Source organism: Mesoplodon mirus (genome assembly GCF_964341445.2).
Source record: "Mesoplodon mirus genome assembly, chromosome: X".
Classification (NCBI taxonomy): Eukaryota; Metazoa; Chordata; class Mammalia; order Artiodactyla; family Ziphiidae; genus Mesoplodon; species Mesoplodon mirus.
The window spans coordinates 122,285,914-122,430,092 of record NC_138981.1 but is presented as its reverse complement, the minus strand read 5'-3'; positions in this window follow the sequence as shown (position 1 = coordinate 122,430,092).

Below are 144,179 nucleotides of genomic sequence, written 5' to 3'. Positions count from 1 at the left end.
TCATCTTAATCTTTCAGTCACATACAAATCCCTTCAATGACTTCCCATTGCCTTTAAGATACAATAAAAATAGCTAAAAATCGTACTCATGTATTGAATGCTTATTACATGCCAGTCACTGTGCTAAGCGTTGAGCATGTGCCATCTAAATTAATTCTTATAACAACTTTATGTTGTAGGCACTACTATTGTCCCCAGTTCACAGTTGAAGAAATGGAGGCAAACGGAGATGTTTAAAACTTGCCTAAGGTTACACACAAGTAAGTACCAGAGCTGGAAAACAGACGCAGGCATCTGGGCTATAGACCCCAGACTTTTCTGTACTCTGCTACCTGGCTCCTACAAAATGTAAACTCTTTACTGTGCATGGTCTACATACTCAGCATGGTTGGGCCTCTGCTTGTCTTCTCTAACCTCCTGCTTTTGTTACCCTCTCTCCCTTGATATTCTATGTGGCACACTGAACGAAATGTCTGCAATTATGTGAACGTGCTATGCTCTCTTATCCTCAGGCCTTTGAACATGCAGCTGCATCTCTCTGCCTAAACCTCCCTTTGTCTCCTCTCTTTGCTGGGTTGATTTCTATTCTCATCTTAGATCTCAGCTTACTCACCACCTCCCTCAGGAAGCCTCTCCTAGATATCCCCATAGTACCCTGTGCTGACTCCTGTATCAACACTTGTACCTTGTATCAAAATTGCAGGTTTTCTTATCTGTCTATCCAATTAAAATCCATATTCTGTTCATCTTATATCACCAGTGCTGAGCATAGTACCTCGTACGTAGTAGGTGGTGAACAGATATTTACTGAGTCAGTAAATTTATTCATGGGTATGACAGCAGATGAAGCCTGAAAGAGAGAGTTTGGCATCAAATTATGAAGGGCTTTGGATTCCATGCTAAGATATTTGTATTTTATTCTGCAGGCAATGGGGAGCCATTGATGATTTATGAGAAGGGAGTGACATAATCTGAACTTTTTATTTTAGGAAGTTTTGTCTGATACTCTGGGTATTGGAGAGAGAATTTTGAAGGCAAGAAGATGATTAGGATGTTATTAAGATAATTAGAAAATTAGGATATTGGTCAGTTTCTGCTGCATGAAAGAATTACCTGGATGCTCAGCAGCATACATCACAAGTTGGCTGGGGTGGCTTTGCTTCAGGCTATGGGTCTGTGGGTCAGCTATGAAGGCTCTGCTATAGACTGCAGGTGTGCGGGTTGGCTAATCTAGGCTGGCTTGGTTCCAGTCTGTGGTTTCAGTTCTGTCTTTTTCATGTGTCTCTCATTCTTCTGAGACTAGCTGGTCATCCAGAGGAAGCTCTTCTCAAAGCAATTTCAGAAGCACAAGAGGACAAGCCCAACCATGCAAGTACATATCAAACCCCTACTTGTATAATGTCATTGACCAAAGCAATTACACAGGCAAGTCCAACATCAAAGGGGCAGGGAAAGATACTCCTACCATGGAGGTTAAAGGGGAGAGAGTGAGTATTTGCTAAACAATAATCTAATCTACCGTGGATGCAGTTGCTGCAGTCTAGATCCATGAGGAGTAAGGAGGCATGCCCTGCCTTGAAATCTGGAACAAAATTTTAGGGGCATATTTGCAACAACATGGATGGACCTAGAGATTGTCATACTGAGTGAAGTAAGTCAGACAGAGAAAGACAAATATCATATGATATTGCTTATATATGGAATCTAAAAAAAAGGTACAAATGAACTTATTTACAAAACAGAAATAGAGTCACAGGTGTAAAAAGCAAACAAACTTATGGTTACCATGGGGAAAGGGGGGAGGGATAAATTGGGAGATTGGGATTGACATATACACACTACTATATATAAAATAGGTAACTAATAAGAACCTACAAGCACAGGGAAATTGACTCAATACTCTGTAGTGACCTATATGGTAAAAGAATCTAAAAAAGAGTGGATATATGTATATGTATAACTAATTCACTTTGCTGTACAACAGAAACTAGCACAACATTGTAAATCAACTATACTCCAATAATATATATATATATATATATATATATATATATAAATTTAAAAAATTTAAGGGCAGGGTAATCACATATATATTTTTAAAAATCTTGTCTCTACCCTCACCTTTCAGAATCATTACTGATAGGATCTATTGTTCCTAATAGAAGTATCATATCCCTGAGTTCCAGTGGGATGGAATAAAAGCTTGGGAAACACTGCTATAGATGATACATGATATGGGCTTAGAGGATGAGACGTGGAACACACAAAAAGACAAATAGTTACATGCAGAGTAGGAAGAAAGAAGAGTCAGTGATGACCCAAGGTATTAGAGACCAAATGATCAATAACATTTAAGTGACAGCTTAAATGAAGATAGTGTTGGGAGGAAGGAAATCATTTATTCAAGATATACTCAGGATGCATCTATTATGTACAAGGCCCTTATTCAAAGGTATGAATAAAATGTGGTTCCTGTCCACGCAGATCTTATAGTACAGTGAACACAAGACTTGTACACATAAGACATACATCCAAATAAGTATTTAGAAAGACGTAAATGCCATCGGGAGAAGAAATTGTGAGAACTTAATTCCGCCCGTAGAGATCAATAATGGAGGAGGTGATGATAGATCTGAACCCTAAAGAATAGGTGGGCTTTGGATAGGTGGTAGAGAGGGCAAAGCTTAAGCCAAAGTGCACAGCTAGAAGTGGGTGGTATACATGAAAGGTTAGTGGGAAATGGGGTTGGGCATGTAGGTATTCTTCAGGCCTCTTTTGATAGCAAAAGACAAAAAAAAATCCTAAATTAGCTTAGACAAAAAGGAAATTTCTAGAAAGGATTCTAAGGTATCTTGGAAAACTATGAGAAGGGCAGGGAGAAAGTACAGCTGCCCATGAGATAACTATTGATAACTACAGGATGCTACCAGGTACCTCTCTGCAACTCACATCTCTACTTGCCTCTAAGTTCTTCCTCTGCTGTTACTCTTCTCTCTCAAACCAATCTATCCACAAATTTTGTTGATTTTATGTTCAACATATATCCAAAACCTTTCAACTTCCCACCACTCCGCAGCCATCAACTAGGTCATTGTTATCTCTTGCCTCGATACTACAATAGCCTTCTAACTGGCCACCCTGCTTCTACCCCTGCACCCCTTCAGTATGTTCTCACAGTGGTAGGCAACAAGAGCCTTCAAAACAATGTGAGCCAGATCATGTCACTCTTATTTTCAAAACCCTTCATGGTTCCCCATTTCTCTCAGAATAAAAAAACACACACACAAAAAAATAGCAAACAAAACAAAAACAAAACTAAAATTCTTATAATGGGCTCTAAAGTCCTACACAATCTAACTTCTCTTCTTTCCCCACACCCCTGAACTTTGGCCTACCCTCAGCCTGAGCCAGACCACAAACCCTCTTTAAAGCCTCCTCTTGAGGGTAAAACGTTCTCTGACCTTCCATCCCACGTGGCCACCCTTGCTCATCCATCCCACTTCCCCACACCCAGTTCGTTCTACCCTTATTTATTCACGCCTGACCATCGAGACACTTGCAGACCTCATGATCAAAGCTTTCTCTCTGTTGCAATAGCCCTCCTCTCTTTATTGCAGTTATCCCTTTCCCCCTACAAGCAATCCTTATTTCCAATAAATTCTCTCCTGACCGATGTTCTTTATTTTTTTTTTTAATTTGACATACTCCACTAGATTTTTCTTTTCTTAAGGATAGGACCATGTATGACTCAGCTCTCTGCCTCCAGATCTAGCACCAGGCTCACCAGTGTAGGCATTGTTAGGTATTAGCTGAGTGAACACAAGAATGAATAAATACTACAGGCTAAGCGCTGAGGTGTATGTTTAGAAAGACAAAGGAGAACAAGACCGACTCCTTCTTTCAAAGATCCTGCAGCTCACATAGTTCATTCCACCAACATTTCTCTTAACACAGAAGTTTGGCATTGTTTATGCAAAAATCTCACTTTGTAGTTAAATCACAGAATTAGACTAAATCATGCATAGGTCTTTATTTCTGGCTATTTATCTCCAATCTGAATTAGAAAGGACTAAAGGCAAGGTGCTTTCTCAATCAAGTGCAAGAGTTTGTATTTCCTTCTAGCTCAGCAAAGCCTTTGAGGGAGTTTGGGGTTACTGTTTTTTAAACCTTGAAAGCTGGGCACGCGTTGCATCACTGCTCCTTCTCTTGGTGGGTGTACTCTGCTAAGCTCAAATGAAGCTTTTTTTGCCAAGATTTGTGTTCTAATTCTTTTCAGGCATCTCAGGGATGAAAGAATTGAGCATTGCAGATTTTAAAAAAAATAGCTCTCAACTATTCCATTCAAGGCACTCTGTACCCACCTAGCAATTTCTACGTGGTGTCTTTATGTTTTCCAGTTCACCCTAGCCCATGGTTTCAGGTGATAGGGAGGGTGTCGTTTCATTTCTTTCATTGCCTCCCTTTCCTGTTTTTCCTCTTTCTCTGTAAGGGAGAGTCAGTTTTCATTTTCTTTTTTTGTGCGAGTGTGCTCCGCTGTTTGAGGAAGGAGGGTCTTGGTGAGCTGTCACCTTTCTGTGAACAGAGCTCACGCTTGGAGTGCAGCTCTGTGGATCTTGTAAATAAAGCAGCAGGCTGGGTGGTCTACTCAGTTGCACGTGGGTCTCAATAATTAGAACACCGTGGATCAAATATCAACATAGTGAAGAGAAGACGAATCCTCTTTCTAACTTGGAGCTGAATTTCCATTTCAGCCTCCGCTTGTACCAAAATAAAACTGGCAAAAAAGCCACTCATATTAAGGAAGACTCACCAGGTACCCCATCCTTCTTCCCATGGTGCTTCTATTCATAGAGGTGAAGCTGATCATGTCTCCTCCCCTTTTTGGGGAGGCGGGGAATCTATCCTTGTTTCCCTACTCCACAAGGAGGATGCAGCAGAGAAAGGCAGACATCCCTGTCTTGAAAGCAAAGTGGTTAAGGAGGCAGCCTGTTTTAGGATCTCAGACTGTAATGACAAGCAAGGGGAGGGCTCTTGATACATTTGTTGAAGCACCATGTTGTCACTCCTTTGAAGTCCTGTATTTACTTTCTTTCTTTTTCCTTTTTTTGAATGGAGGGAGGGGAAATAATTGCTATGCCTTTGTCAAGTGAATTTAAAAAGATTGCTAACTTTGATTACTGTAGCTTTGTAGTATATTCTGGAGTCTAGGGGCATGATACCTCTGGCTCTGTTCTTTCTTCTCAAGATTGCTTTGACAATCTGGGGTCTTTTGTGGTTCCATATGAATTTTAGGACTTTTTGTTCTAGTTCTGTGAAAAGTATCATGGGTATTCTGATACGGATTGCATTACATCTGTAGATTGCTTTGGATAGTATGGCCATTTTTAATAATGTTGATTCTTCCAGTCCAAGAGCATAGGATATCTTTCCATTTCTTTGTATCATCTTCAATTTCCCTCTTCAGTGTTTTATACTTTTCAGAGTATAGGTCTTTCACCTCCTTGGTTAAGTTTATTCCTAGGTATTTTATTCTTTTTGATGTGACTTTAAACAGGTTTTTTTTAACTTTCTCTTTCTGATACTTCATTGTTAGTATATATTAACATAGCAGATTTCTGTATACTAATCTTGTATCCTGCAACTTTGCTGAATTCATTTATTCAAAAAAATTTTCAGTGGAGACTAGGGTTTTTTTAATATAAAATATCATGTCATCTGAAAATAGTGACAGCTTTAATTCTTTCCTTCCAATTTGGATGCCTTTTATTACTTTTTCTTGTTGGATTGCTGTGGCTGGGACTTCCAATGTTATGTTAAATAGAAGTGGCAAGAATGGGCATCCTTATCTTGTTTCTGATTTTAGAGGGAGGGCTTTCAGCTTTTCATGGTTGAGTATTATAGACAATAAAGGTCATTTGTGATAAACCCACAACCAGATGTCTTCCCAAGCGAATTCTATCAAACATTTACAGAAGAGTTAACACCTATCCTTCTCAACCTCTTCCAAAATATAGCAGAGGGAGGAACACTCCAGAACTCATTCTACGAAGCCACCATCATCCTGATACCAAAATCAGGCAAAGATGTCACAAAGAAAGAAAACTACAGGCCAATATCACTGATGAACATAGATGCAAAAATCCTCAACAAGATACTAGCAAACAGAATCCAACAGCACATTAAAAGGATCATACACCATGATCAAGTGGGGTTTATCCCAGGAATGCAAGGATTCTTCAATATATGCAAATCAATCCATGTGATACACCATATTAACAAATTGAAGGAGAAAAACCATATGATCATCTCAATAGATGCAGAGAAAGCTTTCGACAAAATTCAACACCCATTTATGATAAAAACCCTCCAGAAAGTAGGCGTAGAGGGAACTTTCCTCAACATGATAAAGGCCATATACGACAAACCCACAGCCAACATCGTCCTCAATGGTGAAATACTGAAACCATTTCCACTAAGATCAGGAGCAAGACAAGGTTGCCCACTCTCACCACTATTATTCAACATAGTTTTGGAAGTTTTAGCCACAGCAATCAGAGAAGAAAAAGAAATAAAAGGAATCCAAATCGGAAAAGAAGAAGTAAAGCTGTCACTGTTTGCAGATGACATGATGTTATATAGAGAGAATCCTAAAGATGCTACCAGAAAAGTACTAGAGCTAATCAATGAATTGGTAAAGTAGCAGGATACAGAATTAATGCTCAGAAATCTCTTGCATTCCTTTACACTAATGATGAAAAATCTGAAAGTGAAATTAAGAAAGCACTCCCATTTACCATTGCAACAAAAAGAATAAAATATCTAGGAATAAACCTACCTAAGTAGACAACAGACCTGTATGCATAAAACTATAAGACACTGATGAAAGAAATTAATGATATAAATAGATGGATACATATACCATGTTCTTGGATTGGGAGAATCTACATTGTGAAAATGACTCTACTACCCAAAGCAATCTACAGATTCAATGCAATCCCTATTGCACTACCACTGGCATTTTTCACAGAACTAGAACACAAAATTTCACAATTTGTATGGAAATACAAAAGACCCCAAATATTCAAAGCAAACCTGAGAAAGAAAAATGGAGCTGGAGGAATCAGTCTCCCTGACTTCAGACTATACTACAAAGCTATAGTAATCAAGACACTATGGTACTGGCACAAAAACAGAAATATAGATCAATGGAACAGGATAGAAAGCCCAGAGATAAACCCACGCACATATGGTCACCTTATGTTTGATAAAGGAGGCAAGAATATACAGTGGAGAAAAGACAGCCTGTTTAACAAATGGTGCTTTGAAAACTGGACAGCTACATGTAAAAGAATGAAATTAGAACACTGCCTAACACCATACACAAAAATAAGCTCAAAATGGATTAAAGACCTAAATGTAAGGCCAGACATTATCAAACTCTTAGAGGAAAATATAGGCAGTACACTCTATGACATAAATCACAGCAAGATCCTTTTTGACCCACCTGCTAGAGAAATGGAAATAAAAACAAAAATAAATGAATGGGACCTAATGAAACTTAAAAGCTTTTGCACAGCAAAGGAAACCATAAACAAGATGAAAAGACAACCCTCAGAGTGGGAGAAAATATTTGCAAATGAAGCAACTGACAAAGGATTAATCTCCAAAATTTACAAGCAGCTCATGCAGCTCAATATCAAGAAAAGAAACAACCCAATCCAAAAATGGGCAGAAGATCTAAATAGACATTTCTCCAAAGAAGATATAGAGATTGCCAACAAATACATGAAAGCATGCTCAACATCATTAATCATTAGAGAAATGCAAATCAAAACTACAATGAGATATCATCTTACAGCACTCAGAATGGCCATCATCAAAAAATCTACAAACAATAAATGCTGCAGAGGGTGTGGAGAAAAGGGAACCCTCTTGCACTGTTGGTGGGAATGTAAATTGATACAGCCACTATGGAGAACAGTATGGAGGTTCCTTCAAAAACTAAAGATAGAACTACCATACGATCCAGCAATCCCACTACTGGGCATATACCCTGAGAAAACCATAATTCAAAAAGAGTCATGTACTACAATGCTCACTGCAGTTCTATTTACAATAGCCCAGAGATGGAAGCAACCTAAGTGTCCATCATCGGATGAATGGATAAAGAAGATGTGGCACATATATACAATGGAATACTACTCAGCCATATAAAGGAACGAAATTGAGTTATTTGTAGTGAGGTGGATGGACCTAGAGACTGTCATACAGTGTGAAGTAAGTCAGAAAGAGAAAAATAAATACCGTATTGTCACACATAAATATGGAATGTAAAAAAAAAATGATCATGAAGAACCTAGGGGCAAGTCAGGAATAAAGACACAGACCTACTAGAGAATGGACTTGAGGATATGGGGCGGGGGAAATATAAGCTGGGACAAAGTGAGAGAGTGGCATGGACATATATACACTAACAAACGTAAAATAGGTAGCTAGTGGGAAGCAGCCGCATAGCACAGGGAGATCAGCTCGGTGCTTTGTGACCACCTAGAGAGGTGGGATAGGGAGGGTGGGAGGGAGGGAGACAGAAGAGGGAAGAGATATGGGGTCATATGTATATGTATAACTGATTCACTTTGTTATAAAGCAGAAACTAATACACCATTGTAAAGCATTTATACTCCAATAAAGATGTTTAAAAAAAAAGGGTACAGGTTAGCACTTATTGAGCCCTACTATAGGCTAGCTATTGCTGTACTATGGAGAAATAAATTCCTTTTTTTTTTTTTTTTTTTTTTTTTTTTTTTTGCTGTACGCGGGCCTCTCACTGTTGTGGCCTCTCCCGTTGCGGAGCACAGGCTCCGGACGCACAGGCTCAGCGGCCATGGCTCACGGGCCCAGCCGCTCCGTGGCATATGGGATCCTCCCAGACCGGGGCACGAACCCGTATCCCCTGCATCGGCAGGCGGACTCTCAACCACTGCGCCACCAGGGAGGCCCAATAAATTCCTTTTTGTGATCTGTCTCAATATTCTTAGGAACATTATGGGAGATGTGTGCTATAATTAGCAAAGTTTGTAGCTGAAATGTTCAGAATCTGATGTTTTCAAATTTGTGTCTTAATATTATGAATCTGATGATACCAAACCTTTTGCTCCACAGTTTACATAACAAAAATATCAGTAAGCACTGTCAAAACTCATGTGTTACGATCAAAAGCACCGTGATTACCATGGGACTCCTAGTTACAATAATCCTCATTAAGTCTCAACTGTACAGACTGGGCTTCCTATGATATTTGCAACCTGGCAGATCACAACATCCTCCTTGCTCCCTGAAAAAATTATTTTTAAATTATGATGATGAATTTTAAACATTTTTATTGTAATAAGAGCACTTAACATGAGATTTACCCTCTTAACAGATTTTTCAGCATACAGTACAGTATTTTAAACTATGGGCACTATGTTGCACAGCAGGTCTGTAGAACTCATTCATCTTGCATAATTGAAACTTTATACCTGTTGAATAGCAAATCCCAATTTCCTCCCAGCCCTAGGCAACGTCCATTCTCCTCTCTGCTTCTATGAGTTTCACTATTTTAGATACCGCTTAAGAGAGGAATCAAGCAATATTTGTCTTTCTGTGACTGGCTTATTTCACTTAGCATAATGTCCTCAAGGTTCATCCATGTTGTAGCATGTGGCGAGATTTCTTCCTTTTGTTAAGACTGAATAATATTCCATTGCATGTATACAACACATTTTCTTTGTCCATTTATCCTTTCACAGACATTGAGGTTGTATCCACCTCTTGGCTATTGTGAATAATGCTCTAATGAACATGGGAGTGCAAATATCTCTTTGACATCCTGATTTAAATTCTTTTGGATAAATACTCAGAAGTAGGACTGCTGGTAGCTCCAGTTTTAATTTTTTGAGGAACCTCTATACTGTTTTCCATAGCAGTTACAGCAATACGCATTCCCACCAACTGTATACAAGGGTTCCAGTTTCTCCACAAGTCCACCAACACTTGTTGTCTTAGGTTTTTAAAGTAACAGCCCTCCTAACAAGTATGAGGTACTATCTCATTGCAGTTTTGATTTGTATTTCCCTGATGATTAGTGACATTGAGAATCTTTTTGTATTCCTGTTGGACATTTGTATGTCTTCTTTGGAGAAATGTCTACTCTAGTCCATTTTTAAATCTTCTTCTTCTTGTTATTATTATTTTGCTTTTGAATTGTAGGAATTTCTTGTATATGTTGGAAATTAACCCCTTATCAGATATATGGTTTGCACATAGTTTCTCCCAGTTGGTAGGTTGCCTTTTTTCTTGATTGATTGCATCCTTTGCTTTACAAAGACTTTTTAGTTTGATGTAGTCCCATTTGTCTATTTTTGCTTTTATTGCCTCTGCCTTTGGTGTCATATTCGTGAAATCATTGCTGAGACCAACATCATGAAGCTTTTCCCTATGTTTACTTCTAGGAGTTTTATAGTTTCAGGTCTTACCTTTAAGTGTTTAATCCATTTTGAGTTGATTTTTGTTTATTGTGTAAGATAAGGGTCTAGTTTCATTCTTTTGCATGTGAATGTCCAGTTTTCCCAACACTAGTCTTGGTACCCCTGTCAAAGATCAGTTGATCCCATATGTGTAGATTTATGAGCTCTCTATTCTGAGCTCTCTATTCTGCTCCACCAGTCTGTATGTCTGACTTTATGCCAATACCATATTGCTTTAATTATTTTAGCTTTCTAATATATTCTGAAGTAAGGAAGTGTGATGCTTCCAGCTTTGCTCTTCTTTCTCAAGATTATTTTGGCTATGTGGGGTCCTTTGTGGCACCATATGAACTTTAGAACTGTATTTTCTATTTCCGTAAAAAATGTCATTGGTATTTTGATAGGCATTGCATTGAATCTGTAGATCACTTTGGATGGTATGGGCATTTTAACAATATTAAGTCTTCCAATGCATGAACATGGGATGTATTTCCATTTGTTAGTGTCTTTAATTTCTTTCATCAGTGTTTCATAATTTTCAGTGTATAAGACTTTAACCTCCTTAGTTAAGTTTTTTCTTAACTATTTTATTCTTTTTGATGCTATTGTAAATGGGATTGTTTTCCTAATTTCCTTTTCAGATAATTCATTTTCAGTGTATGGAAATGCTATAGATTTTTGTACATTGATTTTGTGTCCTGCAGCTTTACTGAATTTGTTTATTCATTCTAACAGGTTTTTTTGGTGGAGTCTTTAGGGGTTCTCATATATAAGATCATGTCATGTGCAAACAGAGACAAATTTTCCTTCTTCTTTTCCTATTTCAATGCCTTTTATTTCTTTTTATGGCCTAATTGTTGTGACTAGGACTTTCAGTACTATGTTGGATAGGAGTGGCAGTGGCAAGAGTGGGCATCCTTGCCTTGTTCCTGATCTTAGAGGGAAAACTTTCAGCTTTTCATTGTTCAGTATGATGTTCAGTGTGATGTGGGCCTGTCATATACGGCCTTACTATGTTGAGGTAATTTCCTTCTACTTCTAGTTTATTGAGAGATTTTATGATGAAAGATTGTTTAATTTTATCAAATTATTTTTCTATTTTACATCTATTGAGATAACCATGTGATTTCTATCCTTCATTCGGTTAATGTGGTATATCACATTAATTGAATTTCATATGTTGAACCATTTTTGAATCCCTGGAAAAAAATCCCGCTTGGTCATGGTGTATGTGCTTCTTTTAACGTGCTGTTGAATTCTGTCTGCTAGTACTATGATGGAGTTTTAAACAAAGTATTTCTTTAATTTAAAAACTTGCGATGTTAAAAAAATTTTTTTAAGATAAACAATGAAAATGAAGACTCTTTTATCTCTGACCCACAGAGTCTCTGAGGGTAAGGGATAAGAGGGATAAGAAAGCTGAAAGAAAATTCAAGCAAGCACACAAGGGATTGTTAGACTTACTTATCTATTAATTAGATCCTTGAAATCAGTGGTTCCCTTCCCCTCTATCTGTCTCAGTCTCCAATCTGTTGAATGAGGGTATTCATTTCTCTTATTTTTACTCTAAAAAGCTAGTTGCTTTTGTAGTTATCACTCAGTATAAAGTAACTCATGCAAAAGATAAAGAAGACAAAACAAACCAAACCAACAAACACAAGCAATAAGTTATACACTTCCAGTAAGTTATACCAACTTATATATGCCCTAGAGCAAGTCTTCCATCTGCAGCCTCAGCCCCCTTCTCTATAGTCAACTGCTGCTGACAGTTTCTTGGATATCTTTCCAGGACTTTTTCAGTCATATCCAGACATATGCACATATTTTATTTTGTGTCTTCTTCCAATGGAAGGATACAGAGGCCTCTACATAGGAAGAGGCAGAAAAACCTAGTGGTTGATATAGTGCAGTCTTGGAAGACAGACTACCTGGGTTTACATCCAGGTCCTGTCACAAACCAGTTTTTTTGAACTTGGCCATATCACTTAACCTTTTGTATATCTCCAGTTCCTGATCTGTTATACTGGGATGATAACAGAGCCTATCTCATAGGGTTAGATGTAAAGACTTGGTGAATTAGTAAATAAAGGGCCAGCACCAGTCCCTCAGTAAGTGATCTTTACATTCGCGTTAGTCTATATCTTCGTTATTTCTTTGCATGTAAAGTATAGAGGATCTTGTCCCATGGGCAGCTTCCCCATCTACTGGCATTCTTTTTAATGGTCTTATATTATTACTTGGAACCAAATTTTATATAACAAGCCCCCTACTGATGAACATTGAATTTGTTTCCAGGTTTCTGCTATTAAAATCATTACTGCAAGGAAAATCCTTGTACTACTACATTTGCACACACGTGAGCATATTGTTAGGATAATTTTTGAGAAGTGGAATTGCTAGGTTAAAGGGAATATGCCCTTAAAATGTTGATCTGTAATGCCTAATTGACTTCCAATAATTATACCAGCTTATCCTGCCATCAACATTGTAGGAGAGTGCCAGTTCCCGACACCCACAAAAACTTTGTGTACTACTAATTTTGTTTTATATATTTACCATTCCAATATATGAAAAATAGTATCTCATTACTGTTTTATTTTGCATATCTTTAAATATGATTAAAGCTAAGCATCTTTTCCTGTGTTTATAAGCTATTTATACATCCTTTTATATTAACTGCCCATTCATGTTCTTGACAATTGAATGGTTTTTAAAACTGATTATCATTTTAAACAATTATCTTAAATCAATTCCATTGTTTGGAAGTTTCCAGAATTTTGACTTAAAATTAAAAGAAAATGAAAAAACAACCAACTGTCGTGCATTAGCCATTTTGCAGAGGAAGAAACCAAGTCTCAAAGAATTTAAATGTCTCACATAATGTTAGAACTAGGTAATGACAGAGCTGGAATTTTAACATCTTGTTTTGGGGTTCTTTTTTTTTAATGGAAGCAGCTGCACTGCTTTTAAGCACTATCACTTTCATCTTTGCTTTTACAGCCATAATCATCTCCCTACCGCACTCTTTGCTTCACGGTAAGGCAGCCATATGTTTTAGCATGTGAAATGTCCTATTAACTTGACTTTCCTATAAATATGTAGAGTGTTAAGGAGTAGGTAATCCCACTGGGGTCACTATTAAATATTTCCAAGAAAAGTCTCTTCACAGAACACATCAGTTCTCATAATAGCATCTTCAGCACCTCCCCACCTCCGCACTGTTCCACAAAGTTTATTTTGTTTCAGTGTTTCCTCATCTATCAGGTTTTCTTGGGAGATTAATATGCTCTCATTGTATTCCATTTGGTGTTCTGAAAATAACATATTAGGGAATAATAAGGTCAATAGAATTGTTTTTATTAAAATAAAATTTATCAGGATGTTAATTTCAGACTGATATTAATCTGTACATGTCAGACAAATCAAGAAGGAGAGCACTGAGGAAAGACTTGTATATGGCGTGGGGTGTGTAGGGGTGAGAACAAGACAGAATTTCCTGCCTTCTGTATTGAAATTAAGCCCTTTACATTCTCATCTGTGAATGAAATAAATACTGCTATTATTTGAGTGCTTGCTCTGTTCCAGGCACTGTGCTAAGCTTTTTACATGCATTATCTCATTTATTTCTCACAGCACTTTGTGAGATAAGTATTATTTTGTATATGAGAAAAATGATGTTCAGGAAGCCTAAATAGTGCCCAAGGTCAAATAATTAGTAGTTGGTAGAGTCAAGACTCAAACCCAGGATGTCTGACAGTAAATTTCATATGCATTTCACTATCTTATATTGTCTCTAGATATAAAGCATATGGTCTGAACTTGGGTTGTAGAAGAGACAGAACAGAATATGTTGATCCATGTGTGAACAATTAGAGATGTCAGAAATGGAATTGTTAACCTCTAATTTTAGTGAGTTTTGTTAGAATGTTAGGTAGGACATTCATATATTAGATGAACAATGCCCTAGATAACTGTTGTCCAAAATTGTTCCACAGAACACTGATCCTTTTTTTTTTAACATCTTTATTGGAGTATAATTCCTTTACAGGGGTGTGTTAGTTTCTGCTTTATAACAAAGTGAATCAGTTATACATATACATATATCCCCATATCCCTTCCCTCTTGCATCTCCCTCCCACCCTCCCTATCCCACCCCTCTACGTGGTCACAAAGCACCAAGCTGATCTCCCTGTGCTATGGGGCTGCTTCCCACTAGCTATCAGTTTTACATTTGGTAGTGTGTATATGTCCATGCCACTCTCTCACTTTGTCCCAGCTTACCCTTCCCCCTCCCCGTGTCCTCAAGTCCATTCTCTAGTAGGTCTGCATCTTTATTCCCAACTTGCCCCTAGGTTCTTCATGACCTTTTTTTTCAGATTCCATACATATCTGTTAGCATACGGTATTTGTTTTTCTTTTTCTGATTTACTTCACTCTGTATGACAGTCTCTAGGTCCATCCACCTCACTACAAATAACTCAATTTCGTTTCTTTTTATGGCTGAGTAATATTCCATTGTATATATGTGCCACATCTTCTTTATCCATTCATGTGTTGATGGACACTTAGGTTGCTTCCATGTCCTGGCTATTGTAAATAGAGCTGCAATGAACATTTTGGTACATGACTTTTTTTTTTTTTCTTTTTTTTTTTTTTTTAATTTTTTGCCTTATAACAAATTTAATCAGCTATACATATACATATGTTTCCATATCCCCTCCCTTTTGCGTCTCCCTCCCACCCTCCCTATCCCACCCCTCCAGGCGGTCACAAAGCACCGAGCTGATCTCCCTGTGCTATGCGGCTGCTTCCCACTAGCTATCTACCTTACGTTTGGTAGTGTATATATGTCCATGCCACTCTTTCACTTTGTCACAGCTTACCCTTCCCCCTCCCCATATCCTCAAGTCCATTCTCTAGTAGGTCTGTGTCTTTATTCCTGTCTTACCCCTATGTTCTTCATGACATTTTTTTCCTTAAATTCCATATATATGTGTTAGCATACAGTATTTGTCTTTCTCTTTCTGACTTACTTCACTCTGTATGACAGACTCTAGGTCTATCCACCTCATTACAAATAGCTCAATTTCATTTCTTTTTATGGCTGAGTAATATTGCATTGTATATATGTGCCACATCTTCTTTATCCATTCATGTGTTGATGGACACTTAGGTTGCTTCCATGTCCTGGCTATTGTAAATAGAGCTGCAATGAACATTTTGGTACATGACTTTTTTTTTTTACAACTTTATTAGAGTATAATTGTTTCACAATGGTATATTAGTTTCTGCTTTATAACAAAGTGAATCAGTTATACATATACATCTGTTCCCATATCCCTTCCCTCTTGCATCTCCCCCCCTCCCCCCCCTCCCTATCCCACCCCTCCAGGCGGTCACAAAGCACAGAGCTGATCTCCCTGTGCTATGTGGCTGCTTCCCACTAGCTATCTACCTTACGTTTGGTAGTGTATATATGTCCATGCCTCTCTCGCTTTGTCACAGCTTACCCTTCCCCCTCCCCATATCCTCAAGTCCATTCTCAAGTAGGTCTGTGTCTTTACTCCTGTTTTACCCCTAGGTTCTTCATGACATTTTTCTTTTTTTTTTTCTTAAATTCCATATATATGTGTTAGCATATGGTATTTGTCTTTCTCTTTCTGACTTCCTTCACTCTGTATGACAGACTCTAGGTCTATCCACCTCATTACAAATAGCTCAATTTCGTTTCTTTTTATGGCTGAGTAACATTCCATTGTATATATGTGCCACATCTTCTTTATCCATTCATCTTATGATGGACACTTAGGTTGTTTCCATCTCTGGGCTATTGTAAATAGAGCTGCAAGGAACATTTTGGTACATGTCTCTTTTTGAATTATGGTTTTCTCAGGGTATATGCCCAGTAGTGGGATTGCTGGGTCATATGGTAGTTCTATTTGTAGTTTTTTTAAGGAACCTCCAGACTGTTCTCCATAGTGGCTGTATCAATTTACATTCCCACCAACAGTGTAAGAGTGTTCCCTTTTCTCCACACCCTCTCCAGCATTTACTGTCTGTAGATTTTTTGATGATGGCCATTCTGACCACTGTGAGATGATGTCTCATTGTAGTTTTGATTTGCTTTTCTCTAATTATTAATGATGTTGAGCATTCTTTCATGTGTTTGTTGGCAATCTGTATATCTTCTTTGGAGAAATGTTTATTTAGGTCTTCTCCCCATTTTTGGATTGGGTTGGTTTTTTTTTTGATATTGAGCTGAATTGAGCTGCTTGTAAATTTTGGAGATTAATCCTTTGTCAGTTGCTTCATTTGCAAATATTTTCTCCCATTCTGAGGGTTGTCTTTTGGTCTTGTTTATGGTTCCCTTTGCTGTGCAAAATCTTTTAAGTTTCATTAGGTCCCATTTGTTTATTTTTGTTTTTATTTCCATTTCTCTAGGAGGTGGGTCAAAAAGGGTCTTGCTGTGATTTATGTCATGGAGTGTTCTGCATATGTTTTCCTCTAAGAGTTTAGTAGAGAACACTGAGTCGTTAGGCTAATGGGTGTTTTCTAGGCTCAAATAGTTTTGGGAAAATGTTGATTTTTATTACAGTTAAATGGGCTTATTAACTGGGTACTTCTCATAGTGTTTATTGTTCTAACGTAGGTTTTAACACTCCAAGACATGCGATAGAGTGTTCTGTGTTTCCTAATCTAATTTAACTTGAAGTTCCCTCTTTAAAGGTCTCATGTGCCATGGAACACACCTTGGGAAATCCTGACTAATTGGAATTTCAATTTCGTTCTAACTCTGAGTATTTATGATTCCACTATTCTGTTACTGGCTATGAAGACCCAAGAGAAGGCTGCTATGTATATACATCCTTATCCTATGTTCTTGGCCTAATTAATCTGTAAGTGTCCTACTGTGTAAGTTTTTAATTGAGCTCAAGGTGATGTTTTCTGTAAAATTTCTTGGCAGGATGATTGATAGTTCAAGCATTGGTTTTAAGGTTGAACTGGACCACAGGTTCCCAGATCTAGCTGCACATCAGACTCAACCAAGGTATTTGTTATAAATGCAAATTTCTGGGCCCAACTCCCAGGAATTCTGATTCTGAATTTTGGAGGAAAGCTCTAGAAACAATTTTTAACTAGTGCTCCAGGTGTTCTGAACTCTTTGTTTTTTCCATATGTGAACATATGGAAAGAGCCTTAGATAGTAAAGTCAAGAAAGCCTGAGGGGATGCTACAGATGAGTTCTCAAACTTGTCCACACACCAGTTTTGAAAGTTCTACCCAAGACCTTGGAAACTAGAGGAGTGAGGCTTGTGAATGTAGCCTTATGAAAAACTCTACAAGTGATGCTGATATTGCTGGGTCACAGGTATATACTTAGGGACCACTGGTTTAGATGACTTCTAATTCTTTCTAGCCACCATATCCTTTGATTTTACAAGTGTGATGTGACCTCAAAATGTCCTTATTACATGAAGAGAAGCATGTGTTCAGGATGAGGCTAGTTATAGTCTCAATGTGCTATGCTGGTGAAAATAGAACTGGATGGGAGACTGTGCTCAGATATGACTCTCACTTTAAGAAGAAGCAGAGACAAACTGGGAGAAGCTCAGAGGGGAGGGGCCAAGATGGAGGGCGGAGTACTGAAATATGTGCCATATGAGGAATTATTGAAGGAACTGCGAGTGTTTAGCTTGGAGAGGAGAAAAATTGTGTGCAGGTAGGAGTATTATCTTTAAATCTTCAAAAGGCTGTCTGTGGAGGACATATTAAGCTTGTTGTTTAGCGTGCTTGAAAAAGGAAGAAACATTTAATAGACACAAAGGAAAGTATTATGCTTGAGTACCTATTAGGCCAGGGACTGTTCTAAGCATTTTATGTATGTTATGTAACTTAATATTCATAGCAAATCTGCAAAAATAGGCATTGTTGACCCATTTTACAGTTGAAGAAAAAGCACCAGAACGGGTAAATTTCCCATGGTCCTATGGATAGTGTGGTAGTGATTAAGGCCATTCACAAATATTCTATTTCTCCTTCTTCCAGACAAAGGGTAGGATTGTACTTTCCAACCTTATTTGAAGCTAAAGATGGGCATGTAACTGCTGGGTGGAATTTTTAAAAGTCTCTATGTGATTCACCATATTCTTTTCCTCCTGTAGTGGTGATAATGAAAACACACCAAGATGAAGCAAAAGTTCCCTGAACATAAGTGAGATGTATATCTTTCTCATTGGTCATGAAGACCCAAGAGAGGCTGAGATATCTAGATCTAGATCTCCTTATTCTATATTCTTGGTCTAAGCTATAAGAGTCCTGTTGTATAAACTCCTATTTATCACTGGGACTTTGGGTTATTTGTTACTGTGGCATAACTTAGACTTCTTAGAACTTTGGGACCAAATCTGAAAAACATCACTCTTCAAAATGGAACAAATATCTATTGGACATGACTGGACCTCTTCAAAATAACTTAACATAATGAATGGCATGTAAATCTGGTATTACTGAGAAAAGGCTATATCCTGCATCTTGACCATGAAGAGGAGAGTGTCTCTTAATTGCATATAGAAACCAGATTGTCTTTCAATCTAATTAAGGTAATCGGAGTATGTGTGCTCAGGAATGTAGTTATGCAGTTAGTCTAAGTATGTTCTATGCACTTGCTGGTAAGATGTTCCCAGAAAAACAAGGTACGTGGTTAAGTTGCTAAATACCCGTCCCCCAAAGCTTCAAAAGGCACATTAGCATATCAAAAGTATTGAAACAACCTGTAGAAAGGACACTTTTTAGCTTTGTTTAACCCAGCATTCCCCAAATGTGTTTGCTAATGGAGCTTTTTTTTTTTTTAATGCCTATTGAAATAGAACAAGGAACACATTTTGGCAATTAGTGAGTTAAGGAAAAAGTTAGCTCTAAACATATCAAGTGTTTTATAAGTGTGGAAAGAATGATAGGCTTGGCATGGAAATTCTTTCCGTTTTCCACATGTGTTACCTTGAACAACTTACTGATCCTTTGCTCTGACCCTCAGTTTCTTCTATAAAATGGAGATAAAAATGTTAGGTGAAATAAGGTATGCTAGCCCCAGGATGGCAGCAGAGCTTAGTGGTTAAGGGCATAGATTCTGGCGTCACAACCCCTGGGTTTGAATCCTGCCTCCACTGCTACTTATGTGTGTGATGTTGGGTAAATTATTTCAACTTACTTTTCCTCTATCTTCTCACTTGTAAAATGGGAGAAGAATAGCATCTACCAAAGAGATTTGCTGTGAGCATTCAATAGTGATATAGTACTTCAAGTGTGCATTCCACTCAATGTAAGCTATTATTTTAGCTTCACCAAATACCAGAGTCAGTGTAATTGTTCAATAAATGGTAGTTTCATTTTAATCAGAAGTAAACATGTTAACAGAAGGGCAGGAGTCTGACTGGAATTTAGGGGGGTGGAAAGTTGGGAGACAATCGAAAGCAGAAATATTCCATATTTATCCAGTCACCTTGTAGATGGTTGCTTTGATCAGTGTCCTCAAAAATTCTCTTCCCCTTGACAAGTCAGCCCCGAGCACATTAGTCTGTCACAGTTGAAGTATACTGTTAAAATTCTCCAGCTCTAATTTACCTTCTGAGGAGCTCCACATTCACCAAACAATTCTCTTCAAGACTTGCCTAGAAACATTCTTATCCTAATCCTAACAGGTTAGGATTACTTCCTCTTCAAGATTTCTAATTCAGTACTAGTTCCTAAGGTGTGTTTAAATATTCTTTGCAGTTGCATATTTCCAAAAGAGATTACTAGGAAGAAACTCATAGTAAAAGTACATTCACAAAGGGTGGCTTCAATAAATATCAAGAAGAGTTCCAAAACCAGAGAGATCAGGAGATAATTGTACCAGGGAAAGAGGAAGATATAATCAGTGTAATTGTGCACTAATTTTAGCTCTGAAGTCATAGAAATCTGGATTCCACTTACTTTTCAAACTCAGTCACTCCATTCCAGGCTTTAATCACCAATCTTACACCTTTATAAAGTTAGAATTATGTTCGCCATTCATTCAAATCTTTTTTAATGGTTAGTATCCTTAATGGTTAGCATCCTTAGTTCCTCAAAGCCCAATGTTTAAATCTTCAATCCCTACTGGCAATTTTTAAAGACACTATTATTGTATGCATTTTATGGTTGATACACACACACACACACACACACACACACACACACACACATTCCCCTTCTGTATATGTCATTGGAGCCCATCTCCTCTTTCCTAGATCAATGGGTCTGATGACTGTTACCCTTGGATCTTCTTGACTCTCCTGAACCCACTATAACATCATATTATCCCCTCTATCCCATTGAAGCAAGGGAAACATCTCTGGCAAGGAAAGCAATGGTCTCCATTTTTCCAAGCTCAAGGGACTGACTTTATTCTACTTGACTTCAAAGCACTATTTGATATAGTTGACCACTCCATCCTCTTCTGTTTGGCTTCTGCATACTTTCTTGGTTTCCATTCTTACCTCATTAATGGCTTCTCAGTCTCCTATGCTGATTCTTTCTTCTCTCTAAGACCTCTAAATATTGAGGTTCCTCAGTTTTCTGTTCTAGGATGATGGAGCCCCATCTCTCTAAGAGTAAAACCCAAAGTACTAATTCTGGAGTATAAGACCCTACATGATTTGCACTCCCCCCCACTACCTTTCTGACCAAGTATCCCCATTTCTATCCTTTCCTTTCCATCAATACTCTTTGAAATATTAATTACCAAGTACTGTCTCCACTTTCTCTCTTCCCGTTTTCTCTTGAATTCACTATAATCATGTTTTCATCCAAACCACACCACTCCTCATCACTGAGTTGCTGTTGTCAAAGTCACAAGTGAATTCCTAGTTGCCAAATATAAAGATCAATGTTCAGTCTTTCCCTCACCTGACCTGTCCACAACATCTGAAAAGTTGATTGCTTTCTCCTTTGTAAAATACTGGTCCACTTGATTCTAGGACTCCACTATTTCCCATTTTTTCTCTTACCTTATTGACATCTCTGGCTCTTTGCTTAGATCTTCCCCATCCTGCTGGCAACTAAACATTGGAATGTCCCAGGGATTAGTCTTGGATCTATTTTTTTCTCTGTTTATACTCATTTCCTAGGTGGTCCTATCTCATCTTAAGGCTATAAATATCATCTATAAACTGATGAGTCCCAGATTTTTATCTCCTGCCCAGAATTCTTACCTGAACTACAGATTTGTATACTTAAAAGCCAACTATACATCTGCACTAACAGGCATTTCAAACTTAACATGTCCAATACAAAGCTACTGATACCCCAGTCTGAAACCTGTTCCTCCTATAGGCTTAACTGTTTCAGTAAAGGGCAGTGTTGTTTTTGCTGTTGTTGTTGAGTTGTTTAAACCAAATGCTTTGGAATCAGCTTTGCCTCTTTTTTTTTTATCCGACACCTGATAAACAATACTCTGGTAAATCCTGCCAGTTTTACCTTCAAAAAATAAACAAAAATCATATCAAAACGATACAAAAGCAGAACCCAGCCACTTCTCACCATACCATCTCCATTGCTTTCAGTTTGGTGCAAGTGATCATGGTCTCTTGCTTAGATGACTTCAAGAGTCTCCTGACCAGTTGGCTGGCTTCCTCACTCTTGCCTCTCTACAGACTATTCTCTACAGAGGAGAGTGATCCTCTAAAAACATGTCAGACCACACCACTGCTCTGCTGAAAGCCATCCAATGAAGCTCATATCACTCAGAGAAAAACCAAAGCCTTACATGAGCTTTTAAAGTTCTTCAAAACCCAGTCCTTGTTTCCCCTGACCTCATCTCCTACCCTTTTACCTTTTGCTCACTCTCCTCAAGTTACATGTGCCTCCTTGCTAGTCTTTGAACATGAACCACTTGATATTTAAAGTATCTGGTCACTCTCCAACCCCAGTATGCTGATTTATTTTTCTTCAGGGTATTTATCACAAATTGAAGAATTACACACACACACACACACACACACACACACACACACATATATATATATATATATATATATATATATATATATATATATATATTATTGTCTGTCCTAACTAGAATATAAATTCATGAATACAGGTCCACTACGGTTTTATCCTCAGTACCTAGAATTCCATCTGGCAGATAGTATGTGCTCAATAACTATTAGGTCAAGGTGTGAAATGGACTTTCTTTTTATTCCACAGTAGAGTTCACAGATTCAAATAGCTTCAGTGGTACTTTGAATACAAGAATTCATTTCACTCATTTATTCATTCCAGCATTTGTTGAGCCAGGTGCTGGGGTTACGATGATGACAAATAAAGTGATTCTTGTTCTCATAGAGTTTGATCAGTTTCCTACTTTCTTTTTCCCATTTTCCCATGCTTGTCACCACTCCCATTGAAATGTGTTCTTTCTGTGTTTTATATCTTAATAAAATGCTATTACTATATGGTCAACCAAGCTAAAACCTGAGGGGTAATTTTGACTCTTCTTTTTTCCTACACCCCCAAACCCAATCACTTACCATTTCCAGTCAATTCTACCTGGTAATATCTCTAAGACCTATCATTACTGTTCCACTTATACTGTCAAAAAAATTTCACTCTCTCCAGCCTCACTACCACTACCTTCTTAGGCCCTCATCATCTTTAACTTAAAAACTAATTCAGTGAATTTCCCTGCCTTTTTTTCTGCTCCTTTCCCCTCCAATCTGTTTTCCACACTGTAGCCAGAGTGATCTTTCTCAAGTGCAAATATGACCACATCACTCCTCCACTTAAAACCCACGATGCCTTTCCATTGCCCAGAGGACCAAATTCAAATAATTTCACATGGTCTTTAAGACCTTAAATGAGCAAATCCCTACTGACTCTCCAGCTTTATGTCCTGTTATTTTTTAAGCCTGGCTCACATGTGGCCTTCGAGATCTTTCTCAGACCTCCTTGTGCTCCTGTAAATACTCCATTTAGACCACTAGCATAACCTCATCATACTGCACTAGAGAGAGTAGTATGTCCAGGAGATTGGCTGTCTTTTCATGGAGTGTCAGCTCTAGACACTCACTAGCTGATTTCAAATATCTCCCCTGCTGGAATTGCTCTCTTCCATCCCTGAACTCCCACTGTGTTTCATCTGTCTCATTCCTTAGACACCTTGTATTACAGTTAGTTTGCACTGCTGTTGCCACTACTAGGCTGAGAGCCCCTGGAGGGCAGGACTGTGTGCCTCTTGCTTTAGTCAGCTCTCCACCGTATGCACCACTGGGCCTACTGGCTTGCAACCAATTTCAAGGCACTCAATCAATGCTTGTTGAATGAATGAATGAATGAATGAATTTTACTTATGGACATTTTTTCTTATACCGCATTTCTATCACACCTTTTTGATGATATAGTTTCATCATTTAAAGGATGCTATTACAGCAACATGGATGCAACTAGAGATTATCATACTAAGTGAAGTCAGAAAGAGAAAGACAAATACCATATGATATCACTTATATGTAGAATCTAAAATGTGGCACAAATGAACCTATCTATGAAACAGAAACAGACTCATAGACATAGAGAACAGACTTGTGGTTGCCAAGGGGGAGCGGGGAGGGAGAGATGGACTGGGAGTTTGGGGCTGGTAGATGCAAACTATTACATTTAGAATGGATAAGCAACAAGGTCCTACTGTACAGCACAGGGAAACTATATTCAATATCCTGTGATAAACCATAATGGAAAAGAATAAAAAAAGAATGTCTATATATGTATAACTGAGTCACTTGGCTGTACAGCAGAGATTGGCACAGCATTGTAAATCAACTATACATCAATAAAAAAAGAAAGAAAGAAAGATGCTATTATAATATTTAAGACTATTAGCTTTTCTGCTAAAGAACTGCGTGGTACTCCCTGCTTTCCAAAATTTGGTAACAAAATCATCAAAAAAGCATTTGGTAGGGCTTCCCTGGTGGCACAGTGGTTGAGAGTCCGCCTGCCAATGCAGGGGACATGGGTTCATGCCCCGGTCCGGGAAGATCCCACATGCCACGGAGCGGCTGGGCCCGTGAGCCATGGCCGCTGAGACTGCGTGTCCGGAGCCTGTGCTCCACAACGGGAGAGGCCACAACGGTGAGAGGCCCACATACCGCAAAAAAACAAACAAAAAAATGCACTTGGTAAATATCTCACAGGAAGTCAGATACTTTTATTATGTGAGGGGCTTGATTTGTTGTGTTTAAATCAACTCAATATATGTTTGATCCCTAATTTGTTGTTTTTTTCTGTTTCTCTTTATCAAAACTTATCTTTTGTGACTGATTTCACTATAGGTTGAACTAGCTCAGCAGTTGACCTTAGGCCATTAAAGGAGACAAAAACGGTACTATTATCAAGCATTTAGGTCAAAAGTAAAGGAAAAAAAACTAATATTTTGAATTGGCTTTTTGAGATTTGAAGATATTTATTTATTTGCTTTTCAATGGAACTGTTTGGTAAAATCAGTACCAAAATAATTTGGTTGTTTTAATTGCCTAATTTGAAGAGCTGTGTTGGAGTCATATAGAAACCACCAGATGCAGCTTCTTCTGGTGATACTCCTAGTCCAGTGATGTGCATCAGCTCTGAGTATCTGTCCAACAATTTCTGGACACAGGTTACAATTCTATTTTGCTTCTCATATTTAGCTCTGTTTGTAACTCAACAAGTGTCTTGGGTAAGTCCCATGAGTCATAGAAGCTGAGAGTGAGCTGGATTAGAAATACTGGCTATGGATGGATGATCATTATAAAATGCATACTTTGACCCCTTAAATTATGCTAAGTTACAAGGCTCTTTTTGACACATTGAAATGATCTGGTCTCTTCAATATTTAATTTGTTACTAATGAGGGACTGCAATTGCTGTGAATTAAGCAGACTACATTTATCATAAGATCTGGCACCTTTCTACTTCCATTTTAGAAAGAATATCTGAAAGGAAAAAAAACGCAGAAAATTAGATGCATGAACATGCATTGTCTAATCAGGAACCATGATCACTACCAGCTGTCAAAGAATATCTTAAAATGTTTAATGATCTAAATTAAGCTGTAACGACATGTCATAAGTTTTTATAGAAATTTACCTGGATTTGACCCTTTGATCTCACTCCAGTGCCGCATGAACCAAGGAAACAAGGGAGGAACGGAGCAGAATGGAAGAAAGAGGAGGCAAGACATTCACCTCAGTCACTCATTTGCTGCACAACTTTGGGCAAGTCACTCTCCCACTCTAAATTTCCACTTTCCTACCTGTAAAATGTTTTGATTGGACTAGATCGGTGTTTCTGATTGCCTCATATTCCATGCCTTGTCCTTGTCCATAAAATTCAATTCAGCTCAAGTCAGTTCAATCCAACAATCTTGAGGGACAGCTAAAGCAGTGTATTATCATATGATGTTATAAAGTATGATATAATATCAACACAGTACATGGCTTTAGAATCAGATAGATAAGAATTTAACTCTGGGCTCTCAACGAACTATCTATTGGGTTGGCCAAAAAATTCACTCAGGTTTGTCCATAACATTTTATGGAAAAACTGAAACGAACTTTTTGACCAACCCAATATGTGACCTTAAAGAAACCAACTTATCTTTCTGAGCTTTAGTTTTCTATCTGTAAAATGGGGATGATGATACTACATATCTTTCATAACTGTTGTCAAAATAAAATTAGCTAAGGGGTATCTTGAATTATGCTCTTTGTTGCCTTCAACAATGTTTGAGAATACAAAGCTTACCCTGCTTACCCATAAAGTGATTATAGGCTGGGTAAAATCCCAAGTAAACGACGAACATCGATGCACTGCAGTTGGTGACAAATGCCTCAAGGGAATGACAAACCAAGTGATTTGGGAATCATAAAGACCAAGAGAGCAATTTCAACCTGGAGAATCAGAGGACACGTGTATCCCTTCAGTGATCATTTACTGAGTACCTACTTTGTGCTGAGTGAGTGTGAGGGTAAGGAGGGATAGGAACAATGCCTGTATTTTAGGTGTTCACAAAACCAGTGAAGTGGTTCTTACATATTTTTGCTCCATAGACTCCCTTTAAGAGGCTGATCAAAGTAAGGACTCCATCCCCAGCATCCAAGTTCGGAGGGTTCAAGAACACTGTGGAAATTCATTCTTTTTTTTTTTTTTTCCAGATGCGCAGGCTCAGCAGCCATGGCTCACGGGCCCAGCCGCTCCGTGGCATGTGGGATCTTCCCAGACCGGGGCATGAACCTGTGTCCCCTGCATCAGCAGGCAGACCCTCAAACACTGAGCCATCAGGGAAGCCCGGAAGTTCATTCTTAAACCCCTTGGGTAAATGGACTTAAAACCTTCTGATTTAGTTTGAGTCTTTGGCATTTGAGGTGAGTTCTGAAGAATGGCTAGAATTTCAAATGGTGAGGAAGAACAGTCTTCTTGGTCTTCGAACCTGTCTTCTCCAATCCCACAGCTCATACTGACCACTTGCTTCTGCATGTTTGTTGGCTCAGAACAAAGTGCCCAGTATTCACTTTGCTGCCTTTCTCGACACTCATTGCCAGTGCGCTCCCCGACCCCTGGATGCTTGGTTTCTGAATCCAAGGTGCTCTGCAAGACTTCAGGCTTCTGTGCTAACCCTCCATCTAGGCACCCATGGCCTAGACCTGGTTCCTACTTTTTCATTGCTGCCAATATCTTTGTTCTCCCATCCTGCAAAAGGCCCAGTGGAACCAGTGAACATGTGGTGAAGAGGTATTTGTGAGCAGGAAGATCTCTCAGCTCCAACGCCTACTCTAACAAAGCCAGCCTGGCCTGTCAGTTCCGCTTTTTCACTGCCCCAGTTGTTGTCCTTTTATTCAGTCTCATATCTGTATACAACTTTACATTTCACAGTGCAGACTGAGATAACAAATGACTCCCAAATCGTGGTGGGTTAACCCAATCGGTTTACATTTCTTGTGCACCTTTCAGTCCAGTGCAGGTAGACAGAGAGGAAGCTCAGCTCTGAGCAGCCCTTCCAGTCCAAGGTTGACCATGTTCCACATGTGGCTCTCAAGATTGCTCTGAGAATTGGCATCTAGATGGTGAAAAGGAAAGACAGTCAGTGGGGGGAGGGGGGAGGCTGGAGGGAAGTAATACACATCCCCTTCCAGTGGCCAGAACACAGCCACGTGGCTTTGCTCACTGCAGCCGGGAGGCTAGGACAAGCAGCCTAGCTTTGTGCTCACAGGGAAAGTGGAAAGAGTTTAGTGAACACGTAAAAGCATCTCTGCCATGCGTGGCCATTATCTCGTTTGATCTTCCTATGAACTCTGGGAGGTACATGACAAGGATTAATATCCTCTGTTTACAGATGAGGGAATGGGATTCGAGAGATGAAGTGATTTGCCCAAAGCCACTGAGCTGGAAAATGGCAGAATCTGCCATCAAACCCAGGCCATCTGCTCTGGTACTCAAATTCCTTCTCTGATACAATCAGACCTGTAGGTTTTGCTAAATATGATCTCTGAGTGTCAGGGGAAGAATCCTTATGGCAAATTATATCAAAGTGAAATCTGGGGGCAACTTACATCAGATATATTTGAAGGAACTTATTAAAATGCAGATTCCTTGGCCCCAGTCTACACCTACGCACTGACTCAGTCTGTAGAGGGTGAGTTGAAGAATTAGCCGACGATTCTTCTATGCAGTATATAGTATGAGAACTCTCTGCCTTAGGACTTGACTTGATTCTCGCCTCTATGCTTAAAAGAAAACAAAATAAGGATCCTTATAGGAAGCTTCCTTTTTACTAGTTTATAATCTGCTCTCTGCTGGAAGACCTCCAAACCTCACATTGATGATAAAAGATTCAGTTGTATTTTAATGTTTAAAGACAAATGGATTTCTTTCTAAAAATAGGCAAGTGGGGGGTATGCGTGGGCAAGGGTCTATCGCAAAATTATCTTTCTGGTGGAGAAGTGCTTAATAAAATTCTGGCTATCTCTGCTGTTAAACGGCCTAAAGACCTGAAGCAAATTCTATGGTAATTCAAGTAAAAATAATCTTCCTTTCTCTTGAAGTTAGAGCTTCATGTGCAATTCTGAGATATTGCTTTAAACTGAAGATAATTTTAGCATCAATTTAGGGGATAGGTTCTTTCCCCTGTTATGTTGCCCAAATATTGAATATAGATTTCACTGCACATCTGGCATAAATACTGCATGGTCTACGACATCAGGGGTATAAATATTTCACAATTAAAAAAACAGATATAGCAATCACGTATCCAGTTTCATAAGCTTCTGAACTCATAGCTTTGCATTCCACCCCCCAAGTGTGAGGATGCTGATAAACCTCTTAATTATATTTATCATATTTCATTTTAATGTAAAAATTATACATAATATTTCACTTTCATGTAGAAATCACTATTAATTTAAAGAATGTGAAATAAGCTACCTAAAAGGCTTATAAAGTGTTATTTAGATAGTCAAAATGTTTGCTTTTCTCCCTTCAAGATGGTTTTAGACACTAATTGTATTAATTCCAACTTTAAGCTTAAAATATCCTTCTAGTAACTGTAATTTAATGTGAATTATTTATACTCTTTAGAAGAATTATGCATAGAGAAATGCTGAATCATAAAATGGTGGTTATTACTTATGGCAGCAGCAATCACGGCCAAGTTCCCTTGAATGGTCCTATCTGCTGCCTTAGTAGATAGAGGGGGGTTGTTGGTACCATTATGGCCACCCAGGGGGTGCCGAGGGCTCACTCTCCACCTGTTCTGAAGGAGTAGGTGATATTGTGCATGCTGCTTTTCAGAGTACTGAGGCCAGAGTTTATTTTATTGGCGGCTTGAAAGCTAAAACCCCGGTCTTCTGCCGACCTCTGCCTCTCACAAATGAAGCCATAGTGTTTCCACCTGGGCTCTAATGGGCCGATGGTTCTGAAGGATGCCTGGGGATGGCCTTCATTATTTCTGAACCAGCATCTGAGGCTAGTGGTTCTGAACATCCAGCTCTACTCCTACAAGTTGTACCTGAATACAAACATTGATATTTCTGTACACTTTAAATCTGAGTTCCATTCAGGTCTAGTTTATTTTAATCTCACAGGAAGTTGGATGGGCACTGTTTGGGAATGGTGTTGTAGTGTAATGTAAAGGTCAAGAATGATTGTTTTAGAATTAGATAGGCTTGGGTTCACATCATGACTCTGTCACTTACTAGCAGGAGAACCTTAAGCAATTAATGTAACCTTTCTGAGCCTTAGTTTCTCCATGTCAAAGTAGATAATGATAGAATCATAATATCCATCTCATAAGGCTATTGCTGAGATTAAAGGAATCTATCTAGCCAACCATCCATCCATCCATCCATCCATCTACTCATAGCATCCATATAGGCTTCACATAGTACTCAGAACACCATAAACAGTCAAAAATAGCCTTTGAAGTCAGAGAAATGGATAAGATTACACAAGCCAAATGTATAGAATGAGATAAGAAGAGGGTCTAGGACAGCAACCTGAAGAACACCAAGCCTTAGTCCGAACCTCAGCTCCATCACTCATTAGCTCTCCGACTCCTGGCAAGAGGCCCTGTTGGACATGAACTGCCAAGTATTTATTAGTTTTAGCATCAGGGATGATATTGATGACTTTGGTGAGAACTTTTTCAGTTCAGGGGAAGGTATCGGAGGGTGAATGAGTGAATGGGCAGTGAGGAAGTACAAACAATAAATTTAACAACCACGACTACTAATATTACTCCTCCTCCACCCCCCCGCCCCCACTGCCATGAATGAGGTCCTACTGTGAGCCAGGCTCTGTGAAGCATTCCTCAAGAATGATCCCAGTCACACGATTACTAACTCCATTTTACAGATGAGAAGATGGAGGCTCAGGAGGCTTAAGTAACGTGGGCAAGGTTACAGTTAGTAGGTGGCAGGACTGGGACACAAATACAAATACAATTTCTTCTCACACGTGACATATTAGAACGCTCTAGGCATTTATTTCACATTTGCTGCAGATGAGGAATTCCTGTGTGCTTAGTTTTCTTAGCATGAGGACTCTGAAGCGAAAACACATCATAAAGCAACTTTCTAACTGAAATAACTGTATTGCAAGGCTAGGGCTTTGAACCCAGGGCACTACACATTTGCTGGGGTGACTAAGACTTTTCAGATTTCCACTAATGATGTGACTACAAGGCAGGGATGCTTCAGCGGTGGTGCCCCAAGCTGACATTGCTGGGGCAATGCCAAACATTTAGCTGGAATCACAGAGAACTCCAGCAAAGGAACAGTCACAGTGAAAATTTTGAAAAATGTGGCCTGGGTTGGAAAAGAGCTAGGTTTTGTCCATGTATTTTGGGATGCTCTCTTGTCTCCTGAGAATGTGGATGGATTTTTTTTTTTTTTTTTTTTTTTTTTTTTTTTTGCAGTACACGGGCCTCTCACTGTTGTGGCCTCTCCCGTTGCGGAGCACAGGCTCTGGACGTGCAGGCTCAGCAGCCATGGCTCACGGGCCCAGCCACTCCGCGGCCTGTGGGATCTTCCCAGACCGGGGCACGAACCCATGTCCCCTGCATTGGCAGGCGGACTCTCAACCCCTGCACCACCAGGGAAGCCCTGGATGGATCTTTTGATTTGAACTTCCTTATGCAGCTCCTCTTGGGTTGGTTTCACAGTTATCTTCTCTACTGGGTACCCAGTCGAAGCCTAGCTGGTGACAATGGCCCCATGAAGCTACAATGACAAAGACCAGCAGAAGGTCCTTGGGATGCTGCAGTCCTGTTTGCAGAGCAAAAGGAGAGGGCCAAAGAGCTGTAGTGGACTAGGTACAGCACCTGTCCCACTTCATCAACACATTGCTATGCTCCACCCTAGACCACATCCTCACCTAGACCCTGGACCTCGTCATCACCCACACTGCCAACCTGAAATAACAAACTCAAACTCTCCTCTCTGGCCTGGTCAAAGCAGAGAGAAGCAGGGACTAAAACCAGACTTACCAAAGCTGTACCACTTCTTAGCTGTGTGACCTTACACACATGATTTAACCACTCAGTGCCTCAGTTTCCTCTTATACAAAATGTGGAAAATAATAGCCTATGTCTCTTCAGGTTATTTCAACTTGATGGCTTAGAACAATGGCTGGCTTTTCGTAAGTGCTTGCTCTTGCTACTATCTCTCTCTCTCCTTCAACACTGCCTTTAAAAAACCCATTTGATAGCTCCCAACTTTAAACTCTTCCATTTGCTCCCAAACCATCTGTTTTCTTTGGTTATCAGCCCCTCTTCTGTTTTAATCTAGATGCTAGATCTATCTCCTCAATTAGTCACTGGCTGACCCCTTTACTTGCTTTGAGTCTTCACTGTCCTGTGTATCATCTGGAAAAGCCATAACCCTGGATCACTCCAACTGTCCTTCCATTTCTGACCTCCTTCTCTAACCTCTCCTTTCTCCAACCACAGTTACCTCATTGTACTTTTTTTAAAATTTTACATAAGTTTTTTTTCTATGCTGCTTCATGAAGGCAAGGTTTTTATAAATTTATTTCTTTTATTTCTTTTATTTTATTTTTACTTTTGGCTGCGTTGGGTCTTCATTGCTGCACGTGAGCTTTCTCTAGTTTCAGCGAGCGGGGGCTACCCTTTGTCACGGTGCACGGGCTTCTCATTGTGGTGGCTTCTCTTGTAGAGAAGGTAGAACAGTAGGCACACAGGCAGAATCTGTAGGCACACCGGCGGATTCTTAATCACTGTGCCACCAGGGAAGTCCGTCCAACCACAGTTAAAGACATACTCTTCCTTCCGTCTGAAGCAAATCCCATTTCTCACCCATTTTCAGATGCAGGAGCCTATCTCCTCTATCTCCAATCCTGTCTACTGGCTTCCTTGTTCCTTCTCATTAGCACTTAAACATGCTCAGTTTCTCCCACTATAGAACGAAACACAAAACAAAGAAAAAAACCCACACCCTCCCACTACCCTCTGTCTCCATTTAGCTACCCACTAGACCAGCAATGCTTCTAGATTCCAGATTTCTAGAATCTAGAAAAAACACTTTACACAATGTTGTCTTCACATGCTCATTAACCCTGGCTCCTCAGTTAACTGCTCTGCATCTTGCCTCTCTCGTCACTGACATTATCCCAGCAAAGTCATATGTGCCTTATGGAGGCAGTAATCACAGGGGGAAAGATAGAGAAAAAAGTTTGTCTTCCTCACAGGGTATAGTATCATACCTGACACAGGATAGGAGCTCAGTAACTGCTTTTGGGAAGAAGGAAAGATGTACAAAAGATCAGGCTCATTATAACAAAAGAGTGACTTGCAATATTTCTGTCTTGAGCCCAAGCTCATACAAATTCATGGGAATGTAGTCAGTAAAACCTCTCCTTGGAAAGAATGGAGAGACTTGAGCTAACTTTGATTAGGTACCAACAAATGGTGTCAGTTGTTTTTTTAATTTTATTTTCATTAAATATTCATGAGTAAATTGCTAATTCATTTCAGAAACAAAAGTATAAAGTGGCATGTTATCAAGTTTAATGCATTAAGAGACCAGCATGGGAAAGTCTGTGAACCACAGTTTGAGAAACACTCCTGGTATGTAGAGGGCATGCCCCTCCCCTTTGCCCAGTTGCTCCTGGCTATCTTCTGTATCTTAGCTCCATCCCAGCTTTGTTTGCATCCTTTCCGCTCACTGATATTCATGGCAGCTTTCGATTTTAAGTTGAGAAGGAAGGAGTCATTTTCCTTGGGGGCTGGGATGGAAGGAGGGCAGAAATGTGGAAGATCCATGGCTAGTTTCCCATCAGTGGAGTGGATACCTTGGTCCAGATCCCCCATGCTGGCACCATCCGTAGCTCCTGGGAATTTGGCTGCTGAAAGGTAACAGTTGCTTCTTCTCACTGGGAATCACTTTAGGCCTCAGAGGACTGTTTTGCTCCAGGTTACATCTCCTGCCTAGGGCTGGATAACTGACTAATTCAAGGATAGAAAGGCTGGGGGTCCTTGCTTGAATTTGGGACAGCTCTGAACGACCACGTCAGCTCTGGAGCCCCTATGGGATCAGCTGAGGCCCCATTTGCAACTACACTGTCCTTTGGCATCTTCTACAGCTCAGCCGTGCCTCCCTAACCTCCTCACAGCCCTGTCTCTGGTCAAAGACAGAATCAATGGCACAAGGCACTTAAGGAGAGGCAATAGGTAGAATATTCATTAATAAGGAACTTCTCAAAGTAAAAGAAGGGGGCTCGAACTTTATAAAGGCAGGAGACAAGAGAGTCATTTGCTTCATCCAAGAGGTCAAGTGGATGGATAGAGATGGTCTTATCTGGGCTTATGCAAATATGCCAGTGTTGGATGGTTCTTTGTGGTTAGCCATTTCCAGAACAAAACAGAGTGGTGGTGGTGGATGAGTTCTTAACTGCTACTGCCTTCTGGGAACCCAGGGCTCAGGTAAACTTCAACACTGCCACTCTCAAGAGCTTTCCCCAGGTCACCTCTGGTAAGCAACTCTCTGTCTCAGAATCCGTTTCCAGACAACCACCAGAAAACAATCAGCCATCTGGTCTTTTGGCCTGGGTTTGAGCTCCTCTGGTTTGAGCTCCTCCTGGGCCCCAGGAATCTAGAGAATCATATTTTTACAAGATAACTGATGAAATTCTAAGCAAGGGGTGAGATTCCAGCCCAAAGCTTTCAAAACTCTCCATGTGCAACAACATGGACCGCAAGCTGAGCTGCTTCAGGGCTAAGGTGAGACCCTGAACTGGAGTTCTTGGAGTCTTTTCTCCCAGCAATGCCGTATACCCTGAAGATGGGAACCTGAGACAGCATCTGGATATAGCACTCTTGGTGTTGACCTTGGGCCTTGCAAGATGGGCAGTGAAAATGGTGAAACCTCTTCTCACTTACTTGGAAGGCAGCAACCTGGGGGAGAATAAAGCAAAGAACAGAGTGGACCCTGTGTGATGCCTGCAACTGAAAGTACCCCAAGATACACCAAGGGGATATTTTGGAAATAGAAGCCTGATTTCCAGCAATCAGGTTGGTGGAGGCTTGAGTTTCATGCTTTGGTTATGAAAAATAAACGTGATCTTTCAGGCTGGTGAGTTCTGGGATATCTGGATTACTTGACGGTATCTTTAAGTTGGTCTCATTAAAATAAGAATGTTTTCTCTGCAAGTTGGGTCACACTTAAATAAAATTACAGATCAAAATTTCTTTGAAAACCATACAGTACTTTAGTAATGTGAGATTTAAAAACAGATATTATTGTTCCTGTAAAGGGAGGTCACCTTTGTGGCTAGGCACTTTGGTTTTAGAGTCTGGCCAATCTGTGTGACTCTGGACTAGATTTTAATCAATGGGGGAGCAAGAGAGGAGAGAGGGATTTGTAAGTACTTTAGCCTTCCACATGCGATGGTTCAACAGCCCTATGCTCCACAATCTACCCCAAAGGAACACATACCTAAACACTGATAAAGACAGATTGCATCAGATACAAATGAAACTTCAAGACAAGTACCCTAATCTTGAGTAACTTCCCAAACCATGCAAAAAATTTCAGTCCTTTAGCCAACTCCCACTCCTGGCTGTTCACTTCTGTGTTCTTTCTTTCATTCTCTCTCTCTCTCTCTCTCTCTCTCTCACACACACACACACACACACACACACACACACATACTAATGGAGACTGCAGGCCTAAACTCTTCCATACAGAAATTTCATCTCCTCAACTCATGATATATAACTTTTCTGAGCTTCCGTTTCCTCATCTGTAAGATGTAAGAAACAATCAGTATTTAATGAGATCTTGCACATATGGGGCTGCGCAGTGGGTGGCCCATTGTCAACATGCATCTCTATGGAAAAACAGAATTGGAATGACATTTGTATAGGTGTTATATCTGGTAATTTATGTCACCTATAATTAAACATTTATTGCAGTTTTTCACCCACTTATGGGTAGAGTGAAGAGAGGGCCATGTTTCTCTGTGTCTGTCTCTGCACCACGCCGCTCATCAGAATCCAAGATCACTGGACTGCAAGGAACAATAAATAAAAACCTTTCAAAAGAGTTCAAGTGAAAAGGCGGTTTACTACTACAAGGACTCTCTTGGAACCCAATTTCGAATGTACCTACTTTATTTGCATTAATTAATTTGATCCCCTAAAACAATTAAGTAAATAGTATTTCCAATTTACACATAAGGAAACAGACTCAGAAGGGTAGCGGGACTTAACGCTTTAAAGAGAATTTCCCTGGCTGGGCGCGCATGCGCCCCCTCCCCACCAAGTGATCGGCTGTTCCCGGCCAGTTCCGCGCGCTTTAAAGAGAGTTTCCCTGGGGCTTCCCTGGTGGCGCAGTGGTTGAGAGTCCGCCTGCCGATGCAGGGGACACGGGTTCGTGCCCCTATCCCGGAGGATCCCACATGCCGCGCAGCGGCTGGGCCCGCGAGCCATGGCCGCGGAGCCTGTGTGTCTGGAGCCTGTGCTCCGCAACGGGAGAGGCCACAGCAGTGAGAGGCCCACGTACAGCAAAAAAAAAAAAAAAAAAAAAAAAAAAAAAAAAAAAAAAAAGAGAGTTTCCCTGGCTAGGCGCGCATGCGCCTCCTCCCCACCACGTGATCATCCGTTCCCGGCCAATCCCGCGCGGAGCTCCCCTCACCCCACCACACCCTGGCCTGCGGCGGGACATTCCCTCCCTCCTCTGCCGGGGGGTCACCTCAGGGTGACCTCCTCGCGTCTGGGACACCAACATGGATCTCACCCTCAGTCTCTGTCGGAGAAAAGGGGAAAACCACCCAGGACGGCGGGGCGTGCCCTCAAGGCCTGACTCAGGTTCTCGGTGAGAGGGGCGCGCGGGGCAGCGGGGAAGTGGCCGGAAGTGCGGGGCTGGGCGGGGTTTGCACGGACCGAGGGTGCACCTCCGACCTGGGAAGAGGGCTCGCCGCCTGAGTTGACATTGGGGAAGTCACTCAAACCCTCAGGGCCTGTGCCCTGCTCTCTAAGATGGTAGCAGTGAGAGAAGCGACCTCCTAAGGGCTTTTGGCGGTTTGATTGAGAGAATTTATGGAACTTTCTTACTACAGAGCCTGGTCTGTAGCATTTGATGCATGGTGGGTGTAAACGTAGAAGTCGGGCGAGAAGAGCAGGTCTGATGGTGGAGACCCTGCTCCCAAGGGAGGGTCTGTGTGTCGGGAATAGGAAGAAATGAGACTGCAGAGGCCAAGTTTTTATGGACGCTGAGGATTTGGGACAAAATATCATTATAAAGCTGACAGTTCTGAAGGACCGATTATACACTTCACGGTTCACCTGAATTATCCTCACAACCCTATAATGTGGAAGTGATCAAATTAAATAATCATGGAGTGCCTCTGGGAAAAAATTATTTCCCTATTCTTGGACATTTAAAGTGTTTCCATATGTTTTCTATTATTAAAAAACAGTAAATATTTTTGTGCTTATTGGGTTTTGTTCCTTTGGAAATGATTTTGTGAGGATAAATTTTGAGAATTCATATTATTTAGACAAAAGGTATGAACTTTTCAATGGCTCTGTATGCATTGCTCTGGGTTTTATTTCAGGAGGTATTTGCATTAACTAAGAAATATACAATCATTTTGTAAAGGTAAAGATCCTTTGGCTGCACTTAGTAATTATTGGACACTGGAAGATGTGTTAGATGATGAACATCAGAATTGAATCAACTGTGGGCACTTCCTCTTGTGTGTTTCTTGACTCTTTCTCATAATATTGAGCACCTGCTGAATGTGGGCCTTGTCCTGGAGTGTCCATGGCCATCAGCTCTGTAGTCAGGCAGCTTTGATTTCTAAAGGCAGGGATCCGCACCCTCGCTATGATGAATCCTCTTCTGAAGTCATTCCACACATAATTTTAGGAAGGGGAATTGGACTGAAAAAATTGGAATTTTTCACTTGCTTTCCCAGGTGGTTTTGATTAATCATAAGATAGAACTATTGTAAGGGTAATTAGGTGCTTTGTTCTCTTTGGAGTAAAGTTTCCATAGGAAGAAGAGTGCAGTAAGAAGAAAGAAATGGTGGTGGTGGTGGTGACAATGATAAAGATGGTGAATGCTGGACTGGAATTGAGGGGTGATGACATTTTTTTTCTTTCTCTAGCTTAGCTTCCTCCTGTGATCAGAATACAAATGTTTAATGGAATGAATCAACTCTACTAAAAAGCGTTCATTAAGAATATACTAATTTTTCATTAATTCAACAAATAGTTATTGAGTACCTCTATTGTGCCTATAGATGTATAATATATATGCATATATACACAGATATGAGACAGAGAGAGAGCATGCTCGCACACAGACCATGCTGGGAAAGAACAAGGGAAATCATATTTAAGTGCTTATATCATACCAGTAACTTCTGTTTTAAGGAAATGCAGGCATAGAGAGGTTAGATAACACGCCCAAAGTCAGACTCCTAAAAAGTAGTAGGTCTGGGATTTTAAACAAAACTTATTTGACTCCACCTTTTCTCCTAAAGTACACTACCTCCTAGTGTCATAAGAAAAAAAAATAAAATGAAAGACTTACAGAGGTTTGGAGACGTTATTAATTCTTTCCCGGAGGAAGCAAAGGTATCTGATGGTTGAGGAGGCGTTGATAGGCAGGGGGTAAGATGTAACTGAAGAGGTGAAAAGGCTGTTAAAGGTTGAAAAAGCAGCGAGAGCGAAAGCTGTGACCAAGGAGTTTGTCTGAGGTTTCAGAGAAAGGGGCGTGGATGGCCCTTGTGGGTGGAGCAGAGTTCGGGTGCGGAGTGGTGAGAAACAGCCTGGAAACAGAGCTTGGCGCGCCGGTGTAGAGCGCCTCTGAATGGCGTGCCGGGGACTTCGGATTTCCTTATATCTGTGGTGCCAAAGGGGGGCGAAGGACAAATGTGAGCCATGAGAGCCTGACACAAGGCTGAGGCAATGAACAAGAACAGGCTAACAAGATTCCACAGAGTTTCATAGCGAAATGGGCGAAAGTTCATGACCAGTTGATGCGGTGCTGAGAGAGGAAGGAAGGCGGTGAAATGCTGTCAGGGTGCCAGTCTGTGAGGAGCTGTCTAACTCAGCTTTGTTCAGCTCCAGCAGCATCTCCTGAGAGCGTCTGTGTGCGGCTCCAGAGCACAGTGAGGCTGGTTTGTTTTTGCCAAGACATTCCTCGTGCTCCAAGTCTTAGGTGGTGTCCTTCCTCCAGGGGCTAAACTTCTGCTTTAATGAAGCAAACGCCCCAGAGCTCACCTGACCAGACTTTGTGGACCTGAAGAAAAGAGCTTCTTGTTGTCTATCCTCAGTGAAATTAAGAATTGTTTCAACACATGATGACAAGCTATGAATGCCCCCCACCCTATACACACATTCTCTTACCCTTGGTCTGACATCTGCATTAACCTAAAGGGATGATTGATGTCCATTCAAAACCTTAGGCAGACTGGACTTGCCTTTTAAGTATCTTTTCTGTGGCGCATATTCTAAGGTGGGCTGTTGGATTTTTCAGTGTCTCAAAACCATGAGGCAAAAAACTCACCTGTGAGAAGAGTGGGATGAGGTACGGACGTGGCAGAAGTTTACCTGTCACTTTCCTAGGTTCCTTGTTGTCATGGAAATGATTGCCCCGGTCTATACTGCCTGTGTGTGTTTGGGAGAACCCCTATTGTATTATGGATCTCAAAGCAAGCCTTCTATGAAACGAGGAATCTTAACACATTAAACTCCAGCAATGGGAGTGGGCTAGCATTTCGGCCTCCAGAGGATGCTAAGTGAAGCAAGAGGCCACCTGGTTATCACTTCTAAATCCAGTGAACCAGGAAGAATGAGTACTTACCTCACACCTGGCCACGCTTTACATCTTTTTAAGCTAACATTTATGGACCACTTGCTATTTGTCAGGCACTGTGATGTACATTTAGCTTCGTATCTTGCTTAATCTTTAGAATGAGCCAGTGGGCTGTACTATTGTTCTCATCTGCACTTTACTGATGGGAAATTGAGGCTGAGAGAGGTGAGGAGACTTTCCCAGGTTCGGCCTGGCTCCTTCTGTTGCTCTACCTGGCCGTGGACTTCCTGTGACCTGTTCTGTTTGGCAGCAGTGGACGTCTTGCTTATTCTGAGATCCCTGTGACTCACGCTATTGGTAAATGAGTAACCCTAAGTCAGCCGAGCAGCCAAGGCAGGGATGGATCTGTTCTAGGGAAGCATTTGTAGATGAGGCTGAAGTTCCAGAACTCCTTTGGTTTTGTGTTTGTGCATGTGTTCAAATGGGTCTACACCAATGTTTCTGTTTTTCTTTCACATAAAATGGAAAGGATTTGAGGCCTGGACCCTCCATATAGGATATCATCATTCACTAGTTTTCTGTTCTGTTTATGGGTAATAAGGAGAAGACCAGCCCTTAGAAAACAGGTTCAGCTTGGACATCGTTAAGAGTTGAATGGTATCCTGCAAAATACGCATGTTGAATCCTAATTCCCAGGACCTCAGAATGTGACTGTATTTGGAAACAGGGTCTTTACAGAGGTAACCAAGTAAACACCATGAGATCCCATGTGACTGGTGTCTTATGAAAACGGGAAATGTGGACACAGAGGCACGGATAGGGGGGAGATAATGTGAGAGACGGGGGAGAAGATGGCCATCCATAAGCCAAGGAGAGAGGCCTGGAGCAGATCCTTCCCTCACAGGCAACTGATACTCGTGTGGTGTGTGCGCCTGTAAAAACACATGCACAGGAAAGGAATGGGGTGGGGGTGAGCTGTGTGCATGTGTGTGTGTGTGTGTGTGTGTTTGAGGGGGCAGAAGGGAGGAGGGTCAGGGAAGGTCCTCTGGAGATGGTGACACGTGAGGTGCAGTTTTAAGGGGGAAGAGAAGTTTCCCTGGTGATGGACTGGGGTGTGGGGGAAGGGCATCCCAGGTAGAGGGGACAAGTCGTGAAAGGTCACGAGCCGGTGAGCGAGAGGCTGGTTCGCTCACGGGACTCCTGACGCTGTCTGTTCCTGCTTCTCCCCCGACCTTGCTGAGCATCCTTTTCCTCTCACTACCAACAGCACTAAGCACTCGAGGTTCAGTCCTCAGCCAAGGGCCTTCCTCTTCCTACCACTTTCTGAGAATGGTTATTTTCATACCATTACAGGAAACATCAGCCATGCGGGGGCTCCCATGTGTGAATCTGCAGCCGGGATGGTCCTCTTCTCTGGAGTGTCACCTCGTCTGCAGTGTTTACATGTGCACAGCCCAGCATCAGCTCGGGCCCAAGAGAGCCAAGTTACATTCTCTTTCCTGCAAAAGTGTGGCCCTGGCTTCTGTGTTATTTTCTGAGGTCCCCACCATCAGTCAGTGACCTGGTCCTGAGCCCTGGAGTCACCTCTGACCCCTCCTGCCTCCAAACACCTTGTTAGGACGCAGGGCCAGACCGACAGGGTTATTCTCTAAGTCCCCATTTGTTTCCCTTGTCTTGACTTTCTCAGCAACGTTTGCCCATCCCCAATCTCCCGGCATCTGTCTCCTGTTCTACAAGTGATGACAAAATTTACTGACAGTGACTGAGATGATACCTGTGTGGTCCTTCAGCAGCAGGAACATCAGTCGTTAGGCTGACCGGAGGGCCTGTATGTGCTGTAAATGGTTAAATAATCTCCTGCCGTCTCCCGATGAACCTGTGGCTGCCATTCCCTCCTTGAACTGTCTGCTCTGTCATTTCGAATCAGAAGAACATTATCTTTCCTGGGTAAAATGGGTGCACAATAGAAAATTAGTGGTCTGGACTTTTTCAAATAATCCATGAACAAGATACTTTCCTTTTCCCCATTTTCTCTTCCTATAGGAATGTTTGCAGTCGTTGGCATTGTGACCACCCTCTTCTTGATCTGCTTTCTTCACGTGAAACCATTCTCTCCTGATTTTCTCTCTGAGTGCAATCCTTCTTCAGACTCTGCCAGATAATCCTCTTTCCCTACTCACACTTTAAAAGTTTATGTTTCCTGAACCTCTTCCCTGAGTGCACTGGGCATTCCTGCTCTTCAGATGTGGTCAGGGGCCCTCATTCATCCTCACCCTCACTGCCGACACCCTCACACCCGGACCTGCCGTGCACACCTATCTTCTAGAAACGCAACTTCCTCTTCGGAGTCTCCACTTGGATTTCCCCATAGATCCCGGAACCTCATCCTGTCAGACACTGACTGAGTCACCTATTCCTTCTTCCGCAAGGCACTCACATTGCTGCTAGGGGTCCTCATGAGTTCGAGCTGCTGTAACAAAGATGCCACAGACTGGGTGCCTCAGAAACAGGAGACATTTATTTCTTACAGTTCTGGAGGTGGGAAGTCCAAAATCAAGGTGCCAGCAGGTCTAGTGTCTGGTGAGAACCCTCTGCCTGGTTTTCAGAAGGCCATCTTCCCATCTTGGGAGAGAGAGGGAGCCATGTCCCTCTTGTTTCTCTTCTTATAAGGACACTAATCCCATCCTGAGGGCTCCACCCTCATGATCTAATTGCCTCCCAAAGGCCTCACCTCCTAATACCATCACATTGGGATTAGGGTTTCAACATATGAATTTTGAGAGGACAAAAACATTCAGTCCATAGCACTAGGGTTGGGGAATTTACATCAAATTTTGCTGTCTGAGACGTTAAAGCGATTTATATCTGCTTTAATGTGGTTTCTGGCCTCCATATTTGAGGTAGGTTTAGCAATAATACCAAACGTCTGATAATAGGTAGAGAAGGAATAAAAGCATCCATAGTAGACTCGGATCTCAAGTACAGTTGAGACTGCCAACTTTAGGACTGGAATTTACACAATTGGCTCTCCTAGTTCTCAGTCTTTTGGACTCACACTGGATCTCCACATCAGACCTCCTGGGTCTCCAGCTTGCTGACTGCTGGTCTTGGGACTTCTCATCCTCCGTAACCACGTGAGCCAATTCTTTATAATAAATATATGTATCTGTGTATCTATATATCTATGTATCTGTCATCTATCTATCTCTCTACCTGTCCATCCATCCATCCTTCCATTCTATTGGTTTCTTTCTCTGGAGAATCCTGACTAATACCACTATTTTTTTTCACATACTTAACTCTCCCCAACTCCAGTCTTGTCTTTGTGATTGTTTTTAATTAACATACTATAAAATTAACTTTTTTTGGTGTGTACAGTTCTATGAATTTTAACACATGCATAAATTCACATAACTACCAACACAGTCAGGATGCAAGACAGTTCTGTCACCCCCTAAAATTTTCTCATGTCGCCCCCTTGTTGTCAAACTCTCCCACAGCCAGAAAATGTGACAGTCACTGATCTGTACTTCTTTCTATAGTTTTGCCTTTTTAAGAATGTCATCCTAGAGTGTATAATCTTTTGAGATTATCTTTTTTTTCTCTCAGCATAATTCTCTGGAAGATCATCCAGGTTGCTTATATTAGTAGTTTGTTCCTTTTTATCACTGAGTAGTATTTCATATATAGATGTACCACTTCTGGTTATCCATTCTCCCACAGAAACTCATTCCTGTTATTTACAGTTTTTGCTGATTATAAATAAAGGTGCTATTAAGCATTCAGTTACAGGTTTTTATGTGAACATAATTCACTTGGGTAAATGACTAGGGCAAATACATTAGGAGTAGGATTGCTGGGTCATATGGTGAATATATGTTTAACTTTATAAGAAACTGCAAAATAATTCTCAAAAAATGTCATACCTTTTTGCATCTCAATCAGTAGTTTATGAAAGATTTAGTCATTCTGAATCCTTATCAGGACTTGGTATTGCCAGATTGTTATTTTCCCATCCAACAGGTGTAGTGGTAGCTCAGTGTGGCATTAATTTGCATTTTCCTAATGGCACCTTTTTAATGTGTTTATTTGCCTTCTATATCTCTTTGGTGAAGGGTCTATTCACAGCTTTGCCAATTTTTAAAAATTGGTTTTTAGTTGAGCTTTAAATGTTCTTTACTCTGTATATAAGTTCTTTGTCAGATATAAGATTAGAATATATATTGCAGGGCAGGAATAGAGACACACACAGAGAATGGATGTGTGGACACGGTTGGGGGGGAAGAGGGATGGAAAGAATTGGGAGATTGGGATTGACGTATATACACTACCATGTGTAAAACAGATAGCTAGTGGGAACATGCTATATCGTGCAGGGAGCTCAGCTTGGTGCTCTGTGGTGACCTAGATGGGTGGGATGGGGTGGGGGAGGTCCAAGAGGGATGGGATATATGTATACATATAGCTGATTCGCTTCATTGTACAGCAGAAACTAATACAACTTTGTAAAGAAACTATACCCCAATTAAAAAATAAAAGATATATGCACACCAAAGAAAAAAAAAAGATTAGCAAATATTTTCTCCAAGTTTGTAGCTTGTCATTTAATTCTCTTAATAGTGACTTTCTCAGAGTAAAGATATTTTTTACACATTTCGATTAAGTTCTGTTTATTCATTTTTTTCTTTTATGGGCCATGGTTTTGGTGTCATATCTAAACTCTTCACCAAGCCCTAAGTTCCAAATATTCCCTCCTATGGTTTCTTATAAGAGCCTTATAGTTTTAAAGCTTACTTTTAAGTCCATGTACAAATTTTAGTTATTTTTAAATAAGGTATGAAGTTTAGGTTGAGGTTTAATTTTGTTTTCCATATGGATGTCCAGTTGCTCCAACAACATGTGTTGAAAAGTCTATTCTTTCTCCATTGATTTGCCTTTGTTGAAAATCTGTTGTCTATGTATGATAATCTATTTCTGGACCATCTGTTCTCCTGAGTGATTTTTAACTTTGCTAGTAATGCCAGTCTGAAGGTGGGTTCTACTGACTGGTGAGATGTGAGGTGCCCTTATTCTGCCAGAGGGTGGCCTAACAGATGGAGCTGATTTTCACTGAATGTACAGTTCTCTAATCTGATGTGGGGCTGGGATTTGAACTAAAAGAGGATTCAAGAACAGACGTTCGGTTGGCATTGAGCCATGAGGGATTAAATTCTTCACTCCATCCACAACTCCAGGTATATGACTTGAGTTGATTGGACCTGTTTTTGCAAGCATATAGATCTGCCAGGGAAAATTGACTTCTGATATTGTTACATGCTATGAAGAATTTTAAGGAAAAAGATGATTGACTCTCTTTGTCCAGAGTAACTTTTCCCCCTTTATGTGCCCCCACTGACTTTCCACTGGGCAAAGGCGTAGTTCCCTCCATCTTACCAGCCTCTCCCTGCTGTCCCCTGGCTCCTCAGGAGGTTGAGGGGCTCCTTTCTCCGTCCTCCCACAGACTTCTACAGAGTTTCTTTGAGCAGGAAGGGGTCCTGTCTGCTCCATCTCTACTCCACCAGCACTCAGGGCAGTGTCTGGCCGTCTGGAGATACTATGTGTTTGCTGTTCTTGAATTTGTTCCTGATTATTTTTGAAGAAAATAAACAGTATGAGACATTTGTAAAACCTTTTCTAGAGTGAGGGGGAAACTGGACGATGCTGTATGGGATTTGGACTGAGAGTCAGAGACCTGAGTTTTAACCCCACCCACCACAAAGCAGTTGTGTGACTTAAGTAAGTCCTTTCATTTCCTTCTGGGTTGCTGTGTTCTTATCTGGAGAAGGAGGAGATTGAATGAGAACAGGCGTTGCAAAGTCAAGGCCTACGGGGGTCAGACAGGTAACATAAATTAATGAAATATAATGGGTATAAGAAAAAGTAGCTTCAGAAACTCATTGATACGTGACAGTTGGCAGCCCCTGGTAACCACCAGCCTACTCTCTGTTTCTACGAGTTTCGCTTTTTTAGATTCCACATATAAGTGAGATCATACATATTTGTCTTTCTCTGACTTGTTTCACTTAGCTTAATGCTCTCAAGACTCATCCATCTTGTTGCAAATGGCAGGATTTTCTTTTTTCTCATGTCTGAATAGTATTCCATTGTGCATGTGTGTGTGTATCTTCTTTATTCATTCATTCATTGATGGACACAGGTTGTTTCCACATCATGGCCATTGTGAATATATGATCTGTCCCTCTTTGAGCCCTGACAATGTCCCCTACCCCTCTTTAACTGTCTCTCTTGCTCATGCCATATCACATGCTATTTCCCATGGAGGCTACATGTCCAATTCATCGCGGTGTCCCTCACAGCTCAGTGCCTGGCCCAGGGAAGGAGCTCAGGAGATGATCAGGGATTTCAATGGGGAACATGCTGAGAAGTGGATGCTGGCGTCCCCATGAGCTTCTCTGGTGTGGGCATCCAATGCTGGGCTCCTAGGGGCAGAATGCATTCTGGCTGCAAGTCCATCTGGATGTTCAGTAATATGACACGATGTCTTCATGACTTTGGCTGTTTCTGGGGGTGACCTCATGGGATTCTGTCACCATTTGTAGTCCTTGTTATCTGTCAGCAGTGCACCCACAATTCTTCTCATGATCAGATTGATCCTGGCGAAATGTAAGCATCTTCCCACGTAAGGACAAAATAAATTTAACTGCAGACTTTTGTTGAAACAAACCATTATTAGTGAGAATCATATTTTCCTCTATCATTGCCAGTGGGTAATTGTCATTGATCCTAGAGCCAAGCTCACCCCGAGTGAGAACTTTGCTAATTCTAGGTCCAGTTTTTGGAAAACCGGACGTCTCTCTGCCCTTACTTTCCTCCTTGTCCTGGAATCCCCCCAGCAGAGCATGTGGAATCCATGTTCTCCTCTGTGACATCCTGACAGCTTCACAGACGACAGCTCTTGATTCTGATTGAACCGAAAGGGCTTCAGAGGGAGTGTGTGAACCTTAGGTGAAAGGTGGATTGTGTCCCCTATGTAAGGAACAGAAGGAGTCTATTAGAAATGGAGGTCTGTGTATGTTCATCCAGTGGCCCATTGGAGCCCGCTGTTCTGGTGAATGTAAATGAGAAAGAACCGCCACCCATCCTACCTATACTTATATGTTCCTGTGTTAGAAATGTATGCTTTATAAGGTGCGAATGTTCTATTAAATGTAAAGTGCTATACAACAGAAAAGTAAATAGCAGGAAAAAGTTGCTTATTGTTTAATGATTGGAAAGGCAATTCTAAAACAAAGTTTTCAATGCACCTTAAATGTTTATGTTCCTGGAGTAGTGAACTCAGTAGTCTCTAACCGAGGTCAGTATGCCTGGCAAATATGTTGATATCTGCCAAGTGCACCCATTCAGAATAGCCATCAGCTGGAGAGGAAAGTAAACCAGGGTGAATGAGAAGAGCTGACTTCAAGCTGAATGTGGGCTGCACAGTAGTGACGTGGGTTATGTGTGGAGCCATGGGGATCATCTTTTATGCCAGCGAGGCTATTATTGGCTTTATGACATTTCTGCTTTTTACTATAATTTCCTGAAACTTATAATTTAATTAAGTCTATAGAAATTGATAAAATGATTTTTAAATGTCAAACAGTTTAATCTTTATAGTAATAAAACCCCTTCTTGGTGGAGTCACATGGGTTAGAGGGACAAGACACCTTGGGGTTCACCTTGGAGACATGTGTGGACCACAGACCTAAGTGCCTCTGTCTTTGACCTTCAGGTGGTGCTTTTCTGCTTGGAGTTCAGAAGGCCTTGGAAAGATGATTGAATCTAAAATATGAGTAAAACAGGAAGCTCTTCTCATCAGGATACACGTGGGGGTAAAGATAAATGTGGGGCAAATTTCAATTCTGTACTATTCTAGGTTTTTATCTACATTGTCACTGGTAACATGACAAAATTAACATAGGGGCTTCCCTGGTGGTGCAGTGGTTAAGAATCTGCCTGCCAGTGCAGGGGACACGGTTTTGAGCCCTGGTGCAAGAAGATCCCACATGCCGCGGAACAACTAAGCCCGTGTGCCACAACTACTGAGCCTGCGCTCTAGAGCCCATGCTCCGCAACAAAGAGAAGCCACTGCAATGAGAAGCCCGCGCATGGCAAAGAAGAGTAGCCCCTGCTCACCACAACTAAAAGAAAGCCCGCCCACAGCAATGAGGACCCAACACAGCGAAAAATAAAATTAATTAATTAATTAATTAAAAAAAATAAAATAGGAAATATTCTAAATATTGATAGGCAAAAACGCCTTTTTTTGTTTCGCCCTCTACTCAGATTTAATAAATGTTGACATTTAGCCACATTTTTTAAAGTTTTTTTTTTTTTTTTTTGCAGAAAATGTTGCAGTTAAAGCCTCTTTTCTACCTCACCCTGATCCCATTCCCCTGCAGCTTTCCTAGAGGCAGCCAGTCTTCCAAGGTTGTGTTGTTACATACATGTTGTTGCATTTGGCTCCTGGCTATGTGTCATGAATAATAACTAGTATTATTTTGTGAGTTTAAAACATTTATGGTAATGTTCTTACTCAGTAATCCATCTTTCTTCAGCTTGCTTTATCACTCAAAGTTACGTTTTTAGGATTTATCCTAATTAATTGATGTAGAGCTAGTTTCCTTACCTGCTGTATTAATTCCTTTCAATGAATATATCATAATATATCCATTCTCTAATTGATGGGAGTTTAGATTGTTTCCACCTTTTCATTTTACAGACAGAGTTGTTGTGTACTTCTTTTTTTGTTTGTTTAATAAATTTATTTATTTATTTATTTATTTGTTTATTTTTGGCTGCATTGGGTCTTCATTGCTGTGCACGGACTTCCTCTCATTGTGGTGAGTGGGGCCACTCTTCGTTGCGGTGCACGGGCTTCTCATTGCAGTGGCTTCTCTTATTGCAGTGGCTTCTCTTGTTGCGGAGCATGGGCTCTAGGCTCGCGGGCTTCAGTAGCTGTGGCTCGAAGGCTCTAGAGCGCAGGCTCAGTAGCTGTGGCTCACGGGCTTAGTTGCTCCGCGGCATGTGGGATCTTCCCAGACCAGGGCTCGAACCCGTGTCTCCTGCATTGGCAGGCAGATTCTTAACCACTGCACCACCAAGGAAGCCCCTGTTGTGTACTTCTTTGGGCTTGTTTCCATGTGGACATGCGAGCTTCTCAAAGGTATAGATGGAGATGTGGATTTCTGGGTCTTAGGGGACAAACATCATCCACTTTGGTAGATGTTGCTGAATTGCTCTAAATTTGCACTTCCAGAGCCGTGTATGAGAGTTCTAGTTGCTCTGCATCTTCTCCAACTCTTGGCATAATCAGGCTTTTACATTTTGCTAATCTGATAGATTGAAAGATACCTCATTGTGGTATTGATTTATACTTCTCTGGATTTCTGGTGATTTATGCTTTTCTTTCTCGTGATTGTTGGTCATTTGGGTTTCTTTTTCTATGCATTGCCAGTTTATAGATTTTGCTCATTTTTTGTAGTGGGTTACTTGTGTTTTTCCTTACAGTTACCAAACATTCACTATATATCCTGGACACTTAATAAACAAAAACAAAACTACTCTCTCCATTTCTGTTTTGTTTTGTTTTGGTTTGGTTTAAAACAGAACAAATTAATCTTCTTACAGTTCTGGAGGTCAGAAGTCCAAAATGAGTCTTAGAGAGCTAAAATAAAGGTGTCAGCAAGGCTGGCCTCTTACAGATTCCAGCTCTGTCCATTTCTTGCCTTTTACCTTTGTTTTCTGATGTCACAAATTTTTAAAATCATATTGGTCAATATTTTCTTTTTTTGCTTCATGGTTTGTGCTATTGTGTCATTGCCTAGTCTGATATTATAAAAATAGTGTCTGTATTTTTTCCTAAATCTTTTAAAGTTAACTGTAATTCTCTTGGAATTCATTTTTGGATACAGCATGAGTTAGAGATCTATTTTTTTCCCCTGTAAATAACCAGTTGTCCCAGGACCATTTAATATATAGTTCAGTCATTTCCCGCAGTTCTATAATGCTACCTCTGTCACATCACAAGTTCCTATACACAGAGGGGCTCTCCCTATTACATTGGTCTAACTCTGTACCAATCCTATTGTGTCTTAATCATAAGGCTTTAATAAATGTCTTGATATCTGGTAGGACAAGTGTCCATCTTACACTTTTTCAATATCGTCTTAGCTGTTTTTTTACTTTAATTCTTCCATATGAATTTTAAAACCAGCTAAAAATGTTCATGAAAAACCTTTCTAAGGGGCTTCCCTGGTGGCGCAGTGGTTGAGAGTCTGCCTGCCGATGCAGGGAACACGGGTTCGTGCCCCGGTCCGGGAAGATCCCACATGCCGCAGAGGGGCTAGGCTCATGAGCCATGGCCGCTGAGCCTGCACGTCCAGAGCCTGTGCTCTGCAACGGGAGAGGCCACAACAGTGAGAGGCCCGTGTACCGCAAAACAAAAACAAAAACAAAAACAAAAAAACAAACCTTTCTAGGACTTTAATATGAATTACATTCAATTTATGTATTAACTTAGGAGGAACTGATGTTGATGTTGAATCCTCTCATCTCTGAGCATGAGATATATCTCTGTTTATTTAGGTCTTAGGACTTTCAGTGAAGTTTTATAATTTGCTTTCATTTAACTCTTGCACCTCTTTCTTTAGATTCATTCCTAGGTTTGTCATAGTTTATTGTTATTGCTAATGGGATCTTTTAAAAATTACATTTTCTAATTCATTGTTGCTGATAAGGACGCCATGGATGTCTGTATATTAATCTTGTCTCCAGCATTCTTGCCAAACTCTCTTATGACTTTTAATTGTTTGTAGTTTCTCATGGATTCTCTATGTAGACAATCCTTTGTGCACGTGATTCTTCTTTTTTTTTTTTCTCCATTTCAAATCCTTATTTCTCTTACTCCTTTTCCTTTGTTTATTGTGTCAGCCCAATATGTCACACAATGATGAGTGGAGTGTTGTTAGAAAAAACATATTTGTCTAGTTCCTGACTTTAAAGGAAATATGTTCGTAAAGTTTATTGTAGGTTTTTAGTAGAAACTGCTGAGTAAAAACTTCCTTCTATTCTTGGTTGGCTAGGTATTTTACTGTACTCTTAAATTGTGAATGGGTACTAAATTTTATAAATGTCTTTTTCTGCATCTATTGTGATGATTAGTCTTTCCTTCTTTTTTTTTTTTTTTTTTTTTTTTTTTTCTTCTTTTTGCGGTATGCGGGCCTCTCACTGCTGTGGCCTCCCCCGTTGCGGAGCACAGGCTCCGGACGCGCAGGCCCAGCGGCCATGGCTCACGGGGCCAGCCGCTCCGCGGCATATGGGATCCTCCCAGACCGGGGCACGAACCCGTATCCCCTGCATCGGCAGGCGGACTCTCAACCACTGCGCCACCAGGGAGGCCCTAGTCTTTCCTTCTTAATCTGTCCGTGTGGTGAATTACAGTATGATTTTCTAATGTTGAATCTTCCTTGAGCTTCTGGGATAAACCTTACTGGTCATCACAAACACTCACGCACACCATATATTTACCATGTGATAAATTTGATATATATGTGATCATGATATATATGATACATGATGTATATCATATCAAAAAACATATATTTTAGGGCTTCCCTGGTGGCACAGTGGTTGAGAGTCCGCCTGCCGAGGCAGGGGACGTGGGTTCGTGCCCTGGTCCGGGAGGGTCCCACATGCCGTGGAGCAGCTGGGCCCGTGAGCCATGGCCGCTGAGCTTACGCATCCAGAGCCTGTGCTCTGCAACGGGAGAGGCCACAACAGTGAGAGGCCCACGTACCGCAAAAAAAAAAAAAACAAACACAAAAGAACACAAAAAAACAAAAAAACATATATCTTAAAATAAATATACATTTATATACACACCACACTGCTGGATATGTTTGCTAATGTCTTATTTAGGATTTTTGCATTGATGTTTTTAACTGAGATTGACCTATTGCTTTCCTGTTTTTGTACTGTCTACTTCTAAATTAGAGCTTTAGACTGAACTTATAAAGATACATTCAGCAGCTTTTGTTCTTTTTCTATTTTTTGGTGTCGATTTTGGTAACATATTTTTCTAGGAGATTTTCCATTTCATCTCTTTTTTTTATTTTACTGCTTTAAAGTAGAGAATCGAATTCTCATACTTAAAAAAAACATCTTTACTGTATTTATAGTTATGGCTCCTTTTCATGCCTAATAGTGTTTATTTTTGCCTTCTTTTGTTTCTCTTGCTCATTCTTGTTGAATATCTACCTATTTTCTTAGTCTTTTTAAAGAATCCACATTTGTTTTGTTCCTATGTGTATTGTGTCTTTGTTTTTATTTTATTGATTTGTTATTATGATAGGCAAAAACTTTTAACAGCACGATCTTCTGTTCACTCTCAAAATACCTAAATACCTAGCATTGATTTCCAGAAAAGGGCCCCCAAATAGCCTCTTTGGAATAAAAGAATATTCTTTCAAGTTGTCAGGCCACGGGGTAAAAAGAAATCAGAATGCTTTTTTCTTTCTCTTTGATATGTACAATTGAAGGTATTTCTTACTGCAAACTGATATTCCATCCATCATGTGGCATTAAAGCATTTTTCATATTAGGCTTAGTAATAAAGGGTCACACTCCATAGCCTTAGGCATTTCAGAGGAAAAAAAAACTTAGTGTTGAGCATTGTAGAAAATGTCTGAATATTCAGAACGTTTGATTTTAAGAATTCAGGTTTATTTTCTATTAGCATGGAAATGACTTTGAGACATCTGTTCAGGATGCCATATGGGGAAGTACCCATTCAGGAAGGCATGGAGCAGATACATTTTCTTCAGAAAGCGTGTGACGAGGACCATGTCTTATTGGTCTCTGTATCTCTGTGCTCGACAAAGAACACATGCTTCTTCAAGGGTTGTTGAGTGGCTTAACAGTCTTTGTTCTATGGCTTACCTCTGTCTAAAGCGCCCTCTTTCCAGGATAATCCCCCAGATTCAACCAGAGACCTTGTTCTTAGGGGTCGACTGGGTCTGGTGTCCGTCCAGGGATGACTGAATTAGAAAGAGCAAGAGGGCAGCTCCAGCCGGGATGGCCCCTCGCTTGTCATTTTATACTTCCGTGTTTATACTTTTATAAGACCGGTTGGCTAGAATCATAGTGATGAAAATTTAGAGGAATCATAATATTATTAAAAGTGAGAATTATAGAATCATAGCACATTTTCTAAGGTTAGCATCAGTTATCCCAATTCCCTCATCCCATGGATGGGGAACTGGAGCCTAGAGAGGGCATGCGGTTTATCCAGATGACCAGAGAGAACACAAGACGCAGGGCCTGGAGAACTGGAGTCTCGGTCGTCCCTCACAGTGTAGCACAAGTTATTTGGCTTCTCTGAGCCTCGATTCCCTGAATTGTCAGTGGGAATGGTAAATGGTGCCCACCTCCTGGGTTTGCTGTGCGTCTTATCTCTGCTGGGCATCTTCCCTCTGCGCATCCAGATCCACTCTCTGCCCTTCTTGACCCCCTCTCTATCTTGGGAGGCAGTGTCCTGTGGATTATATCAAGGGGCCCCCAGGACCTCCATTGTGTTTGGTGGCTGGGGAGCCCCAAGGAGAGTTGGGGGGAGGAGAGTGGGTGTGGGGTGCTTCATCTCCTGGCTCCCTGCTAGTCATCGAGGACTGGCTCAGTCTCTTGGAGAGGCCACTGCTCTTCCCAAGATGGCCTTGTCCTCATGATAAGTGATCTTTCCAGGTTTGGGTGACCACTCCCTCTTCCTGTGTCTTTAGGTCTGAGGTGACAGTGGCTGGGCTGCTGCGAGCTCTGCATTATTGCCCTCTCCCTGATGGTCTCCCTGTGCCCAGCTCCTTGTCTCTCTATGTGTCCTGTTTCCTGCGCTCTGACTGGTACTGGATGCTTGGACAGAGCCTGTACGTGGTCGGGTCTTGGTGCAGGAATCTGCTCCTAGCAGTAGGCGTGTTAAGTGGCAGGGAGCTTGCAGTGGAGGTGCAGGCTCTGGTGTTGTCCAAAGCCATGTGGCGAATCCTGGCAAAGTGTGTGGGAAGTACCCCTCCCATCGTCCTCACACAGCTCTTTCCTGTCTTTTGTGCTTGGACTCGAGAATGGATGGCTGACCTCCAACACCTGCCCTTTGTGGCCAGAGTGAAGCAAACGCTCAAGCAGATTCCATCCTGTATCTGGTGTCCTGTGGAGTGTTTAAACCTGCCTTCTATAGTTAAAACATACAAGACGGTGAAGGAAATCATTGCAAAAGTAGTTGAGGGTTATTATTATAATGACATGAGTGTCACTTTATATCACCACTTGTACAGCAGCCCAGAAAACAAGAACTGAACGAGGAAGTAGGCGCCCCTGGTTCTGGGCCTGGATGTGTCTCTGATGTGCAGTGTGACACGGGAGAGTCACCTTGAGTGTGCTCTTCAACCTGGCAGGAGGAAAAATATTCTTGAAAACTGCACATGTCGGAAATGGAAAATTTCAGTAAAAACGAACTCAGTGCACGCTGAGGACCTTTAACTTTTCCTCATTCATTTTGGTGGAAAATGTAAAAGAGAATCACTAAAGATATCAATGAGAGTTACTTTATAAAGTCAATTGCAACATTTTAATACAAAATATGCACTGAATGTGTTCCTAATACTTCGATAAATTTGCATTGAGTAGCAGCAGACCCTTCAAGACGTTTTTGGTAAACAAATACATTTATTTATTTATTTATTTACTTATTTAATTGAAGTATAATTGCTGTATAAGATTATATGTTACAGGTGTAAAATATAGTGATTCCCAATTTTTAAAGGTTATACTCCATTTATAGTTATTATAAAATATTGGCTATGTTCCCTGTGGTGTGCAATATATCCTTGTAGCTTATTTTATACATAATAGTTAGTACCTCTTACTTGCCTACCCCTATATTGCCCCTCCCCCCTTCTGTCTCCCCACTGGTAACCACTAGTTTGTCCTCTGTATTTGTGAGTCTGCTTCCTTTTTCTTATATTTTACAATATAAGATACAATATAATATATTTTCTTATATTATACAAGTTTGTTGTATTTTTTAGATTCACATATAAGTGATATCATGCAGTATTTGTCTTTGTCTGACTTATTTCACTTAGCATAATGCCCTCCAGCTCCATCCATGTGGCCGCAAATGGCAAAATTTCATTGTTTTTTTTTTTTACGGCTGAGTGGTATTCCATTGTGTGTTTGTGTGTGTGTATATATATATATATATATATATATATATATATATACATATATATATACAGCACATCTTCTTCATCCGTTCATCTGTGGATGGACACTTAGATTGCTTCCATATCTTGGCAATTGTAAGTAATGCTGCTATGAACATTAAGGTGCATGTATCTTTTCAAATTAGTGTTTTTGTTTTTTTCAGATATATACCCAGGAGTGTAATTGCTGGGTCATACGGTAGTTCTATTTTTAGTTTTATGTGAAACCTCCACACTGTTTTCCACAGTGGCTGCACAAATTTACATTGCTACCAACAGTGTACCAGGGTTCCCTTTTCTCCACATCCTCACCAGCATTTGTTATTTGTGTTCTTTTTGATGATAGCCATTCTGACAGGTGTGAGGTTAAGATATTAGGAAGAAATAGAAAATATGAACAGACAAACTCTTAGTAATGAAATTGAATCAGTAACTTAAAAACTCCTAACCAACAAAAGTCCAGGTAAATAAATTTAGAAAACAATCATATAAGGGAAGGGAAGTCTGCTATTTACAGCAACTTAAATCATTTTTTGACTTGTCCTATTTGATACAGTCTGCTGACTTTTTTTTCTAATATCATCACATAGAAGATATTCTCTACTCATTGCAGACAGGAGTCCAAAAAAAAAACCTCTTAGAAATTAGCTTATGAGCATTTAATAAATGAAAGTAATGCCCAAAAGACACCATCTGGGATTCACTAAGAAAAATGTAGGTATGCCTTAGTAACAGGATAAGCATACCTCAATAACAGCATTAGGTGTACCTTTGTAACAGCATTAGGCAGACCTTAGTAACGGCATTCTCTCTGTTTATGAGTGTTTAGACTGTGGTCATGGGAATGCTATAAATTTGTTGCATCTGGAAGTCAGCAGGGCATCGTGATAGGCCTTTCTTGATATTCTGGTGTATGAGATGAAGATGTGTGAGCTGGACAAACGCTGAGCCAAGAATCAGGGCTCTAGTCTAGTTTTTGTCTCATTATTAAGTTGTGGGAGTTCCTGTTGGAGGACTCTAGAGGCATACTGCTTCTACCCTTGTCTCCCTCCTTTCTTTTAATTTTTTAACTTTTATTTTGAAATAATTATAGATTTGAAAGAAATTTCAAGGTTATTTACAGGGGCATCCTGTGGCCCTCAGGCCTACCACTGGCTGGTTAGCCAGACATTAGGGATAAAGACTAGTTCAGGACTGAGCCCTGAAGATCAGTTTCCTTCCTTAATGCTTTATCTCAGGGTCAAGGAGTAAAAGGACTTGGTATTTCTTGGAGGGTGCGTGGGGTGGGAGTGGGGTGAATGGGAAGAGCTGTAATGTGTGTGGGGTGGCAATGACACACTCCCAACAAAAAGGCAACAAACGCAACATAATTGCCTTCGGGCCACCTACCTCACAGTGGTGTGCATTGTAACCCGCCCTAGGCTATAAGCAACTGAAGCCCTGAAAAGGACCAAAAACTCATTCTACTCAAAGTAACCAACAGCACCTGCACACACTAAAATAATGTGTTTGGAAACCACAAGTTCAACACTGATTAGTGCACTTTCTTGTTAGCAGTGGCCTGACAAAGGTGAGGCAGTGAAAGTGGTCCACCACGCTCCCCAAACCACAGGCAATAAACGGGAGCATTGTCTACAGAGAATTTTAATAAAAGGATAAAACCGAGTAAAAACTGGTCTTCATGTTATCACCTCCATACTTCTGTATGTCTAAGCCAATCAGTGATTAAGTATCCTTCTCCTGGTAAAAAAAAATCTGTTTTTGTGTGTGGCGGGGGTGGGGGGTGGAGTGATTTCAACATCAAATCTAGAGGCTTGAGTTAATCACATTCCTAGAGTTAATTGTTCAGGGCCCTCTCCTGTTTATTTACTCATTTGTTCCTCTTCTTTCTACCCCCCAATCCCATTCACCTTCTCATAGGCAATCATTCTAAAACATTTGATGCATATACTTTACTTTTCATGAGTGTTAATAAAATGTATATTACTGTTTGTGGGTGTTTGTTTTAAATTTATGTATCTGTTGTTAATATTACACATCATTTCCTAATGTGTCACTGAGCCCCATTTTGAAGATCCATCTATGTTCCTTATGCGTGTGTCTAGTCTGTTGTTCCCTTTAAATGGATATGTCAGATACATTATTTTTTATTTGTAAGTTTTAGAAGGGTATTTGCACGTTTAATATTTGTACCTACCCCTTGGTACATGTTTTGTTTGATTTATACCTCAAAGTTTCATTTTCTTTGAAGTGACAGTAAACAGTATCGTGTGTTTAATTTTGGTTTCCACATATTCTGTGTTAGTATATAGAAGTGTGATTGATTTTTAAAATTAGGCTTTTCATTTTGAGATACTTATTTAATATTGTGACCAGGAAATTGACATTAATGCAATCCATCTACCTTATTCAGATTTCACCAGTTTTGTACCTGCTCATTTGTGTGTGTATTTATGCAGTTTTATCACATGTGGGGATTCCTGTGAGGACCACCACAGTAAAGATATAGAAGAGTTCCATCAACAGAAGGATCTCTCCTATTGCCCTTTAATAGCCACACCCACTTCCCCCTAGAGGAAAGCAAGAAACCAAGGTGATGATAGAACTTGAAACTGTGTGATAGAACAAATGATAAAGGAACTGTATCAGGCAGGGTCCTGATGGGAAACAGATTATACACTCAAACAGGATAATGAGCACTGATTGCAAAGGAATGGGAGAGTGTAGGGAAGCCATAAGAAATAGTGACATAACCTGAGGCTGGAAACAGGAGGGAAACCACTCCGAACCCTAAGCTGGACAGGGAGAAGGAGGAGATAGTTACTGGAACATGGAAAGAACTGTCAGAAAAAAATGTGATGATCTAGGTAAAAGAATAAAACAAGACCACACAAACCTTGCAAGGAGGGAGCCAAGTGAATATGTACTCCGACTGCATTCTCATCCTTCCCTCCAATAATCCGGAGGGGCTTCCCACTGATCAAAAATAAACAGAGAGCAAGAGAGCCCATGAATATAGCCCAAGGTTCACACGAGTCAGAGCACAGGGCAGGGTGGAGAAGAGTGGAAAATGGGTCTGGTGATGCAGATGGACGATATACTAACATTGAACTCAGAGAAGCCAACACCTCAGGAGCGGTCACAGTATCTTTCTTTAGCTCTCTGATGTACGATCATGTGGAAGCAGATTGGACTTGGACTTGTTGAGTGTTATAACTCTGATTAGTAGTATCACAATAAGAAACTTACAGGAAAGTGACATAAACTCCATCAGGCAGTTGATCTGGTTGAGTTCACCCTGGAAAGCTATTTACAAAATGTTCCGTTGTCATTTAAGGACATTTTGCTCTTTCCTGTGGGCATGAATGTCTCACCATGCCTATCACTGTCTACAACAAAATGTCCAACACTTGCAACTATATTTCCCCTGGCAAAAAAAAAAAAAAAGAAAGTTGTGTTTTTTAAGCTTGATAGCACTTAAAAAAGAAAAGAGTTACTAAATGTAGAAATCTGAACAGTGGCAATGATGTGGGGTGGCCTGACCACTAATTCCCAGTAGGTCAGGACTCAATCTTGTTTGCTGAGGCATCATCGGGACTTAAAATGGAGCCTGACACACAGTAGGCAACCAGTAGATATTTGCTGAATGATTGCACAGCCATGGGAAGTGAAGGGTAGCAGGGTAAAGGAGAAAAAGATAGTGACTGAAGTTACATGTGGTTCTAGTCCCAGCTCTGGCTATAACTAAATATATCGTCTTTGGCTAGTTATATAAATGACCTTGAAGATGATTTCCAGATATCTAATTCTTTGAGTCTAGATTTAGTCATTACAAGTTTGAGTTTTCAGCTCCTTCTATGCAGCGTATTGATCTGGGATCAGAAATATTCAAGACATCCAAGATAATGGATGAGTCTCTCCAGCTGAGGTTTCAATAGAATGCAGAGGCGGGTCTCTACCCAAAGAAAGGGTAGACAGTAGATATACTTATTTTAATTTATATTATTATTTTTGTGTTAAACCAGCTTAATATTAAAAAGACCTTGACGGGCCTCCCTGGTGGCGCAGTGGTTGAGAGTCCGCCTGCCGATGCAGGGGATACGGGTTCGTGCCCCGGTCTGGGAGGATCCCATATGCCGTGGAGCGGCTGGGCCCGTGAGCCATGGCCGCTGAGCCTGCGCGTCCGGAGCCTGTGCTCCGCAACGGGAGAGGCCACAACAGTGAGAGGCCCGTGTACCGCAAAAAAAAAAAAAAAAAAAAAAAAAAAAAAAGACCTTGAATAATTATGTTATTTTAATAAACTGCAAACCAGTGCCCATTTAAGCTAAGAATAATTCCTTTGGATTGAAATGCTTCACAAACAGTGAATACCACTAATACCAATACTATCTAACATTTTAAACTAATTATGTCTATATATCCAGCATTCACTTAGCACTTATTAAATATCAAGCACTTCACATGCATAATGTAATTTCACTCTCACAACCAACTAATGAGCCTAATACTTTTACTATCACCATCCTTAGGGAATGAGAAACAGAGGCCACATAGGAAGTGATGAAGTGGGGATTCAGATTCAGGCAGCCTTACGTAAAGAGTATGAGCTCTTATCTACTCATTTTAAAGGTTATCATCTCTTGACTTTTCATCAGAGTGATAAGGGAAAATATGCATATTTGCTGCAATATAAATTCAAAGATGTTATGATTGCATACTTAGTTTTACAGACTGCATTCTGGAATTTTCCCTTTTGGGGCACCGACACCTAAATAAACACACTTGAGTTCCTGCGTTTCAGGTATTGCTTAGAAAAATATATACGCATTTGGAAAATTTCTTTGCAGAATGCTGCAGCTGGGGTAATTGAGAACAATTACCGTGAACCAATGGAGATGACCTTAAAGTACTTGAGCACCAGATCTCAGCTCTGTCAACTAACAGCTCTGTCAACTAACAATGTGCACCTGGGCGAATGTGTCATATGCTCTCTAATCTGTGATGTCCTACACAGTGCTTAATTCATTGCAGGGATTGTCTGTCTTCCAGTCTGTGTGTCCTCACACACAGGACTTATCTCCTCCTGATTGTTGCTCTGAAGAGGGGATATTTCTTTCTTTAAGGAATCTCATACTTTTCCCATGCATTTTGAAATTTTGGAGTTTTGGAGAACCCACTTTTAGTGGGGCCTTTGCTCTGTTTCATATTATTTTGTTTTTGCTTTTCACAATCCTAGTAACCAGCTAGGCAAAGGAAAACAAAGTAGTGAATTCAGTCAGCACTCCTAACACTTGAAGGATTAGCATTAAGTCAAATATTTCTTAATTTATAATAATAATAATGGTAGTAAATTTTCATGGTCTATTTTTAATGACCTGTGATAACATTTTAGGGCCCAAATGTATTACCTCTACATAAACTTAATAGAAAACACAAGGCAGACCAGATTAGATACAGGAGGCTGGCTATCTAGCCTTTGGATCTCAGACATATACAGAGGAAAGGATACTGAAAAATCATAGAACATTTCCTTCCCCTTAAAGTTTCTTTGGTCCTGCAATATTCTCTAGTAAGTAAAAATATTTTTTACAAAATATATTACATATAGTATGGTACAATATATACTAAGTAAAGTTTTGGAGCCTGACATACCTGGGGTCAAGACTTTGCGCAAATGATTTCGCCTCTATGAGACTTAGTGTTCTTTTCTATAAAATGGGGCTACTGCATCTTATTATCCCCCTCCCACTTGCTGATCCTGAGAATTAAATCAGAAAAGTCCTGTCAGTCTCTTAGATTAATGCCTGACAATTGGTATGCCAGGGGTGGCTAGAGGTGTCTTTCTTGCATGTCAGTTTTGCAAAGAGGAATCAAAGTTGTTTGGGTTCCAATTAAAAATTATTGTAAGCAAAGGATACTTTAGGGAATTGTAACTGAGGGAATCAGGGAATCACCTTCAGAGTAGCTGTATGACTGCTATAGATTTAAAGACCCCCAAATGGCTCATGGTTAGAGAGGGGAGCTACCTCTCCCTAGTCAACTTTCCTGACATAATCAAGATTTTCATAGCAGTCAGAGTTACCCACCCACAAGACAAAAAGGGCAGGAAAAAATGGCCCTAAAAATAGGCATTCCTTCCCCAGGGTAGGAAAGCCTAAACTGTAGTAGATGATTTGCTGGAGGCTCAGTGTGAACAAGTATGAGAGTAAAAAATGACTCCAGCGATACACAGTCTTGAGGGGGCCTCTCTATTGTGAGTTTTCCCTCTAGGAGCTCCACCAGGTTCTCACAGTGAAGACTGGAGAAAAATCTCCTGCTTTGGTCAGGGAAAGGGAGAAGCAGCCATTCTGAAATATGCCCAGAGCACTCCGTTCTTAACAAGGCCTTCCCTCAAAAGAAATTATTTTACCTGAGTCTAACATACTTGAGTTTCATGAGAGCATAACTAACCTGGGGGATGGGAAATATACTTCTCCATTCCTCTCCAGTCTTTTTTGGTTTCCCCTAAAGGATGTGGGACTGAGAAGCATTTGTAAAGGTCACAGCCTATGGGTAGGCTTATTAAAAGACTGAGACCTAACCATAGAAATATAGAATACTTGCCTCTCCCCATCAGTAGAAGTCTATTTGCCATGGGTCTTTTTACCCAATACATTATGTCCAGCTTTCACCAAAAAAAATTTACAAGGCATACAAAAGGGAAATTAACAAAACACAGTTTGAAGGGACAGAGCAAGCATCAGAACCAGACTCATGGCGGCAATGCTAGAATTATTAGACCAGGAATTTAAAACTATGATTAATATGCTAAGAGCTGTAGTGGAAAAAATAGACAGCATGCAAGAATAGAGGGGTAGTGTAATCAGGGAGATAGACATTCTAAGAAACAATAAAGAAGAAATGCTATAAATTAGAAATTCTGTAACACAAACGGAGAATGCCTTTGATGGACTCCTTAGTAGACTAGGCATGTCTTGAGGAAAGAATCAGTGAGCTTGAGAATATATCAATAGAAACTTCCAAAAGTGAAAAACAGAGAAAAAAGAATGCAAAAACACTAAATGGAATATCTAAGAACTGTGGGGCAACTACAAAAGGTGTGCCTTACAGATAATGGGAATGCCAGAAGCTGAAGAAAGAGAGAAAGGAACAGAAGAAATACTTGAAGCAATAATGACTGAGAATTTCCCTGAATTAATGTCAGACACACCAAACCACACATCCAAGAAGCTCAAAGAACACCAAAAGATTCTAAAAAAGAGTGGATATATATGTGTGTGTGTATATATATATATATATATGTATAACTGATTCAGTTTGCTGTACACCATTAACACAACATTGTAAATCAACTATACTCCAATAAAAATTAAAAAAAGAACACCAAATAGGATACACGCTTTAAAACAAACAGACAGACAAACAAAAGCTACATTTAGCCACATCAAATTAAAACTGCACAAAGTCAAAGATAAAGAAAAAATCTTGAAAGAAGCTAGAGAAAAAAACAGCTTACCTGTAGAGGAGCAAAGATAAGAATTACATTTGACTTTTCTTCAGAAACCATATAAACAAGAAGAGAGTGAAGTGAAATATTTAGCATTGATCGAAAACCCCACTAGCCTAGACTCCTGTATCCATTGAAATTATCCTTCAAAAGTGAAGGAGAAAGACTTTCTTAGATAAACACAACTTGAGGGAATTTGCTGTTAATAGATCTACCTTGCAAGAAACGTTGAAAGAAGTTCTTCAGAGAGAAGGAAAATTATGTAGGTCAGAAACTTGTACCCACATAAAGATAGGAGGAGCATTAGAAAAAGGAGTAAGTGAAGGTAAAATAACTTTTACTTGTATTATTCTTAATTGAGCTAACAGATAACAGTTTGTTTAAAATTATAATAGCAACAGTAGATTCCATGGTTATAGTTTATGGGTAAGTGAAGTGAATGACAGCAGTGATACAAGGGATGGGAAGGGTGAATTAGGAGTACTTTGTTTAAGGTAATTGCTCTACTCATGAAGAAGTATAGAGTTATTTGAAAATGGGTTTGGATTGGGTTTGTGAATGTATATTGCAGAGTCTAGGGCAACCACTAAAAAAAGTTAAAAAAGAAGTGTAATTGATAGGTTAAACGGCATCACATAAAATGTTCAACTAAAACCACAGAAAGCATAATACAGAGGACAAAATAGAAACAAAACACAACTGCAATGAATAGAAAATAGTAGCAAATATGGTAGATAGTAATCTAATTATGTCAATAACCACTTAAACCTTAATTGTCTAAAGACACCAATTAAAGGACAGACTGTCAGAAGGGATCAAAAAACAAGACCCAATTATATGTTGTCAACCAGAAACCCACTTTAAATATGGAAACACATATAGATTAAAACGAAACTTCTGAAGAAACATATACCATGCTAACAGTAGTTAAAAGAAAGCTGGAGCAGCTATATTAATTTCAGACAAAGTTGACTTCAGAACAAGGGTAATTATCAGGGATAAAGAGGGGTATTATGTAATGATAATGGAGTCAGTTATCTAAGAAGACATAGCAATCCTGAACAGATAAATCCATAGAAACGGAAAGCAGATTAGTGGTTGCCAGGGGCTGGGGTGGGGGTGGGGAGGGGAGTGACTGCTTAATGCCTTTTAATTAATTAATTTATTTATTTATTTTGGGCTGTGTTGGGTCTTCGTTTCTGTGCGAGGGCTTTCTCTAGTTGTGGCAAGTGGGGGCCACTCTTCATTGCAGTGCGTGGTCCTCTCACTATCGCGGCCTCTCTTGTTGCCGAGCACAGGCTCCAGATGCGCAGGCTCAGTAGTTGTGGCTCGCGGGCCTAGTTGCTCCACAGCCTGTGGGATCCTCCCAGACCAGGGCTCAAACCCATGTCCCCTGCATTAGCAGGCAGATTCTCAACCACTGCGCCACCAGGGAAGCCCCTGCTTAATGCCTTGGAGGTTTCCTTTTGGGGTGGTGAAATATCTTGGAATTAGGTAGTAGTTGAATATTGTGACTGTATTTAATTATATTCATTGTATACTATAAAAAGGTTAGCATTTCATTTTATGGTATGGGAATTTTACCTCAATAATAGAAAGCATAAAGATGCAACAAAATTATGTATTTTCAAAATACTATCTATTGAGTAATTATTACTAGACCAGTAATTGCTTGGCATGTGTTCTTTCTCAGCCCATCTCTTGTCCAAGGTACACAATAATTGACTGATTGTAGGATATTTCCTCCCCCAAGCACTGATTTTGCCTCAGGATCCTTCTCAGTACATACTCCAGGAAGTCACTATCCAAAAAATAAATTAAAAATTTTGACTTTGGGCCAGGACGACCTTTCCCATTTCACCCTCAATCCCACTTCCTCTGCTAGCTAATACATGACATTCCACAATTAAGGCTTCACTCTTTTTGGTCTTTGACCTTTGTTAAATATTCCACTGGGGATGTGTGGCAGGTTGGGTTCCCAGGAATCAGACTCAAAGACAAAGATTTGGGTATAGGTGGTCTAATGGGAATGACCTGGAAGGGAGGAGAGAAGTGGGATTGGACAGAGTGATAAGCTGATCTATGATGCACTTGCAGTGGAGGCTGCAGCTGAGCCCACAGAGTGCTCTGGAGCTGGGATGATACCTTGGAGGTACCCTAAAATGAGGCAAAGACCTTGTATCCTCCCATGAAACAGTCACTGGAGGCACTGGGTTGCCTCTAGGCAAGAATTGTGACCTTGAACTTGGATAGGTAATTCACACAGATGGATTGTGCTGAGCTGGCAGTTGGGGAAGTAAGTGTATTGGTTCTAAAAGGAAGATCTGGGTGGCAAGCTACCACAGAGATGCACCAATTTTAGTTGCCAGCTAAATTTATACATCAACATGAATGAATTTAACCTCATTATGGAAGCAGGGAAAGCAAGCGAGCACACCAAGGGCCCAGGAGTGGGATGGAGGGTTACAGAGAAATACTAAGGATGCCGAGGAGAATTTGAACGTTGCTCTAACATGAGGTAGCAATGTTCTCCAAATTCATTTTCAACTCTTTTGTCCTAATAAAAACAATCTGTATAATACTGCTTTGGGATGGATCATGAGAGTGAACTTTGAGATTGTTATTTGTAGGAGAATCTGAATCTAATTTTATACTTGTGGGGCTTCACTTGCCTGTTAGTTTCAAAAGTTTGCCCCTCTGGAAAATGGTCTTCCCAAGAGTCAAGAAGGCCAATTGCCAGTTTTCGCAACCAGTCTATAGCCAGCTCGTGTGCTGGTGAAAAGAGCTCCTCCCAGTAGGCAGGGTGTACTTAAAGGAGGATAATCAAGGAGTTGGAGAGTTTTTCACTGCAATCTACTTTAGCTTCTTGTTGCAGTTACTGTATAACAAACTCAGTGGTGAAAAACAACCATTTATTGTATTCACAGTATCTGTGGTTTGGGTATACAGACAGGGCCCAGTGGGTATAGCTTGTCTATGCTGTGTGATGTTTGGAGCCTTGCTTAGCTGGAAGACTCAAACAGATTGAGACTGGAACCACCTGAAAGCTTGCTCCCCCTCATGTCTGGCAATTGATGCTGCACGTAGACTTAGACCTTTTCAGGACTTGTTGCCAGAACACCTACGTGTGCTTTCTTCATGTAGCCCAAGATTATATGTAACACTGTGGCTGGGATCCAAAGGTGCGGGTCCTCAAAGAGAGAGCCAAGTAGAAGCTTCATGCATTTTACACCTAGTTTCCAAAGTTCTGGCATCACTTTGGCCATGAAATAGCTTGGGCGGTCACAGGCTCCTGCTCTGATGCAAGGGGAGGGAGTACAGACCCCACCTCAGTGGGAGGAATGTCATTCCCACTGTAAGATGTGGATGAGATAAATATATTGGTGTAGCCATCTTTGAAAAAGTCTGTCACTTTCCCTTTTTCCTATAGACTCATTCTTTCAGTTTCCACAGAGGAAGACATTTGGTCTAATATTCACTTCCAGAGAAATGTAATTTGAGATTGGAGCCCCTGGGATGATAGGGGGATAATACACTTATTTTTGTAAACTAGAATCTTATTCTGGTGACTCTCATATATTTTTTTATAGCTGTCCTGGAAATGCAAATCCTAGATTCTACTGAGAAAAATTATTTCACTTTCATATTTATTTTGACTTTCAAAATTGCTGATCTTAAGTGTGACCAAACAGAAAGCTGGGATATTCTTCTTAACGCTTTCTCAAAAGTTAGGAAGATCACCAGGAAGATGAGTGTCTAAAATGCCTTCACCACACTATTGCTTATGAACTCCAGATGGCCTGGATACAACACTTTTCTATTTGGACAGGGTATACATGTCTCTTGGGAGTGCCACACTGAAGACATTCATTAAGTAATAGTCAATAACATACATTCATTTTTGAGGTTCTGGAAAATTTAGCTTCTGAAGGTAAGAGTGTATGCGTTGTTTAATTGGACAGTATAGACTATGAAAACCAAGGTGATGACATTTATACCTTCCTTGGCAGAAAAACTAGAGCTAACATCAGTATTCACTTGTCATTATCTTGTTTCAGGTACGTGTATCATCAATCCTTTCTTCTCTCATAAGATTATATTCTCTTCTTTTTAAAAAAAAATTAGTCGTCCTATTTTCAATAAGTTGAATCTTGAAAGCTACATTCTGTCCATTTAGAATTAACTAGTGGTATCAATCTTGATGACTGCATAGTTTCCTTGATGCATTTCAGCTAAGGTGTGGAATAATATAAATAACACTAGCACTTACTGGACATCTCCTACATTCTAGGTATTATGCTAAGCACTTCACATTATTTCATTTAATCTTCACAACAATCCTGAGTTCTGCATTATTACTCTTTGCACTTTACAGATGAGAATGTTGAAGTTGACGAAAGGGAAGTAACCTGTCCTGGTGAAGCTGTTTCAACTCAGGTTGAATCCAGAGCTTTCACTTTTTACCATTATACTATAGAATGAATAAAAAAATAATTTGGTTTTGAACTTTTTTCATGACCAAAGAGATTCTGTTAGTTATGTGAGGAGCTATTGTGTATGTGTGTGTGTGTGGGGGGGGCGGAATGTCATTGCCATGTCATCTTTTTTCTTTTTTTAAAAATTTTTATTGGAGTATAGTTGATTTACAATGCTGTGTTAGTTTCTGCTGTACAGCAAAGTGAATCAGTTACACACACACATATATATATATATATATATATCCACTCTTTTTTAGATTCTTTTCCCATACAGGTCATTACAGAGTATTTTTAAAATATATTTTAAATTTTTTATTGCAGTGTAGTTGATTTACAATGTTGTATTAGTTTCTGGTGTACAGCAAAGTGATTCACTTATATATATATATTTTTCAGATTCTTTTCCATTATACTTTATTACAAGATATTGAATATAGTTCCCTGTGCTATACAGTCGGACCTTTTGTTTATTTTATATACAGTAGTTTGTATCTTCTAATTCCAAACTCTTAATTTATCCCTTCCCCCACCTTTCCCCTTTGGTAACCATAAGTTTGTTTTCTATGTCTGTGAATCTGTTTCCATTTTATAAATCATTACAGAGTATTGAGTAGAGTTCCCTGTGCTATACAGCAGGTTATTATTAGTTACCTATTTTATATATAGTAGTGTGTATATGTCAATCCGAATCTCCCAATTTATCCCTCCCCCATCCCCTGGTAACCATAAGTTTGTTTTCTATATCTGTGACTCTACTTCCATTTTGTAAATAAGTTCATTTGTACCCTTTTTTTTAGACTCCACATATAAGCGAAATCATATGATATTTGTCTTTCTGTGTCTGACTTACTTCACTCAGTATGACAATCTCTAAGTCCATCCATATTGCTGCAAATGACATTATTTTTTTCTTTTTTATGGCTGAGTAATATTCCATTGTATATATGTACCACATCTTCTTTATCCGTTCCTCTATTGGTGGACATTTAGGTGTTTCCATGTCCTGACTATTGTAAATAGTGCTGCAATGAACATTGGGGTGCATGTATATTTTCAAATTATGGTTTTCTCTGGGTATATGGCCAGGAGTGGGATTGCTGGGTTGTATGGTAGTTCTCTTTTTAGTTTTTAAGGAACCTCCATACTGTTCTCAATAGTGGTTGAACCAGTTTACATTCCTACCAACAGTGTAGGAGGGTTCCCTTTTCTCCACACCCTCTCCAGCATTTATTGTTTGTAGATTTTTTGATGATGGCCATTCTGACCGCTGTGAGATGATATCTTATTGTAGTTTTGATTTGCATTTCTCTGATGATTAATGATGTTGAGCATTCTTTCATGTGTTTGTTGGCAATCTGTATAGCTTCTTTGGAGAAATGTCTATTTAGGTCTTCTTTGTTTTTCTTGATATTGAGCTGCATGAGCTGCTTGAAAAGTTTGGAGATTAATCATTTGTCAGTTGCTTCATTTGCAAATATTTTCTCCCATTCTGAGGGTTGTCTTTTCTTTTTGTTTATGGTTTCCTTTGCTGTGCAAAAACTTTGAAGTTTCATTAGGTCCCATTTGTTTATCTTTGTTTTTATTTCCATTTCTCTAGGAGGTGGGTCCAAAAGGATCTTGCTGTGATTTATGTCATAGAGTGTTCTGCCTATGTTTTCCTCTAAGAGTTTTAGAGTGTCTGGCCTTACATTTAGGTCTTTAATCCATTTGGAGTTTATTTTTGTGTATGGTGTTAGGGAGTGTTCTAATTGCATTCTTTTACATGTAGCTGTCCAGTTTTCCCAGCACCATTTATTGAAGAGGCTGTCTTTTCTCCACTGTGTATTCTTGCCTCGTTTATCAAAGATAAGGTAACCATATGTGTGTGGGTTTATCTCTGGGCTTTCTATCCTGTTCCATTGATCTATATTTCTGTTTTTGTGCCAGTACCATACTGACTTGATTACTGTAGCTTTGTAGTATAGTCTGAAGTCAGGGAGCCTGATTCCTCCAGCTCCATTTTTCTTTCTCAAGATTGCTTTGGCTATTCGGGGTCTTTTGTGTTTCCATACAAATTGTGAAATTTTTTGTTCTAGTTCTGTGAAAAATGCCAGTGGTAGTTTGTTAGGGATTGCATTGAATCTGTAGATTGCTTTGGGTAGTAGAGTCATTTTCACAGTGTTGATTCTTCCAATCCAAGAACATGGTATATGTCTCCATCTATTTGTATCATCTTTAATTTCTTTCATCAGTGTCTTATAATTTTCTGCATACAGGTCTTTTGTCTCCTTAGGTAGGTTTATTCCTAGATATTTTATTCTTTTTGTTGCAATGGTAAATGGGAGTGTTTTCTTAATTTCACTTTCAGATTTTTCATCATTAGTGTATAGGAATGCAAGAGATTTCTGTGCATTAATTTTGTATCTTGCTACTTTACCAAATTCATTGATTAGCTTTAGTAGTTTTCTGGTAGCATATTTAGGATTCTATATATATATAGTAGCATGTAATCTGCAAACAGTGACAGCTTTACTTCTTCTTTTCTGATTTGGATTCCTTTTATTTCTTTTTCTTCTCTGATTGCTGTGGCTAAGACTTCCAAAACTATGTTGAATAATAGTGGTGAGAGTGGGCAACCTTGTCTTGTTCCTGATCTTAGTGGAAATGGTTTCAGTTTTTCACCATTGAGGACGATGTTGGCTGTGGGTTTGTCGTATATGGTCTTTATTACGTTGAGGAAAGTTCCCTCTATGCCTACTTTCTGGAGGGTTTTATCATAAATGGGAGTTGAATTTTGTCGAAAGCTTTCTCTGCATCTATTGAGATGATCATATGGTTTTTCTCCTTCAATTTGTTAATATGGTGTATCACATTGATTGATTTGCATATATTGAAGAATCCTTGCATTCCTGGGATAAACCCCAATTGATATGGTATTTGATCCTTTTAGTGTGCTGTTAGATTCTGTTTGCTAGTATTTTGTTGAGGATTTTTGCATCTATGTTCATCAGTGATATTGGCCTGTAGTTTTCTTTCTTTGTGATACCTTTTTCTGATTTTGGTATCAGGGTGATGGTGGCCTCATAGAATGAGTTTGGAAGTGTTCCTCCCTCTGCTATATTTTGGAAGAGTTTGAGACAGATAGGTGTTAGCTCTTCTCTAAATGTTTGATAGAATTCGCCTGTGAAGTCCAGATTATTTTCTTAAAGGTTGTGCCACAGTTTTATACTGCCATCATTAGAGTATGGATGTATCGTGTTACCACTTTTGTTTTGTTTTTTTAAAGATTTTTGTTTGGTGTGGACCATGTATTTTAAAGTCTTTGTTGGATTTATTACAATATTGCTTCTGTTTTATGTTTTGGTTTTTTGGCCTTGAGGCATGTGGGATCTTAGCTCCCCGGCCAGGGATCGAACTCACATCCCCTGCATTGGAAGGTGAAGTCTTAATCACTGGACTGCCAGGGAAGTGCCCTGTTACCACTTTTGAATATGATCATTATATTTTAAATATGGTTGGCAGTATACTGCTTTCATAAGACACTGCCAGGAACAGTTTTGAAGCTTTGTTTTGGATATTTTCAGAACAGTCTGGGACTTTACCGCTATTTTGGGGAACTCAATGAAAATGCTCCATTGTTCTTGAGGCAGGATGGTTGGGGTTGATGGAGAAGCCTAGGACTGAGGCTCTGAACTCTGAAAGCTCATACAAATAGGTAAAGTCAAATAGGGTCTCCAGATCTTACGTACCTAAAAATGGTTATGGGACTTAGGAGAAGCAGACTGGATGACTGTCTGAAGTGTTTTCCATTTTAAGGCAGATGTCTTGTATTCACTAGAATCATTTAGGACATTTAAAGTATTTGCATAGCTGACAAAGTGAGAGCATGACTGACTGATGTAAAAACTTCCAGTCAGCTCAGTCAGAAATCATGTTTCCTTCAGTGTTGATTGAACTGACTTCATATTCCAATATCAGGTGGTTCAGAGACAGCAATACATTTATAGATGTAAACAATAATTTTTTTTTTTTTCTGTACGTGGGCCTCTCAATGTTGTAGCCTCTCCCGTTGCGGAGCACAGGCTCCGGACGCGCAGGCTCAGTGGCCATGGCTCACGGGCCCAGCCGCTCCGCGGCATGTGGAATCTTCCCAGATCAGGGCACAAACCCATGTCCCCTGCATCGGCAGGCAGACTCTCAACCACTGCGCCACCAGGGAGGCCCAACAATAATTTTTAATGTTTACTGAGTACTCAGTATATGTCAAGCATGATTCTATGTACTTTGTATCCATTTAGCTTATTTAATTCTCACAATAAGCCTTATGAGTTGGGCACTATTATCATTCTCATTTTAGAGAAAATGAGGCACACTGAGCATAAGTAATCTGTTTAAGGTCACACAGCTAGTGGAGGATAAGGCCTTTGAATTTAGACAGTAGGAATCAGGAGCTTTTGTTCTTAGAAACCACTTTCTACCATTTAGATTAAGAATAGAGATAAGGCTGATGATGAGGAGGAGGAGGGTGAGGAGAATAAGAATTTTTATGATGAAAATTTTTATCATTAGCTGCTATTGTTGACTACTTATCTTTTCCAGATACAATACTTGAAGATTTACCTATATTTATCTTTTTCTTGTGTAATCCTTATATAAACTCTGTGAGATAGATAAATGTTTTCATTTTAGAGGTGAGAGATCTGAGTTAATTGACCTTTCCAGTTCATACAGGTAAGATGTGGGTGAGTTGGAATTCACTAAGAGTACATAGATGGAGGGCTACTTACTCCAGAGCTCATGCTGCTGCCTTAAGTAGGATGACCCTCCCTCTCTGAAACACCACCTGAAGCTGAAGCTTTAAACATATGTGCTTCTTATAAATTCTTGTAAAAATTATAATAATGATATTGATACTCAGTCACACTCTGTTTGTACTGAGGACAGAGATTTGAATGTAGGAACCAAATTCACTAAATGGATTGTCTGTCACAGAGAAAATCTTAGATCTTGAAGTTAAAATGTCAGGTTCTGTCTCTGAAGATTTAATGTAATGATGAAGGCCGAAAGTGTGTACCAAGTACCTTGGAATCATCACTTATTCTATTTCTATAATGCACTTAGAATCCTAGATTGCCAGAGCTGGGAAGATATCAGAGGTCATCCGGTTCAACTTTCTCATTTTATAGATAAAAAATCAAACAACTAAGCAAACCTATAATGACTTTAGAGCTTAAATGCTTCTTTTAAGATTCTTCTATGTTTCTTCTAAGATTCTTTTAAAATTCTTATTTAGAAAAATAAATTTACTCTACATTGAGCCTGGTTACACAAAATATATATTCATTCATATGATAAAATTAGATTCTGAGTGACTACTTCCAGTTTCACCAAGATGGAGTAGCCTTATTCCTCCTGGTCTTGCCTCTTACAACTAAAAATCCCTAACATAACACAACGATCAAGAGTAGGAAGATTCTGAAAGGTGGAAAGGAGGCAGATTGCATGGGGATCTGGGGACTGGAAGAACAGCATGGCGGTGAGTACTCTGGATTTCTTTATTGTCTCCTGCATATCTTGGAGAGGGTGGTACAGAGAACTCTAACCAAGAACAGACAGTAGGCACAATTAAAAAAAAAGCTCCATGAAGATCCTGTTTGCCATAGTGAAAGGACTGTAAAAACAGTGGCCTAACACAATGGAAAACTTTGACAGTACCCACCCTACTCTAGTCAAACACCAGTGGAAAAACCTATCCCCTATGGTTTCAATGAAGCTGAGTAGGGAGCTGATATTCTCCTCAACTGCCCTCTCTGCTAAAGTCGGTGGTGCACTCCCATTTCTCTGCTGTGCACTGTCATCTGGGACAAACAGGATGCTGATCTTTCATTTCTCTCACAGCAGACATAGTTGGCTTTGCTTTGATTCTGCTGCAGAGTAGTGTCAGCAGTACTTATCAGGGAGCTAATTTTCCATACTCCACCCAGCGGAGGCAGTTGGAGCTCTGATTCTCCTACCAGCACAGCATTAGTAGGGGTTAGCCGAGCTCAGCCTCCAGCCTCACCAGCATCAGAAAGACTTAATGAGGCAGTGTGAATTGGAACTAGATACCACTAGGCTTCAGTCCCACTGGTGTCGGTAGGGGTGCAGTGGGAAAATACCTGGCATCAGCAAGACTGAACAAGGTGAGGCAAGCCAGGGCTAGTCAACACTCCACTTTCCTGCCACTTCTGATGTCAGCTGAGCCCAGTTGGAAACTGAATCTCTGCACCCAACATTAATGGGGTTGAATGATGTGATGGGAGGTGAGACTGATTGGTATTCTGTTTCCCTCTCTCAACCTGCCATGGCATCGATGCGGCCCAGTGAAAGCTGAGCTTCAATTTCTACCCTGAAGCCAACAAAACTATGTGACTCATCCTTTACCAAGGAGCTAAACTTACATCCCCACTAAAAAGCAATGTGATTGTGTAAATTTGTTCCCCACTTTCTTTTGAGAAGATGTCAGAGTTGCTGAAGGGGAAACTGAACTTACATCTAAAAAGCAATCAGAAACAAGGAAATAATAAAAATAAGAACAAAAACCAATGGAATTGAAGGCAGGAAGCAATAGAGAAAACCAATAAATTAAATAATGATTTTTTGAAAAAATCTGTAAAAATGGTAAACCTCTAGCAAGACTGACAAAGTTAAAAAGAGACAATATGCACATCACCAATATCAGGAATGAAATAGAGAATATCACTACAGATCTTGTGGCCATTAGAAAATAATAAGGGAATATGATGAAAAACTGTACACAGATAAATGCAGACTTAGAAGAAATGGACCACATCCTCAAAAACCAGAAATGATCAAAACTCGACCAACATGAAACAGATATCATGAGTAGTCCTATGACTGCTAAAGAAAATGAATTTGTGATTAAAACCTCCAAAAAAAGAAATCTCCAGGCCCAGATGGTTTCACTGGAAAATTCTGCTATAGCATTGGAAGTTCTTACCAGAGCAATAAAGAAAAAGAATGGAAGGAAGGAAGAAAGGAAGGAACTAAATAAAGGCATAAAGATGGAAATGGGGAAAAAAGCCTGACCCTTTGTGCAGATGATATGATTGTCTACCTACAGAATTGCAAGTTATATACACAAAAACTTCTGGAATGAATAAATGAATTCAGAAAAGTCACAGGATACACACAAAATATCAACACACAAAAATTAGATATATTTCCGTATGCCAACAATGAACATGTGGAAAAAAATTAAAAACACACAATTTACCATAGCTCCAAAGAAAATGAAGTATGTAGGTTTAACTGAATGAAATATGTACAGGATCTGGTGCTGAAAATTACAAAATGATAATAAAAGAAATCAAAGACCTAAATAAAGGGAGAGGTATACCATATTTGTACATTGGAATCTTCAGCATACTAAGAATATCAATTCTCCCCAAATTTCTATAAAAATCTCAGCAAGCTTTCTTTGTGGATACAAACATTCTAAAATTTATATGGAAAGGAACAGACCTCAGAATAGCTAAAACAATCCTGACAAAATAAAGTTGGAGGAATTACTCTAGTCGATATGAAGGCTTACTACATAGCTACAGTGATAAAGACAGTGTGGTATTGGCTGAAGGATAGGCACAAAGATGGACAGAACAGAATGGAGAACCTAGAAACAGAAATACAAAAATATGCCCCAATGATTTTTGACAGAGATGCACAAGCAATTCTGTGGAGGTAAGAGAGTCTTTTCAACAAATGGTCCTAGAGTAATGGGACATCCACATGCCAAAAAAGGAAAGAAAAAAAAAGAAGAAGAAACATCAACCCAAACCTCACACCTTGTTAAAAATTAACTCAAAATGAATAATGGACTTAAATGATAAATACAAATTTCAGAACTATAAAATTTTTAGAAAGTGAAAGAGAAAATATTCAGAACCTTGAACTACGCAAAGAGATCTTAGATTTAACAAGAAAAGCATGGTCCATAAATGAAAAAAAGTTATAATCTGGACTTCATCAAAATTAGAACTTTTGCTGTACAAAAAAAAAAAAAAACCTTGTATGACCTTGTAATGACAAGGTAGAGGCTGGGAGATATTTGCAAACATACTGGACAAATGATTATTATCTAGAAAATATAATGAAATCTCAAAACTCAATAGCAAAAAACAAATAATCTCACTTCTGGTTCTGGCCCAGCATTTAAGGAGCTTAGAAGTTGCCCCTTCATCTTGACAAATGACAAGATGAAGAAACTGAAAAATCAACAGCTCTTCTTAAATCCTTCAGAGAGTGAGGTCACAGGGCAAAATGCAACATCCAAAGTTGTAAAGACAGACAGGAAGATACAGACCATCATATCATACAGAAGCAGAAACTCACAGGCAGAAACCTCTGCAGGAACCAGTACAGAGGTAGGAAAATCTGAACTGCAACTGACAAATTGCTGGAGAGTCAGTGTGGACAAGTTTGAGAGTTAAAATTTCCAGGGGGACCCAGTCAGTGAGGAGCCCCCAAGCTTTTGTCAGTTTTACCTCCGGGAGCTCTACCAAGTCTTCACAGTGAATGTCAGATAAAAATCCCCTCCTGCTTCCAGAAAAGGAACCATTTAGAAATATAGCAGAGCATTCTGTTCTTCTTAACAAGGCTGCTCTCAGGAGAAGCTATTAACCAGAGCCTAATCTGGTGGACTTTTATCAGAGACTAACCTATCTGACGGAAGGGAAATAAATACCTAACTCTAATCAGCTCTAGCCGTTCATGTGGGGGAAGGGAAATGCTCAACTCCAGCCCCCTCTAGTCACCACGTCCCACCTAAGGGGGCAGGGGAAACTGAGAAGTGCTGCGAAGTTCACAGCCCAGAGGCTCAGGCTCACTAAAAGACTGAGACCTAATTACAGGACTGTGGAAACCATCCCCTCCCCCAGAGGCCTTTTTACCCAGTATGTTCTGCCTGCCTTTCAACCAAAAATCACAAGGCACCCTAAAAGGCAAAAGCAAAGTTTGAAGAGACTTAAAAAGCATCAGAACCAGAGTCAGATATGGCAGTAATGTTGGAATTATCAGACTAGGAATTTAAAAAAAAGAAGCTATGATTAATATGTTATGGGATTTAATGGAAAAAGACAACATTTAAGAACAGATGGATAATATAAGCAGAGAGGTGGAAATTCTAAAAAGAATCAAAAAGAAAGGCTAGAGATCAAAAATACTTTAACAGAGGTAAAGAATGCCTTTGATGGGCTTATTAGTAGACTGGACATGGCTGAGGAAAGAATATCTGAGCTTAAGAACATGACAGTAAACACTTCTAAAACTGAAAAGCAAAGAGAAAACAAACAAAAAAAGCAGACTATTCAAGAACCCTGAGACAACTACAAAAGATGCATAAATGCATAATAGGAATATCAGAAGAAGAAAGGAACAGAAGAGATATTTGAAGCATGCTGTAAGACTGAATGTTTATGTTCTCCCCACATTCATATATTGAAATCCTAACCCACGATATCATGCTGTTTGGAGGTAGGGACTGTGGTATACTGTTAATAGTTCTTTCAGCCTTCCCCAAAGGGACCTACAGCCTTTTACCAAGGTCACAGTACACTGGGGGAAAAAAATCAAGCCTTTCAGGGACTACTGGACACAGGCTCTGAGCCAACATTGATTCCAGGAGATCCAAATCATCACTCTGGTTCACCAGCCACAGAAGGGGCTTATGGAGGTCAGGTGATCAATGGAGCTTTAGCTGGGTCAGTCTCACAGTGGATCCAGTGGGTCCTTGAACCTACTCTGTGGTTGTTTTCCAGCTCCAAAATGCATAATTGGAATAGGCATACTTAACATTTGGTAGAATCCCCACAATGTTCCCTGACGTGTGGGATGAGGACTATTATGCTAGGAAAGGCCAAGTGAAAGCAATTACAACTGCCTCTATCTAGGAAAATACTAAAGCAAAAGCAGTACTGCATCCCTGAAGGGATTGCAGGGATTAGTGCCATCATTAGGACTTGAAAGGTGTAGAGGTAGTGATTCTCATCACATCCCAACTCGAGACTCCTACTTGGCCTGTGCAGAAGACAGATCTTGGTGAATGACAGTGGATTATCATAAGCTTAACCAGGGGATGACTAACTGCAGCTGTTGTACCAGATGTTGCTTCATTGCTTGAGCAAATTAACACATCCCCTGGTACATGGTATGCAGCTGCTGATCTGGCAAGTGCTTTTTCTCCATCCTTGTCCCTAAGACCCACCAGGACATCATATGACATTAGGGAATTGCAAATTAAAACAACAGTGAGGGCTTCCCTGGTGGCACAGTGGTTGAGAGTCCGCCGGCTGACGCAGGGGACACAGGTTCGTGCCCCAGTCCGGGAAGATCCCACATGCCGCAGAGTGGCTGGGCCTGTGAGCCATGACTGCTGAGCCTGCGCGTCCGGAGCCTGTGCTCTGCAACGGGAGAGGCCACAACAGTGAGAGGCCCGCGTACAGAAAAAAAAACAAAGAAAAAACAACAACAACAGTGAGATACTACTACACATCTATTAGAATGGCCAAAATCCCAGACACTGACAATGCCAAGTGCTGGTGAGAATGTGGAGTAACAGTACCTCTCATTCTTTGCTGGGAGTGCAAAATGGTACAGACACATTGGAAGACAGTTTGGTGGTTTCTTACAAAACTGAGCATACTCTTACCATATGATCCAGCAATCACTCCTTGGTATTTACCCAAAGGAGCTGAAAACTTATGTCCACACATAAACCTACACGTGGATGTTTACAGCAACTTTATTCATAATTTCCAAAACTTGTTAGCAACCAAGATATTCTTCAGTAGATGAGTGAATAAATAAACTGTGGTGCATCCAGACAATGTAATATTATCCAGTGCTAAAAAGAAATGAGCTATTAAGGCATGAAAAAACATGGACGAAACTTGAATGCACATTAGTGAAAGAAGTCAATCTGGCAAGGCTACATACTATGTAATTTCAACTGCATGGCATTCTGGAAATGGTGAAACTATGGAGACTGTAAAAAGATCAGTGTTTGCCAGGGATTGGGTGAGGGGGATAAATAGGCAGAGCACAGAGAATTTTTAGGGCAGTGAATTATTCTACATGATGCTACAATGGTGGACAAATGTCATTATGCATTTGTTCAAACCCATAGAATGTACAACACCAAGAATGAACCCTAATGTAAACTATGGACTTTGGTGATAATGATATGTCAGTGTAGGTTCACTGGTTTGTAATAGATGTACCATTGTGGTGGGAGATGTTGATAGTGGGGAAGGGAATGTACATACAGGGCATACGTATGTGAGAACTCTGTACTTTTTGCTCAATTTTGCTGTGAACCTAAAACTTCTCTAAAAAATAAAGTATATTAAAGAAATCTGAACAACTAATTAGATAATGGGCAAAATGCATGAACAGATGTTCCACTAACAGGATATACAAATGACATGTGAGCACGTGAAAATTGTACAACATTAGCCATTAGGGAAATAAAAATTAAAAACAATGAGATTTCAGAATGGCTGAAATAAAAAACTGTGACAGCAGCAAATACCGATGAGGATGTGAATAAACTAAACCACTCATACACAGGTGGTGGGATAGACCACTCAGATAGCTGGTGGGAATGTATAATGGTAAAGTTGCTTTAGGAAACAATTTGACAGTGTCTTTAAAAAACTAAACATGCAACACAATCATAAGAACACAGCAGCGACATTTCTGGGCATTTATCCTCAAGAAAGGAAAGTGTACTTTCACACAAAAACCTGTACACAAATGTTTAAAGCAGCTTTCTTCATAACAGCCCCAAACTGGAAACAACCTAAATGTCCTTCAGTGAGTCAATAGTTAAACAAACTATGCTGCGTCCATACTTTGGAATACTACTTAGCAACAAAAAAAGGAATAATATATTGATACATACAGCAATCTAGATAGATCACCAGAGTGAAAAAGCCATTCTCAAAGGTTACAAATCATATTATTATATAAAATTTTTGAAATGGCAAAATTATAGAACAGGAGAAAAGGTTAGTGGCTTTCAGGGGTTCATGAAGGGGTGATAGCAGGAGAAGGGTTGATGTGGCTATCTAAGGGCAACATGAGATATTGTTGTGGTGATGAACTGTTCTGTACTTAGACTGTAGCAGTCTCAGTGTCCTGGTTGTGATAGTGTAGAATAGATTTGCAAGATGTCACCACTGGAGGAACTGGGTATAGGATATAAAGGAATTTCTCTGTATTATTTATTACAACTGCATGTGAATAGAATATTATATCAAAATAAGACATTTAACTAAAAACATGGTATGTAACAGTATTATTCCCAATTGCCAAAAGGTGGAAGCAACTCAAAGTCTCATCAAGCAATGAATGGATAAAACCAATGTGGTATATTCACAAAGTGGAATATTGTTCAGTCATCAAAAGAAATGAAGTACTGATACCTGCTACAACATGGATGAACTTTGAAAACATTATGCGAAATGAAAGAAGCCAGACACAAAAGACCAAATACTATATGAATGTGCATTTATATGAAATATCCAGAATAGGCAAATCCATAGAGACAGAAGGAGGATTTGTGGTTGCCAGGGACTTGGGGGAATGATGCTTAAAGAGTTTGAAATTTCCTTTTGCAGTGATGAAAAGGTTCTGGAACTACACGGTGGTGATGCTCACACAACACTGTGAATAATACTTAATGTCACTGAACTGGTCACTTTAAAACGGTATATTTTATGTGCATTTTATACCACACTAACAAGAAAAATTTGGTAGAAAGTGAGATATCAATATATTAAAATATTTGGGGCTTCCCTGGTGGCGCAGTGGTTGAGAGTCCGCCTGCCGATGCAGGGGACACGGGTTCGTGCCCCGATCCCGGAAGATCCCACATGCCGCGGAGCGGCTGGGCCCGCGAGCCATGGCCGCGGAGCCTGTGTGTCCGGAGCCTGTGCTCCGCAACGGGAGAGGCCACAGCAGTGAGAGGCCCGCGTACAGCAAAAAAAAAAAAAAAAAAAAAAAAAAAAAAAAAAAAAAAAAATATTTGGGGGGCTTCCCTGGTGGCACAGTGGTTGGGAGTCCGCCTGCTGATGCAGGGGACACGGGTTCGTGCCCCGGTCCGGGAAGATCCCACATGCCGTGGAACGGCTGGGCCCGTGAGCCATGGCCGCTGAGCCTGCGCGTCCGGAGCCTGTGCTCCGCAACGGGAGGGGCCACAACAGTGAGAGGCCCGTGTACCGCAAAAAAAAAAAAAATATATATATTTTGGGGTGAGTGAATTATAAAGAATTTTTATGTTCTACTTTTTATGCTTGTGCTTGATGAATCTTTTAAATGAGCATGTATTAATTTTGTTAGCATAAAAACTTAAAGAAATAAATAGCAATGCATGTACTCTAATAAAACCTAGCATTCAAGGAAAGTTGGAGTTAGTGGAGTGGAAAGAAGAGAAGGGGATTTAAAACATACTTTTTATTATGGAAAGTGACAAAAGCAAAAATCACATAGAATAGTATAATGAACCTCCACTTACCCACTGTCCAGCTTCAATATTCATCAACTCATGAACAATAGTAATTTTATCTGTACCCCCACCCAGAAAGGATTAGTAACAATTGCTGTGGGGCGGGTGAAAAGAGCATGGGCTCTGAAGTGAGACATCTCTGTATTTTAATCTCAACTCTGGGAGTTCGGACACTTGGGTTAGAATCCTAGTTCTCTTGACTGATCATAAGGGGCCTTGGGCTGGTTACATAACCTCAGTTTCCTCATCCGTCAAAAATGATAATCAAATGTGAGTCATAAATAAAATGACGTGAAAAAAGAAACATAAATATATGATACAGGTTACTGAGTTTATTGTATTGGCTATCTACTTTTTTTAAACAACCTGTATGTAACCTATATGTGTTTCCAGACAACCAGAAATCTGGATTTTTAAACTGAATTTATCTACATATGAGCTTATCAACATGTATTTGAACAGAAACCCCATGTCTCAGATGGCCCGAGACAGTCTCCGTTTGCCCCTATGGTGAGTGCAAATAATTGCTAGAGCGTCCTTTCACTCTCAGAGGGTTCCAGTTTGAATAACACATTTCATAGTCAGCATTATATATAGGAAATATTGAAGTTTAAGAAAATGATATTCAAGGAATTAAAAACAAATTGCAATAAAGAAATCTAATAAATGAGTATTATATGCTCTTTAAAAGTGTGGGCTTTTCAGTGTTGATGAATAAGTTTTAAAAAATAAGCATTTTTGTATGTTCACAAAATTTCTCCGATACTCAGACCTAATTTCATTTTGTTTTAGAATAGGTTTTATGATTCTGGGTCATTCCCAGATGACTCTGGTTTGGCGTAAATATAAGGCTTTACAGGCCTTAACTCTTAAGCAGTGCTGTGATTTCATCTGTAATACCTCTGTCTTCCTATTCTGCAAAGGCAGCAGGTTAATTCCCTCATAAGGGAAGGGCTGTTAGAGCCACATGAAGAGCCCTTGTGGACAAATCAGTTCACTGAATTAACCATAGTGCTAATGGCTTCTCCATTCAAATAAAAATCCAACTGCCACCAGGCATGGCCCTGGTGCCCGACAATTGTAAAGTGTTGTACAATCACTTTTAACAAGCCTGTCTCACATCAACCCAGGGGGCACAAGCTGAACTAGCTAAGCTTTCTTTCTCATAGTAAAATAGATTCATTCATTCAGCATTTTTTGAGTACCTTACATGTCCCACGTTCTATGTGAGGCATTAGAGATACAAAAATGTGTAAGGCAGAGTCAGTGGTCTAGTTGGTCGCAAAGTTAGATGAGGAGTGCAGTTGAACTTACAGACGCTGAGATTTAGAGTTGGTTTCACCAGCTACAAGTATAAATTACAGTTTATCATTTGCTTTCTAGACTCAGCCCTTTATTAATCCATTTTTTTTCAAGAAATACTCGTTGGGTGCCCACTCTGTTCCAGGCACTGTTCCAGGTACTGAAAATACAAGTAGTCCCTGCTCTCCTGGTGGTTATAGCCTAGAAGGGGGGCAGTAAGACACAATACACGAATATATATGTCAGGTGGTGATAAGTGCTATGACAATAAAATAATTCCCAGTGAAAGGGGATAGAACTTGATAGGGGTGAGATGTGAGCTACTTTATATTGGGTGGTCAGGGAAAGCTTCATTCAAAAGAAGTCTTTGAGAAGAGACCTGAAGGGAATGGGACTCAAGGTCAGAGCAGTCCAAGGAACAAAAACGTGGTTGGTATATTCCCCCAAACAGCAAAGAGGCCAGTGCAGCTGGAACACAGTGAGTGGTGGGGAGAGTGAGTGGCTTGGGACAGGAAGTCAGAAGGGTGGAGGCAGGGCAGGCCAGGGAGGGCCTGGAAAGGATTGTACAGAAATTGGACTTTATTTTAAAAGTGTGCTTGGAAGCCACTGGATGGTTTTGAGCAGAAAAGTGATATTATCTGCTTTTGGTTTTTAAGGGATCATCCTGGATGCTTGGTTAATGATTGTAGGCAGACCAGTGAGGAGGTTTATGCAATAATTGAGTCAAGAGATTGATGGTGGCTTATTTGGTTTCTGGACTCAATTCCAATGTGTGGTTTGGACGTTTCCTCCCCCACCAATGAGCAACGCTCAGGACACCAGCTGAGTGTCCTACAATTCAACTCAATTCTGACACTATCCACCAGAGATGGCATCAGATTCCCCAGGTTAAGGGCTCAGTCCTTCGAGACTGCCCTTCGCTTTAGGTGCCAAGAGCAGGCACAGGTGATGACCTGTGCTTCTGACCGACTGGCTATACATCAGAGGTCCCCAGGACCCTTTCCTTGGGTTCGATTAATTTGCTCGAGTGGCTCACAAAACTCACAAAACCTGTTTACTCACTAGATTACTGGTTTATTACGAAAGACATTAAAGGATGCTAGCCAACAGACAGATGAAGAGATACATAGGGCGAGGTCCTGAACAAAGGAGCTTCTGTCCTTGTGGAGTTTGGGGCCTGGCATGGTGGCACATGGAAGTGTTCTGGTTCCTCAACCCAAACCCTCTCTGAACCCTTTCCTTTTGGATTTTTTGGAAGCTTCATGACATAGGCATGCTTGGTTAAATCATTGGCCATTGGTGACTGATTCAAATTCCTCTCCCCTCCCCAGAAATCAGGATGAGGGACTGAAAGTTCCACCCTCTATACGTGGTTGGTTCCCTGGCACCCCCCCCCCATCCTCAGGTGCTTTCCAAAAGTCACCTCATTAACACAAAGCCAGTAGTGGTGGAAAGGGGCTTGTTAGGAATAACAAGACACCATTCCACCTTTATGGCTCTGATGCATTTGCAGGAGTTGAGAGAGCAGATATAACAAAAGGTGCTCCCACTGCTCTTATCGCTCAGGACATTCCAGGGGTTTGGGAGCTGTGAGCCAGGAACCATGGAAGAAGACCAAATTTATATGAGAACTATATTTTGGTCATCTGAATGACCAAATGCATATTTCTTATAAATCACAATATTGCAGGCTTCACCTAGGATGGTAGCAATGCAGCTGGTGAAAAATGGTTGAATTAGGGGAAAGAATCTGGAAGTAGAGACAATAGGACTTGCTTGACAGATTGGACATTGTTAGAAAACACCTTTTTTGCCTTGAGCTATTGGAAAAATGAAGTTGCCACTTACTAAGATGGGAGAGACCATAAGGATAGAAGGTTAAGAAATAAAAATCAAGGGGCTTCCCTGGTGGCGCAGTGGTTGAGAGTCCGCCTGCCGATGCAGGGGACCTGGGTTCGTGCCCAGGTCTGGGAAGATCCCACATGCCGCGGAGCGGCTGGGCCCATGAGCCGTGGCTGCTGAGTCTGCGCATCTGGAGCCTGTGCTCTGTAATGGGAGAGGCCACAACAGTGAGAGACCCGCGTACTGAAAAAAAAAAAAAAAAAAAAAAAAAAAGAAATAAAAATCAAGAGTTAGACATTGGTTATATTAGGTTTGTGTTTAGACATCTCATTGGAAGTGCAGAGTAGGCTGTTGACTATATGAATCTAGAGTTAAGGTGAGTGATCTGGGCTAAAGATAAAGATTTTAGAATTGTTAATTTACAGGTGTCATTTAAAGTCATGAGACCAGATATTCAGCAAAGGAGTGAGAGCAGAACCTTGGGAGACTGAAAAAGCATAGCCAGTAAGTGTAGGAGAGAAGCCAGGAGAGAATAGCATCTTAGATGTTAAGTAAAAAAGCCATTTAGGTTGGGAGGAGTGATTAGCTATATCAAATGCCACTTCATGTTTCCATTAACGGTTTACGGAGGGCTCACTCTTCTCTAAACACTGTGCTAGGTGCTTGTGATCCAAAGCTGTACAAAATATGATTCTTGCCCTGGAGGAGTTTATAGTCCAGTGGAGGAAATGGCCAAGTAAGCAGACTATGGTGATGTAGAGTGGTCAGTGCTGAAAGAGTCGTGCACAGGGTACCATGTGAACCTTTGCCTTCTGTATGAATATGTCTTTCCTCTCAAACCTTTAGAGGCAAGTGACTGGCGTGAATAGATATTTTTTGTTAGCATAGTGCATTGACTGATCGCTGCCAGAGATGTAGTGAATGATGTTCCAGGTTTTATTTCCTAAGAGGTGAGTTAAGTATAAGCCAAGTCTCTTAGGAGATATTTTTCTGAATAAGCAAGGTATTGTTACAGTTGTGAAAGAGATTGGTATTCATACTCTTCTACTTCTTATTCAGACTAGAATTATACATTGAGAAAAAGTGTAAAAATATATACTGGTCTAAATATATGGAAACATCAGACAAATGTTCTTTATCTAAAGCAATTGGGGTTCCTTAAGGACACTTTTCTGAGGATATAGGAATGGACCAGCATAATTAGCAATGCACACAACTTCCAAGGGCCGCTGCCTGTTTCCTTAAGCAACTTGACCATTTTGATTCAGTTGACTCAAATGATCAATTCAGTTAAAAATAATCATTTGCTTGACTTTGTTTACTTGTCTGTAAACAAAAACAACCACATCATTGACTTAGTGGATTTGTTAATTTTAATGCCCCTTTTCCCGACCTTCAGGTCACAGTGCATACTTCTTAGTGTGACACAGGAAACCTTTCGTAGATGATGTAGAGCAGAGGAGTTCAGATCATTTACTATAGAGTCAGTTTGCCTCTGTTTGAATCCTGGATCCACTGTTCACTAGCTGGGTGACTTTGGGCAAGTTACTTGGCTTCTCTGGTCATTAGTGTCCTCATCTGTAAAGTGGGGGTAATAATAGTATGTGACTCAGCGGGTTATTGTGAGTATTAAATGTTATTCTGAGCAAGGGATGTAGAAAGTGGTCTAGAGCATAGTGATTGCAATGTAAGTGTTTGCTGTTATCATCTGGCTCAACTCCTCTGGTCTGGCCTCACTGGCTGCCATTTGCAGACATGCCGCCTCCCTCCAGACAACCAGAACTGCTCAAAGAGGAGAGTAGGGAGGGAGAAAACAGCCAGAAGGCTGTTGCAGTGATCCAAGCCAGAGCTGAGGGTGCCAGAGGAGTCAGAGAGAACTAGACTGACTCAGATTATCTAGTTTGAAAGTTGAGCTGACAGTATTTCCTAATGGATCACATGTGTATGGAGGGTCAGGAAAAGAAAAGTAAAAAAAAAAATGACTCCTACCCTTTTCTGTGCAGAAGAAATTAACACAACATTGTAAATCAACTATACTTCAAAAAAAAAAAAAACTCCTAGCTTTTTATCTAGAGCAATTGGAAAGAAACAACTTGGTTGGGAGAGGGGCAGGTATTCTGATTAGGACATGTTATGGACTTTGAACATCTCCAAGTGGAGATGTCAAGTAGGCAGTTGGATAATGCACCTGGAATTCAGGGGAGAAGTTAAAGCTGCAGATATAAATTTGAGAATTATCCGTATAGAGATAATAATTAAAATGCAAAGCCCTGGGATTAGTGGTGGTTACCTAGAGGCTAATAATAGCATGTACCTTTTAAGACTGTTATGAAGATTCTATGAAAAAAACATGTAAAGTACTTGACACCATTCCTGGCACATAATACGTGTGCAATAAATGATAACTCGTGTTATTGTTATAATTATTACTAAGAATAATCTATTGCTAATGGGAGTTTTGGTACACCTCCATTATTTCTTACAGATGTGCCTCCAAACCTTTCCCCTATCACAGGCATACATAGAAAATGATAACATTTGCATAGCACTCTAGGATAAACTTCACTGTCAGAGGCTCTGATTCAGTTCTTGACCAGCTGCCCCAAGGGATGTGGATATCAACCCGGAGTACAATACTGCAACATACTGGCTGGGAAATTCTAGCCTGTAGCCTTAATACTTAAAGTATGGTGTGTGGACCAGAAGCCTAGGCCTCAACTGGGAGCTTGTTTTCTAATGCAGAATCTCTGGCCCACTGAATCTGAAGCTGCATTTTTACAAGCTTCCCAGATGATTCTTGTATACCTTAAAGTTTGGGAAACACTGATTTATAGGATGGTTGTGCAACTCAAACAATATTCATTAAAACTGATTACATTGTCAAACTTGAGATGATTATTTCTTTTTTTCTCCTTGCTTTCCACACAATGTATATATTGTGTCTATGATGCAGTGTGCACACGGAGAGATTTGCAGTAGGTTTGTTTTGGCATTGGAGGACTTCTCTGTAATATGGGAAAAGCTCTAGGATTCACTGTTTGCTTAATTAAGTGTTTTCCATTTTACAAGGGCACTTTATACCCACACTGTAGCCATGTCTATACATGATGACTAGCCTGGGACCATCACTTACCCTTACAGCGGTGACACTTTATGTCAGTGTTGGAGTTCATGGTGGGAAACTTGACACCTCACTTGGAGCTACATTAATGGCTGCTGCTGAATTGAGCAAGTTTCATCTGGCCTGGGAGAATGAGTCCGAAGCACAGTGAAGAAACAAGGCACTCTCTCTCACTCACTCATGGGTCTGGCCTGAATCACAATAGTGCATATTGAGGCAAGGAAATTTGGCCATAAGACATTGCAGAACCAAAAGAGGCAGGTCAGGAATCAAAGAGAAAGATCAAAGGAAATGTTAGGCCAGAAAGAGAGGCAGAACCTGAATGGAAGTTTCCTTTCCTATCTTCAACTGTAAACACCCTGAGAGGCAAGTAGGAAAGGTGTGTCTCTGTCTGGGGTGGGGCAGATCCTGGACACATCCTTATGCATTCAACCTTAGAAGAAAAGAGCTTATTATGGTACCCATAGCCTTGCCCATAAGTGGTCAAGTAGTTTTCAGAGGGCAGAGAAGTTGTTTACCCAAGGTAGGATTAGTCCATCTTTGAGTTCAGTCACCGTGAGGTCCACAAAGTCTTTTGGCTGTTTGCCCCGCTTGGGTCAATATGGCTTTTGAAAGGTTTTCCACAGGCTGCATGGGAAAGAAACAAGGAATCATATGTTTGGTCCTTGTCATGTTGGTATGTGATATATTTGTGTGGGACTGCAGAGGCAAAACTTCCCCAGTGGCAAAAGTTGATGAAGGAGGCTCACTGAGCAAAGGTATTCCAGCCAAAGAGGGCTCTGGACATGGGGGAAGCCAGCCATCGGTTTACTGTGTGACTGTGGACAAGGTCCTTCCTCTCCTGGAGGCTCAGTTGGGCTATTTGCCAAACAGTTTGGACTAAATGAACTCAAAGGGCTCTATTGACTCTGATATTTAGTAATCCTAGGCAAGCTGGCAATGTCAATCTGAATTTCAGGAAGTGACATGTCTAAGATTCCTAAAAATAGCCCTAAAACTAAAATCTCAACTGGTATTATCCTCAAAATGTTTCTGTTCTAACAACCACTATAGGGAAAGAAATCCATGGTACCAAGGTAATAGAACTCTGAATTGGGGAACTTTTAGGAGGAGAAACCAAATAAAGTCCTTGGTTCTGTGCTCCATCCATCCCAAAGCACTCCAGGATGTAACCCAGAGAATGCTTGTGGGCCAGGGCAATGTATGGAAGAGAGATGATTCTTCTTTCTTTTTTTAATTTTTATTTTATATTGGAGTATAGTAGATTTACAATGTTGTGTTAGTTTCAGGTGTACAGCAAAGTGATTTGGCTATACATATACATATATCTATTCTTTTTCAGGTTCTTTTCCCATATAGGTTATTACAGAGTACTGAGTAGAGTTCCCTGTGCCATACGGTAGGTCCTTGTTGATTACCTGTTTTATATATGGTAGTGTATGATATATATATTAATCCCAACCTCCTAATTTATCTCTCTCCCCCCTCTTTCCCTTTAGGTAACCATAAGTTTGTTTTCTAGGTCTGTGAGTCTGTTTTTGTTTTGTAAATAAGTTCATTTGTATCTTTTTTTTTTTAGATTCCACATATAAGTGATATCATCTGATATTTGTCTTTCTTTGACTTTCTTCACTTAGTATGATAATCTCTAGGTCCATACATGTTGCTTCAAATGGCATTATTTCATTCTTTTTATGGCTGAGTAGTATTCCATTGTATATATGTACCACATCTTCTTTATCCATTCATCTGTCGATGGGCATTTTAAGTTGCTTCCATGTCTTGGCTATTGTGAAGAGTGCTGCTATGAACATTGGGGTGCGTGTATCTTTTTTTAAAAATTTTTTTTTATTTTTTGCTTTATAACAAATTTAATCAGTTATACATATACATATGTTCCCATATCCCCTCCCTTTTGCGTCTCCCTCCCACCCTCCCTATCCCACCCCTCCAGGCGGTCACAAAGCACCGAGCTGATCTCCCTGTGCTATGCGGCTGCTTCCCACTAGCTATCTACCTTACGTTTGGTAGTGTATATATGTCCATGCCGCTCTTTCACTTTGTCACAGCTTACCCTTCCCCCTCCCCATATCCTCAAGTCCATTCTCTAGTAGGTCTGTGTCTTTATTCCTGTCTTACCCCTATGTTCTTCATGACATCTTTTTTTCTTAAATTCCATATATATGTGTCAGCATACAGTATTTGTCTTTCTCTTTCTGACTTACTTCACTCTGTATGACAGGCTCTAGGTCCATCCACCTCATTACAAATAGATCAATTTCGTTTCTTTTTATGGCTGAGTAATATTCCATTGTATATATGTGCCACATCTTCTTTACCCATTCATCCGATGATGGACACTTAGGTTGTTTCCATCTCCGGGCTATTGTAAATAGGGCTGCTATGAACATTTTGGTACATGTCTCTTTTTGAATTATGGTTTTCTCAGGGTATATGCCCAGTAGTGGGATTGCTGGGTCATATGGTAGTTCTATTTGTAGTTTTTGAAGGAACCTCCATACCGTTCTCCATAGTGGCTGTACCAATTCACATTCCCACCAGCAGTGCAAGAGTGTTCCCTTTTTTCCACACCCTCTCCAGCATTTATTGTTTCTAGATTTTTTGATGATGGCCATTCTGACTGGTGTGAGATGATATCTCATTGTAGTTTTGAGTTGCATTTCTCTAATGAGTAAAGATGTTGAGCATCCTTTCATGTGTTTGTTGGCAGTCTGTATATCTTCTGTGGAGAAATGTCTATTTAGGTCTTCTGCCCATTTTTGGATTGGGTTGTTTGTTTTTTTGTTATTGAGCTGCATGAGCTGCTTATAAATTTTGGAGATAAATCCTTTGTCAGTTGCTTCATTTGCAAATATTTTCTCCCATTCTGAGGGTTGTCTTTTGGTCTTGTTTATGGTTTCCTTTGCTGTGCAAAAGCTTTGAAGTTTCATTAGGTCCCATGTGTTTATCTTTGTTTTTATTTCCATTTCTCTAGGAGGTGGGTCAAAAAGGATCTTGCTGTGATTTATGGCCTAGAGTGTTCTGCCTATGTTTTCCTCTAAGAGTTTGATAGTGTCTGGCCTTACATTTAGGTCTTTAATCCATTTTGAGCTTATTTTCGTGTATGGTGTTAGGGAGTGATCTAATCTCATACTTTTACATGTCCCTATCCAGTTTTCCCAGCACCACTTATTGAAGAGACTGTCCTTTCTCCACTGTATATTCCTGCCTCCTTTATCAAAGATAAGGTGACCATATGTGCGTGGGTTTATCTCTGGGCTTTCTATCCTGTTCCATTGATCTATCTTTCTGTTTTTGTGCCAGTACCATACTGTCTTGATTACTGTAGCTTTGTAGTATAGTCTGAAGTCAGGGAGCGTGTATCTTTTTGAGTTGTGGTTTGGAAGAGAGGATTCTTGATGCTCACTTTACAGTGCTCTGTAGACAGACTTCAGTTGCCATGGCCAATCAGAAACAAGCAGTAGTCAGAATCATCAGGAGGAAAAAAACAAGCATTTTGTATGTTGAAAATATACAGGGTGAAATAAAAGCACATTTTTAATCACCTGCAGGAATTTCAAGAGAGCAGATATGCTCTTTAATGGGTGATCTTTTTTCACTCTGCATTTTCAGAGAACACAATGGCATGGCAGTAATTTTCACTTTTGTAGAAAGGTTGTTTTTTCATAACGTATCACCCTAACTAGACTTTTCCCCAAATACTTAAAAATACATGTGTTTAAATCACTGAGTACATTTCCCATTTCGATTAATATTCATGCAAGTGAGAAATCATAAAACTACAATGTGAAATTGAGTAACAATAAAATGACTAAGGTCTACTAAAATGAAATGTAAATATTGAACATGCTTCAGTTTTTCATTTCAAATAGTTATAAACCACACGAACTCATAATTATGGTGCAAACTATGGAAATCCATCAGTCAAACACCAGGCAAAATTTGAAGTAAATCACATCTGCTTATACAATCTCAGTTTACAAAAGGTTTTTGTAACTCAAGGAAGGGCTGCACCATCATCAATTTTTTTTTTTTTTTTTTTTGAGGTACGCGGGCCTCTCACTGTTGTGGCCTCTCCCGTTGTGGAGCACAGGCTCCGGACGCGCAGGCTCAGCGGCCATGGCTTACGGGCCCAGCCGCTCCGCGGCATGCGGGATCCTCCCGGACCGGGGCACGAACCCGTATCCCCTGCATCGGCAGGCGGACTCTCAACCACTGCGCCACCAGGGAGGCCCCCATCATCAATTTTTATATCACTCTTCTTGAAGTACTTTACTGTTAGGTGGATGAGATGGATAGACTGACTTTTTGGCTTGAAATTGGAGGATCTGTGTTTGTATACCTGCTTTGCCATTACTCTTGGCTGTGTGGCCTCTGGGAAAATCACTTAACTTCTCAGATCTTCCATTTCCTCAGCCATAAAAGAGATGGTAATATCTATTTTCATGAGACATTTGTGTCAAATAAGATATAGTAAGATATAATAAAGGATCTTTCCACCCGGTAAAGCACAATAAAACCATGGCATAGTGAATCTATTATCTAAAACTACATAACAAACCACTGCTAAGCTTAGTGACTGAAGATAATAACCATTTTACTACTTCTCATTGTTTTTGAACTTCTGGAATTTGGGAAGGGCTTTGCTAGGCCATTCTGGCTTGGAGCTTATCACATAGTCTTAGGGCCCCTCCATATGTTCTCTCCCCATGGGAGAGAACATGGTGGCTGGCATCCCCCCCAGAAGGATTGTCACCACATGGTGGCTGGCATCCCCCAGAAGGATTGTCACCCACAAATTACGCAGAAGTGCATGGCTTTTCATGATTTAGCTTTGGAAGTCATATAGCATCTCTAGTGGTCAAGGTAGTTACAAAGACCCAAGTTCAAGGGGAAGGGACATATACCCCACCTCTACATTCAGAATATGTCAAAGTCTTAGAGTAAGGCGAGCATGTGGCCTAGGGCCATTGCTGTGATCATCCTGGAAAAATGCAATCTACACATACAGTATTAAAACCAAAATTTTATGCTGGTCTCATTTAAAAGATACCTTGAAGGCCTCATTCTTCAACAAATCCACTCCCTCAAAGCCACTATCCTATTGATTAGTTTGGAATAACATTTATACCTCCCACAATCAGCTTTTAATTTGCAAAGAATAATATTTGACACAACATGAAGCATCTGTTCTGCATCATATAATATTATAGACACTTTACATATGATGTTAGCAATCCTTATCTGACTTGGGAAAGTAGAGACTATTCCCATTTTACTAAGGAGTCTGAGATTCAGAGAAATTAGGTAACTTGCCCAGGTCACAGAAATCAAATTTGGACCTGTCACTTCTTTTTCTATATTGTATGACCTGTCTTTTTAATAGCAAATACTTAAATAACACTAAGTTCCAGGCACTCTGATACACACACACACACATACACACACACACAGAATCTTCACTCAACACTGTGAATTAAGTACTATTAATAACTTCATTCTATAGATGAGAAAGAGGAAGCAAAGAGAAATGATGTAACTTGTCCAAAGGCAGACAGCTAGTAAGTGGTGGAGCCTGACTTTGCACTAAGATCTGAATCCAAAATTACTATGGAATCATTAAGATTTTAACAACTTAGCATAAATTAGCATTTCAACTTATTTTTCTTTTTTGAGTGGAGGGATGGGTCCACATTGGGCATTTATCAGGGGGGGAGGTCATGAGCAGGTCAAAGGGACTTTTTAAGAAGCCTGTTGTTGCCTGAGAGTGCTGTGGCATGGAAGGCCAGGCAACACACAAAAGCCAAGGTCTGCCTACTCCCCAGTTTCTCCAGGGCGGGGCTTAATAAGATGCTGACTACTTAAACTCACCTTAAATCATTGTATTAGCAAAACACATATTCTGTGGTGTAGGGAAAAATGCAGATCTCAATCGGACATGCTGCTGTTACTCTCTGTCAGATGGAAGTCAGGCTTTTTTAGTTGTTTACCATGCATTGTTATTATGCAGGTATTTATAAATCAAGCTCCAAATCTTTTTGCTTTATCTGTACAAAAGCAATATCATACAGCAGGTGTTCATTCTTTGCCCTTAACCTTTGTAATGCAAGGTGAGAAAAAGTCAGTATTTGCATACTGTCATTAATACAAAAAACTTGAAATTCAAGTAGAAAGTGAGCAATTCATTTAATGACAGATCCAAATGGAACACTGCTATTTTGCATATTCAAAGTGACTTCTGCACTTGTGACACTGCAACTGTAGTTGCTTCTTCTAGAATCAGGTTTCAGTGAGGGAATCACGTATGAGCTGTGTGATAGGTCACACACATAACTTGTCTGAGTTTCAATTTACTTGACCGCAAAGTAGAGTTATCACTTTCTCTAGCCTTGTTATAGGAACTGTGAGCTGAAAATGGTTAAACTGTAAAGTGCATGTAGAGTGCATGAAAGTTTTGTTATTATATTAATTCATAGTAGAAGCCGTATCTCTGTTTGGTAAGTGTACACAGATATTTTTGTTCATTTAAAAGTACATATTTATTGGTGTCCACTATGTGCCAGGTGTAGTTCTAGGTGTCAAGCATAAGTCAGTGAACAAAACACAGAAACCTCAACTATACTTTGATTAAAAACACACACACATACAACAAAACAGTTCTGCTCTCCTTGAATTTTCATTCTAGCGGGGAAAGTAATTACCCAGCATGTCAGATGTTGGTGATAGTTGCTATGGAGAATAAAGGATAGAGAGGGGGCGAGGAAAGCTGTGGTGGTGGAATTAGGTCCCTGCTTTGGATGAAGGAAGGGATACTCTTTTATACAGGATAATCTGAGACAAATTCTCTCAAGTACCATTTGAAAGAAGGTAAATTTCAGGATTCTATATCATGGCATTAAGATGATCCACAGTAATGAAAACAATTATTTTTACATTGCTGCGTTATAACTTAAAACTCGAAAAAGAAACTTTTATTTTTACTTTTTAAAAATTGAAGTATAATTGTTTTACAATGTTGTGTTAATTTCTGCTGTACTGCAAAGTGATTCAGTTATACAAATATGTATACATTCTTTATTCATATTATTTTCCATTATGGTTTATCATAGGATATTGAATATAGTTCCCTGTGCTGTACAGTAGGACCTTGTTGTTAAGAAATTTCGAAAAACTGCATGCAATATTGGTTTGAAAAAAAGTGCAAGTTCATCAAAGGGGTAGTAATCGTTTGTCAGTTTTATTTAAATAATGAGAACTTTTCTAAATCAAGGATTTTTCCAATTTTGTTTATGTAGAGCAGGCACAGGGTTTCCCTTCCTCTTAATAGCTTTGATTCATTGGGTGTCTTACATGTGCCATTTTACATCTATTAGCTTATCTTTCAATCCAACAAGGATGCTGAAAGGTAGGTACTGTTGTACTCATTATGGGTGTTCGAGGAAACTATGTTTAATTATCTAATTGAATCCTTACAATAATCTGTGACTCAAGTATTTCTAACTGAATCTTAAATGAAAGAAAATACTTGCAGAAATAATGTGCTCCAAGGTCACACCCCCACTCCGTGGCAGAACCAAGATTTTCACTTAGCTTTGCCTGAATCCCCTGCCAGTCACCATCGCATTCCTACTGCCGAGCACGAGGCTCAGCACATAGCAGATGCTCTGTCAACAGTTCTGGAATGAATGGACATACTTTCTTTTCCTTACAAGGTATGCATTCGCCATGTCTGTCAACCTGGTGGTCACTCTGGGCACTGCCTTCCTGACAGCTGAGAAAAATGTAGAAAAGAACAAATTGAACAATTTGTAGAATGGTATAAGGCAGGTGCAAATATCTGGATCAAGACACCTTTAAAAATCCCAATTTTGTCCATTAAATATTTCTTCCAGACATTTTCTAGGTAGCACTCTACTCCATCTTTGGAAAGATGTGCTTAGGTCAGGTTGCATCTGGAGGGGTATTTTTATACACGGTTCAAATTAGATTTGTGAGGGTGCTGCCAGATATTATTGGAAACTGGTCAGACTTTTTCCCCACCCTAGATAACTTAACCCGTGTACTCAGTCTATTGCCAGCAGTCTTACCTCTAGGATTTGTCCAGGACACCTTCCTTTGCCAGTCGTGACTCGCTGTCTCTTGCTCTAATCTTCGTGGGCTATCTAAAACCTTTGGCTCCATGCTGTGGTTCTGACTTTGGCTTCCAGCCTTCCTTGTCCTCATGACCCCATTAGAGACGTACTCTTCTGTGGTTGCCTGGGAAGGCTCTCCTGGAGGCTGTTTGGCCACTGCCTTCTGGCTCCACACACGACAGCTGTAGGAAACACTGTGCCCTGCTCGTGGCAGCCTGGCCCTTTGGACCAGCTCTACTGAGCCCAGCAGTTCTGCCCTGGGAAGGGGGATGGATAGACAGCTCTTTACAGCCTTCACGGTTCTGCCTAACTGAACTCATGATTCTGAAGATAAAAATGGTCTTGATTGAACAGTGCATCTGATGATATAATCACCGAATCAGAATGAGTAGCCCAGTCAATGTAATGTTATTTAATAAAATAGTTCACACCTACTCTTCAATTTATTTGGAAATCGACTTAAATTAGCCAGATATAAGAACTGCCACTGAACGTCCTTACAATTTGACTTGCAAAAATAGCTAAGATTTCCGAGAGTGGCTCCAAGAGTGTCTCTGGCTTTAAGGGTCTTATTCAATACCCCAAATTTATCACTTTTCCTATGTGCCTGGAACCCATGTGTACCAATATCTCAGGCTCCTGTTTCACCACATCCTAGATCATTCTCCAGGGAGCTGTCATGGTCCCAGATCCAGCTTGTGCACCTATTCTTGAAATGGGCCACTGTCACCCATTGCACTTGTGATCCTTTGGGGAGAGATTCCTTAGGTCAGAAATATACTATGGAATCTACTGGAAGATGGATCACATCTAGGACATCTACTCCTTGTTGCCATCTCCAACTTTAAGATGATTTCTTCAGCAATCTAAGGAATATTCTGACAGCAAACCTGTGGCATGGCATTTCATTTTAATGGTTCAGCATCCATCCCTAGACTTTTGGGAACACAAATTGGAATTTCCTTTGGGCCATCAGTTTCCCCTTCTAAGAGTTCATGTGCACATGCCAGCTTAGACATGTCCAGTCAGAATATTGCAGTCTTCTGGCAAATGGTTTTTGGTTTAGGGATGGTTGCATAGTTCATGCTGAGCAAACGAAATGTACTCTTCAGACTTTTGCTTCTACTGTTGAGAGAGGCATGCTCTCACTTCTCCTGAGTTTGGACCTATGGGGATATAAACAGGGAGGTATAGAGAGCCTTGCAACTAGGAAGGGAAAGCCTGAATGAGGACAGAGCCAATGCAAAAGAAAGAAGAACCAGGAGATGGAAAATCTGGGTGCAGATAACTAGGATCAAGCTAGGTTTACCCCTAGACTTTTCATTTATGGAAACCAATACTGTCCCTTCATTTGCTTAAGCCAGTCTGGGGTGATTTTCTTTCACCCAGAATTGCAAGAATTCTGACTAAATCAAAACTATTTCATTTCTTTGAATGCCTCCAATGCATCTTAAAGTGTGTTCTCTGAGTAAGAGTCCATGTTAGGTTATCCACCATGAAAGTGGATACCAGCATTCACCCATGCATACACCAAACCTATTATGAGGTATCTATCCCCAATCTCGTTGACTTACTAGCTTCATAAGTTTGTTGCAAATCTCAAATGCCCAACATTTTATTATGAAAGTTTTCAAGCATACACCCAAGAGTTGCAAGTATTTACAGTGAACAGTCATGAACTGGCCACCTACATCCTATCATCAACACTTGGTTTATCACATTTATCCCTCCCTCAATCTCTCAATCCATCTTATTTTAAACTAAGTTACAGACGTAATTACACTTCTTGTTAAGTACTTCACATACAGCTCTGTTCTTAACTTGAAACTTTTCGCAACTCATCGTCCCTGGGCCATTGTTTCCTCACATAAAAAAAAGAGGGAGTTGTTTTAGATGACCTCCAAGTGTACTTTCCAGTTCTGAAATTCTACAGTTATCTGATATTTGTCTTTTTAGTTGATTGACATGCTTTTGCAAAATGCTCTCCAGTTGGATTCAAAAAGGATTAACATGGAAAATATATTTATCTATGGGATATTTATCTATGGGATATTGACCTAAGTAAAGCGAGTTTGGTTTAGAATACCCTGCTAACCACTCCATTGTGATTTGGAGCCAAAGCAGATGTTTTTGAGGGTCTAGGGAAAAACAAAATAAGGCATCAGGTGAATATTTTCAAAATTATGGGAGGAGTAGGGTCTTATCCAGGAAAAGAGCATGCCAGAGAAAATGAATTCTCATGAAAATTAAACTCTGCCCATCCTGAGGAGGAGGAAAATCAAAGTATGATGGGCGGACAGTAGAACAGCAGAAGTCTGAAGTCTGAGGCCACTGAACCTGACAGCATTATCCCTTGTTTAGTTCATGATGGGGCATCTCTGTCAGATAGTCTTTTACATTCATGGTCTCTAGGAGCAAAGAAAATGACTTAAACCAAAAAAGAAAAAAGTATCATGAAAGCCAGTCTTGCAAAGAAGTGGCTATTTCTAGGAACAGGGGGCAAAAGGGAGAATACTAATACCTAACTTATTGCAGAAAACAACCGAACCAGATGGAGACCCAACCCTGCCTCATTGGGGACAGCCCACTTGACTCCAGGTGTACTGAAGCGGGCTCAACTTCTGATTTCCTTGGGGTCCCTGAAATGGCTTCTTCAACAAGGATGCAAATCAGTCACAATGGCTCTGGGGCGGAGCTCTTGGCATCTCATGTGCAGCAGACTGAGCCACCTCCCAGATTCCATTCTTTTTTTTTTTTTTTTTTTTTTGTGGTACGCGGGCCTCTCACCTATGTGGCCTCTCCCGTTGTGGAGCACAGGCTCCGGACGCGCAGGCCCAGCAGCCACGGCCCACAGACCCAGCCGCTCCACGGCATGTGGGATCCTCCCGGACCGGGTTACGAACCCGTGTCCCCTGCATCGGCAGGCGGACTCCCAACCACTGCGCCACCAGGGAAGCCCCAAATTCCATTCTTTTGATTGCAAAGACTCTTCTGGATTATTTTGAATAATTCAAGTTAGAACAAAAATATCACTGAAGTTCTTCATAACCATCATCAGCTTCCATGAAAAGGCCTCTTTCACTTAACTTTCAGTATTTACCTACACGTGTGAAATAAGAGGGCCACAGAGCTTCTTGGAATGGCCTTTATGCTTGCCAGATGATCAGTCCCATTAAATATAGACAATTATTACAATTCTTATGTGTATCGGGGATCAAGGAATGTGAATAAAAAGTGATGTCTGGTTATTTGGTCATAGGACATCAGTTTCAGATCTAAACTAGGAAGAAGTAGTCATTCACATGCCATTTGCATTAGGGAAATAATACTGTGGAAAAATCTAAAAATAATCAGGAAGACTGCATCTCAAATAGTATTTTTCTTTTTCCATTTTAATACTCTATTGTTGATGATGATGGCTCATTAGGCCCTGTCAAACACTTCAGATCATAATTCTCAAGTTTATTTGAAAATGGCTACATTAATTTGGCATTCAAGTACCCAGTTACTGTAGGCATGCCTACATTTGTTAACCTTGTATAGACTTTGATTAGACAGTCATTCCTTTTTGATAATCCATATTGGTCCAAGGCTGTATCTGTGTGTTTATTCCATTTTCGCCTTAACAATATTGCTGGAAAGTGGAGACAGAAATGGAAGGTTGTGTGAAGCCACCATGATATGGGATTTTGGAACAGAGCTGAAATATGCCATATAGATTATGGAAATTAGCAGCTGTGTGGTCTCTTCATTTGATTGTTTCTTATTAGTAACATGCTTGATTAGCTCTCTACCCTTTTAAATGGAATCACAAAATAACTATGTGTTCTGCCTCCAAAGCCCTTTATTGAGGACAACAGTAAATTGCCCAATGTTCAAATCAATGTATGATATATTTATATGATTATTAAATGCTGATAAATTGCCAGTTAACACTGCATATGTTTACTACCTAGTAAAACAAGTGTTGACCCATCAACTTAAACAACTGGGGAGCATTCATCTCGGCTTAAGTCACTGTTTCATTTTGGGAAAACTCTGCTAACGTGCCAGCCAGCCAGCATATCATCTTTCGTCTGCATTTATTAACAGCTTAGAATGTCCATCTGTTGTCCTTAGTAAATGGAACACTAAGAAAAAAAAAGCATCCATTGAGTCTATCTATATATAACTGTTCTCTTTATGGAGAAAAGCTCCTTGGAATGTTCTTCATAAATCAGAAACAAGGGACAAGTGTTGGTCAGAGAGAAATCATCCAAGTTGCTGAACTTTTAAATGACACGTAGCAGATTCCTCTCATCCTGGGAGAAGATAACTATATTAGTTTCAGATAAAATGGAAACCATCAAGAGAACATTTTTCCAAAATGTCTCAAATCACATTTCTTTAGATTTTGGTGACGGCTTGATGGGTGGTATAAAATACAAGAGAAAAAATTAACACATCTTTCATGTGTATTTGTGTTTACGTAGCCTCATGCACTGATTCAAATTTGTCTGTGGTCGGAGTTCATTTGAAATTCAGGAAAACTATGAGGGCATCAGTGCTCTATAGTTTCTATTCCAAAAATTTTAGCAGATTTGCTTGTGGCCCTGCCAAAGTAAAACTGCATTCGGAGTGGGACCATTTGATGATATTCTAGTGAAGAGAACTGCGGGAAAGTATGAGGTCTCCAAGCACATACAAGTGCATCAAAGTGGGTTAACTTTGGATGAAGGAAGTATAATAACACATTCAGAGGAAAATTTAACTTCTGTTGGAGTTAAATAACTCTATGTGAAATTAGGGTTAAGAATTAAGGTTAGTCGAATGGTACAATTTTACTTGAGCATATTCTTTTGATATACAGTATATAGGAAGAAGAAAACTATAAGTCATTGCTTGGAAGCCATAATTACATCACCTCAGTCTGATGCCATGGAGTCTAACAGCAATATAATTAGTATAATCATGTTGATCTTGGTGGTGACATTTAGGGCCAGATTGCTGGGAACGTAAACTGTTGACATGCAATGCAATATATAAACAGAAAAAATAGCATCTCGATGTAGATAATATGAAAAAAGAACTGTATTAGATAAAAATACATCATTTCTAGTAGAAAAGAGGCAAATTTGATTTGGAGACATCAGTTACAAATGTACAATAATAAGATTCTCTGTTCACGCTAAGTACAATAATTAAGTCTGAAGTATCCTTGACAAATTAGCAGTGCCTCTTTCTGGTTGCTTATTTCACTTGAAAAGAGAATTTGGTAAGTGTGAGCTTTTAATATAAATGAACAAGGCTTGATGTCTGCGACTTGCCTACGAGTTGTCTTCATCTGTTTAATTTCTTTCAAGTCTACCTCCATTCATTTCCTCCTCTGAGAGGTGAATAAAAGGGGAAAATAGGTCAAGATAAAGAGGGTATTTTACTTCACTTTAAGTCAGCTTTGCAAAATCTTCCAGTTTTAGATAGACATTTTTTTCCCTGACAGTGGCTTTACAATTGATAGTAAATAACAATGAAAATGCAAATCAGGATTCATCTTCCTATGATAAAGAATTGAGGCTCTTTATTTACATCTAGTTTGAGGACATTTAAATCACAATCTTGATAAATATTTGGTTACGCTTCTGTAATCACTGTGAACACTTTTCTTCCCTGAACTATATATTATTGTGTGTGTGGAAAGAAGAAATGACTTAATAGTAATTTCATTTGCCTTAATCTCTCATCTTCCCTGCAGGATAACATTCATTACCCCTGGCAGACTTAGCTAACATAGAAGAAAATGGAATTAAGTTTATGTGTCAGCTCTTCATAGTCATCTTTTAATAAACATCTACAGGCATCTTATAGATAGTATAAAGGTTCTTCTTTAGTGAACTATGAATAACGGGAGTAATGGGATGGATTTGTATTCTCACTTTATCCTTGTTCATCTTGTTCTCATTCACTTTGCTTTTGAAATCTGTATGTTCATGTTGGCCACAATGTGACCATATAGCAGAAACGATTATTATGCCTCCAATTGTACCGGAAGTCAGGTTTTGTTTTCTGAAATTTATTTTCTGGAGTATCTTGGGTTATTTTTCCATATAGTCCATGACTCACTATGCAGCACCTAATTTTCGCTCAGAAAATAATGAATATATTGAAATTCAGGAAAGGAATTTGTGTTTTTCAGCCAGCTTCTTCTTCTGTATTTTTAATATAAACCTAGATACTCATGGCAAGAAAGTCTGAGAGTCAGTCATCCTTGACTGTTTTGCCCCGCCCTCTGCATCCTTCTCCCACTCCCAACCAATTGCTAAGCTCTGTTGGTTTAGCTTCTTCTTCTTTTTTTTTTTTTTTTTGCGGTACGCAGGCCTCTCACTGTTGTGGCTTCTCCTGTTGCGGAGCACAGGCTCTGGACGCGCAGGCTCAGCGGCCATGGCTCACGGGCCCAGCCGCTCCGCGGCATGTGGGATCTTCCCGGACCGGGGCACGAACCCGTGTCCCCTGCATCGGCAGGCGGACTCTCAACCACTGCGCCACCAGGGAAGCCCTGGTTTAGCTTCTTAAACACCTCTGGAAGCTGCCCTCTCCTTTCCATCGGGACCACCCGTCTTAGCTCAGGCCTCCTCCTTGCTCAGGTTTAAGACTGCCATGGTTTCCGAACTGGTCACCGTATCTTTGATCTTGCCTCTTTCCAGTTCATACTCAATGTTGCCACCAGTGTCGTCGATCTTTAAAAAATGCTCATGACACTTCCCATTTGAAACATTTCAAGGGACTTTACATGACCTACAGAAAAAGAAACAATATCAAATGTCTACAGGGGTTAACAGGCAATAGAAATGAATGCAGCTGCTCCCAGGAGGAGAAGGTATCTAAATGGAGGGTCCACAGCCCATCAAAAGGATGCAAGCACCACTCAGCTCTCGCCCACTGTTGTCATGCAGAATTATGGGCCACTTTTGCCTAATTTCCTTTTTTTTTTACCTCCTTAAAAGAAATTAGAAATCCAGATTTTTACGTTAAATCTCTTGATTTTTAAATGTTCGCAACTAATTCTTTTTCTTAATCCCTTAAGAAAGGGATTGGGGAAAATGACACAGGTCTACTGGTTACTGGGTTTGTGAATCACCAGGCCTCAACTTCTATCCTCTAGGATAAAGTCTGAGCCCCTTAATGTGGAATACAAAGCTCTCTTAGGCCTACATCTTGAGTCTCATTTCTCACAGCTCCTTCAAAAATAGCTCTCAAAATCCTTCTATTTCTCTCCATCCCCAGTGCCACTCCCGGACTTCAGGCCATCATAACCTCTCCCCTGGATTACTACAATAGCCTCTTAACTGGTCTCTCTGTTCCAAATCTCTCCTTGTTCCAAACCATTTTTCAAACTGTGATTTTCATAAATGTAACAGTGTGATTTACTGAGAATTTCATGTATCACAATAACCTATTGAGAAATTACCTAGTACTTTGTTTTCCTCTTCTGCAACTCATCAGGAAGAGACGAAAGGCATTTTTCCATTTGTCAGGGGAAGCATCTAGCGCTGTGCGTTCTAAAGAGAAATGCTGTGGAGTGGCTGTCAGCAGATTGTCTCTGCTGGCCTGGCTAGGGAGCTGGGCTAGGGGACTCCATACAACTCCAGGACTCTCTTACCTCATGGAGTATAGCAATGGTAGGCTAGTGGGGAGCCATTGCTGCAGAGCAGAGTTGGACATCTGTGAACTGCATTAGGCTGGCAATTGCTTTGTAATCATCTTTGTACCTAGATTTGGGTATGGTGCCTAGGATTCAATAGCTACTCAGTAACTGTTGTTGGGCTTCATGTGGGATTGAGCCAAAAACCTTATCTGGCTCTTTGGGAAGTGTAGACCTTCTCCTTAGAAATATAGAAATTTTTAACACAGTTTTGAAGCATTTCTGGACTATACCTCCAAAATCGATAGATGCATTGTGGGCTTAGCTTTCATCCACAAAGTTACCTCTTAAACCTCACAAATCCCTGTACAAGGGTAGGGACATGTACTTCTTGGTGACAAGCCATTTTTCAATGTCCAAAATACACAAAACCTAGAAAGAGACCAGACTACCCAAACAGAAAGTACTCACATGCTTTGTGCAAGAAGACAAGGACTTAAGAACAAGTATTACTTAAAAGAAAGAATCCAATTCTCTTTCTTCTTAAGGTGTTATTTCAGTTCTATCTCCATAAATAAGGACAAGTTACCTAAAAACTCTGGAATAAAACACTGTTACTTAGAAACATGTGCCTTGCTTATGTCAACTTTCAGTTTTTTGTAAGGGACTGGAATTAGTTTCATCTGACATGCTAACTCTGAGAAGAGAGCCCTATACTTGGTAGTCCTATACATAATATCTAAATAAATCAACAGTAGCTCTTACTTGGAGAGCTACAATCTTTCTTAAGTTTAGAAGGATTTTGAGGTTAAGGCCAGAGTCAGTGGGAAATTTTTCATGGTCACAGTAGACTTTTGTCCATGGACTTGGGACTGGGTTGGCTGATGGCACTAGGGCCCCATCTTCTCCCATGTTATCTTGATTAAGGATTCATGCCTCTTCAGTTTATTTCCTCCCCAAGTGTCTGGGAAGCAGGTACCATTCTATTTGATCTTTAGTAAACTTACCTCAATTTACAGACAGAATCAAAAATCTACTTGAGACATGAGGAACTTGCTATTTATTTAAGGCCTGTAGATTACAGGCAAGCCCACTCATTAATTCTAAGTGAGCCTGAGATAGTATAGTCTAGTAGCTAATTGGTGGGTTCTAGAATCTTCTAGAATAGGATTTAGGTCTATTTGCCACTTGCTGGTAGAGTGACTTTTGGCTAAAGTACCTTACTTTAAACATCCTGCTTTTTATCTGGAAAATGTGGATAGTAGTCCATGCCTAGCAAGTTGGTTACTGTCTTAGAAAGGTACCTGGCACATAGTAAGTACTCTATTACCAGGCATAATTATAATAACGACTATTAGCCTAAAAGATATAGGGGAAACAGAGCATAATTTGTACTGCAACTTTTCTCTAACAAGATTATCACATTTCTCAAACAAATCAGAGATTTAATAGACGCAATAGTGTACTGCTTTCCAAAGTGAATGTTGAAAATAATTTTATAACAATAAAACCATATTAAAAAACATATTGTATCTTCATTTTTCATGTAACTGCTTAACTAAGTAGAATCTGCTTTTACTTCATTATGAAGATATTATTTTCACGATTTATTCTAAGAAGTCAGCCAGATCTTGGATTTGTTTAAAAAACATAGAGGCATTTTAGATAGGTCATTTTGGATGAATTCATGGCTGCCTCGCTGAAATGAACGACTTTCCTTTCTTGTTTTTCAACACTTAGGAGACTAATGAATTTCATATATGTTCTCTAATTTCGACATTACAGCTGCCCTGTGAGGTGGGCGTCAGTAGCCTCATTTACAGATGAGGAGAGCAGGTCTGTCCCTACTCTTTACATTCTCTCCACTGACAACAAGCTCAGCAAATCCTGAGTGCTGAGGGAGGGTGCTGGGCACACCAGAGCTGTGAGCATGCAGGCAGCTCAGTGGTCTGGAGAAGGCGACTGTAAGTCTGCCAAGGAGGACCTTTCATCCATTCTCTGGTCTTTGGTTGGGGCCCTACTTCAATCTGTACCAAATGAGGAGAATCTCTGCTGCTTTGGGAAACTACAAGAGAAGATTTTTTTTTTTACCATTTCCTTTAATAATGCCTCCAAAAATATAATGGCTTTTAAGGTTAGGAACAGCATCTGGTGTAAGGAGAGAGGAACAGAGCAGTTTTTCTATAAAAAGCAAAAGTAAATATAAATTTACTATTAGTCATGGAGAATGTCTAATCACCTGTTTTGAAACTGTCCTGGCTCCACAGGCTCATGGATGGATTTAAATAATGTACATAAAAGGCATTTAGCATGTAGTTCTTTATAACATGATAAGAACTCAATCAATGGTAATGTACCTTTCTTGACATCTCCTTTGGCAAAGTCAAGGTGGCAGATGGATCTTAGGGAGAAAAAAAATCAAAGAAAAATCACATTCAGTGATGGGGAAAATTTAAATCCATGAACATTTTCTAAGTAGTTTAACCTTAAAACCTAAAAACCTAAAGACACAATAGAGCAGAAAACAAAGATGAATAGCCAAATGACGTGTATTTGAAATAAAACTGTACCCTTAATAAACGGTATCCGTTATTGACAGTCAGCAAGGCCTTCAAAGCCTTGCTTCTCCCATTTCTCTGATGGAATTGATCAGTGTAAATTGCACGACTACTGCATTTCAGTTGGATTTGGAATCTAAACAGTATTAAAATGGGCATGCACAGACATACGGGGGCACAGACACACACACACACATAACCAGCTGTTAGGAATTACTCAGTTAACTCAGATAGACTGTAAATATTTAATTTGCAAATTCAAGTCTTTCCCATAGACCCTTCCATGATCATACGTTACAGTAGAAGGGCTTTCATGATACTCAGTCTTTTGGCAGCAGCTACTTCCAGTCTTTAGAGGCTGCCGGATCCCTGGCAGTATGAGGAGAGTTCTGGCCTCCTATACAAGAAATACAAGGTCTTCATTATACCAGAGTTTAGTACTCACAGCCAGAAGGCTTTATATACAATGTACACACAGAATCTCTGTCTTGCCTTCAGACTGAACAACTGGTTTTTTTCTGTGGTTTGTTGCAAAACTGCCGTAATTACATGGACAGCTACAGAGACTCACACTCAAAATCAAAACAGACAAACCAATTAAATACATTTCACAAACAACTTTCAAAATGAGTCTAATCTACCTTTTGCCCTACTAATTGACTCAGATACCTACATGGTGACATTGATACTTTTGCTAATTAAGAGAGCCTGCCTTTCTGTGTTAGTTTAGTTGAAACAGAAATTTTGCTTTAAGGAAATGTAGTGTAAACATTCAGATTTATAGCTCAGAAAAATGGGATGTTGGTGTTTTGAGTATTTTTTTTTATTACGAAAGCATCCTTTACATAAATTCACCCCGGAAGTCTGTTGATAAGGATACAGAGGGTGGTTACTAATTATCTTTAAGCACTTTAGGATTTCTAAAGCACTTTGATCAGACCTCATTTGATTCTTACAAGGAAGAAGTAGGGTGGGATGTATAATCTTTTTTTCTATGCATGAGGCTCAGGTAGGGCCCTGGGTCATTGGTTTCATAAATGGCTAAGCCAGGACAAGGGGAGCCCTAGTTAAGTGTCATGCTTCCTTGGCCAGTGCATTTGGCAAGGATTCAGTTGAAAAAAATGTAAAGCCTATTGACTTTTACAGGAATCCCTACAGGCATAAAATCAAATATCCCTGAACTGCCTGGGTCCTGTCAGCCCTCACAGGATGGAGAGAGATGAGGAACATCATTTTATCCATTTGGTATGCAACGTACAGAACCTAGGACCTATGTGTTTTGCGTGTGACTATGAAAATGGTTGAGACTTGGAAAAAATATTGGTTCCAGAGTAGGAAAAAAATCAAAACATTGAAATGAATAAATGTGTAATTGAATGACTACTTAACATTAGGTCACCTAGTCATTTGCAAGTGAACTCAACTCCTATACATAGAGACAAAGATATTATCTGGATACATTTTATTATGTTTGGTATGACATGAGATGAAAATTTCAGAAGTAAACATGCCTAGAGCATACCAGGTCTCAAAGTGGTCTTATTAAAAGGGGTAGGGGAAGACTCAGTGGTAAGTGAAGGGTATCTTGGGAAAATGTTAATTTCTTTTTGCCTGGGAGATGCCAGTGGTTAGCTTTTACATGTTTCTCAGCAGCTTAATATACAGTAGGTCAGGCTACTCAAAAGGCAAAGATGAGGATGGGAGTGATATAGAATTAATTAATTATCAGCCCATTTTCCCTGGAGTCCAGGGTTGCTAGATTTAGCAAATTCAAGTACAGAATGCCCAGTTGAATATGAATTTCAGATAAATGAGTAATTTTTAGTTTAAGTACTTCAGCATAAATATATGTATTTTTAGTTCAAGTTTATCCCATGCAATATTTGAGATATATTTATGCTGAAAATATTCGTTGTTTATTACAATTTCAGATTTTACGAGGTGTCCTGTATTTTATCTGACAACTTGACTGGAGGCAGTCTGATTCACTTATGCTTTAGACCTTTGGGTTGAGAGTCCTGCAGTATGGATTCTTCACTTTATTTCTCATGTATTTGTAAATACTACATATTTAAGTGGCATGATTTATGAGGACTATTCCCCCAAGTGTTTAATTGTTTTCCTAACCACTGTCCGTTTGCCCCCATACACTGCCTCACCTGAGCCTAAGGAACTCTAAGCCTTCAAATCTGTGAGGAAGGTAGGTGCACTCATAATGTGCAGATTGGCCTGTGTTGCCAAGGGTTGGACTGACAGACGCCTGGTAGTCCTTGGCACATAAGAGGTATTTATAAAGATCTGCTGGACCATAAGCTTCTCAAAGCCAGGCTTATTTCTTATTCGTCTTTATATACTCAAAGCCATGCAAAGTGCCCAGAGTTCTGAGAACATGGACTTTGAAATCACACAGACCTGGATTTGAATCCTGGTTTGTATTTTCTAGCTGCATCACCTTCGTGGGTAATTTTGTTTCTCTGAACCTTCTTTTCCTTATGTGGAAAATGGTGGGTGATACGAATTCCTATAAAGCAGGCAGAATTTTGTCAGGGTTAAATGAAATGAATGAATATACATATAAAAGTAAAGGTAAATATAAATATATGTATGGCACCTGATAAATTGTAATCAGTCAGTAAATGTCTGTGACTAAATGATAGCATTCATTAGGCCCCTAATGAACGGGTATTTCCCTTTAAACATTTATTGGCAAAAGCCAGCCTGATGGTAAATATAACAGGGAAATGGTCATTGAATTAATTTCCCATAAGTTCATGCTTCAGTTGTGGAGAATTGTTCAATCATATTGTAAGAAATTTGATTCCACATCCCTTTTGCACGTGGGAGGCAGCTTGAGAAATTCAGAGGCAGCATTTGCCTGCCCAGGTTGTAAGTGCAAGGACCATCCAGACTTGAGTCTGCTTCTGAAATGGAGAGATTAGGGGAGTCTGGAAAACAGCCTGGTGCCATCCCTGCCCTTCTGTACTGATGGTGGGTCAGGAAGCGTGTAGATCACTTTTCCCACATAAACAAGTTAGATACAGAGGAGGTAAACGTTATTCTGCGAAGGGTTCAGGATCAGTTATTCGAAACATAATTGGTTAGCGGAGAAAATCACCCAGTGTTAATATCAGTATTAAAATACAAAGGACTGGGACTTCCCTGGTGGCGCAGTGGTTAAGAATCCGCCTGCCGATGCAGGGGACACGGGTTCGATCCCTGGTCTGGGAAGATCCCACGTGCCACGGATCAACTAAGCCCATGTGCCACAACTGCTGAGCCTGCACTCTAGAGCCCACATGCCACAACTACTGAGCCCACGCGCCACAACTACTGAAGCCTGCGTGCCACAGCTACTGAAGCCCACATGCCTAGAGCCTGTGCTCCACTAGAGAAGACACCACAATGAGGAGCCTGCGCACCACAATGAAGGGTAGTCCCTGCTCACTGCAACTAGAGAAAGCCTGCATGCAGCAATGAAGACCCAACGCAGCCAAAAATAAATAAATAAAATAAAATAAATTAATTAAAAAAATACAAAGGACTGAGGCCCTTGTATTGGGAAGTCCTTATAGCGAAGATTCAGAATCTTCACTTGAAAATTCAAAATATATAAACAGCAAGGATTGACTATAGCACAGGGAAGTATATTCAGTATCTTGTAATAAGCTATAATGGAAAAGAATAAAAAAAGAATATGGATATATATATATGTGTGTGTGTATAACCAAATCACTTTGCTGTACACCTGAAACTAACACAATATTGTAAAGCAACGTACTTCAATAAAAAATTCAAAATAAATCTGAAAACAGCTCTGGCTTATATTTCTTAAAAAGTCCTCAGTGCCTTTAACAGGTCAGCTGGTCTCCATAGCTTTCTGTCAGGGGTTTGCTGGAACTCATTTAAACAGGATCGCAGGAGAACTGATGGTTGAATTCTCAGCAATTTTTCAAGGCGGTTGTGAAAGCTTTGATGGCTTAAAATCTGCTCTGGTGGTAGTATTTACATTCACCAAGGAAATCCACACAGGCCACAAAAGAGCCCCTTCCCTCCCACCCCCATCTCTTTAATGATACGCAGCTTCTTTCTGCATCCTCAGTTATGAAGAAAATTGTCCTGGGAGTCTTCCTCATTTGAAGACCTTCTATAAGTTTATCAGAGAAAACAATCTCATCTCATTCTCCCAGATGGGGAGGAAAATGTGTCAGGACAAGAGGAAACGAGATAAAAGTACTTACTGTAGGTTTGAATGGATAAAGAAAACGTATGTATATGTATGTGTGTGTGTGTGTGTATATATATATATATATATATATACACACACACACATACATGTATATAAAATAGTACTTGCCATAAAAAAAGAATAAAATCTTGCCATATGAGACAACATGGATGGACCTAGAGCGTATTATGCTAAGTTAAATTAGTCAGAGAAAGACAAATACAATATTATTTCACTTAGTGGAATCTAAACAACAAATGAACAAACATAACAAAACAGAAACAGACTCATAGATACAGAGAACAAACTGGTGGTTGCCAGAGTGGGATGAGGAGATGGAAGAAATAGGTAAAGGGGATGTAGAGATACAAACATCCATTTAAAAATAAGTAAGTCATGGGGATGTAATGTACAGCATATAGAATATAGTTTCACTAATATTGTAATAACTGATGATAGATGGTTACTAGACTTATTGTAGTGATTATTTCGTAATGTATAAAAATATCAAATCACTGTTTGTACACCTGAAACTAATGTAATATTATAAGTCAATTAAAGTTCAGTTAAAAATTAGTTTACATTTTATAGAAATCTTAATAAATGAAATAATACACACAAAAGTAATTCCTCTATACAGGAAGCCTCAGAGTACACAGCTTGTTGGTGTATTCCAACATTTCTATTAGTCCTAGTAATAATGAGTGACATTTTTTTTTGCATTCTTAAAACATGCCAGGTCTTGTTCTAAGCAGTATGCAGTATGTCATGTTATCCTCATGACAATTACAGGAGGTAATTATTATTATCTTCATTTATAGATAAAAGTAAATGAGGCTCAGAAAGGTTGGGAACCTGCAAATGGTCACACAGCCAGTAAGAAGTAGATTTGAATGCTAATCTCTCTGTCTCTACCAGGGCTGTGTTTTTCTGACTGTACTAGGTATTGATATGCTTGTCAGTGTCTAATGCAGTTCTTTGCATATTGTAGAATCTCAACACATATTGGTACAATTGAATCATAAGTTGTAATGCCTATGTTATTTAACCTCACACTTAATTTAGATTCTGTGAGCTCCTAGTACCAGTGTTGGTCTTATTTCCATAACCTTAACACCTGGCAGAATCCTGGGCACATAGTTGGTGCTCAACAAGCGTTTGTTGAATGGAAATGAGCTTGTCAGTTTCCATACCAAGCAGGCTGACTTACAAAAAGAGTGGGAGCTGGTCTCTGGACTGAGCTTAGCTAGCGTGTAAGCTTTCATGGGATTTCTGAAACTTTGTCCTTCTAAACCTGGCTTAAAAGAGCAGTAGCTGGGAAGGGGCATAATGGTGAATGCAGTTCCTTTGGTGATACTAGACTGTTTTTTCGATTTCAAATCTTCTATAAGAGAAGCAAGAGAGTAAGGAAATGTATTTATTGATGACCAGTCATTTTGTTAGGAGATTTCACACATTAAGTGCACACAAAGCAACCCTAAGAGGTCAGCACTCTGTGTTTTATAGATGAGGAAATTTAGGCTTAGGGATTCAACACAACTGGTATTCAAAGCAGCAGATTTGGGAGTCAAACTCAAGACTCTTCAACTCAGACTCTGGCTATGGCAATACCAGCTTTCTTTACTGTTGACCAGTTTTTTTCCTAACACGTTTTAAATTAACCAAGAATTTAGTTCTGTTTAATCTGAATGTTCTCTGCCAGCTGCCATCCTCTTTTTTTTTTTAACATCTTTATTGGAGTATAATTGCTTTACAATGGTGTGTTAGTTTCTGCTTTATAACAAAGTGAATCAGCTATACATATACATACATCCTCTTTTTTTAAAAAACCTATTTAGCAATTTCCCTACTGAATACATAGGTTGTTTTTTGTTTGTTTTTTAAAGATTTTTTTGACGTGGACCTTTTTTTTTTTTAAGTCTTTATTGAATTTGTTAGAATATTGTTTCTGTTCTATGTTTTGGTTTTTTGGCTGTGAGGCATGTGGGATCTTAGCTCCCCGACCAGGGGTCGAACCTGCACCCCCTGCATTGGAAGGCGAAGTCTCAACCACTGGACCACCAGGGAAGTCCCCCATACATCCTCTTTAATTCAAGAGACTGAGTGAGGGGAGGTGGGGGTTGGGGGTGTCTGTGTTACCTAATGAAAAGGTCTCCATCTAGTGGTTACAAATCAAACTGCGTTCATATACCCCAAAGGTGCTTCAGGATGAAGCTAGGGATTAAAATTTATACTGACTGGTGCAGGGCTAGCACTAGGGTGAAGTGCATGAGGCAACTGCTTCTGGTGCAAAACTTAAGGGAGTGCCAAAAAACTCAGGCATTGAGACAAATAATATTTTAATCAAATGTTTCCAGAAATCAAAATTAAAGCAAAAAATCTGCTATGAACAAAACATCAAAATTTTAAATAAAGATAGGATCAGTATTACTGATTTTTCCTTTTGCCTAAGGCTTTTATATGGCACTACATGGCACTGGACTGGTGTGAAAATATGAAATGTTCATAAAAACTTGCTTGCAATGTAACCATTCTGAGTCCAAATCTTAATGTATTCGCTGAAATGTAATATCAGACTACAGCAATCACAAGCCAGAGGAAAATCTCGTTTACTACGGATTTCAGACATTATTGAAAATTAAGATGGCAGTGACTAAGAGGCATCGTATTCAGTGACTTAACTGGTCATAGAAGAAATGACTAACCTTCTTATTTGTGAAGGCACAACTTTAAAACGACCATTTGATTTGACTGTTTTGCTGCTGTGACAGCATAAACAAAATATCTTTTCCATTATATTCAATTCAACCAACTGTTGTAGTTTACGAATTATTATAAAATTGGAAGTGTTTTAGTACAAACATGTCAACAGTAAATAACTCAAAAAAGGTTTGATTAGCATTTGAGCAGTTTCATTAAATTTGAACTAGCAGTGATTCAGTGGATTCTAGTTAACTGGTTACTAGGACAGCAAAGTCAGTATTTTTAAAAGAAGAAATGAAAAGTACTCTTTCTGGAACTTGATTGGTGAGTTACAGAATTGGTGAGCATCTATGCAAATTATCAGTTTATACACTCCCCCACATCAGGAAAAAAAAGTAGGAAAATTCAGCCGCATCTAGATGTTTGTTTCCTTCAGCTCTCAGCTCTCAGCTATCCTATTTGGAACGAGCCAGTGTGTCTAGGCTCTAAATATTTTCTGACAGTCTCAGAATACTACTAAATGTAACTGTCTATTCACTGAGCACAGTTTTAAGCCAATTTATAAGTAATGCAAACTTACAACCTTTTGCTCTGCAATTTCAAAAAGTTAAATGAACTTTGTCAACACTGGCATTTATTTACTCAGTCTGAACAATGAGTAATGTGATTTATTTTAGGGAAATAATTAGGCAGTTGATCATTCGAAGCTAATGGTTTACTATTAATGAGCTTGTCTAATTGTGGATTCCACAGAGCTAACTGACCCAGGTAGTGCTATGGCAGACTTAACGGAAACCTGGAGATATTCTCACAGACGAAATGCAGGGGAGGGTTGCCATGGTAACAGCAACAGGCAGGCCCGGGCATCTTTGTGTAGGCTTTAAGGAAGAGATGAGGGAGTGAGGAGAAACTGCAGCAGCTTGGTAAAGGTTGGGCTTCCATTCAGATTGAGTTTGAAGGAAGAAAAGGTAAAGGCGAGTTCTGTTGCTACTTGTCACTGGGAGGAAGGTCTTTCTACTGAGCATCTCTGAGAGCCAATAGTAGGGGTAATTTTCCTTGAAGGCCAAAGACAAGTAAATTCTATGGGATGATTAGGTACCTGAGACCATTAAATTCTTGTAGAATTCAGGACACAAGAGAATATTGCTTCCTAGAACAGAGTTGGGAGAGACATTTTAGTAAATAGGCATTTAACTTAAATTGCTTAGGTGGGGTTCATCATTTCCCCTTAGTTTTAGTAATATAAATAAAATGATGTGCAGCAAATATATATCCCCACACATTATACATATATATGCCATTGTACATATGCATATCATGTATACATACATATGCATACAATATATACACATAAATGCATATCATGTATATGCATATGCATACAGTATATACACCTATATATCATTTCTCTGTGTGTGTGTGTGTATTGTATACATACATACTACCCACAGCTACACATCTTTACACAGAAGCAGGCCATACATATATGAGATGCTTCCACCTTACCAGGTCGTGAGCAATTCAAGGACAAGGAACACGTCTTTTTTTTTTATGTATTCAGTATTTTATTTATTTATTTTTGGCTGTGTTGGGTCTTCGTTTCTGTGCGAGGGCTTTCTTTAGCTGCGGCAAGCGGGGGCCACTCCTCATCGCCGTGCGCGGGCCTCTCACTGTTGCGGCCTCTCTCGTTGCGGAGCACAGGCTCCAGACGCTCAGGCTCAGCAGTTGTGGTGCACGGCCCCAGTTGCTCCGTGGCATTGTGGGATCCTCCCAGACCAGGGCCTGAACCCGTGTCCCCTGCATTGGCAGGCAGACTCTCAACCACTGCGCCACCAGGGAAGCCCACCCCTAAATTTGAAAACAAATAATAAAAATGTTCCTCAGCATTACTACCTTTTTTGTTATGCTAGATTTTTTTTTCAGGGCTGAGCTTTAATTTTTGTTTTGTTGACTTGGGAATTTTATTTTCTCCATTGCCTGATACCTAAGGCCTTGTCTGTCCTAAGCAGTGTACATGCAGGGAGTCATCTGAGTTTCAGCAATCCTTCCCTCCAACCTCTGCCTTGACTTGCACTATGTGGTTTATAAGCAGGATGCTAGTTAATAAGCGCAGGGCTTTGGCAGCAGCTAAGATGTGGTTTCAACTCCTAGGTCTATCCCTTACTTCCCAGCTCTGTGCCTTTTTTTTTTTTTTTTGCTTTATAACAAATTTAATCAGTTATACATATACATATGTTCCCATATCCCCTCCCTTTTGCGTCTCCCTCCCACCCTCCCTATCCCACCCCTCCAGGCGGTCACAAAGCACCGAGCTGATCTCCCTGTGCTATGCGGCTGCTTCCCACTAGCTATCTACCTTACGTTTGGTAGTGTATATATGTCCATGCCTCTCTCTCGCTTTGTCACAGCTTACCCTTCCCCCTCCCCATATCCTCAAGTCCATTCTCTAGTAGGTCTGTGTCTTTATTCGGAACACGTCTTCTTTTATTTACTCTCTCAAGCTCTCACACAGAGAGTGCTCCATACTGTTTCCTGCAGGAACAATTCCATCGTGTAAACACTGTTTTCATATCATCTGTATACTTACATAGTTTAATTTGCTACTTTCCTTTTGAAAACTCCAAGATAAGACTGAAATAGCTTCCTTCTTGAAGTTGGCGGGTCCCATTTAGATTATACACAATTATCATTCATTATTGTTGTTATGTTATTTTAAACTGGAGTGGGTACCAGGGTTTAACTACCCTGTATTCCAGAGACCAGTGGACGACCTTCCCTTTTGGTGTTTTGTGAGTGGAGAAGGCAACAGCATTCCACCATATAGACGAAACAGGGTCCAAAAAGGGCTAGGGTGACAAGGCAGCTGAGACATTGATTTCCATATGCTACATTTTGCAGATGAGGAGAATGGGGCACAAACACATTCTCAGAGCCACCCAGATAGTGTTCTTTCTGGATCTGGCCACGTGGCAGGTTTTTCGAGACTACTTTGAGTACTATTTCAGTTCAGTAGCACAATTTTGGCTGAGGTTAATATAAAATACTGGCATCCTTTATGTTTGTTAATGTAACCTGTGAAGCATGGAGGTTAAGAGAATGGACTATCTTGACAGACACAGTTGGATTTTAGTCTCAGCTCTGTCATTTGCAAGTTATGTGATCTTGACTGAGTTGGTAACTCTCTAGACTTCAGTTTTCTCTTGCGTGGTGAAGGAATAATAATACTACCACCATACAGAGGTGTTCGGTGATTTAAACGAAATAATCTATGTAAAGTTTTTCTTCCTTTATTCCCTTCCTTCTTTTCTTTCCCTCCCTCCCCCCCTCCTCGTCCCTCCCTCCCTTCCTTCCTTCCCTCCTTCCTTCCTTTCTTCCTTCCTTCCTTCCCCAAGAATTTACCAAGCACCTACTCTGTGCCTGGTACTGTTCTGGGTACTGGGGATACAGCAGTAAACAAAACAGAATCTCTACCCTCATGAACCTTACATTCTAGTGGAGTAGAGAACACTAAAGAGACAAGTAAAATATGTAGTATGTCAGATTGTGATGCATTCTATGTAGACCAATAAATCAGAAAAGAAGTATAGATCGAAAGTACTGGGTGCTGGCGGGGGGGTCCTTTTTCATATGGAGTGGTCAGGGAAGGCTGCTTTGAGACTGTGACAGTTGGGTAGAGATCTTAGAGAAATGAAGGGGCAAACCATGTGCACTGGGTAGAGCAGACCAGGCAGGGAAAAGGGTGAGTGTAAAGACCCTGAGGCAAGAAGTTCTTTAAAGTTTCTGGAAGTTCAAGGAGGCCACCGTGGCTGAAGCTGACTGACCTTGACACAGGGGAGAAGGCAGGAGGTAAGGCCAGGGAATTTAATGGGATCTTGTCATAAAGGGCCTATAGTCCCTGTACAAACTTTGACTGTTGCTCTGAGATAGGCAGTCACTGAAGGGTTTTGGAGGAGAGGAATGGCATTATCTGACATGTTTTAAAACAGGTCACAGAATCACACACTGGATACTCATTGAAATTAGATGGTTATGTGGCAAGGGTAAAAGCAGGGGGTAGTTGGAAGGTCATTTCAGTAGTTTAGTTGAGAAGCTACTCAAATAGTAGATGATGAAAAAGGTGATGATGGTTGGCAGTAAATGCCAGCTACTTTTACACAGTAATAATAGATGGTTATAATATACTGGCTACAGTTAATTACCTTTTATAAAGGGAAAGAGACAAGTTAAAAAGGGTATGTAAAAGATTAAGAATTAATTTTTGTTAGAATGAAGAGTATCTGATGGTGCATAGCAGCTCCTTCCTCTTTGGGTACATTATAGTTATGTCTGCATGGCACCAAAATAGCTGGTGGAAAGTTTAAATTTTAGTCATCAGATAAAAAAATAACATAATAAAATACATTTGTTCAGCCATTTGAATACATTTGTTAAACCATTTGTGGCTTTTAATTTAAGTCAAACTGAAGGAAAGGAGAAAAGAAGTACTTGGGGAAGAAGGAGGAAGAAGAAGAGGAAGAGGAAGAGGAGGAGGATGAACTTGTTTCATTTATTTGGTTTGTTAGAAGAGAAAGAAGGCAGTTTTCCAAAAGTATATTTGAAAGTGATTTTTTTTTTTTTTTTTTTTCTTTTTGCGGTATGCGGGCCTCTCACTGTTGTGGCCTCTCCCGTTGCGGAGCACAGGCTCCGGACGCGCAGGCCCAGCGGCCATGGCTCACGGGCCCAGCCGCTCCGCGGCATATGGGATCCTCCCAGACCGGGGCACGAACCCGCATCCCCTGCATCGGCAGGCGGACTCTCAACCACTGCGCCACCAGGGAGGCCCTGAAAGTGATTTTTGAATAAGATTTTTTTCCTATGCTATAGGAATATATACACATTACAGAAAAATTGGGAATAGGATAAAATTAGAATGTTGAGAAGAAAAAATGTATCACCCATAGTCTACCACCCAAAGTCAACCTTGGCTTATATGGTGTATTTCATACTGGTCTGCTGTTATTATTATTACTTTATGTGTTTTACATGTAATGCTGATAGACATATAGATTTATATTGATTTTTCACTTAATACAAAATAAAATGTATTTTCCTATGTTCTCAAATTCTTGATAAATATCACTTAAAATAGTCATGCAATATATTCAGTATATGTGTCATGACTTACTTTACTAATTCTATAGTCAAAGACAATTTTAAGGGTTATTTTATTATTTCAAATAGTGTCACAGTGGCTATCTTTGTGATAAAACTTGTATTCTATATTTAAGAGTATTTTCTTAGAATAGGTACCCAATATTGGGAGGATTGAAACATTTTAAGATTTTTAAGTGGAATCCTCAACCATAAAAATAAGAAAACCCATGAATAAAGGAATGAAAATAACAGACTGCTAAGCTATATACATGGTAAGGAAAATGGAACTACTTAAGATAGTTCTGTGTTAACTCTAAATTAAGGACTTTCCAGAGAAGGAATTTAGAGAATAAGTAAATGTCAAGAATGGAAATAATGTATCAATCCCAAAGTGATGAGATGTTGTTTTGAAGAGTTCCAAATCAAAAGGATCATAGATCATGCATTGTCAAAACCCAGAGAATCATTTTTAAATGATGGTTTCACTAAGATCAAATGATTAAAGTCTACATTTATCTTGAATACAGTTTTTATGTTGTCAATAAGCATCATGCATGATGCTTACTAATGAAGTTGAAAAATTCTGGCATTTTGTAATTAAATTAGTTCTATTAGTCAATGTGCATTAGAAAATGTATCAGGATATTATATGAGATTTTCCCTAGTGTCCCAGATTTTAGCTGAAGCCCCGAAGCTGAGAGCAATGTACAATAGTGACCACACAGTCGAAAGAAAGGTGCTAGACATATCCATGTAGGATTTCCTAAAAGTAAGAATAAGTCCAACCATCACCATCTGCCTCTAGCTTATTTCAGAGAGACAAGAAATTCAAAGAGAAATTGTTGGAAGGGAATTTGTAGAAATAGATCAAGATCAGGCTTTGACTTTTCTCCTCCTCTCCCCAAACTAAGATGGTTCCTGAGAGTGGGGATGCCTGTAAGAAGGTCAGCTTACTGTCCCCCTCCATTGAAGGCTGTCTGGGAAGCAGAAACTCTATAGGCTCTTGACAGTGCTCCACCCAAGTGGCAAATGGTAAAAAAATTGTTGGAAGAGCATGACCCAATATTTCCTGGATTTTGAAGTCCTTGCATGAATACAGCCAGGTGCCAGTTTTAGACATGGGGCATCCCATGTCTAACTTGTCCAACATCATGGCATGGCACTGATGTGTCAGTTATACTTTGATCAGGTGGATGCTTTAGAGGTAGTTAGATTTGCACCATCTTAAACAGATGCCAATATCTGAAAATTAGACAATTTTATAAGTCACCAGAGAACTATGGGATCTGAAAGAGATGTCACTAAGAGGTGGAGAAGCAGACTGATCAGAGTTGGAATGGGAGTGTTCCAGGCCATTCCATTAACTGGCTATTACCTTAATTTAGTTTACAAAATGAAGTAAACCTATTGATAACTATTACCTGTGGAGACATTTGAAAGCCCTCTAGCTCAATGAAGCATCCTGGTTCCAGTTGCTAGATACTTCCTTGTTTACCTGATATTCAGATTTATCTGGGAATCCTGATTTTTTTTAACCTGTAAAATCTAGGATTTGCTAAAACCTAGTCAAACATCATGTGTGCCCTAACAAGCACACATATATTACATATATGTCTATGCATGTACGTCATTATACATTTGTTGTTTGTATAGACATAAACATCAAATGTTAATTTTACTATAGTTTTTGTATTTGTAAGTAATGTATCATGTTTTAATAATATAATATATTTGGAAATACAATTTTAAATGTATTTACATATATTTATTGTTACTGCTTTATATGCACTTCTTTTTTAAAAAATTATTTTATTGAAGTATAGTTGATTTACAATATTGTGTTACTTTCTGGTGTACAGCAAAGTGATTCAGTCATACATACGTATATATACATACATACATATATATATATTCTTTTTCAGATTCTTTTCCCATATAGGTTATTACAAAATATTGAGTATAGCTCCCTGTGCTATATGGTAGGTCCTTGTTGGTTATCTATTTTGTATTTAGCAGTGTATATATGTTAATTCCATCCTCCTAATTTATCCCTAACCCCCCTTCCCCTTTGGTAACCATAAGTTTGTTTCCTATGTCTGTGAGTCTGTTTCTGTTTTGTATATAAGTTCATTTGTATCATTTTTTTAAGATTCCACACATAAGCAATATCATATGATATTTGTCTTTCTCTGTCTGGCTTATTTCACTTAGTAAGATAATCTCTAGGTCCGTCCATGTTGCTGCAAATGGCAATATTTCATTCTTTTTTTTAATAGCCGAGTAATATTCCATTGTATAAGTATACCACATCTTCTTTATCCATTCATCGCTCTGATGGACATTTAGGTTGCTTCCATGTCTTGGCTATTGTAAATAATATGCACAACTTCTTTTAATCTTCATAGACACCTATGACATAAATGCTATTATTACCCCTATGAAACCAGAAACCATGGTTCAGAGAGGTAAAGGAACCTGACCAAAGTCACACAGCCAAGAAGAGGTAAATGAGAATCTATACACCTAGGATCATCTGACTGCAACATTTGTGTTCTAACCACTGTGCTTTACCTGCCTCTTTATGCAACATTAAACCAAAAGAGTAAGTCAATTGTTTCATTAAAATGTCCTGCATAGGGTATGTTTTAAACAAGAAACGAGGGAAAGAAAAGCTCTCCAAATGTTCAGAAATAGAATCACAAGTATGATATTAATTAATTTGGGACAGATACTTCATCTTTCTCATACTGATACAGAAATAGAGTTATGGCTCCAAGTATCTAATTTGTGAAAACATTAATTGTATAGACACATTTAAACTGCTTTTTTAAACAGAATCTCAACAATGCTGCAGGTGAAATCTTCCTTTGATAATGGAGGGTTAGATGCCCATGTCAAACAGAAAACAGTTTGTGTTTTGTATCTTAACCTTCATTGTTTTCGTCTTTTTAAAAATTAATTCATGTATTTGCTGTTTCTTCCACAAAGAGATGCACTTGATTGTATTTGAATGAAAGGGGCCACACATAGAGCTATAATTTTTCTGAAAGCATCCTCATTCTTTAATTTTTCTGCTAAATAGGGTGGTATAATTTGTCCTTAATGGATATGAAATGAATATGGGTTGTGAACAGCAATTGAAATTGCCTTGATAATCATCAAATTATTCAGTCCCCAAAGATGTTATTTTTGTTACCCTCAAATAATTGAATGGAGTGAATGAAAACTCCCTTTCTCTTGCATTTCTAATTCACCAAAGAGTACATTAATCTCTATCTTCTAGTGGAAATGGAAAGGATTCTCTCAAGTGATGTTGCCATCAGTGTAGCCATTGGGGATTCTTTCCTCTTTATCATTTTTAAATTTCTACTCATTTTAAATAATTTTAGTCCTAGCATGGTACTTTTAAAGTTCAAAATAATGAGATGAGTGCTACTGTGTTCTTTCTGACTCATGCAGTATTTTTAAAATATTGCAATTCTGCTATTGTACATTATTAAAGTGTATGTCAAATTTTTAAAAATCTACCATTAACAAAATTACTCCAAGAATTACCTCCATTATTCTGAATAGCCCTTCTTGCTATTTAAACAGGACTCCATCTAATAAGTAGTTTCATTTGGGTTTCTGCCAATCACAGGGCAAGATGGTAATTTCAATGACATGTATGGACAAAGGAGGAGGAGGGGGAGGAGGAGGAGAAAGAAGAAAAAAGAAAAAGAAAACTATGGGGAATTCCCTGGCGGTCCAGTGGTGAGGACTCTGTGCTTCCACTGCAAGGGGCACAGGTTTGATCCCTGGTCGGGGAACTAAGATCTTGCAAGCTGCATCGTGCAGCGAAAAAGAAAAGAAAACTATGATGTATCATTGATAAAGCAAGCAGTTGGTAATGTGAAAGTTCTTTCTGAATATGCCTTTCCAGCAATAGTGTTTGTTTCCTGCCCTCCCTTCCCTGGACCTAGATTTATTTCAGTTGACCCCACCAATCTGGTCTATATTTTTGAGTCATCACAATTGTCAAAATGCACTCACTCAAGTTTCCATAGTTCTTTTTGTATCTGAATAATCAATCGAAGAAATATACATTATTTGTAAAGGGAAGGATATTATGTTTTAATGATTGTTGGCTAAGTGCCAGGTATTGTAGGATGTATTATATACACAGTGCCTCATCTAATCCTTACCTCAACTTCTGAAGTAGATATCAGCACACGAAAAAAAAAATGCTCAGAGAGGACAAACCACTTGCTCCAGTTACACAGCTACTAAGAAGCATAATCAGTTGATTGGTCTCTGAGTAAATCTGTGAGTTACATCTACCACGTAAGACTGACTTTGAGTCATTCAAACTGTCTATAATGCTTGAATTGACTGACTACTGACCTTTTCTTCAAGGACACAGTGTAGTTTTTGTCAAAACATGCCAAGCTATTCTATAAGTGCAATAAATATTAGGTTAACCTGGTTTTTATGAAAAATAACCAGTTGACTGAATTTTTCTTTAAAAAATACTTATACATTGTGCAGATGCAGCTCATATGTGTATAGAGTCACAGAACCCTATGTAAATTGATGAAGGTGATTCATGAATTCTCCTAGCCTAAATTCTCTTTTATGTAGCTAAAAGAGACACAAAGTAGGCTACATTGAGTCTGTGCATATTATCTCTCACTGATGTGCTTGTGAATCTTTAGTAAATGCTGGAGATTATGATAACTGTAATCCCTTGCCAGAGACATTACTTTCCTAATGTCTTCATTTTGCTTGCGTGTATATATTTTGAGAATGAGTAGATTTTTTAGTAAGTGATATCTGAGTCTGATCCTTTAAATCAGGGGTCTGCAGACTTCTTTGTAAAGGGCCAGATAGTAAATATTTTAGAGTTTCTGGGCCATACGGTCTCTGTTGCAGCTGCTTAACTTCGCTGTTGTATTGTAAAATCATCAATAGACAATACATAGATGAATGGGCATGATTATGTTCTAATAAAACTTAGGTAGTAAATGCAGATGGTGATCTGGATTTGGCCAAAGGGCTATAATTGGCTAAACTTTGCTTTATATAATGATCTGACAGAGTGGACATTCATATACAACACACACACGCATAAACACACGTAAATGTACAACATACTTTTTTAATGGAAGTGAACCATTACTAGGACGCCTTCTTTAATAGCCATTTTAAGCTGAATCTTATGTGAAATTGCTGATAACCTGCAGCTGCAGATTATTTAATTCTTTCCTAAAGTTAGCACTATTCTTCTGAATAAACTACTGGATCATTAAAGTGAAAGTTGGTTGCATTGTATTTGAGAAAGGGATTATAGACAATAGATTACAGTTCTCTTAGTTTTAACTGAAAACTGAGTTAAATTAGCTCTACACTGGCATGGTTCTATAAAGGAGTTCATTATAAGCACTTGTAAAAGTAACCCATAGTATAAGGGCACTTTTCTATTTATACTATTGCCATAATTAAGAGTCTGTCCATATTTTTATTTTTATTTATTTATTTATTTATTTATTTATTTTGCGGTACATGGGCCTCTCACCGTTGTGGCCTCTCCCATTGCGGAGCACAGGCTCCGGACGCACAGGTTCAGCGGCCATGGCTCACGGGCCCAGCTGCTCCGCGGCATGTGGGATCCTCCCGGACCGGGGCACGAACCCATGTTCCCTGCATCGGCAGGCGGACTCTCAACCACTGCGCCACCAGGGAAGCCCTGTCCATATTTTTAGAGGCTAGTTTTAGCCTTTTCCAGTTTAGCCTTATATATTATCTTCTGATTAAAACCTGGTAAATAAAAATGACCCAGGGTTGGGGTGGGATTGGAAAGAGGGACTTTATTTTAATTTTTTTTAGATTAGGGATCTCTAATATATATGTATTACATGTAAAGAAAAATGTGGAAGGATATACACCAAATTGTTAATCATGCTCCTTTTTTTTTTACATCTTAATTGGAGTATAATTGCTTTAAAATGGTGTGTTAGTTTCTGCTTTATAACAAAGTGAATCAGTTATACATATACATATGTTCCCATATCGAAAGAGGGACTTTAAAACATTTGTTTTCTAGACTAATTAGTCTCCTGGGCTATTAGATATGGGTGCTTATGTTGTCTATGGTTAAGGATTCTAAACATTAAGACCTGTTTTTAAGTTTAGCAAAAGTCCACATAGTCAAAGATTTATTTAAACTTAAGTATTTCAAGCTTTTATTGTAAATATGCAGTCTTAGATTGTTAAAATGTTTCTGAGGGAATTATAGGGAATACTCTGACCATGTGTTTGGATTTGAAATAATACACTGAAGACAATGCACAAAACAGATCTAGAATATAGAATTCTAAGAGGTAGAATGCACATCATGCCTAAGGGAAAATGTGAAAAGTGTTTGGATAAAATGGGAGGGTCATTTAGGAATATACATATACCTTTCTCAGATCAAGCATTTGCCAGTTTTAAGATATAAAGTGTAATGAAATGCTTGACTTAGAAAAATTTAGAGTTTTACAGTACTTTATAGTGTCCATCAACCTACACAATGAAGCTGGACAATGTCCTATATCTGCTTTTTCTTCAGACACGTTTACAAAGTTATACAACTCAAAACATAATCAAAACATACATTTAACATAAGCTTTACTTAACATGCCAGCTGAAATATTTGAAAGCCCAACCTCTGTAGCACAGTGTTCAAAGCCCTCACAATATAACTCCAACCGTTCTTTCCTGCTTTCTTTCTTTCTTTCTTTCTTTCTTTCTTTCTTAGGCCTACCCTGTACTTTTTACTCCAGCCAAGTAGGATTAATTTATTTCTCATGAATATACCCTGTATTTCCTGGCCTCGTATGCTTCCTCTACTTGGAAGGGAAATTTTAGAAGAAATAGATGAAGCTACTCTTAAATGTTAGTAGAAGCTCATTAATTTTACCTCTAGGGTCAAATGTCAATAATATATAGTTTACAGATAAAGCCTCAGAACCCAGTCTTTGTTTGCTTGCCAGACATTAAAAATGTGAAATGCTTCAGCCACCATTACATAGTTTAAAAAAAAATCTATTAGTCTACAAAATATTTTCTCTTTTATGCATTGATACCAACTCTGCCATCTTGACATGTGAATGACTTTCAGATTTAAAGGGTTTATTCGTTAAAGCATGGGAAAATCTCAATTGTGAGGCTCTTGAATGGAAGCTTTTGAGCGTATGGATGCATACTTGCATTAATAACAAGCATGATCCCTTATTTACAGCCTGCCTGCATTATCTCATTTAATACTCATAACAGCCCTAAGAGGTAGGTGCTGTTAGTTCACACTACTTTAAAGATAGGGAAACTGAGGCTCAGAGACGTTATACTCATTGAGTTCTTACATGCATGAAACACTGTTCTAAGTGATTTATGTCTATTATTTAATCTTTTTTAACTGTCAGTTTTTATTGAAGTATAGTTGCTATACAATATTATGTTATAGGTGTACAACACAGTGATTCACAATTTTTAAAGGTTATACTTCATTTATAGTTATAAAATATTGGCTATATTCCCTGCATTGTACTATATATCCTTGTAACTTATTTTATACATAGTAGTCTGTACCTCTTAATCCCATACCCGCATCTGGCCCCTTCCCCTTTTCCTCTCCCCAGTGGTACCCACTAGTTTGTTCTCTTGTATCTGTGAGTGTGTTTCTTTTTGTTATATTCACTAGTTTGTTTATTTAATTTAATCTTAATGACAAATCTATGAGATAGATGCTATTATCTCCATTTTACAGGTGGGAAAACTATGGAAATCTAGGTCTATTGATCTGTAAGCTTACACTCCTAATCTCTATGTTATCTAGTAGTTTAGTTTCAATTTTTTTCTTTTATTGGAATCCCTTATTTTGTCTCTGTTGCTTAGCACTGTTGGCTTATCTGTGTATTCATGTCTGTGTGCATGGAATTTGTCTCTGGGCCCTACCTAATACTTATCTCCTACCACATCCCCCATGTCCTGGGATAACCTAGTAGGACCAGGGTGGGGGACTCAGAGCAAGGAGCCCTTTAGTGGTAGCCTGTAGCAACTCTATTGTAGGCCTTTGAGAAAAGGGTTCTTGCTTTCCCAGGTTGCCTCCCTCAGTCGGGTGGTAAGATCCAGAAAGAGGACTAGGACAGGACTCAGACATTTTTCCATATTTGGGAAGGGTGAAACTCAAACTTTTCCTCACTTTGCCTGGACACATTTGTCCTAGTCTCAGAAGCTGCCTACCACATACCTGTTTTATGTACATTTATAAATGTTAAATTTTGAATTGAGTGAACTTTCCTAAAAAAAGAAAAGAATTAGGAGAATTATGAACTAATTTCTTTTTTTTTTTTAACAAAGATTGTGGAATGTGATTCAGAGTTAGATCAGTTAGTATATATGCCTTCTGATAGGAAGAAACTGATTTCTCAAAGTTGTTTTCAAGTCATGCAGTTGGGGACTTTTTCATCATTTTCATTCTGACAGACCATCTGTTGGCTGTCAGCCACAGGCTTTTGCCTTCAGTAAGTACTGTCATTTTGTAAACTATGCACTATTTTTACTTGTAGTTATTATATGAATGACATTGAACAGTTGAATGGAACTTCCTTGTTATTGTACCAAGTTTCAAAGTTTCTTGATTATGAAGTCAGGTAATTTAGTAACTCAAATATAGACTATGCTGAGAGTACTTTATTTTCCTTTATGTGTGTTTCTTTCTTTTTTTTAAAAAAACTGGTTTATAGATTTTTATTTAAAAAAATTTTAAAGCATGCCATCCTCGAATAATCCAAGTTATCTTACTATTAATCACAAATTATACTTTTTAATAGTCCTATGACTTAAAAACTTTATTGATGAATGGCAAATATAATGGTATATATTTAAAGTGCACAATGTGATGATTTGATATACATATACATTGTGGAATGATTACCAAGATCAAGGTAACTAAGAAACCTATCACCTCACGTAGTTAACTCTTTTTTTGTGTGTGGTGAGAATACTTAAGATCTAATCTCGGCAACTTCCAAGTGTCCAGTACTGTATGATTAACTATAGTTACCATGCTATACAATAGATCCTCAGAACTTATTCTTCTTATGAGTGAACGTTTGTATTCTTTGATCTACATTTCCCCATTTCCCCCTCCACAAAGCTCCTGACAACCACCATTCTATTCTCTAGTCTATGAAATTGGCTTTTTAAAAAACATTCCATATATAAGTGATACTATATAGTATTTGTCCCTCTCCATCTGGCTTACTTCACTTAACATAATACCCATGTCCTCCAGCTTCATCCATGTTGTCATAAATGGAAGGATTTCCTTTTTTGTGGTATATATATATATATATATATATATATATATATATATATATATATCTTAATGACCCTTGGTCATTATTGCTACTTCCAGTGGGACACCCCAACACTCATCATGAAGGGATCTGAACTGAACTTTCTTCTTTGTCTCATTTATTCCAGATTCAAAGTCTTAGGCAGAAGTGTTCTATTGGCTCTTCCTTACCAGGTACACAAAGCCATTGCCAGAAAATGAAAAGAGCAACACTGCCCTACTTTGCTTCCCAAATTAGGGAGCAGGAAAAACACAGCATCACATAAACACTGCATATATTGGGGGATTTGCCTCTAAAAGGAAGGGGGCTGGATGCATAAAAAGAGATCTAATAATCACTATACACAGGTTCATGAGTAGTAATCAATCCCATTTAGTCTTATAAAACTGTGACTCTGTTCTCACGGAAACAAGTTGTATTTTGATTTAGCTGAAGGTTTTTGAGCTCTAAAAAGAGCTATCTTACTTTGTGATTTTTTTCTCTTTATATGAATGCCTTCATGAACAATGGGATACATTTAGAAGGGCTCAGTAGTTGGTAAATTTGAAAGAACTATAATTAGCAGTCAGACAAAACTAAGTTCATACATCTTTGTGTGATCCTGATCAAGCTGTGTGATCCTGAATAAGTTCCTTAATCTCTCTGGACCTCAATTTCCCTACTTGTAAAATGAGAGTAATGCATCCTGTGCTATATTTATTATGAGGATCACATGATATAATGAATGTGTTCTAAGTACACGGAACTTGGCGTACAGCTTAATAAATGATAGTACTTGTTCCCTGTGGTAAATGTAAGTCAATAACTTTGCACACACAAATTCAGAAATTAATTTAACATCATTTCAGGTTTTTTGAAGCTAAATTTAAAAAATGTGACTATTTTATTCAACCTGACCATGGAACTGATTGACTGAATTTTTTTTTACTTTGCCTAACTTTTAATATAATGTTTTATTGCCTTAAGTGAATTTTCTATGGGCTTAAGTAAAGCTGAGGAATAGCAGCATCATGTTGAATTACTGCTGATTTGCCTCACTAACAGTCTACCCTCATGAACTGCCAAAACACAAAAGCAAACAGTGCTTTTTGGTTTTGGTTTGCTGGGAGAAAATGACTTCAGATGCAATTCTAAGCATTCACAGGACTTAAGAACTCTTATACCCTGTGCAGATTTTCTTTATCATTTTTTTCCTTCCTGAGTTTTCATCCTCAGATTTGATCAACCTTTTAATGTTTATTATGTCGAAAATCACTTCATGGGCCTTAATCATCTATGCCAAATAATAATTGACTAGACGTTTTGGAAATTATTTCACGTTTAAACCATTTAAATCATTACCGTCTTTGGTAAATTCCTTTAATATTTCCATGACTCAGGAGTTAAGATTTTTTTTAAAGGCTAAAGTGTTTTTTGATATATTTCCCATCCCTTGCCTGAGCTCCCACCCCACCTCCCCATCTCAGACAACTAATTAGCGGTTTAGAAAATATTGGCTGATGCCAAACATTTCTTCTCTGTTCTTTCTGTTCCTTTCCTCCTGCTCAGAGATTCCTGTTCTTCCCTAATCTTTCTCTAAACTGTTACTAATATTTGAGAAGTTTGTTTGCTGCAGCCTTGCTATACACAGTTGTGAAATTTGAACATAATGTGGTAACATGCACATTACTTATTTTATTTTATTTTTTTGGCTGCGTTGGGTCTTCGTTGCTGCACACAGGCTTTCTCTAGTTGCGGTGAGCAGGGGCTACTCTTCATTGCGGAGCGCATGCTTCTCATTGCGGTGGCTTCTCTTGTTGCGGAGCATGGGCTCTAGGTGTGCAGGCTTCAGTAGTTGTGGCACGTGGGCTCAGTATTTGTGGCTCGTGGGCTTAGTTGCTCAACGGCATGTGGGATCTTCCTGGACCAGGGATTGAACCTGTGTCCCCTCCATTGGCAGGCAGATTCTTAACCACTGTGACACCAGGGAAGTCCCCACATTACTTATTATTGTGATATGCTCTGCTCTGGGCAATACCAAATAAAGAATATTACCACTCAGAGCACATCTACATCAGCCAAATATTTTCACAATACTGATATCAGAGTGTGTTTGTTATGTTGAAGATGAAAATAGCAGCTTACATGCTGCAGAAGACAGGAGATTAACTTCCTTTTATACACAGCAATCTACCTCTTGGATCTGGGCATTAGAGATTTCTAGGAGATATGTTTCAAGGCTCAAACTATATTGGTAAATATCCAATATCTAGTGGATTTCAATATGCTATTTTACCAAAAATTTGTAAAGGTGATGATGGATGATGTGCTGGTAAATGGATAACAGCTGGCTTGAGACTGGGTGCGAAAGTCCTGATTTGTAGTATTTGCTGATATTCATGGCATAAATGTTCGCAGCATGACCAATTCAAGCTACCAATATGACACTGAATGTAGATTTGGGAAGAATGCTAACAACTTGGTCTCATGAAACAGTAAGAGCTGGCTTCAGCACACCACTGCGTATATATTTAAACCACTCCATTTTTCAGGAAACAAAAACATCACACAACATGCAATTAGCAAAGATAACTTCTATAGTCAATATAAAATGTTACAATTTAAGTAAAGCTCTTATATTTAAAGGCAAATATAACTTATATTACACAATTCTCAGTTCAAACTCTTCCAAAAGAGTGAAACAACAAGGAATACTTTTTTTTTAATTGAAGTATAGTTGATATACCATATTGTGTTAGTTTCAGGTGTATAGTAAAGTGATTCAGTTATATATATATGTGTGTGTATATATATATATATATATTCTTTTCAGACTCTTTTCCATTATAGGTTATTACAAGATATTGAGTATAGTTCTCTGTGTTGTATACAGTAGGACCTTGTTGTTTATCTATTTTATATATAGTAGTGTGTATCTCTTAATCCCAAACTCCTAATTTCCCTCCTTCCTTTCCCCTTTGGTAACCTAAGTTTGTTTTCTATGTCTGTGAGTCTATTTTTGTTTTGTAAATAAGTTCATTTGTATCATTTTTTGAGATTCCACATATAAATGGTATTATACGATATTTGTCTTTCTCTGTCTGATTTACTTCACTTAGTATGATAATGTCTAGGTCCATCCATGTTGCTGCAAATGGCAATATTTCATTCTTTTTTAAGGCCAAGTAATAAAGAGTACTTCTTTTTAAAGTGTAATCTGTGGAAAAGCTGCTTCACAGACTAATTAGCACACTGTTATTTTGGTCACAAGCCAGATGTTGCTTTTTCAAAATGAGAAAAGGTCAGTGGGAAAATGAAATCACTTTGATTGGGTCCTTCACTTGAGACAAGGCAAAACTAGAGTGTGCTAAGAAGGGCTTCATAAAGAGTGAATTCCCACGTTGTGTCAAACCAAAATGCTGGCCTTAGACTTTCAGTCTGTTTAACACATTGTGTTAAGTGAATGAAGAGGATACACAATTTGAAGCTTACATATATCATAATACATATGTCCTTTTCATATACGGTGTCCTGAAAGTCTCCGGGCTACTGAGGGGAAATGTAGTATGAAGACAATAGGTTGAGTTTGTAACAAAGGATCTCCCTGATCTACATGGTTTCCACTCACTTTCACGGTAGGTGCTGTGGTGCTGACCAGTTGCATTGAGATAGCAAACACGTTTTGGTTTTTTCTTTTTTTCATGAGCAGTCCTCTCTAGTAGCTCCATCCCACCAATTTCTTGAAAGCTCAACTGTCAGAGACTCACAAAATGGCAGGAATAGAGGCATTCTTGGAGATGATGATGATTGTGCAGGGACTCTAATTGGAGGCGTGATTTGCTGAAATCACACATTGGGTGATATGGCCAGGCACAGAAAAAAAAAAAGTTTCTGTTAAAAAAATGCTCCTTCGGGCCTCCCTGGTGGCGCAGTGGTTGAGAGTCCGCCTGCCGATGCAGGGGATACGGGTTCGTGCCCCGGTCTGGGAGGATCCCATATGCCGCGGAGCGGCTGGGCCCGTGGGCCATGGCCGCTGGGCCTGCGCATCCGGAGCCTGTGCTCCGCAACGGGAGAGGCCACAGCAGTGAGATGCCCGCATACAGCAAAAAGAAAAAAAAAAAAAAATGCTCCTTCCACCTCATCCACTATTCCCTTTGTCTAGACCCTGGTCAGTGCAGGAGGATCATCCACATTGTTGAACATCCCCCTACTACCCCGTCCACATGGAAACTCCAGTCTATAAGTTGTTCAGTTTGTTCCAAGCGGTTCAGAATCATGATAATCCATTGTCATAAATACAGCAAGACCTCAATTTGACTTCCTAAAATGTGCTCAAAGCAAAGCTCATTTGTTTCATCTAGTAATAATAGTAACACCAATAATAATAATAATAATAATAATAATAATAATAATAATAATGATAACTCTCATTTGAGTGCTTTCTGGTATTATTTATTTTTTAAGTGCTCTCTAGTATTATATGGTTCCTTTAACTCCTCACCACAGCACTGCACATAGGTATTATAATCGTGATTTTTAGGCATAGAAAGCTGAGGCTTAGTGGGGTTCAAAAGACAAGTGAAGGAGCCCAAACCTGAATTTGGTTTTTTCTAGCTCAAAAGCATGTCATCTTCAACTCCTTAAGCCACCCAAACCTTAATTATTATACACAGCCTGCAACAATGTAATAGTTTCAGATCAGAAAAATGGTTGCAGGAGACAATTTGTTTCCTACAAATTTCTAGGATAATGTCTAATTTTTTAAAAGCATGAGTAATTCCAAGTTTTGGAGGGCAAACAGCAGTTAACCAGGTACCTTCAAATGAATTTATGGAGAGAAAACGGAACTCTCTTTAAAGTAATGAACACAAGAGTGTTTGAGAGGTCAAGATGAATTTCTTCTCTAGGAGAATGTCTGTTTTCTGGGGCATATTTGCTACTGTGACTTGTTTATTTTGAGCTGTCCTGGAATTCCATAGAACACAGCTACAGAGTTCATTTTAATCACTTGAGGCCTCTCACTGGGGAAATCTCTGATGCATTCAAGAACTGTAGCACTAAAAGGGTCCTTAGTTGATTTTATCATTTGATTTAAGTGTAATGATGGTTAATACATTGCTGTAATAGCATCTACCGTCTCCCCGGCTCCTTCACCTTGGGCAAGATGCACAAGGATTTCTGACTGTTCATTGCACATGCATTTCAGGAAATAATAGAGAAGAGAGACAAACTGCAGGAATGAAGATCAACTTTTTAAGTTCCCTCCAAGGCTATACAGGAAAATGTAATATTGTTTGTAAGAGGTAGTGGGAGGGGATGATAGGGAGAGTTTTAATGGTATATCTTTTTGTACTCATTGAATTTGTAATTATTTAATGGATGCCCTATCCGTACACCACAATTTAATACCATAAAGTTAAACTTTATGAAATATAAATTTTCCTGGATGAAAGACAGGACTGTTTGAACTGAAAAATTTAAACCCATGCTGGGCTCTGTTCTGTCTTCTGGTTTGTGACCAAATTCTTCTGTGTATCAAACAAAAAGCTGCCTAGGGTTGAGGATATGATGGCAGAAACATGATCTGCACACATTCTTACAACCCATCACAATTTGAATAAAATTTTTGAATTAAATATTGAATCTTAAAAAACAGGCAAAGTGCTTTGCACATGGTAGATGTCATCATGTTTCTGGGTGTTGGAGTAAATAAATAAAGTCCTAAGTCTCTGTACCCACGATATTTTTCCATCCTCCGCCTACCTCTCCACACTTCTTCATTTTCCTACTAAGACAGGAAAAAGAGGCTCCATGAATGTCCACTGCAAGACATGTAATGATAAGTCTTGGTTAGATCCACATTTTTAATCCCTTCTTCATCTGATCTTCAAAGGAGAGTAGAAAAGAAACTTGTTCTTTGAGAGAGCTGAACCAGAGCCAGGCAGCGTAATGGGCACTTTATATACATGATCTCATTTGATCTTTATAATGATAATAACAGGTAAGCATCATCTTCTTTTTACAGGAGGTGAAACTGAGGCTCATAAATGTTCAGTTTACCATGACCCAGATCACACAGCTAGTAAGTAGAACTGAGGTTTGAGTTGAGTTTTATGTGGTTTCCCAGTTATCTACAATGATGATGAGGACCATAATAATTACTACTTATCTAATGCTTTCTGCATGAGTTTTCCATTCTAATATTCCCTCAGATCCTTCAAAGTATGTATTATTATCCTCATTTCACAGGTGATCCAAAAGTGAGGCTTACAGAGGTCATGTAACCTGTCCAAGGTCACACAGCTAATACATAGGATAGTAGATGTATGAATCCACATTTGTCTGTCTCCAAAACCTACTCTTTCCCACAGAACACTCTACCTCTAAATATAGCTATATATCACTTGGTATTAGCAGAAATCCCATCCAAACTCTAACTTCACCCCCCCCATCCAACACACACACACACACACACACACACACACACACATGGATGGAAGAATAGTGACCATCATAAAGAGAGGAAAGTTTATAATCTGGTATCATGGAGTGAAAACCAGTATCATCATTGTTCTAGCTATTTGACAATTAAATATATAAAAATCCATTGCATCTTCATTTTAATATCTTTCCATTTAAAAGTTATCTTGATGTCCTTAAGAAAGAAAACATGACATAAAATGTTAATTCTGTTTTATATCATTTAGGTATACAGGGTCTTTTGGTGTGAGAAAAATCATGTAAAAATATTGATATAACAAGTTCTACATTTAATCCAATTTTAGGATATATTATGGATAGAAAAATATAAGGGAAATAAAAAATACTAGATTTGTACGATATTTTCCATTGAGAGTAAAGTGACTAAAGGAAAAATGAATATAAGAAAGAACTAGCTCAGAAACAGCAAAGGCAGTGGCCAGCAAAATGCACTTTCTTAATTGAGAGCAATGACTCTTGATTAGATCAAATGTAATGGCGGAAACAAAGGCCTGTGCATAAGTCATTTCCTAAACATTAATATCCCATAAGAATTATGTATTTTGTTTTGAAATATAAGCAATTATACTAGTGTAGACAAAAATCAAATTTCTTGATATTTTTTCATTAACATATCAGAGGAGTTACTTGGAACGACAGAAGGAAAAACAACAAAAAAACTAATCTTTGAAATATACCAAAATTCATGAAAATATAGTAACACTCCACCAAACTAGAAATTTCACTTTTACAGAATAATTAAGTCAGAAGCTCATAATTAAGTAAAAGGACGTATTAGAAGTGGCCAAAAGTGAGCTGGTGATGTCCAACAAAGTTGATGAATTTCACTAATAGTACAGTTTCTCTTGTCTGTATTCAGTACCTCTTTATATTATTTTAACTACAATGGTAATAAATGTGGGTTATCTTGTTTCTAGATCCATTCTACAGGAAATTAGAAGTGAGAAAAGTTTCTAAAGGTTGGGATGTTGACTGAAGTAAGTAGTGATAGTTGTCAGAGAATAAAATGTAGAAAAACTATTAAAACTTACCTCAAAGCTGTCTAGGGCAAATAACCCTATATATGTATCAATAAGCTAAAGGAACCCAAATTATATTGAAATGAAGTATAATAACAGGTATTACAGTCAATACTCTAAGGCAGTGAGATACAGTTAACTTCTACTCAGATTTCTCATTTTACAAAGGCAGGGACCAGTACAACCTATTTCAGAATTATCTATACAGTAAATAATTAAAACTAAATATTTGAACTTAAAGCAGTAAACCTTCAGCTATCTAGAAAACCACATAGTTTAGAATAACTAAGGTTCCAAGAATGTGAATTATTGGCACTCACTGATGAACCTATACTTATATTAAACTAATCTTTTTAATATCAGAAGAGTGTGCTTCCCATAATCTTGAAAGAATTAATAAACCACGAAGAAGCTGGATTGGATGGTATGTGTGAAATTTTACTTACTTTCAAAAGATGACACTTTGCAGTAGTCACTGCACAGTTATGACATTGCCTGGTACTCAGAGGAATGGTTTGGCGGAGACTGGAAAGGTGTTTGGATTTGGAGAAACAAATGGGAGACAACTGAAAAACACTTTCATTTAGGTCCTATAAACTGCAACTCTGACGGTTCTGCATTATCAGGAGTTACGCAACTCCCTCCGCCTTTCAAGCTCTCTGGAAGGGCAAGAGCTCTTCTCACAGTTGCTCTTGAACTTCTTTTCCTGCTTTAGGGATAAAATGCCCACAGGACTGCTCGCCCCTGGGCTTCACTGGCTGGCTCTGGGCTCACCCAATGTCCTTGATTTCCCACACAGGCGTTATATCCTTCTGGGCCTCCCTCCATTAATTTGGGATTTGTCATGATTTGTGAACTTGAGACACCACTGTTCTTTTTATCTATTTCAGAAGGGATATGTTTTGTTTTGTATAGTCAAATTATGCTTTGAAAGTTCAGAAGGGTGAAAAGGGCAGAGTCCCTGAGAGGAGCAGTGTGGCTATGACTGTGAACCAAGTTATAAATTGCTAGTGATCTTTAACAAAAGTAGACAGTTTGGTTTAAATAAAAGCAACAATAAGAATGCACATGTTGCTGTAGAGGAACTATGGGTAGCCATGAATCAAAGTGGTCTTTTCTGAGAGAAGGATATCAGGAAATGGCAGTGTTGGGATGGGCAAAGTGAGAAACAGAAAAGGGAAGGAAATTGTGGCCATCATGACATTAGACCTCAGCTTGTATTATGCTATGGGGAGTGGAGTACAGAGGTGACATTTTTTCGATTTTGAATCAAAGAGTGGATGATATACTGCATTGTACTGACAGTCCTCTACAAATCAGGAATAGTAACTGTCTTTTAACAGCTTTATAGAGGTATAATTGATATACAGAGAACAGCACATATTTAATATGTACAACTTGATGAGTTTGGATATATGCAGATACCACTGATACCATCACTACAATCAAGGTAGGAGACATAGGCAACACTTCCTAGAATTTTCTTGTGTCCTTGTTTTTGTTTTATTGTAGTAAGAATAATTAACAAGCAATTTGAACATCAACAGATTTGAACAACACTGTAGACCAAATGGACCTTACAGACAAATACAGAACATTCCATCCAACAGTAGTAGAATGCAATTTTTTCTCAAGTACACATACAACATTTTCTATGATAGTTATATGTTACACCACAAAATGTCTTAACAAATTCAAAAAGATTGAAATTATATCAGCTATCACTCCTGACCACAATGATATGAAACTGAAATCAATAACAGGAGGAAAACTGGAAAATTCACATACACATAGAATTAAATAGCACACTCCTGAACAACCAATGGGTCAAAGAAGAAATCAAAAGAGAAATTTAAAAAAATATATTGAGACAAATGAAAATGGAAATACAACCTACCAAAACTTATGGGATCCAGCAAAAGCAGTTCTAAGGGGAAAGTTTATAGCTATGAACACCTATATGAAGAAAAAAAGAAAGATCTCAAATAAACAACCTAAATATACACCTCAAGGAGCTAGAAAAGAAGAACAAACTAAGCCCAAAGTTAATAGAAAGAAAGGAATAATAAAGACCAGAGCATAAAAATGAAATAGAGAATAAAAAGAAAATAGAAAAGATCAATGAAACAAAGAGTTGGTTTTTTGAAAAGATGACAAAACTTTAATTAGATTAGCCAAACAAAAAAGAGAGAGAATTCAAATAAAAAAATTCTAAATGAAAGAGGAGACATTACAGCTGATACCACAGAAATACGATCATGAGATTACCATGAACAATTATATACCAACAAATTAGATAACCCAGAAGAAATGGATAAATTCTTAGAAAGATACAACTTACCAAGACTGAATCACGAGAAACAGAAAATTCAAACAGACCAATGATGAGTAAGGAGATAGTAATCAAAATCGAGATGAGATAATAAGTGATAATGAGGAAGTGGAGAAAAAATCCTTGTGCACTGTTGATGGGAATGTAAATTGGTACAGCCACTATGGGGAAAAGTATGGAATTTCCTCAAAGTATTGAAAACAGAACTAATATATGATTCTGCAATTCCACCTCTGGGTGTGTATCCAAAGGAAATAAAATCACTATCTCCAAGATATATATGCACCACCCTTTTCATTGCAAAATTATTCACAATAGCCAAACATGGAAACAACCTAAATGTCCCTGGACAGATGAATGGATGAAGAAAATGTGGTACCTATACACAATGGAATATTATTCAGCCTTAAAAAAGAAGGAAATCCTGTCATTTGCAACAACATAGATGAACCTGGAGTGTATTAGGCTAATTGAAATAAGTCAGACAGAGAAAGACAAATACTGTATGATGACAATTATTTGTGAAATCTAAAAAAGCCGAACTTATAGAAACAAATTGTAGAATGGTAGTTGCTGGGATCTGGGGGTCAGGAAATGGGGAGATGTTGGTCAAAGGGTACAAACTTCCAGTTATAAGATGAATAAGTTCTGGGGGTCTAATGTACAGTATAGTGACTATAGTTAACAATACCATATTGTCTACTTGGAAACTGTTAAGACAATGGATCTCAAATGTTCTCACTACAAAAAAAAGAAAAAAAAGAAAGTGGTAAGTATATGAGGTCATGGATGTGTTACTTTACCTTAGTGTGGTAATCATTTCACAATTTATACATATATCAAATCATCATGTCATACACCTTAAACTCACAGTGTTATATGTCAATTATATCTCAATAAGTTAGAAAAAAATAAATTGCAGGCAAAAAAATCCATGAGATCTACTCTCTGAAATTCTGAAGTGCACTTTCCTGTACTGTTCACTATAGGCACTATGGTGTATAGCAGAGCTCTAGAATTTTTTCACCCTGCATAACGGAATCTCTATACCTATTGAACAGCAACTTCCTTTTTCCTCTAGCTCCCTAGCCACTGGCAACCACTAGTTACTGGGTTTTATTCATGAAGTAATTCTAGTTAGCCGCACCTTCGCTACTTCCTTGTTAAAGTAGGTGATCTTTAGGAAAGTTTCTGTCACCCTTCTGCCCAAAGGAGAACCAGGGAATTCCTGCAGGTATCTTTGTCAAGCAAACTAGTGAGTAAGTTGTGAATCAGGCATGTTTTTGTTTTTACCTATGGAAATAATCAGTGAGTTCTAAATAAAGCCTAATTATTAGACTGTAAGGATACCAACCTGAGAGTTAGTTAAGTATTAATTGATAACACTTGAAAGAGAGACAATTTAAGCTGAATTAACTACATTAATAATGCAGCCTAATTTTACATGCAAGCACTGCTCTAAATAGAAGAGGAGAAAACTACTTCTTTGGGTTATAAAAGCACAGCAAACATTTTGGAAACTGTTTGGGTTGAGTTTAACTAAGAGGAAATGTTGGCTTAGAAATTAAGGGCGAGAGGTGGTATTTATTTATTTATTTATTTATTTATTTATTTATTTATTTATTTTTCTTTTTGCGGTATGCGGGCCTCTCACTGTTGTGGCCTCTCCCGTTGCGGAGCACAGGCTCCGGACGCGCAGGCCCAGCGGCCATGGCTCACGGGCCCAGCCGCTCCGCGGCATATGGGATCCTCCCAGACCGGGGCACGAACCCGCATCCCCTGCATCGGCAGGCGGACCCTCAACCACTGCGCCACCAGGGAGGCCCAAGTATTTATTTATTTTTAAGTTGTTTTTTTAATTGAAGTATAGTTGATTTACAAGATTGTGTTACTTTCAGGTGTACAGCATAGCAATTCAGTTTCATATATTATATATATATATATATATATATATATATATATATATATATATATATACTCTTTTTCAGATTCTTTTCACTTATAGCTTATTACAAAATACTGAGTATAGTTCCCTGTGCTATACAGTAGGTGCTTGTTGATTATCTGTTTTATATACAGTAGTGTGCATATGTTAATCCCAATGAGAGGTAGTATTTAGACTGTGACTAGATTGTCCCCAGTATCCTTGGCCACTCTTAGAGTAGTTCTTTACATAAAGTCATCTGTCTAAAGAATATATTATGTAAAACCATACATATTCATCAAGGGACCTATACAAAGCAACACTTTGTTTTCCTAATTTGAGTTATAGTATGCACCCGAAAATAACATTCTCCGCTTTTTTAAAAGTACAGTTTAGAGGACTATTTTTTTAGATGTGTTCTACACAGCCCTAGGGGTTCCACTGAGCCCTGTTAAGTCAGTGGACAGGGAAGGTGACTTATGAAACTGATGACTACAAGGAAGAGAATTTAATTACTTGCATCTGACCCAGGTTTATGTTAACTATCATTTAAATGTGATATTTACTGCAGAATAATTTGTTAGTCACAAACCATCCCCTGACATGTAATAAAAATAATAAATGTAATGGCTATTACTGGGAAAGCAGGAAGACTGGAGATAAAGGATTTTGGAATCAAAAGCTTCTTATCCTCTAGAAGTTTAAGCTTTTCTTACACAAATTTGGAGAGCAGATTTTAAAACCTGAGTTAGCAATTCCGTGGTTGACTCACACTGTTTTGTAGTTATGTATAAGCATTTGTTCTTTGCAACCACCGTTAGGCCACATTGTTTACAAATGGCTAAGTCATTATTTCAAGTTAAAAAGGGACATGAGGGCTTCCCTGGTGGCACAGTGGTTGAGAGTCTGCCTGCCGATGCAGGGGACATGGGTTCGTGCCCTGGTCTGGGAAGATCCCACATGCTGCGGAGCGGCTGGGCCCGTGAGCCATGGCCGCTGAGCCTGCGCGTCCGGAGCCTGTGCTCTGCAACGGGAGAGGCCACAGCAGTGAGAGGCCCGCGTACCACAAAAAAAAAAAAAAAAAAAAAAGGGACATGAAATATTATGGCGACTAGCCTTTTTTCTACCTTTTCAAAATTTACAACTTTAAAGAGAACATATCTAAAAATCATTCTTAAAATCTGCCATCAGAGAAAACTTAGAAACTCTTGGACAGCATACTTATGTGCTTTTTTGATCTAAGTATTTAAAAATCATTTCCCTCATTTGGATTTTAATGGATGATGGTCTCAGTTCCACAAAATAAGGTGAGCTTTCTTTCATTTTCTTTAACTGTCTTTCTATTATGAGCCTCTATTCTGAAAAGTTAGAAAAATGTGGTTAATTTGGGGTTCTCCCATTTCCTTCACCTAAGTTTTGGGGAGTTCATGTTGCACCAAGAGATGGAGGGTGAGGTGTGTGTCTTCTCCTCGCTGTTGCACTCCAAACACTGGCATGGACTGCTGCAGCCTCATCCTTCTCTCTATTCCTCCTCTATTCTGGCTTCATGGCCACTTCAGTCCTGCTGCTTCTTTAGGTTTTGAGACTTTCCTATTCACCTACCTGTTTCTAGTCTAAGCATTCTATGAAATTTACCTTTTGACACACTCCCGAGGTTGGTAGGTGGATAGACATGCACATCAAGGGATGTCTCCCAAATCCTTTGTTTAGGCCATTGTCTTGCTTTTGAAACTCAGAAACTAAGAACTGACTCCTTTGTTCCTTGTCTCCTGAAGTAAACACTCTCTTAGTTCCAGTTGCCCAAGTTTGTAGGTGATGGGTGGGGGGAGACACATCAGAGGGTAACAGGAAATACTGGAGGATACAAAGGTTACAAAGCAGTTAACATTTCAAAATCATTTTTCTGCTTCATTTGCTTTTGAAGGGGGTACATTACAAAAAGGGAAATTGCTCTAAATAAGGGGGTATTTTGAGAAGTCTTTGGGGGTAACCAAGGCAGCTAAACAGATGCACTAAAATATATTTTGTAGGAATAAACAGTCTCTACCAATGAGATCATTTGGTGAAACATTGACTTTCTTATTATTTTATGATTCAACTGTCAAGTGAGTTCAGTTTTGATGTATTTCTGAGTGCTTCAAGGTACATTTCCCATCACGATTTGAGCAGAAGAAGCAAGAATGCATTTTCATGAGAATACAAAAATAAGAAAAACAGACATCTGTTATCCAAGTTCAGGAATTTATGCCAAAATTCATTAACATTCAAATTATGAATTAGCTGCCATAGAAGAGCACCTTAGTAAACAAAGCTAGGACCATACAGTCTTAAAAGTGGGGGCAGTCCAGTTTTGTTTTTAGAGCCTCTGGTAACACATTCAGCAGAGAGTAGTCTGGCCATGTTTTCAAACACTTTCTAGGTTATTTGCAATCGTTGGATATCCTGGACAAATAACATGGTAAACTTAACTTTCCTTGGGGAAACAAAACAGCAAAAAGGAATTTGAGTAAACTGAGGGTATAGGCATCTTAAGATTCAATCCACTAAATATTGCTTTTCCTGAATTTCTTTGGAATTTTTAAAGCATTGTTTCTCAAAATGTGTTTCAGACTTTCTACACTTTAATAAATTCTTCAGATCTTCCTATGTGTGTTTAAGTTTGAGAACCATCAACCTTGAGATATTTATGTATGCATTCATTTATTTACTTCTATGTAGAGTTATATGTGTGTGGATATACATGTGTGAATACTCACATTATTTTAATAATTCTGATAATTATTGTCATTGAGTATTTTGGTCTTATTGAGAAGAAGAGCAGACACAAATACAATAATAATAGGCTTCTGAGAAGCTCTTTAAACAATATTTATAATAGATGTGTTGGAGCGATTGGTTTTATAATAGTAATATTACATAATACTTAGCGAATACTTACAAGTATGAACTGTGCTGAGGGCTTTATAAGTATCATCTTACTCTATTCTCACTACATTCCTTTGAGTTACCAGCTCTTATTATCCATTTGTTACAAAAGGGGAAGAAGTCACTCTTATGGGTCTAGTTGTTCACGTCATTTATTCAACTCATGTTTGTTCAGAGGTAGTTGAGGATCTGTGCTAATGACTGAGAATAGAACAATAGCAACATAATCATGATAAGAGTAGAGAACATTTATGGAATGATTACAATGTGCCAGTCACTAGACTAAGCATTTTACATCCATCACCTTATTTAATCCTCATGTCAACACTATGTGGCATATGATGTCTTAATTCTCATTTTGTAGGTGAGGAAATTAAGGTTTAGAGATTAAGTAATTTACTGAAAGTTACCCACTAATGCTAGTGGGTGATAGTGCCTGACTCCAAAGTGCATTTCAAACTTTCAAAAATCCCCCCCTTCCTTCCTTATTCCTACAAATATATTTGAGTTTGGTTGCCATCATTCTAAAACAGCAACTTTCTTGGCCTTGCTACATTCCTGAGCTTATTGCTTTGTTTTCCATCTTTCTTAGGTGTTTATTCTAACTGCTCCTATTTCCTCCCTTCCCCTTAAATCCCTTATCCTGTGCAACTGGAAGTCAACCCTCATCAATTTCTAATGCTGTTCTGTTGAAGGTTGCAAAAGGCTTCTTAATTATACATCTAACAAAGGTTTCTTCGTTCTCATCACCCTAGACTTCTTTGCTCAGGGTGATCAACAAAGACCGGTGAGCAGAGAAGAATTGGCTAGTAACTTGGTTGTTTAAATGCATTGCTAGCGTGCTTTTTTGATTTGTTTTCTTTTTGTCTTTTCAGTGTTTCTTTTCCTTCCTCAAGAGGCCAAGACTTTGCAATACTGAGCAGTGTAGCTTAACCTGGGGTGCACATAAGCAGCAGCTCTCAGGGTTTTGATTCAGGATTTCTAGGGTGAAACCAGGCATATGAGTTTTCGACAAGGTCTCCACATAATTGTTTTGTACCAAATATTGGAATTAACTGTTGGAGAATTAGCAGTTGTTTACATTTCTTTAAAAGATATACTATAAACAATGATTGAGCTCTATCTTTTATTTGAAAAACATTCTTTCTTACCTGCATGTTTCATATTTTAGTTTTTTTAAGTCTAGTGATACATTATTTAATCTTACCCCTTGCAGGTTTAAATCTGTTGGAAATAGGCCCCTGAAAAAGACAACTAAAAAATTATATTTTCCCTATGAAGTTTAGACTTTATTAAATAAGGAGAGTATAAATATATCTTTCCTTAGAAGTTTATTAGATCATATTACCATTGATTTTTTCAAATTATAAATTATGATTTTTTAAAGAATTACTATGTAAAATGAAGCGTATTGTAATTTATCCTTGATAGCTTAATTTATGGCTAAGAATGAGGTCTTTTATGTCTTTTCAATGTATAAATGTACCACGTACTTCTCTACATGCCAAATTTTAAAAATGTTCCAGAATTACTTTGCCCTTCTTTAATGTAACTAATCTAATTCTTCAACCTAAACCAAGTGCTATTGAAACATATCATATACTATTTAGTGGAGAAAATTTTAAATCTGTTCAATAGACCCAAGTAATACTTTTCCTAGTAGAATAAGTGTGTTTTCAAATGAATTAATATTATGGATCAAGAATTTCAGAAAATATACCTTACGGTAATTATTGTCATTTTATGAGAAGTTGTAGAGTTAGAAATAGTCTTTGAAATCAAGATTACCATTCATCTTGCCTTCTTTTTGCAAAAAAAATGGTTTTAAGAAATAATTTTGTATTTTCAATTCACATAACTTATTTTTCTGGGATCAAAAAGCTATTATCTTTTTAATCCATTTGTTAGAAGATGACTTCTGTAATTTCCAGTACTTTAGGAGCTACTTCAGTGTGGAGACAAAGTAAGAATGGGTCTCTGGTCCCAGGTTTCCATAGAATCAGAGCATAGAGATGAGTCAACTAGGAAACAGATAGTTACAAATATTTATTATTTTTCAGCTGAGATTAAGAAGGGATAATTGCTTGATATGTAATTATTTGCATAGTTATAAAATATTTTTTAAATACAATTTCATTTAATTCACAAAAATGCTTTCAAATATGTTAATGTTCTCCCACATCTTTGAATAAAGATGTAAAACAAACAAAAAACAAACAAAAAAGAAAAATAAGGCCTCAAAATATCTGTTGTTGAGGTAAAACATAGACTTCTTGGATGTCTGGTTGGTCAGCTTAGTTTTATATGGGCAGGCAATCAGGAGCATCCATAAAAATGTGTCTATAAAAATCTGAATGCCTGTTTAACATTTCTACCCTCACTAAGCAAAGGCCATGTCTAGGATGAGCAACCTATCCCAGATTACCTGAAACTGTCCCAATTTTAAAGCTGAAAGATCCACGTTCTGGGATCCCCCTCAATTTCAGGCAAACCAGGATGGTTTGTCATCCTACATTTTTGTTTGCTTTCAAAATAAAACAGGACCCAATTCTACTCACTCACTTCCTCACAGATTCATTCATTTATTCAGAATTTCAATAAGTATTTGCCGAGAGGCAACGATGTGCCAATCTCTGTGCTAGTTGATAAAGACACAGTGGTAATTCAAACAGCATTTCTGTCCTTATAGAAGTTACAATTTAGCAGAGATGGACGTTAAACAAATGTGCTAACATTACCACAGGGTAAGATTAAAATCATATAGATTTTAATTATATGAGTCAGAATTCTGAAGATTCTAAGAATGGCTTCTCTGTGGATGTAAGTGGATGGAGGGGCAGGGGGATGACTGAAAATGAGGCTTCAGAGTGGAGCAGAGGCCAGCTAGACATTACAGGGCCCGTAAGTCATGGGAAAGAGAGTGGATTTTATAATAAGATCAATGGAAAGTCAGATATTTCTTTTGTAAAAATACTTCACCATTAAAATATTTGGTTTCTATCATTCTACCCTTAAGAAGAGAGCTACATGAATGATAAAAGCAGACGTTTCTGAGTTCCTGGCTACACCTAACTGAAGCGGACCCAGCTATTCTTTTGTCGGACCAAGTCAGCCGTAATACACTGACATCCATTCAGAATCAATAAAGCTGTTCCTAAGTGTGTCAGATGACTTACCAAAAAAAAAAAAAATATATATATATATATATCGCCTAGAGGAAGAAACTGCCTTGCTGCCTTCTATTTCTGACAGAATCTTCAAATTCTGTTGTCCTAATCAATTTATTTCAGGTTCTCAGAGTGGAACCTCTGTGGT